Here is a 116966-nt window from a genome sequence, read left to right on the forward strand (position 1 = left end):
CTCGACCTGGACAACTGAATTCATAACACTCTTCCTTCGCATTATTTCACAGTCAAGCCTGTACTTTGCAGAAATTAAAACTATCGAACAAAGATCCAGGATACCTCCGTTGGCTAATCACTAAGACGACTCATAAAGACAGCGTCCCCGCATCCTATCTTCCCCACTTTTACCAGGAATTATTCTAAAATTTCTTTGTGACGTAATTGAACCATTGATCACCTACGAGACACACCCGCTAGTGGAACTCGGACAAAGAAACAGAGCATAGGAACCCACCCAAAAATCAACTGCAAACTAATGGCGCTTTTTTCCGAAGTTCCAAAATTCAAGCGGAAATCAGAGAAAGGCAGAAGAAAAAACCAAATTTAAATGGAGAAAAGAGAAAAAACAAAGAAAAACCCAAAATTCAGATCAAAGCAAAATCAGCAATTCATGCTCACCAGAATAGCCCTATGAGCCGGCACCGGAGTGGACGGGTCTCCTGTGGGACCGTCCTTAGCAGCGACCAAGACTACGTCGGTGAACCCGGGGCCATAGAGCCACCGCTGAGGTGGTGGTGGTGGCGGTCGGCCGGAGACCAGAAACTCAAGAAGGCGACTTCGGCCTTCAAATTCTCGATCTCTCGCTTGAGCTTTTCCTTAGTCTGTTTGGCCTTCTCGTGGCACTCCTCGGACGTGCTGCTGGAATCGAGAGTGACGCACTCATCCTTGCAGGACTCCTTGCAGGGTCGCCGCATTTGCTGAGGGAGAGAGCTCATTCGCTTGCGAAGCCACTCGACTTCTGCGACAGAAAGAGGTTCTGTTAAAGACGAGTTGGGAACTGAACGAAATAAAATCTAAGGTCGGATATCTATAATAATGGGAAGTTAATCCTCGCAACAACGCTGAAATCTTTATTGTGATTTGATTAATTTTGCCCTTATAATTCATCCCCAGTCAGTTTCCGTGAAGATTTTTAACAATTATGAAGCCCTCTTCCAAATTGAGTATGTTATTAAGGAAAGTACAATCTCACTTCTGTTTCCTTTACTTCTCCTATATAAATATATATGTGTGTGTCTATATCTATATATATGTGTGTGTGATTCTCAATTCCAAGTATCTTCTTCCTCTTTCTTTTTTTCTCATTCTATTTGTGCTTTTTTGCACTCAACTATGCGATGGTATGAGGCAAGCATGAAGTGATTACTGCCAAAATTTAAAGCAATCTATGTTATTAATAATACAATAAAATGAAAAGGCAACCAATAAAATACATATTGGTTATAAAAATATTGTTTGTTATGAAATACATGAATGAATATTCATTATATTCATCTTATCTAATGTACTTATTATGATACATTTGTATCATACATTGTAAGTACATCTCCATATACAATGAATGTCCATCTCCCTATCCAATACATATATTATTTGATACATTAATATTAATTATAAGTATATTCTTGTTTTTTTATAAATAGAAGCTTACGCAATATTGAATTTGTTAAAAGACATTTCGGCAAGTTTCATGGTTGAACCTAGGAATTGGACTACACCGATCAATTCCTAATGTGGAACCTAATTGTTTCCACAGAATTAATGGGCGATTTTCAATTCCAATTTTTCAAAATCGATCCATCGCGATCGGAGCGGTTCCCGATCACTCCTAATGAGCATTCGAGTAAAGCTTTTGAAACATGTCCTTGCTATCCTTATTAGGGGTGAGCAATGGTCTAGGGTCGACCTGGACCGACCACTGGGCGACCCAACCCTACCGGTCCTGGTCCGGTTCCTGCAGGGACTGGTCGGTCCTGGTCCTAAAATTCCAGGACCAACACCGTACGGATTGGTCATCGGTCACCCTAGAGTTTTGGGTCGGTCCAACTGACCAACCCCGTATATTATATTATATTATTTATAATTCTTTTATATATTCAAAATGTCTCGTTATATTATATTATATTGAGATGTTCTATCAATAGCACCAATAGTAATTTCAATTTAAAACTTTTGTTGAGTATTAATTATGTATTGTTTGTTTTGTTTTCAGCTGTTTAGAAGTTCAAGTGAATTAACAAAATGTAAAGTTATATATTCATGGTTTATATTAAGTATTTTGAACTTTTTTTATAGTTTAATTGTATTTTACTAATGAATTTCAGCTATACTTTGCTTTTCAATTTTTGTCAAATGGTAGAAGTTTTTTAAGAGTAGAGTAGTACTACATTCTTCTACAGTGATTTGCTAGTCAAGTGGTGTGAAGCTCATTTTTTGGTTGAGTGGACTCTACATAATCAAATGCAGGAAAAAACTTTTGCATATGGTGTTATGAATATTAAAGATAAATGATTACAAGAACTTTCCATCTTGTCCCATATCTCAATGAGCGGTTAGTAGGTACATAATTTCTATTATTGTGTCATCTTAAATTTGATAAATATGTATTTGTATTTATAGTTTAGTTGCATAATGCCGCATTGTCGATGGATATGTAATTTGAATTTGTAGGTTTGCTTTTTTAGTGAGTATAAAAATAAGACAAAAAAATTATTAATCGGTCCCGGGTTGACCTTGGAACCGGACTGAACCCACTGGGTCGGTCCGGTCCTTGGTCCCAGGCTTAATAGGGTTGGTCCTCGGTCCTAAAAATTGAGGACCGACACTGTATGGGTTGGTACTAGGGTTAGGGGGTGGCCCGGACCAACCCGGACCATGCTCACTCCTAATCCTTATCAATAAATTTCCATAAGGCCAATTGTTAATTAATCATTAAAAAATAGAGAAATGTATTTCGCTAGAGTAAATTGAAAATAAAACAAATTTAGAACTCACGTTATTACTAAAACGTTTCTTCATTGTTTTAAGCACGATTATTTGAGCATCGAACAAATCGTACTTAATATATCTATTCTTACCAATGAAGAATGCACAATTAAAAATAAATATAAGACCACTAAAATGACTCATTTCTTTTTTCAATTTAAATGGCAAAATGGAAAAACTAAGTATATGTTACTGACAAAACACGTTGCTTATCATTTAAAGAACGGGTCATTTAGAATTTTATTTTGAAAAAAAAATATAAATAATGATGATAATGAAGAAGAAGAAGAAACCATCGGCTGTGGTGGCTCCGCTAGATAAGAACTTCGTTGATCATTGTCCAAAGGTGAGGGGTTTGAAACCCAATGGAGGTGCTTAGTGTCTTAAGTGTAACGTTGAGGTGGTGGGTCCTTGTCGCGACCCAATCTCGCCGCCCCTTGAAAAGTCTAAGGAGGGAAAATGTTGGGTTTAGGGGTACTTTGATCACGAGGGTTTCCTCACGAGCTCTCCCAAGCTCGTACATGCGCAACAGCGGATTTATTTATACGATTTAGGTATTTAACAACCTAAAAAAATAGACAAGAGTCGCCACTAACCTCATTTTGGAGGTCGGCTAGAAACCCAATCGAGGGTCGAAGTATTCCCTCGATTCCTACGTAACCAGATATCTAGATTCGGAGACTTGGGTTACGTTAATATTGCTATTAGCGCCATTTCGGTACCTAAAAAGTTTGTTGTGTTTTTCTTAACATGTTCATGCATTTCTTTTTATATTTTCAGGATCGTCAATTATATACTAAATGATCATGCGTGGTGGATTACTTTCATTCGATTTTATTTCTAAGAAATGAAAGGAAAACAAACAATAAAAATGAAATTGCAAGACATGAAATAAACAATCAAGAAAAGCAGTTAAACTTAATTATTCAATCCTAAAGAACATAAAAGAGAAAACAATCGGAAAAGAAAGAAAAACCGCAACTCGTCGGGCTTTATACAATGCATGGAACCCGAGACATATGTCGGGAATAACAAATGGTACATGATAATAGTCGGAATGGACATCGACCTCCATCATCTTCACGCTTTATCCATCTTCAGGGTCCTAATCTAATCATAATCTAAGAAACAAGGATCATTTGTCTTATCTTATATGACTAAGACAACGCATAGAAATCATTATTATAACGAATAGACATAGGCATTAGACATGAACATGAATCCAGCAAATTCAAGTCACAAACAGGACAAAATGCAAGGCATGTTTAAAGGTTCGTAAGATCATCTAGACAATATACAAAAATGTGAAACTTGCACATGACATAAGGTTGAATGCGAAAAAGGTTTGGGTAAACATTTAACCCTAAATCAGAATGCAAAGAAGTCACACAAGTCATTAACATTGCAAAGTGACTTGGACCTAAGAATGTCATGTTTGACAAATTTCAATTGCAATTAGCCAAATGGATGCATGATATTCACATCAAACGAGATTCAAATATGATATGTCATGCATTAATGCGAAACTTGTAACACGTGTTTCTAATGTCAAGAAAACAATGACGCATGATTTGGCCCTTAAAACAAAGAACCAGCAAAATCAGTACTCAAGGAAACAGCAAAAACAGCACATCAATGACACAACTAAACAATTGTACACACCAGACATATGAACAGCAAGCACACAAAGAATAGACACAATCCGTAACAATTTGATATATCTATCGGTCTTATGGAGCCTGAAAATGACTATAATCTCTTTAGGAATTCAAAACACATCAAAGGGGGTTTTCTAGAACAACCATTCAATCCCACAATATTCCACTATCATGAAGCACTGACCCATGAATCCAAACATAACCTCCAGCAGGAAATCATTAAAAAAAAAAAGAAACAATGTTGAACAATGTATGATTTCATAAAGAACAAGGACTTCATGTATGTCAGTCATCAAGAGCAGATTCTCAGTGCAGAACAATGACGACTTATGAATGATCACCCTAGCCAAATGAACTTATATCTTTATGAAACTTTTATATGTTGTAGATCTACATGTCCTGATCAACTTTGATGAGATGTTGAGTTAGAAAATCTGAACAGAGATCGATCAAAACAGAACATCAGAACAGAACAACTGCAACACCAGATTAGTACTCGATCTTTGCAAGAAGCGTTTGCAACTGCAACACCAGATTAGTACTCGATCTTTGCAAGAAGCATTAGGCAGGGCAAACGATGGCCAAATCGCACATATAATATGTCCATGGAAAGCTTGAGAAGTCTATTACAGATCTCCAAAAGACATTAAGTCCTAATAACATCATCTACCAGCTCAGTCCAGTTAAAACAGAACATCAGTAAGTTAGAACAGCAAATCACCCTAAAAAAACTACTACAGAATTGACAGACTTTGTAGGTGTTTTTCAGCGACCAAACTACATCCATTATGGGCGTGCAACATATCAAATCGAAGCTCTAGAAGTGCATTTTTTATGTCTAGGATGACTCAAGGTCAAAAAACCTAATCTAGCACCTCCTTTCAGCCGAAAGGAGTGAGTCACTCATCCGAAATCGAAAATCACAGAATCTCAGCATCCAACGCAATCAATTCCAGATCATACAAACATCGATTTTAATTAGATTTGCAATGCATCCTGGCCCCGAACCTTCGTTGTCGATCATGAATCACGACACGAGAAGCTCTTGCCTCATCGGATGATATTAAATGGAGTTTCATCACACCCACCTTGGTCCGTAATGAATCGGCCAAGAACTGACCTTCGGAGATGTCCACCATTCAGTGACAATGAAGTTGCTATTTAAAAAAAAAAAACATGTACTGAAATCGGTGGAGGATCTGAATCTAATAACACTCCTTACCAAAATAGAAAAGAGGAAACCAAACACTTAGCTTCGATTTTGTTATTGGAACTCCGGAAAATGAAGAACGCTGGCCTTTGATTTTGTGATCCTCGAACTCATCGAATGAATGCCTCGGCTGCCGATTTGAAGATGGTGTACGCTTTGAGTTGCAATCTAGAAGTTTTTCTCAGCTTCTTCTTCAACAAAATCAGTGAAATTAAATGTCAACAGAATCTGCTGAAATCAGAATCTTTGCGCAACAAATGTATAAGTAAAGATTGAGAAGACTCAGCTCAATCTTTGTCTGCGATTTTCTGAAATCGGCACATCAACTACTCAAGCATCTTCGAGATTTTGATGATCAAGTAACAACGAAGAACTCCTTCGATCTTCATCTGTTCCGTCTTCAATCAAGAGAAAGACCGACCGAGAGACAAATCCAGAGAGCGAGAGATAGATCCTGAACGCGAGATCCAGCCAGAGAGGAATTGTCGGAATCTCTCTTGCGCGCGAGACTACTGGCAAAGCAGAACAAGAAAACGGTTGGAAGCCTTCGCTGCTGCTGCCGTCGCTACCGCCATCGTCGATCGGCTTCGGAGCTCGAGAAGATGTAGATGAGGAAGTCCAGATTCCCAAGCCAAAGAGAGAGACCGATTTTCACCTTGAATCGATTCGGCCGTCAAACCCTAGATCGCTCTCCGAGATGCAAAGAGGGTGGGAGCGAGAATGCCCGAGGTTTTGAGAGAGAGAGCATCCGCGCGTGAACGGTTTTTTTAGAGAGAGAGAGAAAATCGTCAAATGGCCTCCTCCTTCCTTTTTTCTCTTTTTCTTTATATATTTTCAGGCAAGATCAAATCTCAGCCCTTGGATTGAACTAAGGGCTAGGATTTGATCTTTTAAGTTCCCGTAATTGATCACATGCCTATTTCAACGGCCATGATGCATTATTGATGAACGTCGATGATTAATTGCGAACTAATTGGGATTTTCTCTCTATTTTTTTTTTCTTAATGTTGTATCAAATAAAAATCAGGTGTCAACAGTTTTCCGCTAGTGTCACTCCGGGGTTTACCCGCCACTTGCCGACTTCTTGTATCACGAGATTCCCGAGTATCAAAAAAAAAAAAAAAAGAAGAAGAAGAAGGAAGAAGAAGATTGGAGTGGGCCAACGGGCATGCCCGACCCACTTGGCATAACTTTCGGCCCTCCCCATAAAATCCTTCTACTTCGGCCCATCCTTTCTATTATTTGAGTGGGCCGGCGGGCATGCTTGACCCACTTGGCATAACTGATAACTTTATAAAAATAGAGTTATTTAACCTATTTTAGGCAACAATTAATGCAATATCTATGGAAAAATATTTGGATTTTCTTTTGATTATTCGAATTTTCCTTGTTTATGTAGAATAATGAAATATGGAGAAGATAAGAAAAAGAATGGGAAATATCAGGAATTCAAATAAAAAAAAGCAGTGAAAGATGGATATCAAATCAGGAAATTCTTAATTTTGTTCCCTAATGTTAACTGCAAACGTTGGGAGATAGAGATCTGGGATATATCTTTTGAAGAGGAGAACAAGAGAGAGAAGCTAGGTTTTTGTTAGATCGTTTTTCATTCTTATGAGAGTCTTTCAAGTATTTTGAAGAGAAAACAAAAGTGGTGACAGAATTCTTATTCTTTGATTCAAGATACTGAGTTTAATTTTTATTTTTATTTTTCTTCTATTATGTTATAATTTTCTTTTGTTAGGGCTACAATGTAGCCTAACCATGATGATGTGAATTTCATGATCTTTATGTTTTACAATTAATTTCATTCATGTGAGTTATATATTATTGTGCATAATGCTTTTGAGTGACTGACCACCACTTGAATGATTTTATGTGCATATTTAAGACTAAGAAGTGATAATATGTAATTGTTTATTATAATATATAACCATGAATTAAATGTGGATAGAGATATACCGCGTTATTTGTGTAACTTTCGGTGATAAGTTGATCCAAAAAACTCATTGTAACTCGGGAATATTCATAGTTTTTAATGTACTTTTGTTTATTTTAATTCACAGAGAGATATAGTGGATTAATAAACTGAGTATGTTTGTTATACCTAGAGATATGATAGTAAATAGATTAGGAAATTCTGCTATCACATGTTTGATATCGTTCTTGTACCCACAACAATCTGAAATTCATATTTAGTGGTTATGGTGAAATTGGATGCTTTAACATATTTATCTAATCAATTTACTTTATTTAGTCTACAAATTTTGTTTTTAATTTATTCTTAATTATATTTTGATTTGTTAGATAAATTTTAGAATTAATCTATTTTAGTATTTAATTAGTTTATTAATTATCAATCTCCGTGGGACGGTACTTTTTCTCATCATTAAATTACTTGTTCGACACGTTCACTTGCATTTAGAATTTTAAGAACAATAACTTTCGGCCCTCCCCCTCAAATCCTTCTCCTTCGGCCCATCCATTCTTTTCTGTTTCTAGCCCATTTCTTTTATATTTTCAAAGCCTGTGAGTTGGCACGACTCGTGTCTCTCTGTGATGCAAGAGGGGGGACGATCCTCGACTGTGCTTGAATGGAAGCCGAGAGCGAGAGAGGTGCCCACGAGCGCGAGAGGAGCGACGGATAAGGGTGACGGGAACAAGTCGGAATCTTCTAGAATGGTGAGCTGGCAAGGCTAACGGAAAAATATTCCCTATTGAGGCAAGGGGTGCGTGCCGATCGGGAGAGACATCACATTAAGGGAGGCTTCTTCTCTTCGCGGAAGCCATATCGCAGAGTGGCTCGGTTGCTTGGCCACGCCCGAGCCCCACTCACCGACAGCCGGCCGTTCCTAACCTCGCTACCCCCGTGCTCGAACGTTCGATGAGTTTCGTTTCTCCGGTTCGAGCCTTTTTTATTATGTACACACACGTATATTGCACGTATGTGGCACGTATGTGGCACGTATGTGGCACATGTAAAACACTTATATTGCCCAGCTTTTCCCTAATTTCTACTAAAAAATGTGTCCCAACCTCTTCAATGCAGTCAAATCCTAGGTGAAATCCACTGTCAACATGGAAGCTTGATTCGGAAGATAGATGATTGTATATCCTAATTAAGGAAAAAGAAACAAATCTAAAACTCATTCATGGTCGGAAGTATTCTTGGGGTGTTGCAAGCATTTCCAGGTTCTTGATTTCCGGTTCTTGAACATGCTTGGTCGAAGTATCCTTCGTAGTGCAGGCATCCCCATCTTATCAAAGCAAGCTTCATAAATCTCCACCGCAAGTTTTGGTTGCCCTTCAATGATTTTTAAAAATTTAGGATGTCTTCGATAGTCATTCATGTTCTCCACAATTATTGACAAGGATGCCTGAAGGAGAACCTTTGCATTGTGTTGATGTGCAAATAATGACCCTCCCGGTGGGTTCAGCGACATTGTCTTGGTTGCTGTCAAGGACGATCCTAAAGGAGTCCTTCGACGCCAATCTCAGCTCACAGGGTGATACTAGTGAGCATTGTTGTTGATTATGCTTTGATTGAATTTTGGGTTTTTCTTGCTTTCAGACGATAGGTTTAGTAAGCTTCTTTCCCCTTAGACAAGTCCCGACTGAATCACCATGAGTTATGCATTCAACAATCTGGCATTGGAAATATCCCTTATCAAATTATTGAAATTTCTCACACTGTGAGAATTTTTTAGTTCTCTTCAACTTTGAATTTACAAGCTAGCCGGTTTGAAGATTTTAAAGTGATCCTCGAGAGTGAGATGCAAGAAAGCCAAAAAGGTGTGGTCAACATCAGCAACACGTCACTTGATGTCCTTCAAGCATTCGTGAAATAACTATAGACTGCAGAGGTGTGCTTTGATGAGCAGAATGCTTGGGAGCTTTTGGCTTTGGCTGAAAAATACCAGGTGATGCCATTAAAAGCCCATTGTGAAGATTTCGTGGTGTCAAAATTAAATTGGGAGAACTCGATTGGGAGATATTCCTTTGCACATCAACACAATGCAAAGGTTCTCATTCAGGCGACCTTATTAATAATTGTGGAGAACATAAATGATTATCGAAGACATCCTATATATTTAGAAATCATTGAAGGGCAACCAAAACTTGCGATGGAGATATATGAAGCTTGCTTTGATAAGATGGGGATGCCTGTAGCTACCAAGGATACTTTTGACTATGAATGAGTTTTAGATTTGTTTATTTTTCCTTAATCATGAGATACAATCACCTTTTCAGCACAGTTATGTTGTCTCGGTGAGCTTTCAACTTCAACAGAAACTTTTATTGTAGTGTAAGTACCTACATGATGTCATTACTGCTGCTTGATCTTACAAATGTGACTACCCAGACCCGGGGTAGTATGGAGGGACGAACTAAGATTGCCTCGGTAGTACGCACAGTATGGAGGGACGGATTAAGATCGCCTCCGCAGTACGTGGGCGAGGAGAGTGTGACGGCCCGAGCGACGGTGCGTGGGGGAGGAGGGATGGCGGTGCGTTCGTGCCTCGGTCCCTAGACGTGCGCAAGGAAGGGGTCTCTCTCTTGTCCCACATCACCTAGGAAGGGAGTCCTGAGCTAATTTATAAGGCAATGAGCCCTCTAACTGTACATACGCGTTTTCTTGGAGTAGTATGGGCTGCCCTAAGAGGAACAAAACCGTGAGGACTTAGTGTCCAAAGCAGACAATATGTGTACAGTGGAGACCCAGGGTCATTACAAGTGATATCAAAGCCGACTCCCGACCACGTGTGGGGTCACAGCGAGGATGTTGTGCTTCTAAGGGGTGAAGAGTGTGACTACCTAGACCCGATGCAGTGTGTGTACAGTGAAGACCCAGGGTCGTTACAAGTGGTATTCTAAGGGACTCCCGACCGCGTGTGGGGTCACAGCGAGGATGTTGTGCTTCTAAGGGGTAAAGAGTGTGACTACCCAGACCTGATGCAATATGTGTACAGTGAAGACCCAGGGTCGTTACAAGTGGTATTCTAAGGGGTGGAGAGTGTGACTACCTAGACCCAAGGCATATGGAGGGATGGACTAAGATCGCCTCAACAGTACGCGGGTGAGGAGAGTGTGACGGCCCGAGCGGCGGTGCACGAGGAGGAGGGATGGCGGTGCGTCCGCGCCTCGGTCCCCGAACGTGCGCAAGGAAGGGGTCCATCTCTTGTCTCATATCGCCTAGGGAGGGAGTCCTGGGCTAGCTTATAAAGCAATGGGCCTTTTAACTGTACATACATGTTTTCTTGGGGTAGTATGGGCTGCCCTGAGAGGAACAAAACCGTGAGGACTTAGTGCATACGGAGGGATGGACTAAGATCGCCTCAACAGTACGCGGGCGAGGAGAGTGCGACGGCCTGAGCGGCGGTGCGCGAGGAGGAGGGATGGCGATGCGTCTGCGCCTCAGTCCCCAAACGTGCGCAAGGAAGGAATCCATCTCTTGTCTCATATCGCCTAGGGAGGGAGTCCTAGGCTAGCTTATAAAGCAATGGGCCTTCTAACTATACATACATGTTTTCCTGGAGTAGTATGGGCTGCCCTGAGAGGAACAAAACCGTGAAGACTTAGTGTCCAAATCGGATAATATGTGTACAATGGAAAGACAAGGGTGTTACAACAAAATGGATCAAGATGGATATAACCATAGTTTTTACAGGTTGTCAAATGCTTGTGTTTTTTTCTCTTTCTGAAAAAACAAACTATCTATGCCATATTTTTGGTCATTGCATTCATTTAAACTATGATTTAGGTGAAATTTGAGCCTTGCACAGGAAATTTTGGACAAACCAAATTCTTGCGGATAAGAGAGATTATAATTCAGTTCAGGGTTTTACTTAAAAGTGGGATTATCAAACTTTGTTCTTTTTCTCATCCAAGATACATTGCATTCTAATTTTCTTCAATTGTATCCCTAAATTTAGACCTAGTTTTCAATTGGTTCACCCAACCTTGGATATTCTGGCCAATGAGCCCTAAAAATTTATTTGGTCATTGGACTTTCATTCAAATAACGTGCAAAAAAACCTCCAAAAATGTGAATTCACGGAGTCATTTCATTCGTTTTGAACCTGTCCATTAAAATTCTTTGCGCAATTAACTACTTGGAGTTTCCCAGAAAATTAGCGCCCTCTTCCATGCATTTTTAAAATTTCTTGACCATGTGGTGCGAAGGACCTGTTATTTGACTAAATAATTTTACTTGCTCCCGGTAATCCCGTTGTATAGAATTTGAAAATCCATCTTTGTAATTTTCAACGGGAAGGTGACATGCAAATTTTATAGAATCCGTGCACGCATGCTTAGTTCACTTTTTTAATAGATCATTATGTTAAGATCATCTATCGCATACCACAAAGGAAACATCGGTTGTTTTCATGGGCTAAATTGTTTGACTTTCAATAGTTAAATCGGGTGAGCATGGTCCGGGTTGGGCCGGTCCACCCCATAACCCTAGGACCAACCCGCACAGTACCGGTCCTCAATTTTTGGGACTGAGGACCGACTCTATTGAGCTTGGAACCGAGGACGGGTCGGTCCAGTCCAAGGTCAACTCAGAACCAATTGATAATTTTTTTTATTTCATTTTTTGTACTCCTTAAAAAAACGATTGAAAACTAGATTGACCCAATGGTTTGGTCTGGTTTCAAGGTCAACCTAGGACTAACCAATAATTTTTTATTTCATTTTTTGTATTCCTTTAAAGGGCAACTGAGGAACGTGCCAACCCAATAGATTCGATGATGAGTGAGGTCAGTTAAGAAAGGCAAGCAGGTCAAGTGGGGTGAGTGTTGAACATAATGAGCATCGAATGTCGAGCGAAGAGCAACAAGCCAAGCGAGCATCGAGCGGCGAGTGGCACAAGTGACCCAAAGCGAGCGAGGCGAATGTCGAGTGGCAAGCGGATAAGTTGTTTCTTTCGATTTTGAAAAATTGAAGACTAAGAGGATAAATAAGACAAAAGAAAACAAATACTAGAAGATGATGCCATAATGAGTTGTTTATACTTTTTTGGATGCCATGAGAACTCCTTACAAAAACATTTTCCTCCTTTGTAAATTATAACTTTTGACACCGTAAAAAATATTAAAAATCTAAGTTATTAAAGAACAATATAAAATTATTTGAACTCCTCACTAAAAAGCTATTTAATATTGCCGACGCCGTTTATTTTAAGATTTTTTATATAAAAAAATTATAAATAATATTATATATATATTTGGGGTTGGTCCGGATTGAACCGACCCGGAACTCTCAGGACCGAGGACCGACTATACAATGTTGGTCCAAGAATTCCAGGATCGGGATCGACCCGCCTCCCCGAGAATCAAACTAGGACCAGCGGGGTTGGGCCAATCTAGGGTTGACCCTAGACCAATGCTCACCCCTTGGTTATATCAATCCGTTTTTTTTTCATAATGGAAAAAAAGAAGAAGTAATTAATGGTAATTAAAATCTTGGTAAAACCTACTGATAACTTTTTATGTGCATTCTTTAAACTTAAAATTGTCAGCATTTAAAATTCGATGATTAAATTATCAGTGCTTATTTTTCAGTTTTATTAAGCAAGACCTAAGTGAAGTAGAAATTCTTATAGGATATTTAAAGAAGTTAATAATTCAATCCATGGGTCCTACTTGTGCGACATTAGTTAGGTTTGGTTTGATGACCCAATTAAGGCTGAAAATTCCAAAGTTCAGCACTTTAATGAGATTAAATTTGTTCGATTATGATAAGTAACATCAATTGAAAAGAGTCAATTAACTCAAAAACCACTTGCTGGGATAAGCAAGCAATGGGTTACTTATGGCTTGTTTGATAAAACTGAATAACGAGATTTTAAAATATAAGTACTGAATATTGAAAGAATATTGAAAAAGTTTTACTTTCTTATCAATAGTGCACTAGAAGTTCTAAACTTTATATACATAATGCAATAAGTGTTAAACCTTTTAATCGGTTTAATTAAGTCATAAACATATTTTCAAAAAGTATACTCAAGTCCTTTTGATAAAGAATACTTAAAATGGCATAATTATAACTTAGAAGTTGCCTATGTGGCACCCTTAAATTGCCCTTCTAAACATGAATTTTGGGATTTAATTACACTTTTTAGTAAATATTTAGGATTCAACTGAACCACTAAAACTGTTAGAATTCAATTGAACCTTTTAGTGAATTTAGGACTTGATTGAGTCAATCGAAAGGATAAGAGCCTGCTTGTGTTTGGTACATAAGATTTAAGACTTGTGATGCAATCTTCTCCGTAGAGTTTGAATAATATGAAAATGTTGGGCTTAAGACAAAGATTTGTTAATTTCACAATCCACCAATGAAAACACAATACCTCATTATCATCATCGCACAAATGTAGTAGGCATTCTTTTCCACATGGAGATAGCTACTAGATTTAGGTTATACCTAACGTGATGGGGGGAATTAATTGAAGCCTATAAACTATGTGAAAGCTTTCAATCTTTAGTGAGATTTAATGTATATCCGACGGTTCCTTCGCACGCAATTAACATCGCCTATTAGCTTAACTTTACTCAATACATTCTCCAAGTATCGGCCATGGTCACAAACTATTGTTTGAGGATGTTGTAATCACAGATTAGCTGAAATCTTAACAATGTTAACATCCTCGGCACAAATTGGCTGAGAGCGACGTGTGTGTGAATCTTGACTTGCCACATCTCCAATACGCACGGTGTACATACAAAAAAAAGAATACACCAGAGATTTCCCATAATTCTCCTACAACATTTGTACATTATTAAGTCTCAAGACTATCCATCCCTCGCTGTATGATTTGATTCCGACTTCGTCCAAATTGACGTATTCATTGATATTTCATTTAATGAACGAACCCAAGAGACAAGTCAGGGAGACAAATAAGACCAATCGAAACAACCAGAAGGAGCATGATAACGGATATTGGTTTGGGTAACATTTCTCGGCGTCGAAAGTGTGGCTACGAAAGACGAGTCTTCTTTTCAAGAATTATCTGGGAAGATAAATAACACAATTAAGACAAGTCATTGAGATGGTTGTGGTCCGTCACAACTCAATCCAGGATCTCAACGATGAGTTCTTGACCTTCAAGTCCCCGATCTATCACTTGAGCTCTTACGCAGCCTTACTGAACTTCTCGTCACACTCCATGCAAAATCAGGCATCGCACGTGACGTGCTACACATTGCAAGATCTGTGTCAAAATGAGTCTTAGACCCATATATTACCCATTTAAATTATAAATTGATCATATATTGATCACTTACTTTTAGAAGAGACTAATCAAATTGAAAACTTAAGATAAAGGAGTCTTAAATAGGTTTGATTTAAAACTCATTTCCAACCCAAGCCTCACAATCTTTTTATTCCCTCTCTAACTCGTAAAATCAAAATTATAATTATTTTTTATATTTCTTTTTCTTTCTTTCCTTTTTTTTTTTTTTCCATTCTTCCCCCTCCTTCGCCTACCACAATGATGGCTAGTGACCGGCCAAGAGAGGCTCAAGCCTCGTCAATCTAGTGAGACTCGAGCTCCCGGTGTCGAGGCAAGCCCTAAGCGAGTTCGAGGCTCACCTTTGGTTGGGCTCCAGCCGAAGAAGAAAAATAAAAAGAAAATTGTATTTTTTAAAAGTAAAAATAAAAATAATTAAAATTTTTTATTTTTTTAAAATATCAAATAATTAAAATTTTGACTTTTAAAAAAAATTCATAAAATTATCCATTAAATTTGTACTGCATAAAAGTATTTTAGCAATACCATTTTAAAAATCATAAGAAATAAATTTTCTTAAGTTTAGTTAAATGAGTCAGATTAGGTACGAGTCAAAAAATTTGCACTATAAATAAGTCATAAATGATTAAATGGGTTGACTTGAGTCAGATCATTTATGATCCAATCCAAACCCATCCATCTCGACCTGGGCCCCTCTTCTCTTTTGACAGATTTACCTACACTACACAAACTCACTCTATGACTCGGTCTCCCCTCGAGGGAAGTGCCTAGCGCTCATCACGGCATTTTGCTGAGTGAGCTAAGGTCGGTGACGGGTCAGTGGGGCTTCGAGAGAGCTACTACGCTTGCAGAAAGCGCGGTCTCTCCACGTCTTCATGCAAATGCAGACATGCATAACGAATAAAATACAATAAAATAATCAGCAAATTGATATTTTTATAACTAAATCTTTATTTTTAATTGAATAAGTTTATCTTTGAAGTTTATTCATAATTAATTTCCATAAAGATTCTTAACAATTACAAAGACAAAAGTAGCCCCTACCAAATTAAATATTCTTTAAAAGAAGGCCAGAACTAACTTCATACTCAATGGTATAAGTTGTAGAGATGTATCAAGTTTATATGCATAAACATTCAAGATAACATCCATCTCAACCAATGCTTCAGATAACAAAATGATAATATCATCACCCAGATCAAGATCCAAAGTATTACTAGAAAACAAATGTCTGCACTAGAAGTTGCGGAATTAAGTTAGCTTTAATGAAAGGAAAGCGGGAGTACAAATAAGAAGTTGCCGCCCCAAGTCAGAAAAGTAATGGGAGGCATCATAAGTTGTCTCAATCGAAAATACAAGAATGAAGAGAATTTTTACTGGTTCTGTTTGATCTATGAAATGAAAAACACTTGCATCAACGAGATAATAAGTTTCCATCAGCCTATATCTTGCTTCCTTACATAACTTCTACATGTCTATTAGAGGATCTCTTCGCTATATCACAATTGCCTCCTCAACGAAGTAGAAGGCAGGATTTTCAGGCTTAAAACACTTCTTTTAATAACAAAAGAACCTAAAGAAAAGAGACAAATAAACTCTGAGCTCAGATGGCAAAATTTCAAAGTTTGGTCCCTATCATACATCAACCAACAAAAGTCACATGCATGGTACCGAACATAAAGAATGGCTTTCACTAGTAAATAAAAAAATGCTCCGCTGATTTCTGCCGCTTCCGTTATTGCTGCTGGGTTAGCTGTCGGGCTTGCCTCTATTGGACCTGGAGTTGGTCAAGGTACTGCTGCGGGCCAAGCTGTAGAAGGTATTGCAAGACCGCCCGAGGCGGAGGGAAAAATACGAGGTACTTTATTGCATCTGAGAATGTCCTATTCCTGTAGGAAAAAGATTATTAAAACTAAAAAAGCCCCCTTCTCGTGGATACGAAGTACCTTTCTCCAGACAAGACTATTATTTCGCAGAAGTATCCTTAGGCGCTGCAATTTTTTTCTGCTTTGCAAGAATTGCTTCATATAACTCCACCACGAGGCGTGGATCCTTTTCAACGAGTTCTAAGTATTCTTGATGATTTCTGAGTCCATCCAAGTTGTCCATGATTAAGGACAAGGCAGTCCCAAGGAGACGGTTCGCATTATGCTGGTGCACAAAGGCATAGCATATGAGTGAGTTGTCCCAATTTAATTTGGATACCAGGAACTTCTCACAATAAGCTTTGCGCTCCACCTGGTACTTTTCAGCCAATACCAGAAGCTCACATGCCATTTGCTCATCGAGGCATGCTTCAACATAGAGATAGCCAACAAATAATTGGAGGGCATGGTATGACACATCACTTATCTTGATGGTGCCATTTCAGCTTTCTTCCATCTCATTCTCAAGCATTGCTTTAAATACTGCAGACTGGCCAGCCTGATAGTAAAAGGAAAATTTAAGAGCACTTAGAAATGCAATTCTTGCAGGGTGAAACTAAGTAGATTGATAGGAGATATTTATGCATCTTATCAATGTGTGTCGGAGTGTGCTAAATTGAAGAAACTCCTGAAATGAATATTATGAGCATGCAAGCAAAGCTTTTGAACATGTCCTTGCTATCATTATTATCTACGAAAATTACGAAAATTATGTTGGGCTCATGAGTCCTGTATGCCAAGCGAAAGACCATAACTCAAGCTTTTGTGATTTTTCAGTTGAGAACTCCATTGAAATGCACTGAGCAGCAGGCAAAATGCATATCTGGTGGCTCAAGCATCAGTTAAATCAAATCTTGTGAAAGAGTCATAATCAATGAAGTATCCAGCAGCTCAGTTACTAAACATGTCACTTCATATTGGGATCAACATTCCATTCAACTCAACAAAACCACATTCCAGGCAAATTTAAGGATCAAATGCAAAATAAAATTGAGAATCTCTCTGATCTAGAAAGCCAGTCCAAGAAAACAAATATGTACTTCTAATGCCTGAATAGATGAATAAAAACTTCAAGATCAACCTAAGAGAGAGTTTATCATCAGACTAGGAAGTAAAAGACAATCTGTTGGTGAAAATGTCCGATGTACGTGCATCTTTAGCAGAATGCTGTTCCAAATATAAATGCAACCCCCATTTTCACCATATATATCTGGCCACAAGCATGTACAGTGGCAGAATTTTACAGCAAGTCTCTAGATAAAGAGTCACCGAAATTCATATTGAGTTGATAATGCTGATTATACACGCTCAACAACTATTTACTCTGCCAACTTTGGCATTTCATCTTGAAAACTCAAGTAAACACAAAAAGTTAAGTTTATGTGAAGAAGAGAGAAGACCAAGACCAGTCCAAGCAATTCTTGAGGCCAGAAAAGAGAGAAGGAAGAGGTCCAACATCCTTTTGAGGCCGGATCACCAAAAATATATATCATTGAATGCATATGTTTAGAACTCTTGATGATTTAGTCGAGACTTGTTTGTGGAGGAAAGAAGTGATCTAACAGAACTAGTTTGGTAGTGACCTACTATATAAAATTTAAAGGGGACAAAAGGTATAAATCTAAGATGAATAATTGCAGTTTCATATAAATTGGTTAGCTTCGCTCCAATACACAACAATGAGGATAGTAATTATTTAAATCTTTTATGTGACCCCCATCCAAGCATCTCCGAAGAGTAGCTTGCAGCAAGCGTAGTCATTTCTGAAACGAAGTTTGTTACATTACAGTGTTGCCAATTCTAAAGTGGCTGCTTCTAATTGATATCCTCATGCACGAGAAATATGAAGGCTGGCTTAACTGACGGTCAGGAGATGGCTAGAGGATTTCATTCAGCTATTAACAACATAAGTAACGTTCTTCAAGAATATGACAGCATGAAAGTTCAACATGGCGAGCTTGTTAAAGGGGTTGTCTAGACCTCCTCTGGCGTATCAGAAGCACTTAATCATGCGAGCCCTAACTCAATATTCTCAAGTAATATCACTTTTGGGGCACTGTTTGCTTTCAGACTGAAGCTACCACCCTGTCATGGATTTCCAAGTGGCGAGGGCAGAGAGTGACTGCTGTCGACTAGTAAGCCAAGGTACCACTGTGTGAGCAACATCCCATGTAACCAAATTCTCATGAACACATAAAAGTCCTCTTAAAAATCCAACAGCAAATACACCACAGGTTCCCCTTAAATCTATCATTACAAACTATCATTACTCGTTTGCAAGAATGCCCACGAGAGCCAAATGAAGACAAAACTTCTAAAGAAATCCTCTATGAGCATTGCTCTTTCCCTCTCTTATAACTCCTCTCTGCCTCAACTAAAATAAAAGATCTGAGAAACCTTAATAGCTCGACCTGGACAACTGAATTCATAACACTATTCCTTCGCATTATTTCACAGTCAAGCCCGTACTTTGGAGAAATTAAGACTATCGAACAAAGATCCAGTATACCTCCGTTGGCTGATCACTAAGACCACTCATAAAGACAGCGTCCCCGCATCCTATCTTCCCCACTTTTACCAGGAATTATTCTAAAATTTCTTTGTGACGTAATTGAACCAGTGATCACCTATGAGACACGCCGGCTATTGGAACTCGGACAAAGGAACAGAGCATTGGAACCCACCCAAAATCAACTGCAAACTAACGGCGCTTTCTCCCGAAGTTCCAAAATTCAAACGGAAATCAGGGAAAGGCAGAAGAAAAAACCAAATTTAAATGGAGATAAGAGAAAAAACAAAGAAAAAACCAAAATTCAGATGAAAGCAAAATCAGCAATTCATGCTCACCAGAATAGCCCTATGAGCCGGCACCGGCGAAGACGGGTCTCCCTTGGGACCGTCCTTAGCGGCGACCAAGACTACGTCGGTTAACCCGGGGCCATGGGAGCCACCGCTGCTGTGGCGGTGGTGGCGGCCGGTCGGAGACCAGAAACTCAAGAAGGCGACTTCGGCCTTCAAATTCTCGAGCTCTCGCTTGAGCTTTTCCTTAGTCTGTTTGGCCTTCACGTGGCACTCCTCGCACGTGCTGCTGGAATCGAGGGTGACGCACTCATCCTTGCAGCACTACTCGCAGGGTCGCCGCATTTGCTGAGGGAGAGAGCTCATTCGCTTGCGAAGCCAGTCGACTTCTGCGACAGAAAGAGGTTCTGTTAAAGACGAGTTGGGAACCGAACGAAATAAAATCTAAGGTCGGATATCTTTTGCAGCGCACGGTCTCTCCAGGTGGAAAAAGAGGAAGAATGTAATCTATAATAATATGGGAAGTAAATCCTCGCAACAACGCTGAAATCTTTATTGTGATTTGATTAATTTGCCCTTATAATTCATCCCCAATCAGTTTCCGTGAAGATTTTTAACAATTATGAAGCCCTCTTCCAAATTGAGTATGTTATTAAGGAAAGTTCAATCTCACTTCTGTTTCCTTTACTTCTCCTATATATATATATATATATGTGTGTGATTCTCAATTCCATGTATCTTCTTCCTTTTTCTTTTTTTCTTGTTCTATTCGTGCTTTTTTGCACTCAACCGTGCGATGGTATGAGGCAAGCATGAAGTGATTACTGCAAAAATTTAAAGCAATCTATGTTATTAATAATACAATAAAATGACCACCCACTTGGGTGGCGCTGCTGGCGGCGAACTTCTCTCCCTAACGCAAGGAGTGGAGTTCAATTCACAGGCGTCGCAGGGTGATTTACACGGTGGCACGTATGTGGTGGCTAGCACGTGTCACCCCTAGATTTTACCCCCCGTTACCCCGAGCCTTTCAAGCTGTCCATGTTGGTATGGTGCGCAGATTTCCTGGATCACAAAAATAATAATAATAATAATACAATAAAATGAAAAGGCAACCAATAAAATATATAAAAATATTGTTTGTTATGAAATATATGAAATAATATTCATTATATTTATCTTATCTAATGTACTTATTATACATTTGTATCATACATTGTAAGTATATCTCCATATATAATGAATGTCCATCTATCTATCCAATACATATATTATTTGATACATTGATATCAATGATAAATATATTATTGTTTTCCTATAAATAGAAGCTTATGCAATATTGAATTTGTTAGAGACATTTCGGCCAATTTCATGGTTGAACCTAGGAATTGGACTACACCGATCCAATTCCTTATCGTTTCCACGGGACTAATGGGCGGTTTTCGGTTCCAATTTTTCAGAATTGATCCGTCGCGATCGGAAGCAGTTCTCGATCACTCCTAATGAGCATTCAAGTAAAGCTTTTGAAACATGTCCTTGCTATCCTTATCAATAAATTTCAATAAGGCCAATTGTTAATTAATCATTAAAAAAAATAGAGAAATGTATTTCACTAGAGTAAATTGAAAATAAAACAAATTTAGAACTCACAGTATTACTAAAACGTTTATTCATTGTTTTAAGCAAGGTTATTTGAGCATCGAACAAATCGTACTTAATATATCTATTCTTACCAATGAAGAATGCACAATTAAAAATAAATATAAGACCACTAAAATGACTCATTTCTTTTTTCAATTTAAATGGCAAAACGGAAAAAACTAAAGTATATGTTACCGACAAAACACGTTGCTTATAATTTAAAGAACGGGTCATTTTAATTAGGTAATGAATATCAAGTAACAAAGATATTCGATTGATTCTACAAATAAACCGAGTAAAAATATAGATGGTCGTATTGGTTAATAGTTGATTGGACTAAATTGCCCTTACAACACACGAACGTCATCCATGAAGATTCTTGAAATTTATAAAGAAAAAATATCCTATACCAAATCGAGCCAATGGTCAAAAGAAGTATAAACTTAATTTTTTTTCTACCATTTTTTATTGTACAGATTTTGCTTATTTAATATTGTTGTAATATAAGAGTAATAATATTTTTCTCATCTAGATATTATTGTGAGAAGTTATTAAGGAAAAAAAGAAACACATATTCTTCAATATCGCTTTAATTTAACCATAAATTATTCAAATCAAAGGACAAACTATGAACAAATAAGATAATTGTAAACGCCCGAATTCTTGTCGACATTTTAAAATATCCATTTATTTTGAAAAAATATAAATAATGATGATGATGAAGAAGAAGAAGAAGAAGAAGAAGAAACCATCGGCCATGGTGGCTGTCGGTCACTGAGATTCCTTGAGTTAAAAAATAAAAATAAAAATAAGAAGAAGACTAGAGTGGGCCGGCGGGCATGTCCGACCCACTTGGCATAACTTTCGGCCCTCCCCATCAAATCCTTCTACTTCGGCCCATCCTTTCTATTATTCAAGTGGGCCGATGGGCATGCTTGACCCATTTGGCATAACTGATAACTTTATAAAAATATAGTTATTTTACCTATTTTAGGCAACAATTAATGCAATATCTATGAGAAAATATTTGGATTTTATTATGATTATTCGAATTTTCTTTATTTATGCAAAATAATGAGATATAGAGAAAATAAGGAAAAGAATGGCAAATATCAGGAATTCAAATAAAAAAAGCAGTGGAAGATGGATATCAAATCATGAAATTTTTGATTTTGTTCCCTAATATTATCTGCAAGCATTGGAAGATAGATATCTGGGATATATCTTTTGAATATGAGAACATGGAGAGCCAGAGAGAGAAGCTAGGTTTTTGTTAGATCGTTTTTCATTCTTCTGAGAGAGTTTTTCAAGTATTTTGAAGAGAAGACAAAAGTGATGACAGAATTCTTGTTCTTTGATTCAAGATGTTGAATTTAATTTTTGTTTCTATTTTTTCTTTTACTATATTCTAATTTTCTTTTGTTAGGGCTACGATGTAGCATAACCATGATGATGTGAATTTCATGATTTTTGTGTTTTACAATTGATTTCATTCATGTGAGTAATATATTATTGTGAATAATGCTTTTGAGTGACTGGCCACCACTTGAATGATTTGATATACATGTTTGAGACTAAGAAGTGATAATATGCAATTGTTCATAATAATATATAATCATGAATTAAACATGGATAGAGATATACCGAGTTATTTGTGTAACTTTCGGTGATAAGGTGATCCAAAAGACTCATTATAAGCTAAGAATATTCATAGTTTTTAATGCACTTCTGCTTATTTTAATTCACATAGAGATATGGTGGATTAATAAGCTGAGTAGGTTTTAAATAAATTAGGAAATTCCGCTATCACATATTTGATATCATTCTTGTACCCACAACAATCTGAAATTCATATCTAGTAGTTATGGTGAAATCAGATGCTCTAACATATTTATCTAATCGATTTACTGCATTTAGTCTACAAATTTTATGTTTAATTTATTCTTAATTATATTTTGATTTGTTAGATAAATTTTAGAATTAATCTATTTTAGTATTTAATTAGTTTATTAATCATCGATCTCCATGGGACGATAATTTTTGTCATCATTATATTACTTGTTCGACACGTTCACTTGCGTTTAGAATTTTACGAACAATAACTTTCGGCCCTCCCCCCTCAAATCCTTCTCCTTCGGCCCATCCCTTCTTTTCTATTTCTAGCCCATTTCTTTTATATTTTCAAAGCCCGTGAGTTGGCATGACTCACGTCTCTGTGACGCAAGAGGGGGACGATCTCGACTATGCGAGCGAGCGAGAGAGGCGCCCGCGAGCACTAGAGGAGCGACGGATAAGGGTGACGTGAGCAAGTCCGAATCTTCTAGAATGGTGAGCTGGCAAGGCTAACGGAAAAAAATATTCCCTATTGAGGCAAGAGGTGTGTGTCGATCAGGAAAGACGTCGCATTAAGGGAGGCTTCTTCTCTTCGCGGAAGCCATATCACAAGAGTGGCCCAGTTGCTTGGCCACGCTTGAGCCCCGCTTGCCGACGGCCGGCCGTTCCCGACCTCGCTACCCCTGTGTTCGAACGTCCGGTGAGTTTCGTTTCTCTAAGGTTCGAGCCTTTTTTATTATGTACGCGCACGTATATTGCACGTATATGGCACATATATGGCACGTGTAAAACACTTATATTGCCCAGCTTTTCCCTAATTTCTACTAAAAAATGTGTCCCAACCTCTTCATTGCAGTCAAATCCTAGGTGAAATCCACCGTCAAAATGGAACCTTGATTTGGAAGATAGATTATTGTATCTCCTAATTAAGGAAAAAGAAACAAATCTAAAACTCATTCAAGGTCGGAAGTATCCTTGGGCGCTGCAAGCATTTCCAGTTTCTCGGAACATGCTTGGTCGAAGTATTCTCGGTAGTGCGAGCATCCCCATCTTATCAAAGCAAGCTTCATAAATCTCCACCGCAAGTTTTGGTTGCCCTTCAATGATTTTTAAAAATTTAGGATGTCTTCGATAGTCATTCATGTTCTCCACAATTATTGACAAGGCCGCCTGAAGGAGAACCTTTGCATTGTGTTGATGTGCAAACAATGACCCTCCTAGTGGGTTCAACGATGTCTTGGTTGCTGTCAAGGATGATCCTAAAGGAGTCCTTCGACGCCAATCTCAGCTCACGGGGTGATACTTGGTGAGCATTGTTGATGATTATGCTTTGATTGAATTTTGGGTTTTTCTTGCTTTCGGACGATAGGTTTAGTCAGCTTCTTTCCCCTTAGACAAGTCCCGACTGAATCACCATGAGTTATGCATTCAACAATCTAGCACTGGAAATATCCTTTATCAAATTATTGAAATTTCTCACATTGAGAGAATTTTTTAGTTCTCTTCAACTTTGAATTTACAGGCTAGCCGGTCTGAAGTTTTTAAAGTGATCCTCCAGAGTGAGATGCAAGAAAGCCAAAAAGGTGTGGTCAACATCAGCGACACATCACTTGATGTCCTTCAAGCATTTGTGAAATAACTATAGACCGCAGAGGTGTGCTTGGATGAGCAGAATGCTTGGGAGCTTCTGGCTTTGGCTGGAAAATACCAGGTGATGCCATTAAAAGCCCATTGTGAAGATTTCCGAGTGTCAAAATTAAATTGGGAGAACTCGATTGGGAGCTATTCCTTTGCACATCAACACAATGCAAAGATTCTCATTCAGGCAACCTTGTCAATAATTGTGGAGAACATGAATGACTATCGAAGACATCCTATATATTTAGAAATCATTGAAGGGAAACCAAAACTTGCGATGGAGATATATGAAGCTTGTTTTGATAAGATGGGGATGCCTGCAGCTACCAAGGATACTTCTGACCAAGCATGTTCTGAGAACCTGGAAATGACTACAGCGGTCAAGGATACTTCTGACCATGAATGAGTTTTAAATTTGTTTCTTTTTCCTTAATCAGGAGATACAATCACCTTTTCGGTACAGTTATGTTGTCTCGGTGAGCTTTCAACTTCAACAATGAACTTTTATTGTAGTGTAAGTACCTACATGATGTCATTACAGCTACTTGATCTTACAAATATGACTACCTGCACCCGGGACAAGCATTTAAGGGACGAACTAAGATCGCCTTGGCAAAACGCGCAAAGACGGAGGGACGGACTAAGATCGCCTCGGCGTGCGAGCGAGGAGAGTGTGACGGCCCGAGTGGCGGTGCGCAGGGAGGAGGGATGGCAGTGCATCCACATCTCGGTCCCCGGACGTGCACAAGAAAGGGGTCCCTCTCTTATCCCACATCACCTAGGGAGGGAGTCCTAGGCTAGCTTATAAGGCAATGGGCCCTCTAACTATACATATGCATTTTCTTGGGGTAGTATGGGCTGCCCTGAAAGAAACAAAACCGTGAGGACTTAGTATCCAAAGCGGGCAATGTGTGTACAATGGAGACCCTAAGTTGTTACAAGTGGTATTAAAGCCAACTCCCGACCGCATATGGGGCCACAGTGAGGATGATGTGCTTCTAAGGGATGGAGAGTGTGACTACCTAGACCCGATGCAGTATGTGTACAGTGAAGACCCAAGGTCGTTACAAGTGGTATTCTAAGGGGTAGTGAGTGTGACTACCCAAACCTGAGGCAGTACGGAGGGACGGACTAAGATCGCCTCGACAGTACGTGCAATACGGAGGGACAGACTAAGATCGCCTCGGCAGTACATGGGCGAGGAGAGTGTGACGGCTTGAGCGGCGATGCATGCGGAGGAGGGATGGTGGTGCGTCCGCGCCTCGGTCCCCGGACGTGCGCAAGGAAGGGTCCCTCTCTTGTCCCATATCGCCTAGGGAGGGAGTCATGGGCTAGCTTATAAGGCAATGGGCCCTCTAACTATACATACGTGTTTTCTTAGGGTAGTATGGGCTGCCCTGAGAAGAACAAAACCGTGAGGACTTAGTGTCCAAAGTGGACAATGTGTACAGTGGAAAGACCCAGGGTGTTACAACAAAATGGATCAAGACGAATATAAGCATGGTTTTTACAGGTTGCCAAATGCTTGTGTTTTTTTTCTCTTTCTGAAAAACAAACTATCTATGCCATATTTTTGGCCATTGCATTCATTTGAACTATGGTTTAGGTGAAATTTGAGCCTTGCACATGAAATTTTGGACCAACCAAATTCTTGCTGATAAGAGAGATTATAATTCAGTTCAGGGTTTTACTTAAAAGTGGGATTATCATACTTTGTTCTTTTTCTCATCCAAGATACATTGCATTCTAATTTTCTTCAATTGTATCCCTAAATTTAGACTTCGTTTTCAATTGGTTCACCCGACCTTGGATATTCCAGCCAATGAGCCCTAAAAATTTATTTGGTCATTGGACTTTCATTCAAATAACGTGCAAAAAAACCTCCAAAAATGTGAATTCATGGAGTCATTTCATTCATTTAGAACCTGTCCATTAAAATTCTTCGCAATTAACTACTTGGAGTTTCGCAGAAAATTAACGCCCTCTTCCATGCATCTTTTAAAATTTCTTGACCATGTGGTGCGAAGGACCTGTTGTTTGACTAAATAATTTTACTTGCCCCCGGTAATCCCCGTCGTATAGAATTTGGCAATCCATCTTTGTAATTTTCAACAGGAAGGTGACATGCAAATTTCAAAGAATCCGTGCACGCATGCTTAGTTCACTTTTTTAATAGATCATTATGTTAAGATCATCTATCGCATACCACAAAGGAAACATTGGCTATTTTCATGTGCTAAAATGTTTGACTTTCAATAGTTAATGTTAGGGGTGAGCATGGTTTGGGTTGGGCCGGTCCACCCCCTAACCCTAGGATCAACCCGCACAGTACTGGTCCTTAATTTTTTAGACCGGGGGCCAACCCTATTGAGCTTGGAACCAATGATTGGACCCACCCGATAGGTTCGGTCCAGTTCCAGGATCAACTCGGAACCAACTAATAATTTTTTATTTTATTTTTTGTAATCCTTAAAAAAACGATTGAAGATTGGATTGATCCAATGATTTGGTTTGGTTTCAAGGTCAATCTAAGACTAACCAATAATTTTTTATTTCATTTTTTGTATTCCTTTAAAGGGCAACCGATGACCGTACTGACTCAATAGGTTCAATGATAAGTGAGGTCAATTAAGAAAGGCAAGCAGTGAGGGTCAAGTGGGGTGAGCGTCGAACAGAGTAAGCATCGAATGTCGAACGAAGAGCAACAAGCCAAACGAGCATCGAGCGGCGAGCAGCACGAGTGACCCAAAGTGAGCAAGGCGAGTGTCGAGTGGCGAGCGAAGAAGTTGTTTCTTTCGATTTTGAAAAATTGAAGACTAAGAGGATAAATAAGACAAAAGAGAACGAATACTAGAAGAGGATGCTATAAGGAGTTGTTTATACCTTTTTGGACACCGTGAGGACTCCTTACAAAAACATTTTCCTCCTTTGTAAATTATAACTTTTGACACCGTAAAAGACATTAAAAATCTAAATTATTAATAAACAATGTAAAATTATTTGAACTCCTCACTAAAAAGCTATTTAATATTGTTGACGCCGTTTATTTTAAGGTTTTTTCTATATAAAAAAATTATAAAATAATATTATATATTTTCAGGGTTGGTCCGGATTGAACCGACCTGAAACTCTTAGAACCGATGACCGATTTACACAGTGCCGGTCCAAGAATTCTATAACCAAGGACTGACCTAGTCTCCTTGGGAATCAAACTAGGACCAGCAGGGTTGGGCCGATCCAGGGTTAACCCTAGACCGATGCTCACCCCTAGTTAATGTGGTTATATCAATCCGTTTTTTTTTTCATAATGGAAAAGAAGAAGTAATTAATGGTAATTAAAATCTTGGTAAAACCTACTAATAACATTTTATGTGTATTCTCTAAACTTAAAATTGTCAGCATTTAAAATTCGATGATTAAATTATCAGTGCTTAATTTTCAGTTTTATTAAGCAAGACCTAAGTGAAGTAGAAATTCTTATGGGATATTTAAAGAAGTTAATAATTCAATTCATGGGTCCTACTTGTGTGACATTAGTTAGGTTTGGTTTGATGACCCAATTAAGGCTGAAAATTCCAAAGTTCAGGACTTTAATGAGATTAAATTTGTTCGATTATGATAAGTAACATCAAATTGGAAAGAGTCAATTAACTCAAAACCACTTGCTAGGATAAGCAAGCAATGGGTTACTTATGGCTTGTTTGATAAAACTGAATAACGAGATTTTAAAATATAAGTACTGAATATTGAAAGAATATTGAAAAAGTTTTACTTTCTTATCAATAGTGCACTAAAAGTTTAATCGTAAGACTCTTCGTCCATCTTATCTCTATTTATTTTTCCCTAATCAAATTGCAACGTTCCGAATTCTAATTGCTAGTTTATTGGCTAAACAATCTAATTGCCAGTTGACTTCGATTGAAATGAGCGTATGGATGCTAAAAGACGTAAGAATTAACTATAAATCCTCAGAGATAAACTAACGATACATTTTACCAAAAAAAAAAAACTAATGATACATATGCAACCCATATTACATGATTTCATAGGCAATGCCATACTCATACACTATTCCGGTTCTAATAATAAAACCTTAAGAGGTGGGTCTTGCAGATATATGTCTTATCCATCTTCTTTTACCTTTGAAACAACTTTGCATGATATTAATGGAATCAACCTAATCCCCGAGCTTATCTCCAGAGATATTTTCGAAGCCATTTCGTTCTCTATAATTGGTCAATCACGTAACGACCCGTTCATGTCTCTTATCAGAATATATAGCAGTCTATGCTCACAACCTTAGCTACATGCAAGCGACGATTCCATTCCATAATTTTACTAATATAAGCCTGACTAATTATTTTGGTGACCGACTAAACTTTGTCTGTCGACTATAGTCTACATCTTATCTTCACCAATCCACATGGATCATCATCAAACAAAGATAGTGAAGTAGATGCACTTAATTAGGCCATCATTAGTTGTTTTCTTAAGTATGGTATGACGGACGAACGTGTGTGATTAGATTGCATGATTCAATGGGTTCGGCATTGCTATTAATGGTCCTCTTGGAATAACATCTTGTAGGTAAAAACCAGACGCAAGATGATGAAATTGGTATTACTTTTCGAGGAAACTTTTTGTCTTCGTGCTGGAAAGAATGCGGTGGAAAAGCACATGAAGGGTAGAGGGAATGGGTAAAGAGAAGATTATTTTTTATTTAATCTTTCTCCTCACAACACACTTTATTCTTAGGTACAAGACGAATAGAAAAGTACATTGATGTTTGGTCAGCATCGTCGATTAGTCGAATCCCGATTATTTCCATTCTCGAGTTGACCATTCGGAAGGAGCAATTTTCAGTGATGCAGAGACATAAGAAGAGGTCTACCCTAGAGTTTGCCGTTGAGTATTGCTTTTTAGGGGCTTGAGCAGCGTATTTTGGATCATGTCGTTCTTAAGTATATACTTTCTAGTTTTCTTAAGGTGCGCTAAACTTTATAAATAAGTATATACTAGGCCTGATGCCGCGTAAATTAAAAGATTGCTATCAAATCCTAAGCCTTTATTGATAAAGTAAACATAAGATTATCACGCAAGTAAGCAATTTCCAATATCATTCATATTAGGATTTGATTGTACATAACAGAAGGCTCAAGAACGTTTCCTGATTAAGTCCATTAGGAAAGAGGTTTTGTAAAAGTCTAGTGCTCTGTTCTCTAGAGTGTTTTCCTCCATGAACTCCCTCGGCTAGTGCCTCGTAGCTTATGTCATGCTCATTAACCAGAAGTAATTGCGACTCCAATAATAAAATTTCTTGTTGAGTTTTATAGGCATTGGCTACTGTGACCATTTGATTCGGAATATTAATAATATTATTTTTTGAGACACCATCTATATCTCATTCATAAATGGCATTAGGAGAATACTTATTTTGAACTGTTTGTAATGACTCTTCAAGGACAATATCAGGAGGAGCGGCCCCTTGATAGTAAAGTTTTTAAGGATTTTTCCATGAAAATATATTTATTTCAAGGACTAATTCATTTTCAAATTCTTCATTGGATTTTTCAAGGACATTTATTTGGTCAGGAGTATCGTTGATAACTCGACCTCTGACCTTAGAAGTCTCTTTTGTTGGACGAGGTCCCCTAACATTAAGAGTGTCTAAGATGGGTATCTTTCCTAAAGACCTCCTTTCATTTTCTAAAGCTTTAGCAAATTTTGGGCTATAAGCATTAGGAAATTCAAAATGTTAAAAAATCGATGGTTTAAAGGTTTCAGGTTTTGGTAATTGAGTAGAATACAACTGAATAGAAGAATCTATTCTATTTAATTGATTACCAATATTATGGAAATGCTAGTTGGTGTTATTATTTTGCTGTATTATCTTTGAAGTTTGGGATTCATCATTGTCAGCTGTGATTCTGAAAGGAGTAGAAATGATTTCACTGTCCCTATATTGGATTCTAATCTTTCTCAAAGGAGGATGATTAGATTTTATAGTTTGGCCATTATCGAGTTGTCATTTATAAGCATGATCAAAAACGTAAATTTCTCTAGGTTGGAGAAAATATTCTTCAAACCAATAAAAAAAGAAGATATAGGTTTCATGTTCATAGAGAAAATCATAATATTTTTATTTAATTTCTTTGGCTTGCTTATGGAAAGTTCTTTAGTGTTCTTCGTGTGCTACCATATTCATCTGAAATCTGTGGTTTAACAATGCTGCTTCCACTGCTTCTTAAAAAAAACCATTGTCTAATTTCTTTGTTTTCTTCTGAATTAAATTCTTTATTTAGAAACCCACGGTTAGGTTCAAATTCTTTTTAAATAACAAGAACCTTGGGATCTACTAATTGTGAATAAGTAGGAGAGTGATGGCGAGAGTATGAATTGTCAAAGTTTTGTTCATTTTGACCTTGTTGATAAATAGGCTTAGGAATTCTAGATTGATTATCAAGACCACTAATGCTAGGATTATTGGGTTGATTAGAAGTTGTAGCTCCATCTTGATTTTTTGGCGGAAGAGTAATTAGAGGAGAGAGGTTTGGATGAAGATCAACTGATCTCCTAGAGGAAGAGAAAAGTATAGATCTTATATCAAATGATCTTCTTGGGAATTAAATGGTTACTTTTCCTTTAGGACGTTGAATTATATTTGTTGGTTCACTGTTACGAACAACCTTTGGTGGAGTTTGGTCTTCTAACTCCCATTGTTGGGGAAAACAATATCATTCCAATTTATAGATCTAGAAATAATAGTATTAACCCTAGTGATACTGGTTTGGAGAAACTGAGTTTCTCCTTTTGGACTATTTTTAAATGTATTGATCCCAAAATATGAAACCATGGCTTTATAGTGAACTTTATAGACAATAGTTAAAGGAATAGACCCTTCAGCTATTTTGTAATTATGCGTTTTGACTTGGAGAGTTGGAGATATAATAATATTTGAATCTATGAGTAATACAGAAAAATTTGGACGAGGGTCGACAGCGCCGAACGCCCTCGTCAAAGCCAGAAGCTATGGAGAGAAGTGACGACATCGGAACTATAGAGGACTCAAGTATGCAGGGTTGAGGGAAAGGGAGTGCCTGGGGTCATGGGTGATGACGGCAGGGACATGGGCTTGTCCTTGGACCCGGGGGGCGGTGGACGACTTCAATGGTGGTGCCGTCACTGGTGGGAAGGCGTAGAGGTCAAACTCAGGTGAGGGAGAGGTCAGGTCAACGACGTTATCGGCGCACCATGCAGATGAGGGAGAGGTCGGAGGGAGAAGAGGGGGTAACGGAGGAGGGAGCGTTGTCCATGACCTGCAAGAACGAAACAGAGAAAACGGAGAGAAGAGAGACGGTAAACACAAGAGGAAAACCTAGCAAGTGGGCATAATGAATGGACCAAATGACATGGCATCATTAGTGTACCTAATATATTCTTTCCCTATTTAATCAGCAAAGACGAGTCGGTCAGGAAGCGACTCAAATAAAATCTAAAAAAGTCGGAAATCTTTTGCAGCGCACGGTTAAGTAAAAAGGCGCTAAAACGACAAAAGATATAATTTATAATTACGGAGAGAAGAGAGACGGTAAAAACAAGAGGAAAACCTAGCAAGTGAGCCCTTTATAAGCACATGTTCCATAATGAATGGACCAAATGATATGGCATCACTAGTGTACCTAATGTATTCTTTCCCTATTTAATCAACAAAAGACGAGTCGGTCAGGAGACGACTCAAATAAAATCTAAAAAAAGTCGGAAATCTTTTGCAGCGCACGGTCAAGTTAAAAGGCGCTAAAACGACCAAAGATATAATATATAATTATGGAAAGTAACCTCTCGCGACTCTGAAGTCTCTATTTGCATTTGACTAATTTTATCCTTGTAAGATAACTCATCCACAATTAATTTCATACGATTCTTAACAACTGTGAAGACAAAAATTATGTTCAACCAAACTTAGTATCTTATCAAGAAAAGGATAATCTCACTTTGGTTTTCCTCTTATATATAAATATATATTTATATATTTCTCAAGTATTTCTTCTTTGGGGTGTGTATGTTTTGCGAAAAATTTAATGATATAAGAAAATGCTTTTCAGTAAATTATTTTATAAAAATACAGTTAATTTTCCTTTGTTTGATAATATATGATTATAAATATTTTTTGATGTTTGGATAATATTAAAAAATGATTTCAATTTTATGACTTTATTTCAAACAAAAAAATTCGAATGTTTTAATTATTTTCTTTTTCTCTATTTTTCTTTTTCTTTTTTTATTTTCTTCCCTTTTCTTTTTTCTCTTCCTCCTTCTACCGGCAATGACCATAGGCAAACTCTGCCTCACCAAGATTGGGCGAGCTGCATGTTCGCCAACCTTGATGGAGCCCGAGCTAGCCAAAATGGCCAAGCTTTGAGCTTGTAGGCCCATTTCTTAGCCACTCGTCAGGTTGTCAATAGTAGTCGAGACACTTAGCCGGCGGGGGAAGAAGGGGGAAGAAGGAGAAAGGAAAAGACAGAAAAGAGAAAATAAAAAAATAATAATAAATTCATAATCCTTAAACATAATTAAAAATTCAATTTTTATAATAAATTTTTATAAGAATTTTTTTATTAATCAAGGACTCTAAGATTAGGAAAATATTTTGAAATGTTGTCTAGTTTTTTCAAAAGAGAAATTGTTTTCCTAAATTTAAGTTTTGGTGGGAAAATATATTTCATTAACTAAGAAAATATTTGTTGACTCATTTTCTTAAGGGAATCAAATGCTAGAAAATGAGAAAAAAAAAACATTTTCATGAAAAATATTTTTTCGCGAAACAAAGGCATCCTGTTGCAAATGGCATGGCGGTGAGATCTCTACTGAGATTGCTGTGGAATCTACCTATCACAAGTGGATATCCTGTTGACTTATCATACAAGAATGCTGAAGATGATAATATATTGCTCTTTATTAGGCTAAAATCTGCAGTTGAAAGATGGATACGATATATTTATTTTGTTAATTTAATATTTTGAGTTTGAATTTGGATAATAATTTGTTAAATCAAATTTTTTGAGAAATATTTTCTCTTGAGGATTTGAATTAGGATGAAGAAGCTCTTGTTTTATGTACTTGCCTTGGACGTACAAAAGAAAACAAGAAGCACTAAAGGATAAAAGATGGGCACACTATCTGTTATTTTATCTATTTAACTTTTAGGGGTAGATAAGTCTTTTGCTAGAGGAGGAAAGGAAAGAAACTCTATCCCCAACTGTAGAAGCCAAATTCTTGTTGAAGTTAGGCAAGATGGGACCTAAGGCCGAAGTTGTTGACTTTGGGCACAATATAAAGAGACGTGGGTTTTCCTTGAAGAAAGAGAAAGCCGCACGTCCGCATAAGCCTTGAACACGGACGCAAAAAAAAAAAAAAAAAAAGACGGATGCCCCAAGTTCCATCTTGGGGCTTGGGCGTTTGAAAGTTTTTGTGCTGTAAATTTAGGTTATTTATTTATAAATATTTTGGATATGAGATTAAATTTATAAGTGAAAACACTTAAGTATGTGAGTGATCCGATTATAATGAATTATTTATTACCGACTTTTCTTATATACATAAATATCGATATTTGGATATAACTATATAAATATCTTACGTTCTCATTATTTATTATTTATTTCTCGATGATTTTGTATTGACGTAAATTATAAAATCCTGTCACTTCGTATTATTTTTAAGAAGCTTCCTAGAAAGTTAAAGGGCTTGGTGCGTTTGTTCGGCATTTGCAAGGGGCTTTGAGTCCAATGCAAATGCTGAAACCCAAAGCTACTTTGGGAAATGCAATGTGTTTGGTAAATAATTTCAGCATTTTGAAGGCAAATTGAAAGCTGAAAGCCGGCTTCAAAGTTGAGAACAGTCCAAGATTTTCCCAAGCCCGAAAATCTTTCAACCAAACGCACCATCATTTAGAAAGCAGATTTGATAAGAAATAAAATCTTTTGCAGTGTCCCAACCTCAATTTAAAAAAAAAAGAAAAAAAGTCAAGCAAGTCTCTAAGGATAAACGCAAGGCTTTCTAATGAAGGAGCTGGAGGAGATGCTGCGGAGAGAAGGATTGTCAACGAATCCTACTGATAAGGGCGAAACATATGGTCCTTCGCTCAAAATTCTTGCAAGTGGATTTGTTAAGTAGATTTGATTAATAGGTAACTCTAAATTGGAGGCATGAACCGTAACCGTATTCTGGTGGATACTTGGAAGTCTCGTTTGGACCCAATGACTACTGATCTGGTATCTCTAGGTAGGAGAAAATGGAAACTTGTTATCTCTAATAACACCTCCGAATTGTTTTGATAAAAAGAGTTGGTAGACGGTATTGTTTGCTTTGGCAGGAGATACAAGAATCTCATGCCATTGTTTAAGGCCATGGCCTGAAAAGCTAATCGATTGGCATTTAAGTTTGGGGGATCTCCATACGTAAATGGAAGATTTCACTGCATTTTCAAGAGTGCTAGTCATTGAGCGAAAGAACTTGGAAGGCATTGACACGAGCAATGAAGTGTCAAGTTCACGTAGGAGGACGTCTTCCAGATATGCAGCTCATCCAAAATCAGAAGTACCTAGGGAAGGTACTGGGGAAGAGGCAGGAAATTACGATGCAGACGATGGTCGTGACGAGGAAGATGAAGATGAGGATGATGATGGCAATGATGAGAGCCAAAGCGAGGAACTCAGCGAAGGTAAGTGTTCCCCATGATTCTTCTTTTTGGTATGGTCTCTAGGCTCACATTTTTTATGGGCCGGCGGAGGAGGAAGTGGGAAAAATAAAAAAAGGAAAAGGAAGAGAAAAAAAAAGAAAATTAAAAATTCCAAAAATAATTTAAAAATTGATAAAATTTGTCTAAGTCAATATTAATTGTATTAGGTAAGACAATTAGCGTCTACGTCGGCGAATTCAAGGTAAAATTAATCGAATGGACTCAATTAATAAATTATGAAAATATTTATAATTCAATTAATAAAATTGAAAAGTTAAGAATGAATTGGTAAAAATTTAATAGGTTTATGACTTTTTGAATATTTTTCTTTTTATGATATATATATATATATATATATATATATATATATATATATTCCGTATCTTCTTTGTATTATGCTCTCGAAGTACAAATGAGCTCAATACTAGAAAGAATACTCCCGAGGTTTTGCGAAGCGAATTAGTTCTCTCGTAACCCTAAATCCTAAACCAGTCAGTCCGCCTCTCTGCCTCTCTGGCTCGCTCCCTCGCTCGGCGATGGAGCGACCACAACTGCCGATTTCCACTCGGTCGTTGCAGACGGTTAAGAAGACTCGTCGACGCCAATCCCAATTCATTTTCTCTCCCTCTCCTCCTCCGGCGGCTTCACGCCAGCCGCCCGCTGCTGCCTCCTCCTTCACCTCCTCCTCCTCCTCCTCCTCCTCCTCCTCCACCTTTGCATCCCGCGCCTCCGCTGCCACCGTCACCTCCTTCCACAGATCTGCCTCCCTGACGCGCGTCAACCTGCACTACCCTGCGCAGTACTCTCCTTCCATCCACTTCTCCCTCGACCACCCAACTTCGCTGTGCCAGTTCGCAGCGCTCACTCAGCGATGGAGCCGCTGAACGAACAGAGCATCGGGTGCGAGGACAACGACTCCTGGACGAAGTCACTGGTCTGCGATTCCTGCGGTAAGCGGGATGGCCCGAGCAAGCCCTGGGTTTGTCGTGATTGCTTGGAGGAGATCAATCCAAAGATAGAAGAGCTGCAGGTCAAGAAGGAATTCTTGATTTTGCCCAATGAACCCGATGAACTGTTCGCTGATTTCAAGTTGATCGTCAAGGACGAGGACGGTTCCGAGGGGCCTCCGATCGCATGTCACAAGAAAATCCCGGTAAGCATTGCATTGCCATTTTGGATTTGAACTTCGAACTTTTCTTTGATTTTGCTCAAACAGACGATCAGATTCAGTTTCTAGGTTTCCTCTTCCACAGGTTGACCGCTCGCCAGTTTTCGATGCCATGTTGAGGTATTCATCAGAGAGCAAGACTGGCACAGTTATTATAGAGGAAGTCTCGTATGAGGCTGTCAAACTCTTTGTTCAATACCTTTACAAAGGTAAAGAATCCCTTGCTGATCAACTTGATCATGAACTAGCTAGGAAGCTATTTTTGTTAGCCGATAGGTACCAAGTGATGCATCTGAAGGATTATTTTGAGGAATTCATAGTGTCTAATCTGACATGGCACAACTCAGCATTACAGATGCATATTGCTGCCTACAAGGTTTTATTTAGGGGCTTTGCATAATTCAAAATATAGGCCAACAAAACCCATGAAAAAGATATATTAGCATCACCACCTCCAATTGCATTTCAGATGTCATTTCAACTTTCCATTGGCAAAATTTACTGTAAGTTACAAGATCAGGTTAACGATTTCCATTTCCATGTGTAATCTTTGCTTTGGCTAACACAACAGTCAGCAAAGCACTTACAGATGCATATTGCTGCCTACAAGGTTTTATTTATTTCATCATTTCAATTGCATTTCAGATGTCATTTCAACTTTCCATTGGCAAAATTTACTACTTACAAGATCAGGTTAACGATTTCCATTTGAGCTTTGGCTTTGCTTTGCAAGAGCCAGAGCAAATATCACCGTATATTAAACTCAACTGGAACAAGAAATCAATGGGAGCACAGCCATGAAACAATCAGTCTTCTTTCTGATGCAAAGCACTGGGCAGGCTACCATTCCCATTAAGAGCCGCTTGACGTACATGCTTCTCAGCAGGGTAAACATCTGATAGGATCAAATTACCCTGAGGGCAAAACAAACCAATATTTCTGAATCAGATGAGATTTATGTTGTGAAACATGCCTTAGACCAAAGCAAACCAAAGCATTTGTACACAGCTTAGCTGCAGCTATATGACATCAGTAAAAGGTGGGTGTTCCGGCCTAGTTCTTCACATCTTTTTCCTTTATGGCTATGAGGTTCTTGAACCATTGAAAATGTACAGCACAAGGTAAAACAAGGGCCATGGAGCTTCCACAGTACGAGTTTACCATCTCTTATAGAAATACACGAGGGACTAAAAAAATGCGGGTGTTCTGATCACTGAGCACAAGGCCTTGGGTATTGTTTCATAAATAATAAGGTTGGGATGATGTAACGGGTATAGTGCTTCTCTAGATATAATCTGTGGAATCTTCTTATGGAAGCTGGAATTGCTAGTATCTCTCTACATTGTCTACTTCCCATGTGGATTTTTTTTTTTTTTTTTGGCTGAACCTTCTAATGTGAGCTTTCTAGTCTCGTTTATTGGTATTTCTTACAGCGCACCCCATTGTCTATTATACATAATGATTGAGTTAGTAGAAGAGGATCTTGAATTTGCCTATCCGAAAGGATATAAAAAGATAGGCCTATTTTCATTACGAAGAGAAGCAAGGGAGTGGAGTAATGATGTTTGAATAATTTTGACACTACTTATGGGTTTACTCAGCTCAAGGCTAGCAACTCTTCCATATTCACGGGATAGATTCTGAGCACTAAAGCGATGTGCAGGGGAAAAGGAATCAGTGCTTAGTCCACTTGGTAGGGAAGTCAGTTCTTCGATTCAACAAACTGAATCCCGTTGTGGCTGTAGTGCAAGGGAAGTGGCATGGGGACGGGGTTTGGGGGTTTCGACTTTGCCATTTTGGGATCAAAATGCACCAGCAAATGGGCATTGCCATCGTTCACCTTTAGAGCTTCACATGTTTGTTTTATCAGCAAACAAATTTTGGGAAGTAGGTGCGACTTCATTCGGGATGAGATTATCAGACTGCTGCTTTCTTTTGATGCAGAATCTGTGCTTTTGTTGTGGGTGATATAACGGGTGAAAGGTGGAAGCAGTCTTTTCTCTCTCGTGTACTCCTTTGTACGTGGCCTCTGCCTCATATTAGAGTTCACGTCCTTTCTCATTTGTTACTCGAATTGTTATGCATTGACGTTGAAGATGAAGCAATGACTTTAGTAGGCTAATATGCACTGAAGATAAAATTTAAGAGGAGTCAGATTAACAATTTGAAATTGCCAAGGCATTTTTGCTCCGATGTTATGCCTGGTGGCTTCGCTAAAAATAGCAGCAGCAAGAGATTATTTATGAATGATCTTGACTCTAGCTATGATTCTACTGATAGTTTTTCGACCACAATTCTACTAAATAGGTTTAACTCTAGCATCTCTTTGTATTTATACATTGGGGGATTGCATCTTGAGGGTTAAGCGATGCGATGCAAACTATTCTGGAAAACGAATGTCTGCTAGGTCCTCTTGATAAGGAAGTTGGTCCCCTGAGATGGCAGTTGATGTCGCATGCTTAACAGGGTCATGAGTAAATGTCACGATAGTGTCTGTTCTGAAAGTTAAGTAGATCATTGCAATTATTTAGACAGCCATAAACGGGAACACTAGGATCGATGAAAACGTCAGCGACTTTTGGAAGATTGTTGTGGAATAGTCAGTTGACAAACCCTGTGCTGAGGTAATAGACGTTGATAGCAATGAATCCCTCTTCAAGTATCCATGAGATCACAATAATCTGCATCGACAGATGCAAAATGACAGGATTGTCATTTAGCTCATAATTCACGTTTTCTTCTGCATTACTTCCAGTTCTTGCATGTTTTTCCAATTGGTATCTCTTTAGGACTTACTGAAATGAAGAAACAAGTTTGAAGTTCAACTGTGTAAAGATCGAAAGAAAAACTTACGTAGATCGAGTTTTTGTAAGGTCCCATCTTTGTTGCACTGCTACTGATCCTGAGGAGTGGGATAAGAGCAAATGGAAGCTCAAACGATAGAATCATCTGAAAAACAACATCAATTTCATCATATAACAACAAACGGAATGAGGATAAAATGCCCACATAGCTTCATCAGATGATGATTGAAAGAATTCAACTTTAGGAGTGGCCAGAGATCTAGTAGGAAATTGCATACCGACGCGATGATAATGAGCCTACCGGCTCCTGAAGATCCACTGATGGTAGAGACGATGAGACTCCGCGTAATGGCCATACATCAAGTCACTAGCTTCCGTTTCCAACTCTTCATTTTGAGTTCCAAAAATCCCTAGGCAATTAACCAACACACAGGAGAAAAATCAGATTTGTTCGAGTGTTCACTTTGAACAGCTAATTACATGATATATTTTAATTACCAACCTGCATGATGTATTGTCCTGCATATGTTCCCGTGATTGAGGAGCCTTGCCCCGAAGCTAGCAAAGCAATGGCATAAATCGTCGAGCTGTATCTTCCCAACGCATCTTGTAAACACATGTATGTAGAAAAGTAATAAGAATCTCATTATTAGTTATGACGTTATCCTGCGGTCCAACTGTTTTAAATTCAGTCGTTAGGAATTGGAACCTTAAGGAGGAATGAAGGAGAATCGAGAGTTAAGTTGCTGCATCAATCTGCATTCTCGCTCGAAAGATTCTCACCCGAGCAGATGATGCCAGACACGGACATAACCGAGACGTTGATCAAGAATGCCACGAATAATGCGAACCCACTTTCTATGAGGAAAAATCGGCAGGCGTCCTGCAAAGATCGATGAGATAAAATCATCAGTGCATGGATTTTCTTTTGAATAATTTAAAAAACAAGTGCACATTTGAAAGCATCGACAAGAAATCTTTCTTAAAACATGAAGGTTAACGTTAAATAGGGAAATATGCTTGTTGCTTCATACAATAAAAGCATGTCTGGAGAAATTGAACGCGCCGAATTGCTTTATTGTATGTTTTACCGAACATTATTAGTGAAAACAAAAGTGACGACCATCAAAGGCACATTATGCTGTCTAAAATATGGCCTTGCTTTTTGAGCAAGCAATAAGATCTTCACCAAAGAAAACTACAGACAGAAAAAAAAAAATATATATATATATAAAGGCGAAGTCAGCATTTTCTTACATTGACGCCTCGGACAGATCTCGGAACTTTCCTGGACAAGACCAAAGCAGAATGGAGGAACAGGTTGTGCCTGTTGACAAGCAATAGAACTCTCAAATCTAAAAATGGCACAAGCGATTACCCATGTATCTAAGGAAATAGACAGGCGTGAGATTTAGTATGAAGTGATATCATACGGCATCACGAGTGCGCCGAGCAAGGAGATGGTGTCACGGACGGCATTGCTCCCAGAGAGGTTGGGGATGAGCATCCCCTTCAGGACCTTCGAAGCGGGAGGCTTCACGTGGCCCAGTTGGCCGAAGAAACACGCCGCCATCACGAATACGAATGTAGCTATCAGCATTTCCAGCTTCCTAATCTGATAAATGAAAATTGAGAACATTGTTTTCAGTTGATTGAAACTGTCACGGTACCATAATCACTTAACAACATTGAATTAAACAATGGTGAAACAAATTCGTTTGTCATCAAGCGACCGTAGCTATAATATAATTGGGCATGCGTAATTCAAAGGAAATTAATGCACACATTCTAAATTGATTAAAGAAATTTCAAGTAAGCATACCCCATATCTCCGCAGGCCAAGAAGCACGAGCGTGCTGCAATCAGTGAGCAAAACTCCAGCCCACACTGGGATGTGGAACAGTATGTTAAGTGCGAAGGCTGTCCCAATCACTGCAAACATCAATTTGCTTGGTTGGTAAATTTGATTAATGTAAACTCACCAGACGAATGCGATTGTACATAACTGCATTTGACTATCACATGACGCATTTGATGAACATAGAGGTTTAGAACTATGCGAATGCGAAGCAATTTTCCATTGGGTGTTTTACAATGTATATGTGATTGGGATGAATAAGAAGTAAGAACTATACCAGCTTGCTGATGCATTATCTTTGAGCAAGTTGAAAGGTTTCAACGAAAGTTAGCTAATCCATGTTATTGAATATTGCCATGATCAAAACGGTTGGTCTCTACCTTTCGGTAGATAACGAAATGGACCGTTCACGTCTCCTATCAGATAATAGCTTTTCAGAACATGCAGCAGTCCATGCTAACAAGCTTAGCTACGTGCAAGTGACAATTCCAATCCATGTATCAACTCAACTACTCCAATATATCAAAGAGATGAATCATGCACGCCATAAGAAAAAATGATTTTGCTAATCTAAGAGTGGCTAACTATTTTGGCGACCGACAAAACTTTGTCTGCCTACTGTAAACTAGTTTTATCTTCACCAATCCGCTGGGATCGTCTTCAACCAAAGACAGTAAAGTAGGTGCACTTGATTAGGCCATGATTAGTTGGTCTTTGAGTTAGAAATGACGGACGAACGTATGAGATTAAAATGCGTGATGAGATGGTCTCAGAATTGCTATATAACATCCAGTAGGTAAAAACTACATGCAAGACGATGAAATTTGGGTCACTTTTTGAGTGAACTTTCTGTCTTCATGTTGGGAGGAATGTGGCGGGAAAGCACATGAAGGGCGAGAGGAAATGGAACAGAGTGAAAAGTAGATTGAGAGATTTTTTTTTTGTACTTAGTTACAGGAACAAAGAGACAAGTACATCGACATTTGGTCAAGATCAAGATCATTGATGAAAAATTACCAAAGAGCCCAAAACTTATTATATGGATGTCAATTCAATTTTAAACATTTTAATTCGTCTAATTTAGTCCTAAAGTTTTTGACAATTTGCTAATATATTCATTTCAACCAATTTTAGCCGAAGATGGTATTGTGGCCATTACCTAGAGTCAATGAAGGCCTTGACGCCCTCTCCCAATGCAGATGAGGGTTGCTGGCCCACAATAAAAATAAAAATAAAGAGAAAAAAGTAGAAAAGAAAAAAAGAAAAAGAGAATGAATAAAAAGAAAACTTATCCATGTTAGAGTTGACCATGTCAAGTAAGACAACCAGCATCCACGTTAGTGATTTTTGGCTAAAATTAACGAGAATGACTATATTGACAAATTGTCAAAAAGGTTATATATTTAAATTGGCCAAATTGAATGGTTTATAATTGAATTAATATGCGTATTATAGATTTAGGAATTTTTTGGTAATTTTTCCATCAATGATTGGTTGAATTCAATTGATTTTCATTGTGGAGTTGACAATTTGAAAAGAGCGATTTTTGAGTGAATTAGAGACATAAGAAGGGATCTACCCTAAAGATTGCCATCCAATATTGCTTTTTAGGGGCTTAAGCGGTATTTTGGATCATATCGTTTTAAGTGCATATTTCTTAGAAATAAGAAAACATTTTTTCCTCCCTAGGCATGTCGCCTAGTAGACTGAAAAGTTGCTATTAAATCCTAAGCCTTTATTGAAAAAGTAAACATAAAGTTATCATGCAAGTGTTTTGCGATGGCCTAGTAAGCAATTTCCAATAGTGACGATAAGAGGACTTGATTGCGCTTCTCCAAAATTGATTTTTTTTTTGGTCAGAAAATAGTATATATTACTTGTTAAGTAAGGAAAAGAGTACAACCCGCTAGAAGGGCTTCATTACATATCATATCTAACATAGGTGGAGGAGGTGAAATGGCCCAAGTTGGTGAAAGGGAGCCTCGTCCGTGGGCTTTTGCGGGCCCAATCGGCTAGGGCATTGGCTGTTCTTTTACAGTGTTGCACCTTCAATCGCAAAAAGAGGGTAGAAGATCTCCACATTCGGCAAGAAGGGCACGGCATTCCCACGGTGGAAGACGGTCATGGTTGATGGCTTCGACGAGAATAAGGCTATCAGTCTCCACAATTAGGTTAGAATGATTCTTTCCTTGCTGTAAAAGGTCCTTTAGAGTATATAACAAGGCTTGAATCTCTGTTTCAATTGCAGAGGTTGCGGGAACGCTTCTGCTAAAGCCTCCGATCAAGCTGCCTGTGTGATCCCAAGTGATGCTGGATATCGCACCCAGATTCTCTGCAATAGGGAAGGCGCCATCTACATTCACTTTGGTCATGCCTTGCGGCGGTGGGATCCAGGTACTGTTAGGGTTCAACCATCTATGATCTGTCCTCGGTCGCTGCTTCTGAATTGTAATATTCAGGTGGGCAAGAGCCAGAGCTGTGTCGACGAGCTGGTCCGGGTGCGTGGAATGATGGCGGAATATAAAATGGTTTCTAGCCTTCCAGATCTGCCATAAAAGAGCTACTATGATCTCAAAATCCGGTACGTTACCCTTCTGTTCAAGAATATCTGCTAGCCAAGCATCTAGGCGATGAATTGCATAAGCTGTTACATTGATTTGCACTTTGGGATGATTCTAGATATGTTGTATCCACGGGCAATGCAAAAATAAATGTTCTGTTGTTTCGAGGGAATGGGTAGAACAGAGAATGCGAAGCGGATCAGTGGTGATGCCGCACGGAACAGATTATGCTTTGTAGGTATAGCATTGTGACTAATAGACCAGAGGAAGATACGTATTTTAGGAGCCGTCTTGGTCTTCCATATCTGCTTCCATAGATGGCTGGGGGTAATATAAGATGAGGAAGGGCGAGAACAGACCTGTGTTGCCTCTATCTTCTTTAGGAAATTATAAGCACTCTTCATTGTGTACTATCCATCTACAGTCTCTGTCCATACAAGTTTATCATCAGTAGATGTTGTCCACAATTTAATTGCCAATATTTCTTTAACAATATGCTCCTCAAATGTATGATTAAGAAGCTGGATGTTCCATTCGTTTTGTTCTAGAGTTGATGTAGCCTGCTACTGTTCTTGGTTCCTCTCTGTTAAGAGGTCCACATAGGGTTCCCATAGGTAGCCATTGATCCTATCTAACTCTTATCTTTTGGCCATTTCCGACTGACCAGCACAACTTAGGAAGAATAGAATCTCGGCCCATTAGAAGACTTCGCCAACCCCAAGAAGGTCTAGATCCCTGTTCAGCATGCCAAAAATCTGTAAACTGAAAATATAAGGCTTTGAAAAGTCTACTCCACAAAGATAATGGATTTTGAAAAAGCCTCTAGGCTTGCTTTCCCAAAAGGGCTTTATTGAAAGATAATAAGTCTCGAAAGCCCACCCCCCTGTACTTTTTTTCTCTTTTAGAAGATCCCAGTGCTTCCAGTGAATTCCAGATTTGTTGTTAGTGTGTTGCCACTAGAACTTGGCGATTTTTTGTTCGACAGACTTGCATATAGAGACAGGAATCTTAAATATTGACATCTTGTACTGAGGTAGAGCCTGAACCACAGATTTTAACAGAACCTCCTTCCCTCCTTTGGAAATTAATTGTTCTTTCCACCCCACCAATTTAGCATTCACTCTTGTTTGAATCCAAGCAAACATGTCTCTCTTAGATGATCCCCAATCTGAAGGAATGCCTAGATACTTGCCCATTTTATCAAGGATTGGCACCCTTAATTCACTTGCCATATTTAACTTGAGAGACATAGGACAGTTGTTACTCACAAATAAACCCGATTTATTCCTATTAATCTCCTATCCTGTGGCAATACAATACTGGTTTAAGATGCTAGCTAAGTTTTGACATTCCTGAGATCTACCATCCAGAAAAAAGATAGCATCATCAGCAAAAAATAGATGGGATAAAACAAGACACCACCTGTTAAGTTTCAGTCCCGTAGATGACCCATATTGACAGCTTGCTTGATGAGATTGGATAACATATTTGCCACTAGGATGAATAGATAAGGTGAAAGAGGATCGCCCTGTCTAAGTCCCCTGGATGGTTGAAAGTAAGGTAGATCTTCGCCATTGATCTTTACACTTAGAGAGGTAGTTATTACACATTGCATTAGCCATATCACCCATCGATCATGAAATCCAACCTAGCGCAAATAGTCTTCCAAGAAATCCCACTCAACCCTATCATAGGCTTTTTGTATATCTAGTTTGAGGAGTGCCTGAAATTTCTTCTTTCTATGTCGAATTCTAAACTGATGTAAAACCTCTTGAACTATCATAATGTTATCATGTATCTGTCTGCCTGACACAAATGCACTCTGTTTTGTGGCAATCAAATCTGGTAGATAGAATTTTAAATGATTCACTAGGACTTTGGAAATAATTTTGTATAGAAAATTACATAAACTGATAGGGCGAAATTGATCTAACCTCTCTGGATTCGGTACTTTCGGAATCAGACATATAGAAGTTCTGTTAATATCAGCAAGCATCACACTAGTAATGAAAAAATTATGCACTGCAGTAAAGACATCATCCTGTATAATGTCCCAATGGCTATGATAATAAAAAAAAAAAGTCCATTAAAACCGTCAGGTCCTGGTGCTTTGGTGGCTCCTAACTAAAAAGTTGCTTGCTGTACTTCCTCTCTTGTAACTTCAACTATTAAATGGCTATTCATTGTATCTGTCACTATCTTTGGGCATTGCATTAAAGTAGGAGCATAGTCTCGGTGACCAACAGAAGAATAAAGAGTCTGAAAGGACGTACTAGTCATGTGCCTCACCTGATCTGGCTCCCGAATCCATTCGTCGTTTACATCCTTAAGCATGCTGATTCTATTCCTCTTCCGCCTTTGAATCGTAGTAGCATGAAAAAATTATGTATTTCTATCCCCCCCCCTCAACCAGTTGATCCGAGATCGCATTGTCCAATAATGTTCTTCCTGTAACCATAGTTTCTGCATTTGTTCCTTCAGCAATTTAACCTGATTATTGTTATAACTGCAAACAGGTTGATTAAGGTGGTACTAAAGCTGCTGTTTTAAGAGATTTATTTGATGTTGACCAGCAGTAAACTTCACTTTGCTCCAATTAGCCAGCGTTGTAGTTGTCGTCCGCAGTTTCTTGGAGATGTTGGAGGAATGAGTTAATGCAGATGACCAAGCGTCTGAGACCACTCTGTGGCATTCGACATCTTGAAGCCAATAAGATTCGAAGGTGAACCTCTTCTTCCTCCTTACTGATTTGATTTCTGTAGTTAAGAGTAATGGACAATGATCCGACCCTACAGCAGGTAAAGCGTAAACTTCAGCTTCCGGATAGGTTAAGCGCCATTCCATTGTGCACATAGCTCGATCTATTCGCTCCTTTACAACTTCCTCACCACTCTTATTATTCACCCAAGTGTAGGCACAGCCCTTGGTCTCAAGATCCATCAAAGCACAGTCATTTAATAACTCTCTGAAGGAGTGCAACCGATATTGCTGAGGTAAGCGTTTTCCCACTTTCTCCTAGTGATTTAAAATTTCATTAAAATCGTTGATACACACCCAAGGTAAAGTATGTAGATGGCTGAGGTGACACAGAGTTGCCCATAGTTGTTGTCTTTGTTGAAATACTGCTGGTGCATGAAGAAAAGTAATGCCCATAATAGTCCTTTTCAAAACATCAGAACAGATAGTATCAATATAATGGGGATCATAAGTGTGGACAGTAAGATTGATCTGTTCATTCCAAAAATTAACCATCCCTCCAACCAAACCTTGGGGATTCACCACAAAACTATTTTGGTACTGCAGTCTCCGTTGTAAACACCTGATAATAGGTTCCTGGTTTTTTGTTTCCATCAAAAAGATAATATCGGGCCGATCATGGACCACTAGGTCCTTTAAAGCTTGAATTGTCAGGGGGTTGCCCAGCCCCTGACAATTCCAACTAATAATTCTCATTTGTCTAGCGGTGGCTGTTTTGGGCAAGCCACCACAGCCCTTGTGTCTACCCCTTCCGCTGCAAAGATAGGGGTTTCCATAAGGAGTGATTCATCCAAAGGTACATGGATAGAAGAGCTAGTCCCATAAGGATTGTATCGTTTAGTTTTCTTAAGGGGACTGGCCTTAGCAACCATTCTAGGACCTTTTAGCTTCTTGCTGTTCACCACTTGTTCTTTCAGTGTAGGTTCTGCGATAGAAGAAAGCTGCAGGGTAGGCATGGGAGTACTATGAAGGTTCGGTGTGGTATTAATCTCCACAGATGGAGGTTGATCCTTGGTGCTTGAAGGTACTGCAGGAAGTAATAAAGGTGATTGCTGTGGAGTTTCTAGTATGATTTCTTCAACTTCATCTTGATCTGGTTTTTTCTCATAGAATGCCGTCCAAAATGGACTATGCTCTTTGACCTCAGCCCTCAGCCATGGACCATATGACAGCTTATCTCTTCCTTCCATTTTAGCATCATCAAAAGGAATATTTTGACATTGTGTAGCATAATGGCCCAAGATACCACATGAATAACAATAATGAGATAGACGCTCATATTTAAAATCAATCCATATATTATATCCCTCCAATCTGAGTAACTTACCAGATTTCAACGGTTCTTTGAGATTAATATTCACTCGTACCCTCCCTGTTTTAACATTTGAACCTTCTTTGTGCCCTAAGGTCACCTCCTGTACCTAGCCAAGATGTCGAGTAGCCTTGGTGAACATCCTTTCAGTGCATCTTTCTAAAGGGAGTCCAAAGATTTGCACCCAGAAGTCACATGTGGTGAAATCGTATCAATGTAAAGGTGTATTGGGCAGCCACGGTTTTAGTATCAGGAGATGGTGTCCAAACAGCCAATGACCACTATGTAATATCCTCTGTCGTTCCGTTTCATAATTGAATTTAAATACATAAAGACCTTCCTCTGGTTGAAGAATTTGCACATGATCATTACGCCAGACTCACGTTAATGTATTCTGAAAAGCCTGAAAATTAATTGATGGGTCCGATAGAATTTTACCCACTAAGGTTGCTTTGCATTCTTGCAGCTTTTCCGGAGGTATTTCATCATCCCAAACGTCCACTTCTTCTTCAGACCAGAGCCGGCCAAGTCGGTGACATAGCGCTGCGAGGTGAGCATCTTCCTGAGGTTGGGATATATTCATAACTGAAACTGCCTAGAGATGGCAGTAAAGGCGACATGCAAAGCTCCGAAAAGATACACAGAAGAGAAACCAGTCACTGGACCATCAAGGAAAGCTATAAGATGGGAATCATCTACTGAGAAAGGATTGAAATTCTGAATGAAGATTTGAAAGACTGAACTGAGAGGATTAGAAATGTAAGCTAGGGTTTAGCTAAAAGAAAGTCGACCAAGTCGGAAATACCCAAAAGCGGAAAGGAAACTCTGCATGTCGAGAGAGAGGACTCTGCATTTCGAGAGATAAAATGGTAATGGCGGTGAAGGTTCTCCAAAATTGATTTAGATTTGATTGCACATAGCAAAGGTTCATGAACAAATCGCTTTCCGCATATTAGGTCTGTGGTTTTTAGAGTTCTTCCATTGCCTTGGAAATTTTCCTGATTAAGTCTATTAAGAAAGGGGTTTTGGGAAAAGTCTTGTGCATTGTTCTCTAGGTGTTTTCCTCTGTGAAATCTTCTTATGGTAGCTGGGATTGTTAGTCTCCTCTACGTTGTCTACTTCTCGTGCAAGCTTTCGTTCTTTGCTGAACCTTTTAATATGAGCTTTCGAGCCTTATTAATTAGTCCTAATTATTACATGCCCCGTTGTCTATTATGTGTAATGATTAGGTTAGCCCAAGAGGATCTTGAATCACTTTGCCTAAAAGAAAGGATCCAATGAGATAGGCCTATTATCCTCTATGAACAACAACAAGAGAGGGGATTAATAATGCTTAATTGCATTGTGCCTTTCTGCTCAGTGTTTTACCAAATTGATTCTGCATATACATTTAGAGTTCATACTCCTGATAGTGAATAATTTTGACACTACATATGATTTTACTCAGCTCAACTCTAGCAACTCGTTGATGCCTAAATTATTTGTTTTTAATTAGGTTTCTTTTATTTTGTCTTTTTAGAAAAAAACAAAAAAAAACTAGAAAAAAAAACGAAAAAAAAAACGGAAAAGAAGTAGAAAAATAGAAAAGCAGTAGCCTCCCTCTGTGGGCCTCCACGGCCCAAGCGCAAGGCCCAGCCCCCCTTCGGTCGTCTCCTTCCTCAGCGCCTCTGTAATTCACGCGCTGGAGACGCGATGCCGGAGCGGGAGAGAGGAGTAGCAACGCACATGGGGGAGCTGGCAACGCACTAAAGGACGGGCAGGTGGCGGATGGGATGCTGGTTCAACCGACGGAGGCCGTTCGGCGCACAGGGACCAGCGGTCGAAGCTCCGTCGACCGACCGCCCCCCTCGCCTATAAATAGGGCTCCCCGACGATGGCAAAGGGCACGCCGAGAACGATCGAGGGCTGCAAAGCTTCGTGCTTCCTACTGAGAGACTTCAGAAAGGAGGCCGAGGACAAGCAAGCCCAGATCCAAAGGCTCGTGGCCGGAGAGGGAGAGCGTGGGCGACGAGGAGGGGGGAAGCGGAGATCACGAGAGAGAGAGAGAGAGAGAGAGAGAGAGGCCAGCCGAAGCTCGGGGTCCCCTAAGAGACTTCGGGGAGCTCGAGTGCAGGCCGGCCGTGGTGTGGTGAGCTCGGAGGGGTCCCCGAGAGATTTCGAGGAGCTCGAAGGGTGAACCCGAGAGAGAAAGAGAGAGAGAGAGAGAGAAGCTGGAAGAGGTCCGCGTGGGTACCACCGCCATCGCCGCCCTCATTGCGCCATCGCCAGGTAGCGTGTTGTCACCGTTGTCGTCGCCGTCACCGTCGCCCCTTCCCTCTCTCCTCGTAGCCCACCATCGTTGCCGTTGCCGCCGTCATCGCCCGTCACCTCCGTTGTCGCCGCCGTCACCGCCCCGCCCCGTCGTCACCGTTGCACCTCGGTCCTCTCCCCCTCGGCGTCGCGGTCGAAACCCTCGGGTTCCCGATTTTCCGGGTCACAACCCCGGGTTGTCGGGTCAGACCTGGATTGGGAACCGGGTAGGGTTTCCGCAAATTCCGAGGGTGGCGGAGGTCGGGTCGCAAATCGGAGCCGGGTCGAGTAGGGTTCACGGGGAGTCGGGTCGCGGAGCCGGTTTGTCGGGCCGGGCCGGGTGTCCCTAAACACCCGGCCACGACATCGTTTCTTAAAAAAAAAGGAGAAAAACCATTTCTTTTCCCCAAATTTCTTAGCCAAGGTTAAGGGGGTATGCTGCTAACACAGACTACGATGGGCGGATACCCTTTTAATTTTGACAAACCCTCTCGGTTAGAAATCGAGCCGCACGTCCCATGCGCATGTCTTTGTGCTTGCCATTTTTATTTAAAAGCAAAGTGATTTATTTACTTTTACTCAATCTTTTTATTTGGCCCATGGCAATTTATGATAAACTTTTCAAGTCCCAGTTTATATGCGATGGGAAAGACGATATCCAGTTCATTCCTACTCCCAAGGCGGAGCTCTTCAGATGGTGGGGTCAATTAGATCAGTTTGCCCAAGAGCGTGTGAAGGCCAAAGTTGGTCATCTCCTATCGTTGATCCAAATCATTGTTCGCCATGAAGTCATACAAACTATGGCACATTTCCGGTGCCCGAAGACACTTACTTTTATGTTTGGTAAGTTTGAGCTAACCCCAACCCTGGAAGCGAACTGGAAAATTAATGTGTCTTGCTTTTTGTGGGTTATGCATTGCCCTAGGCTTGTAGTGTGTTTCTCGCTTCCTCCTCAGTTCAATTTACATTTTTTTAGGGGAGCTTATCATCTGAAATCGAAATTGGTCGGTGTAGTTGTGAAATCGAGTTTTTCAGTGTAGCTTACTAGTTGACGAGTTTCCTCTTTTAACTTTCTATTTGCAATCAGGCTGGCCGGTCCCCAAATTTTAAAGCCATAATGGAAGAGAGCTATGCTGACACGATTCAAATAAGAAAGGTATCGTATAAAGCCCTCAAAGTTTTTATCCAAGTACCTTAACTCGCTAAGGTATGTCTGGACGAGCCAATTGCTCGTGAGCTCTTGGTGTTGGGGAAATGTTATGCCATTAAGCAGCTTCAGGATCATTGTGAGAAGTTCTTGCTTTGAAAGCGATTAACCACAAAGCCAAGCTTCGCTTAAGGCTGGTGTTCTTTATCTTCAACAATTTGGATTCAGTACCCGACACCGTGCTGCACCTCGTGAAGGAGATGCTCCCGATCTGAGCAATTAATCTAGGTTGAGGTCCTATTTTTTTTGCACAACAAAGTATGAGATGCAAATTTTCATTCATCGGATTACTCGGCTTTTAATCTTTTACCATCAGATTGGCAGCAGTGGACATGACTTTCTTTGCCTTCTACATATTAATGGCATTTTTTCTCGCTACATTTTTTTCATGAAGGATTCATGTACTTTGGCTTATGTTGGTGGTTATCCTATATGATAGAACAATTGGCTGAGGAGTTGATCAAAAGCTTGCAGAGTTGATCAAAAGTTTGAAAATTTTCATTGATCGATTACTCGGCTTTTAATCTTTTACCATCGGACGGCAGCAAGGACATGACTTTCTTTGCTATTTTCCTTGAAAGGATACTTACTTTGCTACATTTTTTGAGGTTGTTATGTCTATTTTCCTTGCTTGCTACTCAATGTTATGTCTCAATGACTACAATTTCCCGAGTTTGTTATGTCTGCCTACTCAATAGCTCATAGGAAAGAGAACAAAATAAATCTTCTAGGAAAAGAGAACAAAATAAATTATCCTTAATCTTCAACAATTTGTATTTAGTACTCCTCAACACTAAGCTGCACCTCGTGGAGGAGATCCTCCCGATCTTGGAGCAATTAATTGAGGTTGAGGTCCTATTGATTATGCACAGCAAAGTATGAGATGAAAATTTTCATTGATCGGATTACTCGGCTTTTAATCTTTTACCATCGGATTGGCAGCAGTGGACATGACTTTCTTTGCCTTCTACATATTAATGGCATTTTTGCTCGCTGCATTTTTTCATGAAAAGGTTCATGTACTTTGGCTTATGTTGGTGGTTATCCTATATGATAGAACAATGGGCTGCGGAGTTGGTCAAAAGTTTGCAGACTATTTTCCTTGAGCTTGCTACATTTCTTTGAGGTTGTTATGTCTACAGACAATATATTTGTAGTGGAGTGTTTGCATGTGATAATGCTGTTTAAATATGGGCGTCGAACCTCTTTCCTAAAGATGGTCCGATTTATTTTGTTCTCTTTTCCTAGACGATTTCTTTTGTTCTCTTTCCTATGAGCTATTGAGTAGGCAGACATAACAAGCTCTAGGAAAAATGTAGTTAGTATTGAGTAGGTAGACATAACAACCTCAAAGAAATGTAGCAAGCTCAAGGAAAATAGTCTGCAAGCTCTTGACCAACTCCTCAGCCAATTGTTCTATCATATAGGATAACCACCAACGTAAGCCAAAGTACATGTATCCTTTCATGAAAAAAAAAATGCAGCGAGAAAAAATGCCATTAATATGTAGAAGGCAAAGAAAGCCATGTCCACTGCTGCCAATCCGATGGTAAAAGATTAAAAGCCGAGTAATCCGATCAATGAAAATTTTCATCTCATACTTGGCTGTGCATAATCAATAGGACCCCAACCTAGATTAATTGCTCCAAGATCGGGAGCATCTCCTCCACAAGGTGCGGCTCAGTTTTGAGGAGTACTGAATTCAAATTGTTGAAGATTAAGGACGAGTTATTTTGTTCTCTTTTCCTAGACAATTTATTTTCTTCTCTTTCCTATGAGCTATTGAGTAGGCAGACATAACAAGCTCTAGGAAAATGCAGTCAGCATTGAGTAGGTAGACATAACAACCTCAAAGAAATGTAGCAAGCTCAAGGAAAATAGTCTGCAAACTTTTGACCAACTCCGCAGCCCATTGTTCTATCATATAGGATAACCACCAACATAAGCCAAAGTACATGAACCCTTTCATGAAAAAATGCAGCGAGAAAAAATGCCATTAATATGTAGAAGGCAAAGAAAGCCATGTCCACTGCTGCCAATCCGATGGTAAAAGATTAAAAGCCGAGTAATTTTCATCTCATACTTTGCTGTGCATAATCAATAGGACCTCAACCTCAATTAATTGCTCCAAGATCGGGAGGATCTCCTCCACGAGGTGCAGCTCAGTGTTGAGGAGTACTGAATACAAATTGTTGAAGATTAAGGATAATTTATTTTGTTCTCTTTTCCTAGACAATTTATTTTGTTCTCTTTCCTATGAGCTATTGAGTAGGCAAGCATAACAAACTCTGGGAAATTGTAGTCAGCATTGAGTAGGCAGACATAACAACCTCAAAGAAATGTAGCAAGCTCAAGGAAAATAGTCTGCAAACTTTTGATCAACTCCTCAGCCAATTGTTCTATCATATAGGATAACCACCAACATAAGCCAAAGTACATGAATCCTTCATGAAAAAAATGTAGCGAGAAAAAATGCCATTAATATGTAAAGGCAAAGAAAGTCATGTCCACTGCTGCCAATCTGATGGTAAAAGATTAAAAGCCGAGTAATCCGATGAATGAAAATTTGCATCTCATACTTTTTTGTGCAAAAAAAAATAGGACCTCAACCTAGATTAATTGCTCAGATCAGGAGCATCTCCTTCACGAGGTGCAGCACGGTGTCGGGTACTGAATCCAAATTGTTGAAGATAAAGAACACCGACCTTAAGCAGAAGCTTGGCTTTGTGGTTAATCGCTTTCAAAGCAAGAACTTCTCACAATGATCCTGAAGCTGCTTAATGGCATAACATTTCCCCAACACCAAGAGCTCACAAGCAATTGGCTCGTCCAGACATACCTTAGCAGAGTTAAGGTACTGGATAAAAACTTTGAGGGCTTTATGCGATACCTTTCTTATTTGAATCGTGTCAGCACAGCTCTCTTCCATTATGGCTTTAAAATTTGGGGACCGGCCAACCTGATTGCAAATAGAAAGTTAAAAGAGGAAACTCGTCAACTAGTAAGCTACACTAAAAAACTCGATTTCACAACTACACCGACCAATTTCGATTTCAGATGATAAGCTCCCTAAAAAATGTAAATTGAACTGAGGAGGAAGCAAGAAACACACTACAAGCCCAGGGCAATGCATAACCCACAAAAAGCAAGACACATTAAATTTCCAGTTCGCTTTTACCTGGGCTTTTAATCTTTTACCATCGGATTGGCAGCAGTGGACATGGCTTTCTTTGCCTTCTACATATTAATGGCATTTTTTCTCGCTGCATTTTTTCATGAAAGGGTTCATGTACTTTGGCTTATGTTGGTGGTTATCCTATATGATAGAATAATGGGCTGCAGAGTTGGTCAAAAGTTTGCAGACTATTTTCCTTGAGCTTGCTACATTTCTTTGAGGTTGTTATGTCTACCTACTCCTACTCCATGCTGACTGCATTTTATGTCTGCCTACTCAATAGCTCATAGGAAAAAGAAGAAAATAAATTGTCTAGGAAAAGAGAACAAAATAAATCGTCCTTAATCTTCAACAATTTGAATTCAGTACTCCTCAAAACTGAGCCGCACCTTGTGGAGGAGATGCTCCCGATCTTGGAGCAATTAATCTAGGTTGGGGTCCTATTGATTATGCACAGCCAAGTATGAGATGAAAATTTTCATTGATCGAATTACTCGGCTTTTAATCTTTTACCATCGGATTGGCAGCAGTGGACATGACTTTCTTTGCCTTCTAAATATTAATGGCATTTTTTTGTATTTTCACTTATGGAAAATACCTGCAGAAGACCAATTCACCACTTAGACTTATTTCATCAAAATTCTAGCGACTCTTTTGACTATGGACTCCAGGCTTGCAAGTGGTGGCCACAGTATATGACGTGGTATTCATGCTGGTCAGGAGATGTTGGCCTCTTTGGACTCCGACGAAACCTGCAAAGAATGAATACGAACAAAGCGCAAAAACTTGTTTGGTGATTGTCGGTGAGTCAGAAGAAAACATTTCAGGACATCGCTAGGCTAGATGGAACTTGCGGGAGTCCTCGCCGACTCCGAACTAGGCTGTAGTGGTTCAAGCGTCCTTGGGGTGTGCTGGTTCGTGGTATAGCAAAAGCAGCAGATCATGGATCATCGGGGATGCGAGGGCTGCTCAAGTGATTGCGGCAAGGAGAAATTACGATCCCGTTGGGGCAACAGCGAATCAAGCAACAGTTGAGCGCGAGGAAGGCAGTAGCTCCATCAACGTCTCAATTGAGCTGGGCTCGTCGAGGCTTGGTCACGACGGTAGGAGGTTGGCACCAGATCAGCAGCTCATCGGAAAGGCAAAGAGGTCACAGCAGCGAGTCCGTCGTTGCTGTAGGGGGGAACGCAGCAAAGACGGTGTAGCGACGGTAACTCAGGCGGCTCGAGTGTGACGCTGCGGCAAAGGGCCTCGCACAACGTGGGGCTACTCGGTTTGGCAGAGAGAGTTCTTCTCTTTTCTCTCTCTCACGTGTAAATAAAAGGAATATATTTCAATTCATCCACGATACGAAAGCAGATCACCTTCTCTTCCGGGGATCCCATGTAGTCTTGCATTTAAAAGGAAGAGCTCTCATGCAAGAAAAGGGGGTCGGCACTTCTACTCTAAAAGGGACGTTAGCTACGCAAATATATTTTTTCCTTTTAAGCCCAAGTCACGTCCTACAAACACGAGAATGGGCCGCCGCGAATACTCGAAGGATTACGCTCATATTGAAATATTCTGCCGATTTGCCCGTATTGTGTGAATCGGTCCAGAGAATCATGCATAAATTCTTTCCTCTTAAAATAATATTGGTCAATTTCTTGCCCCCCACGTTGACCGAATCACGGCCAAGTGCATAATTTTCCTTCACGTGGATGGGCTTCCCCATGTACGAATCGGTGGCCGCTTACACGTTGTCCTTCCTTTACATTCGTTCCCTTAAATGCACAAATATGTCAGTGCCAATGTGCTGGAAATTTCATAATCAACTTTTAACAATTTAGGACGCCCATGTAAATGTAATATCAATCACCACGGAGAAATTACTCACTTATCCAAAGTTTAAAGCCATTCACCAAAATCCATTCACTGCCGGGCCAACAAATATGCAATTAAATGAAATACGCTCCTAATGACCATATGTTATGCAATTATATTTTTTTAGGAGTTAAAATTAATCCCTGATTTTTATGCGATAAATGACTAAATGGGTCGCCAAAATTTAGGTGTCAACACCAATGTGTCGAATGGGTTCATTGTGGCTCGAAGAAAATCGATCACAAATTATTGCATTAAAAATTTCTAAAAGTTACTCGGTAGTCTAGGTTACGCTAAAATTGCGTCGAATTGAAATTAACTGCGAATTTGAATCCGATTTCAGAAATTGAAAGTTCTGTCATGTCACGAGTCATTTTAGAAACATCGACTCAGCCTTCGAAAATTTTTCGGCGAACCGAGACTTTTTAGGAAAAAGAGTGATATTTTAGTTGGGGAGACTACTAGGCCACTTTTCTTAATAATAATTATGAATATTGAAATATGTTTAAAGTGTTGATCTATACTAATGGAAAAAAAATTAAAATATCATCTATTATTGACACCCGATTTTTAGTCGACGCATCATGAAATATAAAAAAAAAAAAAAAAAAAAAAATTGAGATTTAGGTTTTTGATCTTGACAAAGCCTGTTTCCCGGTTAAAAAGTGTTTTTCATTTTTTTTTTTCTTATCTTATATTGTTGTATTTAAGCAATTTCCAAGCCATTTTCCAAGAAAAAATCAAAAAGTTAAATAGTTGACTTTTGGGTTGGCCAAAAGTCAACACTTTGAGTAAAAGTTAACTCCGGGTCAAAATTAGTTTTTTCACCCAAAAAAGATGCCATTTAGCTTTAATTTTGCTTTGTCAAATCAATTTCTCTAAAATTTAAGAATTTGACTAAGAAATCGACCTTTTAGAAAAAAAAAAAAAAAAAGTCAACTAAGAGGTTGACTTTTAGTCAAATTTTTGACAAAAAAATCAAAAAAATTAAAAATTCACAAAAACATTTCTTTTAATATTGATTTGACTTTTGTATCGAAAATTTCACAAAAATCGATTAAGAACCTCTTCTTCAATTTTTTATTTTATTTTTAGGTGCTAAATCAGCCAAAAATCAAATTACTTTTATTGTAGTCATAATTAGGTGTAGTTCCTTGTTCGACATTTGGTTTAGGGACCATTTTAAATCCGTTTGTGTATTCAATTTTGTGAATTGCCGAGTCAAAACACAAATTACGGTTCTAAGCCCTAACTAGGTGCCCAAGATCGATTCTTCATGACTTGCAAACGGACAATCATTTTTCATTCATTTTATTGAGATAAGTCTAAATCCAAAATCAATTTTGGAAAATTCACATAAGAACTTCTCGATTTGAGGAATTTTAATCTTTCAAGCATAAGAAAGTCAAGCAATTAAGCTTCAATGGACAAAATTCAAATCGACCCATTCAATGCTGTGGTTTAATTTCATTAATCTAGGTCCAATTTTGATATTAGACCTCGATTCATTTTTGACATTAGCTTAAGCACTTCAATTCGATGTGAATTTGAACATATTAAGTGATCCTACACATCTGTGTTTTATTTGGATAGGGCAATTTAGGCGTTAATTGAAGTCAATTTCAATCGGTTTGTAATTTTACCCATCGAATTGCAAATTAGATTGTTTTAGCCCTTTAGGCTCGATTCAAAGCATCCATGATTTTGACCTGTTGTCTTTCATGATAATCATTCAATTAAGTCAATAAAAGATCCTTAAATCGCATTCGTGAGGTTTGATCAGCTTAATTGAATCATAATTGGGCAATTTCCTTTTCTTTTCAATTTGGTCACAAATTGCATAAATTTTGAACCCACAGAGGTCCCAAGTGAGCAAAATAGCCAGATTTGGACCAAGCTAGTCAAGGACCAATCAAAAACCAGCTGAATCGAAATGAACCGATTTGATCGGCCGTTGGCTAGCTTCGAACCTCAAGCAACCAGTTCCAAAATCCTACTCATGTCAATTTCACTTATGCATTTTCAATTTCCTGAAATTTTTTAAATTGGTCCTCGAATTTCATTAAATTACAATTTGACCCCTAATTGGACATTTTAACAAAACTCTCAATTTTGGCTCAAGTTTTCGCAAATCAAACCTACTAAATTGATTACCCGACACCTCAAGATCATAATAGAACCTTCAAAATCAAATTTTGATTGTTGGATTACGATATTGATCGTTGGATCAAATCGACAATCAAGATTGCTTGATTTAGAGAGGGTATATATATCCATTTTCCCTCCATTTTTAGGGGAGGCTCATTTGCACAAATTTTTTTTCTCCCTTCAGATTTCTCTCTGTCTTTTCTCTCTAATTTTCCCGCCTCTTCCCCCCTCTCTCTCTCTCTCTCTCTCTCTCTCTCTCTCTCTCTCAAACCGCCTTATGCCAATCCTCCTTGCTGCCGCTTACCAGCCTTGAATCGACGGTTGATCAGTCATCGTCCAGCCCCTCGACGATCCTCTCTCCCTCATCATCTCTCAAGTGACCAGCGTTGTTGCCATTCACAAGCCGACTGGTGACAACCGATTCTTCCTTCGAGTGCTAAAAAACCGGCGACCAAGCTAATTTAAGTTTAATCAGTTTGATCATCGATTAGACGATCCAGATCGGTGGAGCAACCCCCACTGATCTCTTTCCAGGACAGTCCCTAACCCTGCAGTGGTCAGGGACTGATAGCTTAGCCATCGGAAGTGTTCCGGTGGCCTGATCTTAACCAGGCATTGAAGGCCGATTCGGTCTTTCGACTAGTTCTATTCCAAGCGAAAACTGGGGGTTCAATTGCCTTTCTTTGCTCAGCGATCACCCCAGCCTTCTTCATCGGGATGTCTCCGACTTAATAATGGTTGGAGTGGCAATCAAAGGTCACCAGAACTGATCTGGTGATCTATTTTCTCCTCAACATGTGAAGAACCGATCCAAGATCGGACCGGTTTTGTTCGTGATCCAAGCCGGCGATTCGACCAATTCAAAGGTTGATCCTTGCTGTCCAAATCTGATCGTTGGAGTCCGATCTAGTTTTGGCGAGTTGTTTCAATCGATCACATCTATAATCATTAAAAAAAAAGCATCAAAGGAAATATCCTCAATCTCGAATCCCGTGAAGCGAGACCGGATTAACCGGTCAAGGCTAGGGTTTAATATAAGACTATATACTATGTTTTGATGTTTGTTTGATGGATGAGAATGCTGATTTGCTGTGATTGAGTGTTCTTGAATGATCATAAATGATTGAGTTTGATTTGGCCTAAATTTACATTTTCATGTTATTGAAGTGATCTGCTATTTTGGCCAAAATGAGGTCCAAAATGACCTTATTTTAGTTCGAGTCCTTCTACAATTTGAAAATACATGTTAAAGCTTTGAATCTATAGGTCGCATGCCCCAATTGGACAATGTTTGACCTTTGAAAAACACCTTTGAAGTTGCTCAATTTTACAGAAATTTTGGTCTGTTTTTGGTTCTATTCCTGTTCTGAAATCTAACTTTGCTATTTTTGTACCGATATCGATGTTGATTTCTGAAGGACCTTTCCTTATCAAAGTTGCTCATAATTGTATGGTGTATGTCATGTATTTTTCTTAGAATTTTTAAGCATGATTTGCTAGGCCAAAATCACTCAGATCCGAACTAAGGTAAGTCTACCCTATTTTGATCCTAGATGAAATTAGGTAGAATTGAATTTGAAATTGTCTTTATTCAATCCCAAGACCTTCATGATTTGCAAAAATTTGATGTCGTTTAGGGCATCAATTGCATATAGGAAGGAGTAGGGATATTGCCACAATTAGGGATGTCAAAGACTCATGTCTATTTTGTCATTTTTCTCACGACTCATGTGATCTCATTTAGGTTTCAGACACTTAACAAAAAATATTCATCATCGCGTGTTCTACAAGTGAGATTTTTCATTAGATTTTTGCATGTCCCTAGTTGTCTGAAATCATGCTCATTCTGTGGTGTTAATGCTGAAACTAGACATTACCATGTATGCACTATGCCATGCCCATTTGGGTCTTTTAGAAACCAAATCTTGCAATGATGCCTTCTTGACATTTCAATCGCATGCTACAAGGATTTTGTACATGTTTAGGTCATTACATTTAAGTGTCACCTCGTATGTGAAATTTATGTCATAAAAAAAAAAGTCACAATTAAAACCCTCAAATATGTCATCGAGGTCTTAAGTCATTTGGCTTTGACATTGACTTACACGATCCTTTTTTTGCCCCTGTTTGGTTAGACCCTTGTTTTTGTACCATTTTTCTTTTTGTAGGGATTCATAACTCGGTACCTAAATGAAGTTTGTTTACCATTGCCTTGACCATGTCGTCTAAAAATATCATGATTTTTAGACCTCTTTGGATAGGACAAATCTTCGTTGCAATGATATAATGTCCTATTGTCTTAGTAAATTTCTAATGCATTGTCATTCGTTGTCTAATCTTTCTAAAATAATGCTTAGCTCATTTAGGAAAACTTTTTCACAAATTGTTCGTTGTCATGTCATGCATGTTAGGAAATTTTTCCATAGCTAGATTGTCAATAGATGTCATCCAATTTCGCTGATATGTCATGCTTGGTTTGAAATATTCTAACATGAAAGCGGTATTGTTTAGCTAAACTACTTAGCTTAGTTTGTGCATGAATTCAGGCCATGCCATCTTCATGAACGTCGCCGTAAATCCTTTGATATTCATTGTCAAATGGCTTCCAATGGATCAATTTTCCAAATCATATTTCAAAATGCTTTGGTACATGTGGTGTTTCCAAAAGCAACCTTTTTAGAATCATTTTTTGAAAGTTGATTTGAGTTAGGGAAGAGTCATGGTGTGGACCATATTCAAAATGTCCGCGATGCTTGTGAATGTATTTATGTGAGTTCTGAGCTAGCCTTGGCAATTGAATGTGTAACATCCTCAATTTCGACTTGGTGAGGATTAGCCATAAGGTTTTATCATCCACTCACGGTCAAATGCAACAGAAGCAAAAATTCTTGAAAGCCACAAGTCAAAACAGACAAGGCTAGAGAGAGGGAGGCGGCAATGTACAGAGAGGAAATTTTTCACTCCCCGCTGGTTTTTGCTCACACGTCCAGGGACAACACCGCGTCCACCCCTTCATTGGCACCTGTCATGTTGTGCGCCTTGTCCCTGTAATTTTATTATTTTCTGCAGATTTTCCACACTAACCTGGTTCTTCGTCTTCGACCACCATTGCTCCTCGGCATCCTAGCGAGTTCCGGAGCCCACCGCCATTGACATTCTAACCCGTTTCCATCGAGACCATGGAGCAATAAGCCATCGTTGATGCCACCATCATCCGTCCGAATTTGGAAGCGTCACTCGCATGACATCATGAATTAGGTAAGACTCTCGAATAATCTTATTTTCATATATGTCGCTGCCTAATTCGTAATATCGCAATATTTCTTTAAATGTTTGATCGATATTGCCATATCCAAGAGATCTCTTGATCTCTCATGAATTAGGAAATTTTCCTAATTTCACAACGTGCATACAATTGATAGTCCGATTTCACGCTCGAAATACGTCTCGCAATCGCACGGAAAATCGCCAATCCGATCTCACGCTCAAGATACGATTCGCGATTTTATTTGAAATTGGTCAATCCGATCTCATCCGCGAGATACGATTCATCAATTTATTTCGGAAATGGACATGGATGATATATTGCCTAATCTGTTGCCGTGTTGTTCTTGATGTCTTATTTGATTGCTTCCATAAAGGAAAAACTCAAAAAATATATATCTGAGTTAGATTAGATGCATTTTAGTATATTGCTTGTTTTAGGGTTATCTTGCACATTTAGGATAGAGATTTTATTTCTAATTTTTAAAAGTAAAAATCCAAAAAATGCATTCATTTAGGATGTTAGTTTTAAATTTGAATTACACGTTTAATTATTTGGCAATTTTAATTTCGAATTTCATAAAAAAATTCCATAAAGGAAAAACTCAAAAAATATATATCTGAGTTAGATTAGATGCATTTTAGTATATTGCTTGTTTAAGGGTTATCTTGCATATTTAGGATAGAGATTTTATTTCGAATTTTTAAAAGTAAAAATCCAAAAAAATGCATTCATTTAGGATGTTAGTTTTAAATTTGAATTACACGTTTAATTATTTGGCAATTTTAATTTCGAATTTCATAAAAAAAAAATATATAATTAGAGCATTATTTGCACGTCATTGCATATTATGATAGATTGCATGCTTATTCGGAAAATAAAAATCATGTGCACGTCATATAGAATTAGGTTCATACAATGCACGTCATTTAGTGATTTTTGTTAGGTTCATTTAATTAGAAATTACCCGTCATTAGAATTAGGTCATTAGATTAATTTAGATTGCATATTTAAGTGTTGCATTTCTTTAATTTCGAATCTCATGGAAAATACAAAAAATTATCTTTTAGAATAAATCCATCTCATGCTTTAAGATAGACTACATGCTTATTTATGTCATATCGCTTAGGTCATATAGCTAAGTCATGTTGCCATGTCATATCATTTCATGTTAAATTAGTGATATGCATTGTATAAAGCATGATTCTCATTAATTAAGTGAAAAAAAAAAAAATATGTTAATTAGAAACCATATTTAGAGTTGTTGATGTGGATTTTAATTTAACATTGCAGATGCTTTCGTTGCTTTGAGGTAAGTTTTTGCAATTTATTTGTTGTTTATCTGGTGTTAAATTGGTGGATTGCGCATCCACATGATAACCTCACATGTTAGGAAAGTAGATTTAAAATCAATTCAAGCTGCCTACCAAATAATTTTTTCAAAATAAAAGATAAAGGTACCGAAAGGGCGTTAGAGAAATCTAGCGTAACCAAGTCCCCGAACTCATAAATCTCTGGTTCGTAGGAGTAAAGTAAATATCCCGTTACTTTACTTGGGTTTCTAATCGACCCACCAAAAAATAAATTAGTGGCGACTCCTAATTGAAAATCATTTGCATGTTAAGAATTCAAACCTAAATCACGAATTAGTATGGGCTTGGGAGAGCAAGTTTAGGCTTAACAATCCATTAGCCAAACACTAGGTGGTTCACACCCGAAAAATTTGGTCGTGATAAACATATTATGGTATTAGTATACACATCTACTATGACAATGTTTCCCATTCCTAACAGACTTAAATAGTCACTTTTGCACCAGCTTTGCTTTTTCAAGAACTAGAAATCAACAGGCTTGGTTAAACAAGGTAGCTACTCAAAACGCAATATTGAATTTGTTAGAGACATTTCAGCTAATTTCATGGCTGAACCTAGGAATTGGACTACACCAATCCGATTCCTAATTGTTTCCATGGAACTAATGGGGGTTTTCAGTTCCAATTTTTCGGAATCGATCCATCACGATCGGGAGTTCCCGATCACTCCTAATGAGCATTCGAGTAAAGCTTTTGAAACATGTCCTTGCTATCCTTATCAATAAATTTCCATAAGGCCACTGGCTAATTAATCATTAAAAAAATATATAGAAATGTATTTCACTAGAGTAAATTGAAAATAAAACAAATTTAGAACTCACATTATAACTAAAACGTTTATTCATTGTTTTAAGCACGGTTATTTGAGCATCGAACAAATCGTACTTAATATATCTATTCTTACCAATGAAGAATGTACAGTTAAAAATAAATATAAGACCACTAGAATGACTCATTTCTTTTTTCAATTTAAATGGAAAAACGGAAAAACTAAGTATATGTAACTGACAAAACATGTTGCTTATAATTTAAAGAACGGATCATTTTAATTAAGTAATGAATATCAAGTAACAAAGATATTCGATTGATTCTACAAATAAACCGAGTAAAAAATATAGATGGTCGTGCTGGTTAATAGTTGATTGGACTAAATTGCCCTTAAAACACACGAACGTCATCCATGAAAGATTCTTGAAATTTATAAAGAAAAAATATCCTATACCAAATCGAGCCAATGGTCAAAAGAAGTATAAGCTTAATTTTTTTTCTACCATTTTTTATTGTACAGATTTTGCTTATCTAATCATGTTGTAATATAAGAGTAATAATATTTTTTTCATCTAGATATTATTGTCAGAAGTTATTAAGGAAAAAAAGAAACCCATATTCTTCAGTATCGATTTAATTTAAGCACGAATTATTCAAATTAAAGGACAAACTATGAACCGATACGATAATTGTAAAAGCCCGAATTCTTGTCGACATTTTAAAATGAACTTTCGGCCCATCAATTCTTTTCTGTTTCTAGCCCATTTCTTTTATATTTTCAAAGCCCATGAGAGCTTAACAAAGCCTAGTCCTTCTTTGGCACGACTCGCGTCTCTCTGTGATGCAAGAGGGGGGGACGGGAGCAAGTTCGAATCTTCTAGAATGGTGAGCTGGCAAGGCTAACGGAAAAATATTCCCTACTGAGGCAAGGGGCGCGCGTCGATCAGGAGAGACGTCGCATTAAGAGAGGCTTCTTCTCTTCGCGGAAGCTATATCGCGGGAAGCAACCGAAAGAGCGCGACTGAGAGCGAGGAGTGGCCCGGTCGCTTGGCCACGCCTGAGCCCCGCTCGCCGACGGCCGGCCGTTCCCGACCTCGCTACCCCCGTGCTCGAACGTCCGGTGAGTTTCGTTTCTCTGGTTCAAGCCTTCCTTTCTTTCTTTTTCTTCTCGAGGATCTCGCCTCGGAAACATGCGGTCGGCCATTGCTCGATTCATCTCGAGCTCGCTCTCCCGTCGCTGTCTTCCGAGGCCGAGTAGGGAGCGCCTCGCGATTTTGCGCCCGTCCTGTGAATCTTCTGTTGCCTTGTCCTGTTTTGGCTCGAACCGCGAAACCGAGGCTTGACGTTTTCTAGTTTATCTGCGCACCTGTTTTCAAACAGCCGTTATCCGTCGTCTTTGAACTTTGTTTATCGGTCCTCTCAAGTTCGGACGTGAGTTCGAGTTCTAGAGATGGTCAGTGTCTCTTCTCGATCCGCGGCCACCACCTGTTTGATAATAGGTACAACTCAGCCCGTGCGCATGCGTTGCCGATTTCCATTCGTTCTTAAGTGCATTAGGCAGATTTCGCATCATCACAAGCTCCTTGTCACTTGTTGAGCTTTATTTTCATCGCTGAACTAAGTGCCTGCATAAGAGTTTCTTTACGTTTTATTACTCTACGTTTTGCGCATGAGAATTCGGTTGAAGTCTACGGCCGAAATGTCAATCTCTTCGGTCATTTGCGTTGGCTTGCTTTCCCGATCTCTGCTCTATTCAGTCTCTTATGTTGCGATTGTGAACGTGGGATGTGTATCAGAAGATAATGGTGATTAATGGTGACCCGAAGAGGGTAATGTGGTTGATGATGTCTCACTGGTTGTCCTGCGGCCGGCGACGGCTTTAGCATGACGGCAACAGCATGGGTCTGGTGGCGTACGTAGGCTATCGAGGGTGATGTTTAAGTCATTCTCATATGGAAGTCTGAGAGCATTGATGGAGGAGCTTGTTTTTGCGTTAATGTTCAGCTTTAGGAATGAACTTGCAGCAGGAGGGAAACGTCAGTGACAGGTTGGGGGTTTGGGAAGAAGAAGACCTCCGAAGATGGAGAGTGCTATCCTTCTGTTGTTCGAGATTGTTCTCTCTGTTTGTTCTTTTAGTATGCTTTCTCATATCAACACAACTAATCAAAATTTGTCGGATGGATTGAATTTGCATTAAAAAAAAAAAGTTAGAACTGAATTGGTACAGTTACAATAAATTTAGGACTTTTTTGATAATTTTTCCTCTACTTTTTTGAGAAGGCAATCATGCTAGCGAAGAAATCCTCTAATGGACAGTTAGAAGTTATGTAGGGAAGTATGATATAGGCCAACAGAAACTTATTATCCTGTTGTTGTTATTTCATGGATCAAAGAGAATTTACTTGGATTAGTTCTGGACCATAGACCGGTGGTTTGGATTCCATTTCTCAGCGTCAATAGCGTGGCTACCAAGGATGAGTCTTCTTTCCAAGAATCCCCTCGGAAGATAAATAACGTGACAAATCAAATTAGAGATTGATAATAGTATATATTAAAAGCAACGTGCGAAGACCCGGGATAAAAAACCAAAAACATATTACCACTATTATCTTCTCCATCTAAAGTCAAAAACATTCCAGATCAAGAAAATATCAATTCAGCTTTCCTAAAGTCGTTCTTCGATTAAGCTTCTTCCCAACTTCTATGAAACCCTGAAGACCGCTTGCTTCTTGAAAGTCATGCTACGCACGTATGTAAATATCCGTACAACGCCAGTTCGATGGACATAAATGGACGGAAACTCCACCTCGGAGTCGTTGAAAATCCAATTGTCCTCCTCCCACGGGCGCCATCAGCATTTGCACACATTTCTTCATTAATCTCCCCATTCTACTCGTGCATATCATTGTAAATCATGTCTCACCCCTGACCGGGAGATTTACGTAGGATTTTCGAGAACCTCGACAAGAATGGCAATGGCCAGTGTGCCTCGAGAAGCTCAATTGGCTGTTAGAGAAAAATGGTGTCCATCACCATGTGGGCGAGCTCGAATCATCAATGGGAAAACTGAACCTCGACATTGACGAATTCTAGTACGTTTACGACTATATGGTCGGAAGGAACCACAAGGAGCGGTTGATTAGAAAATTGCCGCAGGGCAATGAAGGAGACTGCAATCAAGAGACTGACCTCGACCTCGAGGAGGCGTTCGAAGAGTTCGATTGAATGACTATGATTTTATATCCTGCGAGGATCTCCGGAGCGTCCTCTCGAGACTAGGGTTATGGGACGAGAGAAGTGGGAGAGACTACAATAGCATCATTTGCGCATACCATACTAATAGCGATGGGAGGCTCAATTTTAAGGAATTTAAGCATGATGTCGATAACAATTTCTTATTTACGAGAACAAGATACGTCATGAGTTGGATTTGCTTTCATACATCTTATTGGTTCTATATACATTTATAGCTCCATTATTTTATGTAGCTTTTACCGTTACTCATCTCTTGCTAATGTAGCGCTCTCTCTCGTGCTATTCTTCTGGCTAGTATTTTGGCCAACTCTATATTCCTATTGTCAATTCTGTTTCTAGTTGGAAATATGCGAGGCTAATATTACATGAACCGGATACGGGTGAGTCCAACGCAAAATTTTCATTCAACAGTGTTAGTCCTTGCGCACACACATCCCTAATTTTACATTCTACACTTTTAAACATTTCCAGGTGGTATTCAAGAGATGAACACAGCTAAATTTGGAAAGAGGAAGTGAGATGAAATTTTCACTTTTGGCTTAGATAGACATGCCTGTCGTACATGCATCACGTTTGTGCTTGAGAATGAAGAGAATCAGATTATACTGCAGTGTTTACAGGGAGTGATTTTAAAGAAAGTGGCTAACCAATAGGGTGAGCATGGTTTTAAAATAGAACCAGGAACTAGTTCCCATCGATCCGATTGTAGAGCATGCAAGATAGATTTCATATTCTAAAAATTGGGGAACCGGTGTCAATGAGTAGGTTCCAAGTAATAAGTCTTTGTATTTTTCTTATTTTATATCTCCACACAATCTTGTGGTATTCTATGACATTCAATGGTATGTGTGTAATTTGGAAATACTAGTCTGAGTTTCTATTTCCAACAATATCCATAATTAAGTTTTTACTTTGTTGATATTTCATATTTTTCGTTTATCTAAATATAATTTATGGTTAGTGGATTGTAGCAACATATAGTGGTCATTAAAGATGATAATTTACTACAACCGTTCAATTAAAAATATATATAAAACTTGTGACAAGTTAGATTCCAAGTTCTATAATATGCATGGTAGGTTCCAAGATCCATTTGAAACCGCTAACTGACTAGGGCCAATTAAACTACCCACTCAAATGAATAGAATGACCAATTTATATTTTTGTATTCAAAAAGGGTGTTTTAATGAACCTTTTTCTTTTGGGGGGGTTGGGTCATAAGGGTGTTTTAATGAAATTGATGGACGCCAAATCCAAAATTCTCTTTATATAGTGTACATAAAGCTCCACGTGAGTATCAATTGACTCAATTGCTCACAAACAACAAATGAGCTCAAATGTATACCTTTGGTCCCAGCAATAATTGTTTGCTTTATAGCCGGGGACAAAAGAGGCAAAATATGTTTCGTGCCGGTGCCACCTATTTGTGTAATGAAATGGCGACAGGATGTTGGAAGTGTTGTAAGTTTTATGGTCATCAACCTCCAATTGAATTTCAGCTCAATCTGGCTCCAAGCAAGAATAATTGACGAGCTGCCATACACGCAAACAATCATTTACTTATCCATCTTTTCACCAAGAAAGGACAAAAATTCTAGGTAGGCCATTCAACATATATGAACTGGATATCATGTGATGAAAGTCCATCGGGTAGTTTTATATATAAATTTTGTAAATCAGTGTTAGTACATCTTTACTTAGCTCAGCCTAGTCTTGAGAACTCTCAAGCAATGCCCTTTAGCATCTTTGGAAAGTAAGCTTATCGTGGTTGAGGGTTTGCAAATGGACTTTTGGAATATGATTAACTTAATTACCATCTTAAATGGTGTCTAGAGAGCCAAATCATATAGACATTTAGGGAAAAAAAAAAGGGGAGGGGGGTACAAGTCGCATCTCATTAAATAGAAAATGAGGGCACCATGTTTTCAAATATTTAAACAGACTTTGATTAATGATAGGGAGATGTGTCTGGTAAATGAGATACTTTTTTGATACGTGACGGATGATCTTAACCCATTGATCCATTGAAAACACAAACCAAGTGCGCATGTGCGGACCCTCTATTTGCATGTCAACTCACGTTGACAAATTTCAAATATAGGCCAAAGGACTAATCATATATCAAATGGAAAAGCCAATTTTAGAAGACGATTATGAGACGGTTATGACCCGGACAAGAGCAAATTAAAGTGATCTCGTCAAACATCATGTTCTGTGCACAATTGTTCAAGAAATTATAAAAGATGAAACGGGCGTGGGCGTTAAGTATTATAAGACCCTCAAACAGTAGAAATGTAAAATCCATCTACAATTTTTTCAAGTCTTCTGCATGTTAGTCACATCAAAGTTCAATGACCAAATATAATAAATTATTGGGTTGGTTAGTGGAAATCAAATAAACTGATTAGTCCAAATTTAGTGATATGTTTGTAAAAATCAAATTGCAATACACCCTACATGAAAATAAGAAAAAAGTTTGATAACCCCAAATGTAAAAACCCTAAACTGCCTATAGTCTCTTCCACAAGCATTTGGTTTGTCTAAAAATTCCTGAACAGTGCTCAAATTTCACCTAAATCACAATATAGATGAATATCATGACCAATTTCAGCATAGTTAGTACATTCTTATAAAAGAGAAAGCATATTAGAACCCATAAAAGCCATTATTACATCCGTCAAGCATTTATTGAGTAAGACCAAGCGGCTGTCGTGACATTGCATGCGCACTTTGCTTAACTAAAAGCTCACTTTTAATCTGACAACACTTCAAATTGCATCCCTGAATCTATCAACAAATCAGGCAAAAAAGTTATCTGAAACTCAAAATACCAGCAGTTAGGAACAAAAAAGTATAAACTCACCCACCGATTTTATTTGTCGAGCTTTCCAAAAAAATGCTTCCCATATCTCTATCACGAGGCTTGCGTCCTTTTCAACGAGTTCTGAATATTTAGGGTGTTTTCTTAGTTTATCCATGTTGACCATGATTAAGGACAAGGCAGCCTCAAGGAGATGCTTCGCATTGTGCTGGTGCGCAAAGGCATAGTTTATGATCGAGTTATCCCAATTTAATTTGGATATCAAGATCATCTCACAATAAGCTTTGAGGTGCTCCACTTGGTACTTTTCAGCCAATACTAACAGCTCATAAGCCATTTGCTCATCAAGCAATGCTTCAACAGAAAGACAGTGGACAAATGCTCGGAGGGCATCATATGATGCATCATTTATATTAATAATGCCGCTTCGGCTTTCTTCCATCTCATTCTCGAGCATTGCTTTAAATACTGGGGACTGGCTAGCCTGATTGTAAATAGAAAATCAAAGAGGACTCAGCAACGCAATTTTGCAGTGGGAAAACTCCATAGTTTGATAGGAAATGTTTATGCATCACATCAGTTTGCTCAATTAAAGTAACTCTGGATATAAATTTTGTAAGCATTCAAGCAAAGCTTCTGAAACATGTCCTTGCTATCATTATCAAACAACAATATGAAAACTATGTGTGCTCATAAGTCCCCTACGCCAAGGAAAAGACCATAACTCCAGCTTGTGTAATGTTTTGAGTTTATACTCCAATGAAATGTACATGACAGCAGGCAAAATGCATATCCGGTGGCTCAAGCATCGCTTAAACCAAATCTTGTGAAAGAGTCATGATGAATGAAGTATACAAAACCTCAATTATTAAACATATTAATTCAAATAGAGATTAAGGGCGCAGGTAATCATTCTACTCCTGAGAACAATTTTTTATCATAAATAGTAGGTTTTTTCTGATTTTGTTCCCGGGAACAATTTCTGAGTTTTTGAAGATGCTTGGTAACTATTTAAAACTTCTATTTTCAATATAGAAATGTGTATGGTAGAATTTTTAAATTTTTTGTTTCTTTTATTTTTTTATACTTATATTATATTTTTTTCTTTTTTTCTTTTTTCCTTTTTTTCCTTTCCTCTCTCTTCTTCTTCCTCCTTCGCTCAAATCTAACGAGGCCGAGCTCGCCAACCACAAGCAAAGCTTGGCCTCATCAGGCCACCACAACGCTAGCCTATCAGTGGCTCGACAAGGCCGAGCCTCAACAATCGCAGTGGCCCAACAAGCTAGACCTCGCCAGATTTGGGCGAGGTCAACCTCGCCTAGCCAAGGCGAGGCTGAGCCTCACCCAACCACAATGAGGCTCTCAGCCTCGCCAAAGGCAAGCGATGCTCCGACAAGGTTGCCAACTCTCATCCAACCGATTGCTGGCCATGGCCAAGGCTGACGACCAGCCAAAAGGAAGAAGAAAAAGAAGAGGAGGAAAGAGAAGAAAAGAGAAAAGGAAAAGGAAAAAAAAAAAACTTGTGACTTAATTCTAGGAATTATTTTCAGGAACGGAAACAACTTTTTTCTATTTTTTAATTTTGTTCCAAATCTATTCCCGAGAACAAAAATTTTACCAAACGGATTTTTGTTCTTTTTTTGTTTCGGATAAAAAAAGAAAATAGAATCAGTTGTTCCGGTTGTTCCGGAGATGGTTACCAAGTAGGGCCTAACATTCCACTCAACTCAACAAAGCCATGTTCCAGGCAAATAAAATGAACACCTGCAAAATAAAACTGAGAACCTCTCTAATTTAGAAATCCAGTCGAAGCAACAATCCGTACTTCTAATGCCTGAATAGATGAAAGCTAATAAAAAAAGCTTCAAAATCAACCTAAGAGAGAGTTCAAAATCAGACTAGGAAGTAAAAGACATAATTTGTCAGTGGAAATGTCTCATATAGGTGCATCTTTAGTAGCATGCAGTACCAAAAGTAAATGCAACCCCCATTATCACCATATATATCCGACAACAAACATATAAAGTTGCAGAACTTTACAGCAAGTCTTTAGATAAAGAGTCGCAGAAATTCACATGAGTTGATAATGCTGATTATATACGCTCAACAACTATTTAATCCACCTAAGCTTCAGCATTACATATTGTAAACTCAAGTAAACATAAGTTTAGGCTCAAGAAGAGAGAAGACAAAGACCACTCCAAGCAAATATTGAGGCCAGAAGCGAAAGAAGAAAGCGGTCTAACATCGTTTGTTTAAGGCTGGATCACCAAAAGATTGATCATCAAATGCTTATGTTTAGAACTCATGGTGATTTAATCAGGACTTGTCTGAGGCAGAAACAAGCGATCTAACAGAACTTGTTTGGTAGCGGTCTGCTTGATAAAACTATAGTGGACAAAAAGGTATAAATCTGAGATGAATAATTGTTGTTTCTTTTTTACTTGGTTAACTTTTCTCCGGTACACAACAATTAGGATGGTCATAGTGTGAATCAATTACGTGACCCCACACTCTATCCAAGCATATCTGAACTCTTGCAGCAAGCACGGTCATTTATGATAGGAAGTTTGTTATATTACAGGGTTGCCAATTCTAAAGCGGCTGCCTTCTACTTGATATCCTCATGCACAAGAAAATATGAAGGCTTTTAGTATGTTACCGACTCAATCTCACAAGCAGGAGATACCAACAGGACTTCATTCAGCTATAAATAATACTTGTATGACAGCATGAAAGTTCAAGATGGTGAGCTAGTTAAAGGTGTCATATAGGCCTCCTCTGAGGCATTGGAAGCATCATATTACGCAAGCCCTAACTCATTATCATCAAGTCATATTACTTTGGGGGCACTCTTTGCTTTCAGACTGAAACTACTGCTTTGTCACAGACTTCAAGTGGCAAGGCAAAGAGCTATCGCTGTCAACTAGAAATCCACGGCACCACTGTGTCAGCACACCATGTCAATGTCAAGTTACCAAATTCTCATGAACACATAAAACTCATCTTAAAAGTCAAATTGCCAATTCTCCATAGATCTCCGTTTCTTAGATCTATTTGCACAAGCTACCATTACAATTGCCTTTTCTCAATAACAGTTGTGTGCAGGCATGCCCAAAAGGGCCAAAGGAAGATAAAACTTCTAAAGTAATCCTCTATGAGCATTGCTCTTTCCCCCTCTTATAACTCCTACTGCCTCAACTAAAATGAAAGATGTGAGAAACCTTAACAGCTCGAACCAGACAATTAAATTTTATAACACTCTGACCAACCCCATTTTCAGACCATCCATGTCCACTATAAGCTCTCCCAAAAGAGTATCTTTGCTTCCATTTCTTGCATCACTCAGGCATCAATTTGCATAAAAGTGCCTCAAATTTACAAAAATCGAGACTACCAAACAAAAGTTCAGTAAAACAGTGGTCTCCGCACCTGCATTGTCCAATGACTGAAAGAAAACTCATAAATGATGTGTTCCCGTATCCAATCTATCCCTTTTCTAACCTAACTGACCACCTATTTACCATCGAGACACAATTTATCACCAACCTATGAGACACGCCAACTATTAGAACTGGGAGCACGGAACAGAACATTTGAATCCACTGACAAATTAACTACAAACAAATTGAAGCTTAATATCTCTTCTGAAATTCCCAAATTCAATCAAATCCAAAATTCAAACCAAAGAAAAACTAGCAACCAAATCAGCGAACTGGGAAAAAAGAAATGCTCACCAGAATGGTCTTGTGAGCTGGCACCGGCATTGACAGGCCTCTGTTGGGACCATCCACAGCGGTGACCAAGATGACATCGGTGAACTCAGGGCCATGGGAGTGACCATTGAGGTGGTGGTGGTGGTCGGTCGGCGAGCATGATCTCAAGAAGGCGACCTCGGCCTTCAAATCCTCGATCTCTCGCTCGAGCTCTTCCACGGTCTCGCTCGCCTCCTCGTAGCACTCCTTGCACATGCTGGCGTCACGCATGACGTGCTCCTCTAATATGCACCGCATGGACTTGGTCTCCTCCTGGTGCTCCTACCTTGCGCTCAGTCACTGCATTTGTCGAGTGAGAGAGCTAATTCGTCAGCAAAACCTCTTCACTTCTATTTCTCATACTGGGATCGGATGCATGTAAAAAAGTGTAAATAATCATAACTTGGGAAATAATATTTACCTAGCTAAAAAGGATTCTCTATATTTTATTTGATTAATTTAGCTTTCAAACTCATCCACGAGGCAAGCACATAGTGATTAAAACATGTGGGTTATGGCAATCGATTTAATTTATAATATAATAGATAAAGGTTGTAAGAATATATCGTTTACTTATGTTTTACTTAATTTAAATAAATTCCAATAAGTATAATTATTAGTTAATCCTTGAAAAAATAAGAGTTATATATCTCACTAGAGAAAATTGAAGATAAACAAATTTAGAACTCATCTTATAACTAAAACATTTATTGATAGATTTAATTATGGCTTATTTGACTATTGAACAAGTCATAGTTAAATAAACTTATTCTAATTGATGAAGAAAGCAAAGGTTAAAAATAAATATAAGACCGTTAGAATGACTCTCTCTTTTTCTTTTTCTTTTTCAATAAGGAATTATTTTAAGCATATTGGGTAGAGGATGAGGAATGCTATGATTTTGTGAGAGTGCGCAGCATGATGCAGCACATATTCAAAAGGGAATGACTGAAAAACTGCAAAAAATCACAGGGGAGCTAAAGAAATGGAGTAAGAAGTTTTCAAATGCTGCCCAACAAATAGATGCACTTAAGAATCACCTTATGGAGCCCATACATAGTAGAATAGAACCCAAAAACAGTGAAGAATTCCAAGCCATCACTGAAAAAATTTCAAAATTATGAAGACAAGAAGATATGTACCAGAGCATTAGATCGAGGATAAACAGGCTGAAATGGGGAGGACTTTCATGTGACAACCATTCAAAGAAGGCAGAGAAATAAGATCACAATGTTAATGCCGGAAAATGGCACATAGTGCTGTGAGCCTACTGTTTTCAAACAGAATGCAGTGAATTTCTATCGGACTTTATACACAACCATGAGACATGGGAATTTCCAACCAGTGTTGGATCAATCTCTGCATATCTTTCAAGACACCACAAATGAAGCACTGCCTGCCCCAGTTACATTGGAAGAGGTAAAACAAGCTGTTTCCAAAATTGCGCCTACGAAGGCTCCAGATCCAGGAGGACTAAATGGCCAACTTTTCCAGCATCACCGGGCCGAATTTCAGCAAGACATAGAAACTTTTTCGAGACAGGTAACCTAGACCTGGCCTTAAATATGACTCAAATCTCCCTCATTCCAAAAGTTCCAAACCCTGAGAATATGAGTCAATTTAGACTGATTAGCCTTTGTAATGTCCACTACAAAATTATTGCTAAGGTCATAGCTAACCGTCTCAAACCCTGGCTTCCCAAATTGATTGCAACTGAACAGAGCGCCTTTTTTAGTGGATGTCAGATCCAAGACAACATTCTAATTGTTCAGGAGGTATTGCATCAGCTAATGGTAAGGAAAAGGAACAAGGGATTTCAGGCTGCTTCAAACTCGACATGCAAAAGCCTACAACAGAGGTTAAACAACCTCTTTAAGGAAACTACTGTTAAAGAATTACTACCCATTCCAATCACCTCGAACACACGAAAGGATTAAATGATTTGGCTTGGTCATAAAACAGGCCAATACTCGGTCGAGAATGCCTATCACAGATCCCTCCCTACAAACAAACCAGGTACACACCATAAACCAAGCATCCGGCTCATACCAGCCACCAAAAACCCTTCCTTTAAGGTGCAAACATACCCAAAAATCAGAACTTTCATGTGGAGCTTATGTGAGAAGGCACTTCCTACCCGTGAAAATCTATTCAAAGCCTTACCTCACCCACTATTATGCCCGCTGTAACTTCAAGAATCGAAGAATGGCCTCTGGAAGTAATGGAGCGAAAAGACAACCGACCGACCTGGGAGAGTATGGCTCTTGTCTTGTGGGAGATATGGAAATCACGGAACGCACCCGTCTCCGGGGGAACCCAACGGAAAATTCGAAGAGGAAATATAATGAAATCGAACCTGCCCGGTGGATACCGCCTAAAGATGCCGCCTTTAAGCTGAACGTCGGTGGGCCTGTCGTCGAGGGTGAGCCGGGAGGTGCAATTGCCGGTGTACTTCGGGATTCAAGAGGGGTCGTTGTCGATGGGTTTTGCGAAATTGATGATTTCTGCCACGGCCGAAGAGGCTGAAGCCCAGCTCTTCCCGAAGGGCTCCTCTCCCCTTTTCTTTTTTTTTTCTTTTTTTTTTTTTTTGTTTGTTTTGTTTTGTTTTGTTTTGTTTTGTTTTGTTTTGTTTTTGGTAAAAGGTAATAAATATATAAATAAAACTAAGGCAATATACAAAAGATCGACACCAAAAACCTACACTCAATCCTCAAAAGGAGACAAAGTGTAGGGAGCCAATGTAAGAAGCCACATAGGCAAACAAGAAGCCACAAGGGCACAGCAACAAAACAAGCAACAAAACAAACAAGCGAGAAAGAGATAACAACAAGGCTGACCAACCCTCAGCCCCCAAGGAAGCGGCTAAGAACGGAGAGCCAAGAAAGATATGAGCAACTCGCGCAAAGCAACAACTAAAGAGCACTAGGCAGACGAGAGAACACCGTAGGGTTGAACCCCCGACCACGCTAAAGCCTCTTATTCCTCGGGGTAGGAGGAACATCTTTGAATGTTATAGTTTTATCCCTCACAACCTTAATAAGGTGGTTTTTTTATAGCCGAGACCACTAAGGATTCGCCCCGAAATATAATCACATTCCTCTTTTTCCAAATAAGGTGACACATAGCTCCAAACGAGAACCGCGCAATGCAATGGAAGAAGTTCTTATTGGATAAGAACTTTAAGGCCCAACTGAGGATATCTTTCCAACGTCTATTCCGCCACGGGAGGTTACACCTGGCGGCCCAAAAGTAGGCCAGAGAAGCCAAGGTGCGACACCCGAAGAATAAATGTTCGACAGAATCTAGAACATCATTGTAGAAGGCACAAACATTATAGTCGATCCTTCCATAAGAAAGAAGCAGCATCTGAGTTGGCAAACGATTTTTGGTTATAAGTCATAAATTAAACTGGAACCGTGGGGCTACAACATTGTCCCAAACAAAAGACACCCAATCAACACGATCCTTCTTGACTCTAATGGAATTCTATGCTGAAGTTACAAAGAATGATCCAGAAGCGTCACGGCACCAGGTAAACCTGTCACAAGCCGAAGAGAGGACCGGGAGAGAGATCCCCCATCTTTCCAAAAATGATTTAAATAAACAACCCATAGAGGTAAACAGATCCGCAACAACATTATTGTCAGGATGACATAAGCCTTCACGGAATGAGCAAGGGATAAAGGCATCAAGCGGGCCACAAGAAAGCCAGTGATCATGCCAAAGAGACACTAATAGGCCATTTCCAATCTTCCACACAAAGGATAAGCGAAAGTAATTCCTCAGTTGAATGATTTTTTTCCATGCAAGAACAACAACGAGGCTGGGAAGAAATCCAAATAAATTTAAGCATGGAGGCTTTGTTTTAACAATATTGAACATCTTTGTTTTAACAATGGCACTTAATGAATGAAGTATCCTTTTCGATTGAAAAAAAAAATGGAAATATGGATAGACTAAGTATATATTACTCACAAATCACATTGCTTATAATTTAAAGAATGGGTCATTTTAACTAATAAATATCAAGCAACAAAGATATTCGATTGATTTTACAAACAAACTGAGTAAAAATAAAGATAGATGTTCGTATTGGTAAGTAGCTTGTATTTTGTTTCGAATTAATTGGAAGTGAATATATAATGGGGTTCTTTAAAAAAAATAACTCAGTGATTTTTAGGAACAAATATTACCTTTAGTTTACAGCAAGATTAGATAAACAGAAGAGGTGCAATGAAATATGGTAGAAACAAATAAATAAAAAAGTAAGTTTGGGTTTCTTTCACTATTTACTTGATCTGGTCAAGAATCTTTCATGAAGAAGGTGCACAAGTCTTAAGGGCAATTTAGACCCTGTGTAAATTTTCAAGAATCTTTTTGGCTGTGAATATGTACTTTCCTAATTGACTACTATTAAATGCAAAAGATTTTCTTATAGCAGGATAAGGTAAATCATTGGACAACTAAAGTTTACGATTAGGTGACCGAATTGTAACTTTAATATCTCGTAATACTATTGAATATTTTGCATCAATGCACTTCAATTGGAACCTTGATCAATTTTATGAGCAATCTACTCATTTCATATACAAGTGGCAATTTTTTTTAACACAACGTTATGTGATGCTTAATAGGAATACCACATTAATATTTTGCCTAAGAATTTAGACTCTAATCAAAGTACACTACTTGCAAAAAAGAAAAAAGAAGTTTCCAAATATAAAGTGGCTGAAATTAATTTTGAGTGACCTAATTGGAAAATCACTAAAAGTTTGATTCAAATATAAGAGTTTGCCTTATTCATCTTTTATAGATTAAAAACTTATTTTTGCAAAAATTTAAGGGGTTGTGAAATATGTGCACAATATATATCTAGCACATAGCTCAGCACCTCTCCTACATCTCCCGTGTAAATTTGCATTTTTACGTGAGTATAAGATATAGTCATAACAAAGTCAGGTAATAATCGAAGGGCAAATAATGATTGATAGACATATCACATACAACGATCAAATTACGACATAGTGGTCGACGTGATTAATTATTAAATTAAGTTAAGTTAGTTCTGGCCTCATAAATCAATAGAAAAGGATAACTTAAATAATTTTTACCAAAGGTTCTCAAATTAGATCAGCGTCTACCGTCACAGATTCACAACTAAATGAACAAGTTCCACATGTCCATAGCTCAGGCTGTAGGAGCGCAGGGTGTCCTGTGTTGGTTTTTATTAGGCTTAGCTGAGACCCCTTTGTTGCTTTATGCTTACCTTCAAGGTACTTCCAAATTCCTCTTTGCACAGTGTCTAGAAGGACAGGGAATTAGTCCAGAGGGTTAAAAGGTGTTGCGTGATGTTGTCATTTCGAATTTTGCTTCTGGACATACTTTTCTCCTGGTCTCATCTGCACAGGAGTGTGAGGAAATAGTTCATGTGACTCGGTAAATAAATGCGGTCAAACGATCTGTGGCTTTGCCTGGTTAGAGCCTAATACATGGAAAGAACTTAAGGCTGTAATTATGTGATACTCTCCAAGGGTAACATAGTGCTTATAGTCTCCTCTCATATGCTTATTTGCTTTATTGCAGATGTTGAGAGAACCGATAGTTGGAGCTTCAGATTTTCATGTGTCCGAGCGACTTCATGTTCTCCTGTGGTTCATCACGCTCTTGAAAAAGGTCGCAATGAGCACTCACCGAGCCATTGCAGTAGCATCGTGTAGAGGAGCACGACTTCCAGTCATTGAGTGATGAAGGCGTTATGATATAGGACGGTACATCCAAAATACCCCGGCGCTTCATCCCAGAGATATTGATGATACGAAAGTTAGGGTTTTTGTGCCATCAAATCTAGTCATTATGTATTGTCGCTTTACACCTAAATCCTACGATGCTTATACCATGTTTTCAAATGTGTGAACTGTGTTTCCAGATGTGTAAACAAGTTCAACTGCGATTAATTATATTTGATGTGTCCGATGCATAAACGAGTGAAGTGCATCATATCTCTTGACTTTTTTGAATGTTTCCTAAATGTTACTCACATCAAATTCCAAGGACAGGACGAAGTTTCCTAGGTCGAGTGTTTGGCCAAAATATCTAAGACCCAAATAGCCATAAAGCAAACAATTATTACTGGCACCAAATGTATGCATTCGAGCTCATTTGTTGTACGTGAGCAATTGAATCAATTGACTCTCGCGTAGAGCTTTATACTAGACATGGGGAACTTTTAGATTTGGCGTCCACCATGAAGTTCATTAGAACACCCTTAAAATTCCATGATCCTTATAATACTAAAATCCAAATCGGTCATTCTATGCATTTGAGGGGGGTTAGTCACTTTTTCTAAAATCACTCCCTGAAAAAAATACAGTATAATCTGATTCTCTTCATTCTCAGGCACAAACGTAATGCCTGTACAACAGGCCTGTCTACCTAAGACAAAGGTCACTTTCATCTCACTTTCTCTTTCCAAATTTACACCATGTTGATCTATTGAATATCACTCGGAATTGTATAAAAGTGTAGACTTTAAAGCTAGGCACGTGTGTACGCGATGACTAATATTGTTGAATGGAAAACTATGTGCTGGACTCACCCACATCCGGCGCATGAATATCTCAAAGTAGAAATTGTATTGAATACCGACACTCTCTGGGAGCTTTCGTGTCGTGTTCGACATTTTTACACATGTTTGACCCACAACGAGTGTCAAAAAATCCGACGTGTGGTCAACTCTCTTCGATACGTGAGTCCGAAATTTTGACACACGATTTTAATACACAGGGGTCAATTTTAAAAACTTTCAATATTTAAGGGGTCAAATGTAAAAATACAAAAAAAAAAAAAAAAAAAAAAAAAGGTAGGGCTAATGGTTGGGCGCCGCTACCCTTACCACCGTTGGAGGGTTCACGAGGTGGCGAAGGTGGGGGCAACCCTCGCCGACCAAGCAAGGGCTGGCAAGGCTTGCCTAGATCTAGGTGATGCCTTGATTGAGGCCCGGGTGAGGCTCACCCAAATCTGGGCCATCGCGCCCTCTCTTGAGCCTAGCGAGGATCACCAGCCCTTGCATGGTGCCAGCAAGGCCTCACTTGGTGCTAAAGAGGCTCGCCAACCATAGGTGAAGGCTAGCGTCACCCAGATTTGGGAGAGTCTCGCCCAGGCCTCACCTAGGCCGGCGAGGGTCGCCCCCCATCCACCACTTAAGGCCTACGAGGTCGCCAGCACCCTCCAATAGCGGCTGGGCACGTCGCTAGCGGGGGCAACAGCAGCAACAGCGGCATGCCTAGCTAGACCTCTACCTCTCTTTTTCTTCTTTTTTTCAGCTTTGCTTTTAAAAAAAAAAAAAAAATAGCTTTTTTAAAAAGTTTTTTTACTAAGAAAAAAGTAATAAAAAACACCACATAGGATAAATAAATAAATTTAAAAATACCACTTCATTTTCCTTTAAACAATGTTTTTTCTTCCTCCCAGGTTTTATGTATTATTATAATGGAATGTAATTGAATTGGTCAAATTAAAAAAATGATTGATATTAACAAATATTGAATTAATATTTTTAGTATAAATTACTTCTATAAATTACTTCTAGGCTCTTTTATTATTTATTTATATATGTATCTATATATAAAAATATATTTAATGTATAACGCGTCGGAATTTTCTATTTTTGAAAAATGACATATTGGTGAGTCGTGTCACGTCCCGTGTCACATATCCGTGTCCGTGCTATATATAGGAATATAGAGATGGCCAAAACACTGGCGAGAAGAATAGCACAAGAGAGAGCTAAATTAGCAAGAGAGAGATGGTAGAAGCAAATAAAAGAATGGAGCTATAAATGTACATAGAACCAGTAAGACGTATGAAAGCAAATCTGAGTCAAGACTTATCATGTTCTTGAAGATATAATCAAGAAATGGTAATCAACATCATGCTCTTGAATTCCTCAAAATCCAGCCTCCCATCGCTATTAGTATCGTACGCGCGAATCATGCTACTGCAGTCTCTCCCGCTTCTCTCGTCCCACAACCCTAGTCTTGAGAGGACGCTCTGGAGCTCCTCGGAAGAAATGAAGCCGTCGTCGTTCAAATCGAACACTCTGAACGCCTCGGCAAGGTCTGTCTCTTGATCGCCATCTCCTTCATTGCCCTCTGGTGATTCTAATCCGCCGCTCCTCGCGGTTCCTTCCGATGAAATAGAGTCGTAAAAGTACAAGAACTCATCAAAGTCGAGGCTCGGTTTCCCTATAGACAACTCGAGCTCATCCATGCTGTAATGGACACCGATTTTGTCGAGCAGCCAATTGAGCTCCTCGAGGCTTACCTGGCCATCGCTGTTCTTGTCGAGGTTCTCGAAAATCCGACGCAAGTCTCTGGTTCCGAGGCGGGACATCATATGCAATGGTGGATATGTACGTGCAGATTGGGGAAACTAATGAAGAGAAATATGTGTAAACGCTAAAGGCGCCGGTGGGAGAAGGACAATTTGAATCCTGGGCCTTCTTGGTGGAGCTTCCTTGTATTTATATAATGCAGGGCGTACGTAGCATACTTTGAAGAAGCTTGTGGTTTTTAGGGTTTCATGGAAGTTGGGAAGAAGCTTCGTCGAAGAAGGACGTTACGAAAGCTGACTTGATTTTTTCTTGATCTGGAACGCTCTGACTTTAGATAGAGGATATAATAGTAACGTTGATATGTTATTGGGTATTTTTCCTTCTTGGGTCTTCGCACGCTATCATTAATATGTACTATTATTATTCTCTGATTTGATTAATCACGTCACGCCATTTATCTTCCGAGATGATTCTTGGAAGGAAGGCTCGTCCTTCGTTGCCGCGCTTTTGACTCTGAAAAACGTGATCCAAGTCACGGGTCAAAAGGTCTAGAACTGGTCCCAGTAAATTCTGCCGTGCTCCTTCCTGGTGTTTTGATTGGTTTCATGGGTCTCGCTCGCGTCTTTGCCGGGTTCGTTCTTTCAATAGATTGGAACTTTGATTGGCACGTTCGTACGGACGAAGCAGGAATCAAATTATGCAGGGAGGGATGGTCTTTGGGAATTGCTATGTACAGATCTGGTCGGGAAATTTTGGGAATCTCTATGTATTCTTAGTTTTGTACGTATCCCACGCTTATTTGAGACGCAGGAAGATGAGACTTGCACGGGCGCCGCTCCGGGCCGATTTGTGCGGTGGAGATTAATCGAGTTGACATTTCAGCCAATTTGTGATCGCGACATCCATAAACAACAATCTTTGACCACGGCGAATGCGTTGAGGATAACTACGTGAAGGAACGGTCAGCTTCCCACAGAATCTTCCATGTAGCCTAAATCAAATCTCTCTCTCCATGTGTGTGAAAGAGTATCTTCCCACAGAATCTTCCGTGTAGCCTAAATCAAATCTCTCTCTCCATGTGTGTGAAAGAATGTCTACCACACCCACCATAGGTAGCTGAAAATTGAGCTTTACTATCTCATCACAAAAGGAACGAATTCAAATCTTTGGATGCTCGCAACTTAAGTGAAGATCCCATAAATGATTTATTGAGTCAACTCTCGAGTTTACATCTAAATAGCGGTTTGAGGCGAAACCCCACCAGTGCTACCGAAATACCGGAGGATCGTGTGATCCTTGAAAAGTGATCTCTGATGGTACCTCGATCATCAAAATATATATACCACATTTTGTGTAATGATTATAGTGATTTTTCATGTTTTCGTTGGTGGAGTGATGAAATTAACGAATGTTGGTCTTAAACCCAACAATTTTTATATTATTCAAATTCTATGGAGAAAATTATACCACAAGTCTTAAATCTTATATATTGAATATAAGTAGGTTCTAACATTTTCGACCGATTCAATTAAGTTCTATATTTTTACTAAAAAATACAGTCAAATTCTAAAATTTTCAATAGTTCAATTGAATCCTAAACATTAGTTGGAAAATGAAATTAAGGCTCAAAATTTATGTTCAAGGTGCAATTTAAGGTCATCATTTATGCAACTTCTAAGTTACACCTAGTCTAATTGAAGTACGCTTCATAAAAGGACTTGATTACACCTTTTAAAAAAGTTGAGCACTTATTTGAGTCAACGAAAGTTTAAAATCCGATTGTAATGCACATATAAAGTTAAGAACTTCCGATGCACTTGCGGTAAAGAATGTAAAACATTTTAATATTTGGTACTTACGCACGTGTTTTTATGTTTTATCAAACGAGCCCTAGGCAACTCCTTCCTTGCTTATCCTATCAAGTGATTATTGAGTTGGATTAATTTTTCAAGTCAATATTTTATATTAATCAAAAAAGCTCATTCTCATCAAATGGATGAACTTCGAAATTTTCAACCTTGATTGGCTTGTCAAACAAGCCCTGATGATGTCCCTTAAGTAGGACCAAGGAATTGAATTATTGACTTCTTTAAATATCCAATAAGGATTTGTCACATTACTTAAGTGTGTTTAATAAAATTGAAAATAAGCGCTGAAAATTTAAGTACAAACTCTAATTGCTGACAATTTTAAGTTTCAAGAATAGAAATAATAGGTTATGACAAAAAAAAAAGAAAAAGAATAGAAATAATAGGTTGTTCGATATTGATTATTGGTAGGTTTTACCATTATAATTGGCAAGATTTTAGTTAATATCAATACTTTTTTTAACTTAATAAAAAATGGCGTGTTTGATAATCATGTTAAGAGTAGAAAACTAAGCTTTTTAGCACTTGATGTGTGCATTTGAAAACCTCTAATTGCACATAACTTAATTGAGTTTTTAAGTCATAAGTCACTAAATATGGCTATTGAAGGACTTAGTTGAGTGTCAAAATTTTGGGTAAAAGCACCAAAAATCTCAAATTACACGTACCATGACACATTTACCTTGACACTCAACCTGAGCCTAACCTTTTACACTCAAACTATTACCAAAGAATCGAAAAATGGTGTTAAGGTTCTCATGCCCAAGTACACAGTTTTCGCTCCAAGTGTCCATGTCCAATCATAAAAAAAAAGGTTCCATTTAACTCATTGTCAGAGGGTAGATTCAACAGTACTACTTTAGTTAAGCCTAAATATCTTGGATAAGTCTGATCTTTTCCTTGGAGGAAGTAACGTGATTGGCAAGGTAAGGACAGAGCCTCACTCCGTCACCACATGATGACACAAAACTAAACCCACAATGCATGCAAAATCACTACTCCGAGAACGATTTTTTTTTTTTTTTTTTAATCTCCAATGAGTGCACGCTACATTTCAAATGCGCCATTAAGATAGCGTGAATTATTTTTGTAAGACAGGATAATATAGAGAGGAATATGTGTTAAGATTTGTCGTATAGGGGAAGTAGAAACTTGTCATTCTTAATCATCTTCCAGTTAAGCAGTAATTTGTCAAACATTAGCAAAAGGCAAAATGTTCGTGCTGCACTAATAGGACTTCCTTTTTTTTTTCCCTTTGGGGCCATATTCATTGAAATAGGGGGCAAAGGAAAGAGACCACCTTTTAACATGCCTTGCAACATAAAATTGCTAATTTAGGCCTCATAACATTTTTTTTTTTTTACACATCATGGACATGAAAGGTTTTTTAAGTTGAGAAACATTTCATCATTTGTTTTTAAGACGGATTTTTGAACAATGCAAATGTAAATAACATGTTCAAAGTACTTAAATATCTTTGTTACAGCGACCTTTGATACTTTGGCCTCAATAGAGGAAAGCTTACTCTTTATAAAGTTTGGCCCAAGAATTACAGAGAAAGAAGTTAAAAACAAGAGTGAAGGAATTCATGACTATCTTCTTCTTTTTCCATCTAAAGATTTTCCAACTCTTAGGAGGCATGTAACAACCACTTATATACTGCCAACTTCCAGCACTCGCCCTCGTTCTCCATGGCCGTCGCAATGTGGCCTCACCTGGCCGCCAGAGTCTCGCCAACCACCAGCACCACCGTGGAGCAAAGAATTAGTTTCACTTTGCTAGAATTTTGTCATTCCATCTATTGTAGGCATAGCCCAAAGCTTCTCTGGGCTTGTGATGTGGTCGTCTGCGAGAATTTTATCTTCTATTTTGTAATAGTTCTGTTCATTAGGAATACAATCTACATTCATCATATGTCTCTATTGCTTTATGTGTCCGTACCTCACATCCTTTATTTGCTTAGTAAAAAGTGGGCCTTGGTCCAACTATGCCAGAGAAATAACTAAAAGAAAAAAATTAATGGAAGACTTTCTACAGAAAATTGAGGATTTAAATGATTTTGAAAAGTGGAGGTCCTAAGTGCAGTAGTAGCGCATAACTAGATAATTCAATTTTTTTTTTCCTTTTTGACCAAAAACTTGCTGAAGAAAAATTTCAAGCGGTACGCTTAATGCGGTTTCAATTCTATCTTATATTTTTTTTCCTTTCCCAAAAAATACTTAATTTAGCTCGGATCTCAATTCCGGCTCAAATATTTTTATCTCATTAAAAAGAAATACCATCTTTTAACTTACATTTCAGCTCTGATTAGTGATTCCAACATTTTTTTTTTCCTTTTAAGAAAAACATCAATTTCAATTTCCGCACCGACGCTGATCACGAAGGCGAAACGGCGAGCAAGGCTGTCGTTTTGGCTATTGTACTTTCCTTATTCTCGTCGACTCTCTCTCTCTCTCTCTCTTTCGCCGAGATTTGCTGAGTCACCGTCTCTGCGGCGGTCGTCGGAGAACCTCGTCCGTCGCGGCCCTCGCCCGCCCTCGCGTCACGCCGGCCGGACATCGCCCGAAGAAGCTCTTGGGTTCCGTACGGGGGGACATCCTTTTGCGTTCGCCCGTTCTTCTTCTTCTTCTTCTTGTTGCATGCCGGCGAGGCGCCTCTTGTGCCGAGCAGAGGAATCGTACGGTTTCGGGTCAAGTGGGAGGACCCTTCGGTGAGTCTTCCCCGTTTTTCGTTTTTCCCTTCGAAACCCACTAAGAAAAGCGCTCCTGGATATTTCCTGATGGGCTGTTCTCTGTTTTTTTTTTTTTTTTTTTTTTTTTTGGTAAGTGCTGTTCTCTGTTTTTCTTTCGCTTGAATTTCTTATAAATCTTTTCGTAGCGACTCGCGAGTCGGAACGTGTGTCTTTAGTTGATGCTCTGCGTAAGTTTTGATTTTGGACTGAAGGGGAATGATTAGATGGGAGAGATTTCTGGTGCCGCATTGTTGAAATCTCTGCGATGCTGTAGTTTTAGTGTTTTTGGTTTAACAAAGTTTTGTTCCTTTTTTTTTGTTTTTTGGCCCAGCGCATCCCTAATTATCTAGAATCTGGTCTTGTTTTGGTCTTAATGTGGCAAATAAGCACGTCCTCTTATGTAGCTCTCTTTCCTTTATTGGTGTTTTGGAAACAGGGCTTGTTATTGGGATTTACGGGGTGGAGTGCCTCCATGAAGGAGATTCTTCGTGTATTGGTTAAGTGAAAAATTTTGGAGCTGTGGTTTGATAGTTAAAATGGGTGTGACGTGCATGGAGGTCGATACTGATAGAGAAAAGCAACTGGAAAGGCCATTAAAGAGAAGGTGCTTGCGTGACCCTATTGAAACGCATACTTCTTTGCAGAATGGTGCTCTTGGAGTGCTCCACAAAGAACTGATGGGGTTGACTCCTCTGAAGACGACGAATATTTAAATTTCTTGGAAACTTATCACGACAATTATGGTTCTGTGCCTTCCAAAGCTTATAGATATGGTAGCAGCAGTGGTAGCGATGATTTAGTGGATCCGCAGTATAAGATTTTCTTTGAAAGTCTAAGAGTAACCCGGAAGTCATATGAGCTTGAGGTGCAGGTGGACGTTGGAACCAGTATACTCCTCAAGTACGACATTGAAGACCAGCCACATGAAGGATTAAACTTAGAATATTTGAAGAGTCAAACATTGAAAAATACTGCGGAAACGATGAGAAGCTTGAGGAATGCTGTGGGAAGAGAAAAGGACAAAGTTGTTGCTGTGAGGAGAAAAGAAAATGATAAGGAAAAAAGAATTCCGAGAAATCTTTCTGGAAGGGAGGAGAGCCTGCAAACTATCAAAGCTGCTGCAACAAGCAAAGGAAATTGCAACTTGGATAAAAGAAATATAGAAGCACAACCTGCAGATCTTGGTTGTAATCAGGCAATTAAACGGTTCCCAGGGGTATTGTGTCCAAAGGTTCAACAAGCACCCGAGCATGAGGAGGAGACTTGCAACGAAAGCTACCCAGCTCTTCTGAATAGTGCAAAAGATGATGGTAACATTCCTGAATTTATATCTGATAATGGTAAACAAACCACCAACGCTGCTACAACGAACAAAGGAAATTGCAACTTCGATAAAAGAAAGATGGAAGCCCGACCCACAAATCTTGGTTCTCATCAGGCCATTAGACAGTCCCCTAGGGTATTGCATCCAGAGTTTCAAAAAGCACCCGAGCATGAGGAGGACACATGCAATGAAAGCTATCTGGCCCTTCTGAATGGTGCAAAAAATGTCAGTTACATTCTTGAATCTAAATCTGATAATGGCAAACAAAATACCAAAGCTGCTGCAGCAAGCAAAAGAAATTGCAGCTTGGATAAAAGAAATATAGATGCTCAACCCACCAATCTTGGTTCTACTCAGGCCACTAGATGGTCCCCTAAGGTATTGCGTCCAGAGGTTCAACAAGCACCCGAGCATGAGGAGGAGACATGGGATGAAAGCTACCTAGCCGTTCTGAGTTGTGCAAAAGAGGATGGTAGCATTATTGAATTTACATCTGCAAATGGTAAACAAACCACCAATGCTGCTACAACGAACAAAGGAAATTGCAACTTCGATAAAAGAAAGATGGAAGCCCGACCCGCAAATCTTGGTTCTAATCAGGCCATTAGACAGTCCCCTAGGGTATTGCATCCAGAGTTTCAAAAAGCAACGGAGCATGAGGAGGACACATGCAATGAAAGCTATCTGGCCCTTCTGAATGGTGCAAAAAATGTCAGTTACATTCTTGAATCTAAATCTGATAATGGTAAACAAAATACCAAAGCTGCTGCAGCAAGCAAAAGAAATTGCAGCTTGGATAAAAGAACTATAGATGCTCAACCCACCAATCTTGGTTCTACTCAGGCCACTAGATGGTCCCCTAAGGTATTGCGTCCAGAGGTTCAACAAGCACCCGAGCATGAGGAGGAGACATGGGATGAAAGCTACCTAGCCGTTCTGAGTTGTGCAAAAGAGGATGGTAGCATTATTGAATTTACATCTGCAAATGGTAAACAAACCACCAATGCTGCTACAACGAACAAAGGAAATTGCAACTTCGATAAAAGAAAGATGGAAGCCCGACCCGCAAATCTTGGTTCTAATCAGGCCATTAGACAGTCCCCTAGGGTATTGCATCCAGAGTTTCAAAAAGCAACCGAGCATGAGGAGCACACATGCAATGAAAGCTATCTAGCCCTTCTGAATGGTGCAAAAAATGTCAGTTACATTCTTGAATCTAAATCTGATAATGGTAAACAAAATACCAAAGCTGCTGCAGCAAGCAAAAGAAATTGCAGCTTGGATAAAAGAACTATAGATGCTCAACCCGCCAATCTTGGTTCTACTTGGGCCACTAGATGGTCCCCTAAGGTATTGCGTCCAGAGGTTCAACAAGCACCCGAGCATGAGGAGGAGACATGGGATGAAAGCTACCTAGCCATTCTGCATTGTGCAAAAGAGGATGGTAGCATTATTGAATTTACATCTGCAAATGGCAAACAAATTAGATATGAGGAAGATGATGAGGAAGATGATGAGGAAAGTTCGTGCGAAGTGGAAATGCTTGCTGGGGAAGATATTTCTAAATGTGAAGAATTTGTGACTAGGAAATTATCCAAAGATCCGGTATGTACTAGCTCTTTCCCTGCTATTATGTGATTAGTTTCATATGGCTTCTAAATCTCAATTTTGATATTTGCTGAATTTTTCTGCTCCCCACCCAAAAAAAAAAAAAAAAAAAAAGATAACCGTTGACAGCAAGCACTTTGCTGATGATCCTGGGAGCAGCAGTGGTACTGTATTCAGGAAGAAACTCATGGGTGTACTCAAAATGCCCTATGATGTGAAGGAGCATGAAGACCTTTCCCGAAGAGTAAGACATAAAAGGCAAAAGACAGTCGAAAAAAGTCTGCGTCAAGGACGGGATTTCACTTCTTCATTGCGGCAGCGCTGCAAATCATATCTTGAGCTGCACAAGGGTAAGCTCATATATGCTACTCTCTTCCCCCATTAGTCTCTTTTTTTATCACGATACTGTTATTCAATACTAGTTCTTTTTCCTATGACCAAATGCTTCTTTAGTTAAGAATTTGGCAGAGATGCACAAATCCATGCACTGCCTTTCGACAGGTATAGAATTAAGTGAATCATTGGTGTATCAAACCATGTAAAAATTAATGACGGTATCAACAAGATCTAAGACTTCTTATGCATATCGTATCTTTGCATTATTGCAAAGTACAGAACCATCTAGGGAGAGAGCATGACTCTCTCCATTGAGAAGTTCTCCATGTATTTCCTCCCTCCAAAACAACCACATGCGTGAACAGTGTACAGGGAAGTGGTGGCACTAGGCAGCAGAAATATCTTATAATCAACATCACATGCTACCTGTTTTCTTTTTTGCCTTTTTTGATCATGATTACCTTCTGTTAGCCAAAAGAGCAATTCTTGTGGGTACTACTCCTACCACCATTCATAGTGGAGAATCTTACGAGATATTGCACCACTTTTCCCACATGACTATTTGTTTTGCTATTTTTATTCTTATGTTGTCGTACAGCTGTAATCTGGTGAATAAGAACGGTCAAGTTGTCTCTCTTTTGCTTTTACAGTGGATCTCTTCTGAGATAAAAAATCAGCATGTTTCAGTCTTGATTTTCTTCCCATTATCTATACTGCCAATTCAATTATACATATTGGCTGGCTGGAATTCTTCATGTCTATTTTTTTCAAGTTTTTTTCTCACATATTATCTAGGGAGGTTTATTTAGGTTTCCTTACAACAAAACTTTAGTGGTTGGTCTTTTGTTTTACTTGAGGTCATTTTCTAAATCATTTGACATATATGAAATTATCTGCTCCCTTTTTTCTTTTTGTTTTAATTTTGTGAGAGAAGATTAAAGAAGGTTCGATGTTTTCTCTATACGTGTGAGACAGCAAAATGAGAAAACAAGAAGAGAAAAGTCGAATATAATTTGATACTCAGCGCCTGAAATTTATTATCATTTCTGTGCAGATCTTGCTACAGAACTCAAGTTGGTTCGAGCTGATTTTCCTCGGAATTTGAATCTCTTGCGTGGATTTTTCTTTTGGTTGGAGGTGAGTTTCATATGTCAACATGGCCTTTTTGGTCCAATATGTTCCAAATCTAATTCTAATTCACTTTATAGCTTGCTTGCTCATTATATGCAGATGGCATATTGTTATTCTCAGAGAGAGGACATATGTTGATGTAATTCATAGATAGTCATACTGAGAGAGAGTCACACTGTCGCTGGGAATTTTTCAAATGGTCCATGGAGGAGGGAGGGAGGGAGGGAGGGAGGGAGGGAGATGTTGATGTAATTCATAGATAAGTCACACTGTCGCTGGGTATATATGAAATGGTCCATGGAGGCATATACGCCACCTTCAATGCTCGTTAGGAGGCCGCCACATTACTCAGTCTACCATATTTGTAAACCAGTCCATTATTCCTTACACGTTGTTTGATTGTGCATGGACCATCTGGGATCAGTTTGTAGTACACATACATATTTGGTCATGTTGCTCAGAGAGATGGTGTTTGTAAACAGAACCCTAGCGCACTGATTCCTTAGTTTTGCAGTCTCTTGTTTGGAATTAGCTGAGATGGTAATTCCTTATCTTAATCCTTCTGGTCTCCTTTCTTAACAGAACGTACCGCAGGAAGGAGCATTTAAGCCTTGGTTGGATCCAAGTTGTTTGAAAGTGTTGCCCGCACAGGCAATTAGGAGGGTCTAATGTAAATATTTCTCTGGCCCTGACAAGAAAGCATGCAAAACCTGGAACTGCTGCTGCAATGTTTATTCAGAACCTCGGTGTCCTAATTCTGGTCGAGATTTTGGTTATTCACAGATAGTGAATCTGATGGTTGTGCATCATTCCTCCTCTCCAAGGTGGAATTTGGGGACCACATCAAGGAAAATGCTTTTCTGTATTTCTGTCACTTGCAAATGCAAGTGGATCTTTTGTGATGTAAAAATCAGGTTTATGGAAATGTGCAGCTCTCTATGCTTGAATCAGACCAAATTTAGTTTATCTAGCACATTTTAATGCTTTTACCAAGAACTTGCGACGTTTCGCATGACGAGCATGGGGCAAGCAATGAGTGCGGCAAGTAAGGAAGAGGTGCAACAACCCTTGAGTAAAAAGTTGTTCTAAGCCTGCCTCTTTCTGCGTCGACACGGGAAAGCGGGTTCGAAGCAACACCATTCGTGTTTGGCTATTGGTTCAACAATCTCAAGAAACCACAGCAAGTCATACACTTTTGACCGAATTGTGCGGCACACATAAATTGAAGGAGACGCCATCAATAAGTCGGACGCGACCAACCTGTCAGATCGCACGTTTTTACTGTGAAGTCTTTTGTTTGTCCAAAAATTTGTCTTCTCTCGGTCAAAGAAATGGAGAATCGGTCATCATGTCATTCAGGATGTCAAAGTCTTATTCCACGCGCAAGGAAAAGCATGTTCTTTTCATGTTCTTCACTGTGTAATTGAAGGTAATTTTTTATATACAGAAGTAAAAAAAATTGTATAAAGAATCATGTTTTTAAGGTATTTCTCCATGTTTATTTAGAATAATTTAACTTTAAATTATTAATCACGAAAATAAATAACCCAATTACTGATTACTTGAATGGCCCTAAAATATTTGTCAACAAAACCAATGAATTATTATAGGCTATAGATAGATAAGGACGGGCAATGCACTTTGTCAGAAACACATAGACATCAGTTGCTCCTAAGAGGCTGCTAGGGTTCTCAGAGTCAAATGATAATATACTCATGAGAATCTACAGCACGACGTGCACATCTACATCTTGACAGTGGCTTAAGAATCACAAGGCATTATCAAGCGTAGAACTCTAATCTGAATCAATGTTGATGAGATGACTCTGATACCACTGAGAGATTATGGTAAGGACTAATGATAATCCAAGATAAGTATACTATTCCAAAAACACGGCCTTCTCTCAGGCTTCAAAGGGGACTGCCTTTGAGTCGCCTAAGTAGCAATAATCTATATTATGAGACACTAATGCCTCAGAAACCTTTTCAATCCACGGGATGCACAGAGTAGCAAGTAGGGTGTACTTGTGGAATTAACACTTCTTGGGCTGATAGGACAATTCTAACCAGTGGGAATTCACATTGTTTTGCTACAAATAATTTAAGTCCACTCTGTTCCTGGAAAGCTGACTGGCTAAGCAGAATTCATAATAGGGAAAACAAAATCACAAGAGATAAAACAAATTCGCCAACTTCTATATCACTAGGCACCAAAAATGGGCCACTTGCTACAACAATTTCACTGTTCTGTTAACATAATATTATTTTCTTGTATACACACATGTACACTTACCATATATTCCCAGAAGCAATCAGAAAATTTCTATAGGAAGGGAAATGGGGCAAAAGGAAGAAAACAAAAGCTTCAAATCCTAGGAGGAGAAGACGAGTAAAAGTCATCCTCTGCTTAATCATCAGATCTGTGCTCACTCAAAGATGAAATTCCCGGATCAGCATAGAAGTCTCACCACGAGCAAGAAATTGTCTGAAAAATCATTCCCCGCCACCATGGATATTGCTCAAAGTGAGAAGTCAGGAAGATGAGTAAACTTGCTCAAACACTTGATCCAGGATTAGAGAGCTACTCAGTCTGGAGGAAAGGGATTACATTGTCGGCATCTTGTCCATAATGCGTAATGGCTTAATTAGCTCATCCAGATTATCCAACCGTACATCCAAAGGATCAATTTCATCATATATCATGGGGTCATCACTTTCTCTCGCTTCGTCATCACTAACATCAATACTGATATAATCAGAAAAGACAGAATTGTCATCAACATCTTCCACACGGACCCTTTCAGGAGCTGCTGTTCCTTGCTTAGACAATCTCATTGTCATGGACCCAAAGTAACGACCTAAACTGCTCTTTTCACCTGATCGTTTTCTTTTCTTTCCCTTACTACGTCCTTTCGGGTGGTGAAGCTTGCATTTGGATCCTTGCTGACATCTACCAGTTGCTTCAAAGGTTGGGCATATGTAGCTGTGCTTGTTCCGACACTGGGAGAGCAGATGGATGCATTTCATTTTCTTCATGCTACCATTTTGAGAATTTACGTTCGGAGAAGGGAAAATTTCTTTATCGTCTTTTTTCCTCTCCTTGTCTAACAGAGAGGAGGGAAGAAGATTTTTGGCTTGTTTATAAAAGGTGGTGGTTCTTAAGATTAATGCAATACCATTATGCTGTTCATGAACTTAAAGGAAAGAAAGTAATCACAAGAGACAAAGTCTAATAATCACTGAAGCAACCAACCAGAATCAGAAATCATGAATATGCTCCAAAAAGCTCCAAACTATCAGTTGGTTTGCAAAGCCCAAATTATAAGTCAAATGAACTTATTTAACTTTCTGCCACGAAATCACATCATGTATCCATTACACATGAAGCAAACATTCAAGAATGGCATGCAGAAAGTGCTGTTATCTCCGCTAACTTTTGCAGATGGGAATGTTTTTCTCTAGCACAAAAGTAGCGAGTCCAACTATCAAGCAAACGATTTTTTTTTTGGCTTAAAAGAAGAGTGCAACATAGAAGGAAACGATGCATGCATGGGCATATGCACAGAAAGGTGCATGTGCATGATGCGTGCTGTTGAAAATATGTGAAAATTTCACAATCATAAGGCTGAGGAATAGAAGCTCCCAGAAAGAAAAGCAGTACCTCATTCCCGTCAGGACAATAGCCCCTAAGAAAAGCTTCACATGTAGGGTAATTCTGATTGACATTCACATGCCTATAAGGACAACTTTTGTTTGTGCACAAACCTGCCAGTTGTCATAAAGTGTTTGTTTAATCTATAAGCAAGAATTACTCAACCCGCTAATTTTAAAAATGGAGACAAATGTGGAAATACCTTGCAGAAAATAAGAACAATCTGGCATTCTTTCAGGAATGATCTGCATAAGAAAAGGGTAAATTAGTGAGAAATCAAGCATGGGACTCTTAATGTTGGAACACCAACTTTTCAGTAAACAGGATAATAGTGAACCTCATGAGTCAACTTGCAATCCTTATTTGAACATGACCCGTTTATAAATTTTGTGCAGACTGCGATTTTGGAGGGATCATGAATATAGGGACATTTTCCATCATCCTTGTTGCATTTCCCGAATCTTGTGAAAAACTGACAGTATTTTCGTCTTTTAGTCAACCGCAATCTGGCAGTATGCAAACTCCACCGCACTTTCTCACTTGCTAAAAGCCGAGTTCGTTTCTTTGGATCTCGAATTAGCTGATTCCCATTTCCAATCCTTACATACCTGCAAACAATCATAAGCATCTACAAAATACCTTGGGCACTAAAGCAAAGCTAAACCTAAAATCATCAACTTAGCAATTACGGCATTGTGCAACCAAAAGAAAGCACAAAAAGAAGGGGTAACATACTCATCATTGCCAATCACTAATCTCCGCGGAACATATGATTTCCTAGTATCATCTTTTGCTTGGGAAACAGAAGAGTAAGCCGATTCATCATCTACAATAAGAAGAGAAATCAATGCATAAATAGATAACAAAATCCCGCTTCAATGATATTACTTCACATTAGACAGAATAAGGCAAATGGAAAATAAAACAAGGCTGCCCCTAATGTGTCGCTCAACTTGGCACCCACCTTTGAACTAATGGAATAAACAAAGAACTAAAAAGGTGTGAGATCTTTATCTCTGATGAATGCTCAAGCCAGGTTGCAACCATGACATGAAAGAATAATAAAAATAAACAGATCCCACAAGAAAGAAACTATAATTCTACACGTTCTGGATGAAGACTCTGGGCTTCCAACAAGCTACTACTACATCGATTTCATTAGGGATTGTTGATCTTTTCACAACAGCACGACAAAGGGATCAATGGCATGAAGAAACATGATCCATCCACTACAATAGAAGTACCTCAATGCTGAAATTTGGAGATAGAAGTAAGATAAAATATCTGCTATCCAGAAGTAGATGATGACACAAGAGATTCACATTTTCTTCTGCATCTTTTCAAACATAAGCTCAAGCCATAATTATCTTTGCTCTGCTTTATCAGACAGGTGAAATACATAGACACTGAAGCCTACATAATAATATCATGCTCAGCTTTAAGAAAGTTTGTCCTCTCTTCCTAAGACATGAATCCAAGAAAATCAGTCTGCTAGGTTCACTATATAACTATGGTTAATTTATCCAATCATTTCCTCAAATCCAGATCTTGTGCTTGGTTTCTTTATCCTACATCACTGCTATGGCTTCCAGACGCAATCCAAAAAACAGTTACATCAGAAAGGCATTTCATATACTGAACTGACATAGATTCTAACATTATTTCAAATGGTTAACACTAGTGGAAGTAATTGGTGAAGTCCTGACTTCTTTTCACTTCCAAAACAGATGCTCCTGCAACGTATTTCCTTTCTAATGAAGTCCAGACAGAAGAATGTTACATGGTTTTCCTAATAGAAAGGCAAAACCCACTAAGACATTCAAAAATGAAGGACGCTAAGGTCTCTGACCATCCAAGCACTGCATCATAACCAACTTTGAGTATTGATATTACAGGGAAGAAATCCATAATCTGCTAGCAGCAACTGTTTCCCTCAAGAGGGATGCCATTACCATAGCATTTATAAATGCAGAAAGCAATTGATAGAATCTGAGGCACCTAAGTATCAACACAGCAATCTAAACCCAGAAAGTCAAAAGATATACCATATGAGCCAGTCTGTCAAAAGATATCAAAATTCAAGACATTTCAGTCAAGCCTCTTTCCAAAAGCATGTTTCCCATAATGGGTATAAAAGTAGATTAATTCCCTGTAAAACAGACTTAGGCTCGGTTTCACTACCGGTGTCTATTTCGTCAAATGAGGTTCTCACTTAAAACTTACCCAAAAGAACAAAGAACTTATGGTCACATTTCCAACTCAATAAAATGAAACATGTTCAACAGGTACTGAGAACAGATCATTATAGAAATAAAGCAAAAAACATGGTAACCTGAAATTCTCTGTAGTGTCCTCCTTGAAGCATCCATTTTGTATCGAAAAGAACCAATCCGGAATATGCGCTCTCCTGCTCCTGCAATATCATCTATTCTACATCAGAACATAAATAAGGAAATTTCGGCCAACTAACATCCATAATTGTATCTGGAACCAGGAAATCATCTTTGCATGAGGATTACAAATTGGGCTAATCAGTTTCATCTTATAATTTGACTTACGTGATGAACGAAATTTGCTTTTCGTTCTGGTGGACACCGGGAAACTACCATTCTGTTCTTTTTTCTCCCTCTCAGCCGCAACAACAGCTCGTGTTGCATCCTGTGGTAAGAGACGACAGATTTTGTGTTATAACCTCACAATTCTAGAGGAAAATGACCAAACTGCAATATGAAAGGAGCATAACTGACCTCATTAGCTTTCTTTGATTGCCTTTCAATGGACTTCGACCACTTTAAACTTGTCCCACCAACACTAAGCACCTTAGATTTTCTAAGTGATAAACCATGAGCTGACCTAACATAGACAGTATCCCTCTTCCTCACCAGCATTAATCTTCTACTGAAAGAACCATTAATGAGTGCAGTTGTAATCATACTTATGACTAAACTGGAGCAAAAGCAGTATAACAAAACATTGAATGCTGGTAAACCTGATTGCAGATGAAGATTTATCAGCCAGACCGCAAGTTGTCTGCATGTATCTACGCCAGTATGTTGCTCTTTTCCAAGGGAACAGCTGAGGAAGGACCTTTTGGTAACATTTTTGATGATGCAATGGATGTCTGTAACTTTTTGAAAGCTTTGAACCCCACAGAGTCCACACTACAGAAAATTTTGAAGGTTCAAATGACTCAAATATAGCAACACTTTATATTTACACCTCCATAAAAAGGTACATATGCGTTGATTCTAGCTTGAATTGAACACTACATACGCTGCAATAGTAGCTAAAACAGCTAGTGATACCATAAGCACCTTCTAAGGTGATTTTAATAGCTAGGGCCAGTATTCCTGATAAATATCGGCCAAGCAAAAATAATAACTAGATGAAAATATCTGACAATTATCTGAAATAATACAAGACAATTAATCTAAGTCAAGTTTGAAGAACCACTCCATCAATTAAAATGAAAACAAAAGATTAAGAATCGAGGTAAATGAAAGAGAGAGCCAAAAAAAAAGGATATTGTTGAAGAAAAGCAAAATGCAACAAAAGCATGCATCCACAGGGAAGCAACCACATCTAAATGCAATTTTAGAACTTCCATATAAATGATAGCCAGAAGACATGTAATGAGGGAAAATGTAGCAACGACTGTGGCACATCATCCAGCACCTCCTTCAAATAATAATGAAGAAATTTTACAAGCATAATGCACAATTAAGATAGTAAAACTGTACGTAAAATAATATAATAATATTGTGCCCTAATAGCCAAATCCATTTAGAACAAAGGAGTTTGTCTATGAATGCTCCAATCTTTCAGCCAATGCATCATTTCAGATAGGTAAATAGTAAAACTGTAGGTAAAATAATATAATAATACTGTGCCCTAATAGCCAAATCCATTTAGAACAAAGGAGTTTGTCTATGAATGCTCCAATCTTTCAGCCAATGCATCATTTCAGATGGGTAAACCGATGCTCTCAAGAGCTTGTTAATAGAATTTAGTAGGAACCATGCCTAAGAGCCTTAATCAGAGAGTAAGAATTGCTGAATATCTTAACATTTCCAAAAAGAGAATAAGCCCCACTTACTGAAATAAATCGAGCCTCTAAAATGCCAGCACTTTACCATAGATATGCCTTCTAAGGCAAAAAATTGGGGGTCTAAAGCAGATCAAGAGTGGCACAATTGGGGAAGCATCAATACTATGAACAAGGCACGCTGAGATAAGAACACACTGAACATACCTTTAGAAGATAGCCCCCTGTTAAGGATTCTTCCACATGAAACTGCCGGAGTCCCCTGATCTTCTGAATTTCGACTGTGTTCAGGCAGGGCAGACATCTGCTTCATTAAATTGCCAATTGAAGTCCTTATAAGCTGATTTTTATTCCGTTTGAAGTAGCCATCAGAGGATAAGACTTGGGTCTTATGAACAATCTGGGAGGGCAGATCAGATGATTTTGTTGTTGCGACCAACTGATTTGATTTGCGCTTCACATATGTTATCCTCTTCAAAGCAGATGCCGTCAAACTTTCATTGGGCAGTTCTTTCATACCTTCCAACTTATTTGCTGAACAAAGTTGGTCTTCACGAGTTTCGGAAATCTTCAATGCATCCTTGCTGGTGTTTAGTTGATCACTGCTTGATGTACAATCCACAGAATCTAATCTATTACCAAAGTAACCATCAAGTGAAGGTCCAGCTGAGTTTAAAATCGTGCAGCTGTCTGAAGACATGGCAGTGTGATTGGGCAGATTATGAACACTTGGAAATAGGGATGTATTTGCCTTCTCAAGAGGAGCACTCATTCCTCCCGTTTTTAACAGATCTACATTGTGATTAAGATTATTGATTTTTCCAGTTCCTATGCTCCTCTTTAAGTCATCTTCACCTGATGAATTTATTCTGTGTGCTGCTGAGCTTGTGACATGATGGATCTGGGATTGGCAAGTATCTACACCTGATTTTCTGACCAGACTGTTACCTTTTCGGATATAAAGTTCCCCAGCATCTACTGTCAACTGCCTTTTGCCAGCTAGAATGCTAGAAACCGGCTTCTTTCCTGAGAGAGAAACTGATGAATTGCTAGGTCGATGCCATGTATTTGATTTTGTGGCACCATTAGCAGAGATCACCTTTGAAGTCTTGGAACCAAAGGACGAACGAGCTGGGAATGACCTCTGCATAACACGATTTGGTTGATTCCGCATACCATATGGTTCTGGTTTCTTCAGACTGTATTCAGTCTTTTTCAAAGCTTCTGATGACAATATTACATCCTTCTCAGGGCTAATGCAATCAATTTCCATTCCATGATCTGATATCCGATCAACTTTGGTACTATGCGCAGACAGAGTAAGGACAGATATCTCTGAACCTCCACCAACCATGACGTTCTCTTTTTCTTGAGCATCCTTACCACCTAACCTTCCAGGAGGAATTTCGTCTATAGATAATTTCCACCTGGGAATCTGCCTTATTAAGTAATTAGATATATTTTCTGGAGAACTCATATCAGATATTGGATGAAGCACAGAATCTACCCCTTCATCATTGGAGTTAGAATTGTAGATTCCATCACCATCAGCAGACGATGGCACGTAAGTTGACACGGACGGTGATTCTTCCAATTCATGAATGTCACTATCAGTTTTCCTAACCACACTGGATGATCCTGATTCCCGAGTCAATACATGGGTTCCTAAAGATCTGCAGTCAGCCGTCTCACCAGCCCCCATCACTTGTGCTTCTACAGAATGTAAACCCACTTTCTTTCCCTTATTCTTTTCTATATTGAGAACCCCATCAGGATGATCACTTGTGGCCTTAACTGGAAAGCTATCTTTCTGGTTTTCCTCCATTATCAACTGACTGACTGAATATTTGTTTCGGATGCTTGATGCCCTGACACCTAGCAATCCAGAATCAAAACCTGAGCGCCGAAGTTGGAGTGTGTCATCAAAGGACCTATTTGCAGCAGAACTGACAGCATCCGCAGATTTCATCAAAGAAACATCCTTTGCTTTCCAGCTTGGTGATGAATTAGAATCATGCGGAGTATTCATAGGAGGTGTTGCAGCCTCTATGCCAGATTTTTTGAAACTGTCACAAGCAGTTAATTGCATCTCTGAGCAAGATGCATGGCTATCAGCCAGCAGACCCGCATCATTGCTCTGGTACATTCCCAAATTAGAGAAAACAGGATGAGAAGGAGTAGTTCCTCTCTTTTTACAAGTAGATGGATTTTCATATTCATCAGCATCAATCCCCTTCTTATTTAAATCCTTTGCATCAGAAAGTTCATCTATTGATTTATTTCCATGTGAAACGTCATGCCTACGTGAACCAGAGGGTAAGCCAGAGTCCACACATCTAACACAAGAAGCTGTAGCTATTTGGAGTCCAAAATCCTCAACAGGCATATTTTTGCAGGTGTCTAAAGCATCTGAAGAGCTGCAGCATGAAATATTTACAGTCTCCCTACAGGTTCCTGCTGTGTTTGAACTCAGCATATCTAGTTTAGAGACCCCATCTTGTCTACTGTCTATAACATATGTGGTAAGTTCTTTTACTTTAATGGGAGACGCAGCTATTGATAAATTCCCTTTACTATCATGAATCTTGAGTGATGCAGGGAGATCTACTGAAGATGATTGCCTCAAATCATGAAGAATGGTGCTATCCTTAAAGGTCATGTTTTCATCTAAATTAGCAGAAGTGTAAGCATTGCAGCCAGTACTGCTTCCTGAAAATTTTGAAGAATAGCCTCCAGCTTTTCGCATATCCAATGCACTAACTTGATTAAGATAAGAGTTACTGTAAGAACCATCAAGAACTCTCAGACCTGAAGCAGCACTTGGATCTTGAGATCTAACTAGGACTTTATCAGAACTTGAGACAGGAATTTTCCTCCCAAAAGGGACAGTTTTACCTGTAGAAACCCCATGAATGTTCATGTCCTCCAAAGTTGAGGAATCAGGAATGTCACGGCCCGGCATATAAGATAGTCTGCCCACATCATTCTCTTGCATCAAACTTAACTTCTCTATACCAGTCTCAAAAGTACTTTTAAATGGCGATGCAGGAAGATTCTCAAAGAATCTTGAATTGGTATGCAGGCACCCCAAAGAACTGTCAGAATTGGTATGACATGCCTTTTTATCTTCAACCACGGCAGAATGGATAGGACGAGATGCACCACAATTCTCTCCAACATCTTGAGGTAGAGGTGTTTCCAAAATATCAGGGTCACTACCACATTCCTGCAATGGAAAACCTTGCAATGTTCCTTTCACATCATTTGACTGGAGCAGATCAGACACTCCATTGGAAGCATCATTTGCTCCTACATTATGGAACATTTGAATTGCAGTACAAGTAGTATCCTCTTTTGAAGGATTTGCACCCTTGTCAAACCCTGTCACACCAGAACTATCTATTCTTATATGATCATCATTTCCATGCAGATGCTTCGAAGTCATCATCTCTGAATGAGGTTTATTTTTTTTCACTACTCTCACTCTCTTAACTGCTTTCTTCATGACCTTTTTCTTCTTTTCAATCTTTACAGTAGGTGACTTATTGGCAAGAATGTTATTGCTTTCTATGCCTCGAATGTTACCACTATCAGATCCAGAAGCTATACCAGTCTCCAAAGAAATTTCCTTGCCATCACTCATGCTCGTACCAACTTTATGTGAATCTATATGCATCTTAGAATGTGTCTCATTAACTTTTCCATCAGAATCTGCCATAATTCCAGATCGAAAGGGAAGACGACCATCTTGATCTAAAACTGGAGGGCAGAAAGACTGATACACCTTACTCTTACCAACTGAGCTAGAGGTTCCCTTGGAAAAGGGTTGATTGTTAATCTTACTCCCTGTATTAGATGCTGCAACAACTCTCTCTTTTGATGGTTTTGAATCCGTCAAAGTACAACTGGCAATCTCGGGAGGTCTGGTCGGATTCACCATGCTCTTGTCAGGTTTGTTGATGAGTGTATTGGTAAAACCCCCATTTGATGCAGCAGAACTCTTCAACCTCTTAGTCCTTGGAGTCGATTCTTTGCCTGGAACGGTCGATGAACTTGTAGGTGCAACGACTGCTTTGGCTACCAAAGAATTGGATTTGAAAGAAACATCGAGCTCCACTGATCTTCCTTCTCTCTTTTCTTTCATACCATGATCAGGAAACACAAGCGGCCCTTTGCCTCTCAAGGAACCAGAACCGTTCTCATCACGATGAATAAAATTGTGCAACCTCTCATCGTCCCCGAATCCTTCGATCAACTCTCGGCTCTTGAAGCCTCAGAAAAGCACTCTTTTTCTGCACCTGTCTCCTTGGCGTGACATTATATTCATTGCTACCTACCCTACTTCTTCTAGTACTACTGCTATATCTTCCCCAATCAGACTCATGAACCTGTGATTCTCTAGAAACAAATGGCATACCATCCACAACATTAATCTCACGATCCCTAGTCTCAAAAACTAAGTCATGAAAACCTAAAGATGGAACCTGCCTATGACTATACCTCCTGCGTTTTTCACTCAACAGTTCACTATCCTCAATCAGGCCATGAATTTTAGAAGAACTTGATAAAGAGCTCCTGAAAGAGTCATCATAAAGGACAGACCGCGCCCGCGAGAAATCATCTTGCCGACGGGATTCAAACCCATCCACACCGTCGTCCCTAAATCTAGAAATCGCATCCGCATCGCGCTTGACGTGGTAACGAGAGTCCCGACCCAAATCAAGTTGTACGTACGGACGCGGAACGTGATTATCGGCCACAAGCGCCAATTTCGGGTGGCAGACACCGCCGAGGCGATTGTCGTTGTGGTGACAAACCGGTCGGCGATGGCGATCGTCGTCGATCCGATCGATGCTCTGAAAAGATTGCACCGGCGGGGGAGGTAGGGTTTGAGGAGGAGGAGGAGCGGAGGGCGATAGGACTGCGACGGCGGATGCGGCTGCAGCGGCGGTGGCGGCGGCGGCGGCGGCGTTTGTGGGGGGAGCAGCAGCTGGTGGCTCTTGTGGTGATCGTCGTGGAGGTGGTGGAGGTGGTGGTGGTGGCGGTGGTGCGGGGTATAAACGTTGGGGTCTTCGTGGAAGCCAGGATGGTAAGGAGTAGGAGGAGGAAGATGGGGAGGGGGCGGAGGAAGGTACCTCGGCAGCGGCGGCGGCGGCGCTCGCGGCGGCGGTGGTGGTGGCGGTGGTGGTCGGCGTAGAGATGAGCCTCCATGGGTGGCGGACGAGAACTCATCGACGATCCTGCGTGTAATGTTTTGGGGACGACGATGTTTTAGGTCGTGGATCGAGAAGCCGATCGACATTAATCGCCCAATCAGAAAGTCCAATTGCCTTATTATTATAATGAAATAAAATCATATTTTCTCATTTTTTTTATTATTTATTTTGAATAAAAGAAAGCATACATATCCTAACCGTTCGCTCGTGAATGCCTCGTCGTTTAGTCAATCAGACAACACATATGTACTTATGATTATTTTTATCTCGATGATCTTAATATACCGAATTAACACCAAAAATGTTTATCCACACAGAAAAACAATGAATTATAAAATTATCGCCTTTTCTCATTTTAGTCGTGCTTAACTTTTCATTCATGAAACCTCTTACATCATTAGTACAAAAATGTAAGAATTGTCCTGTAATTAGTCATAAAATTATTACGTGGTGTTTGGTAATATACCAAATGAACTAATCTATCACGAAATTCATGATAAAACATCATAAATGATTGAACTCGAACGAAGCGAGGTATCAAAATATTAAAAGATAAGTATAACACGACTTTCTTATCATGTAAAAGATGAAAAGTGTGATATGCATGATTGAAAAGAAGGAGAATAAAGATGTAAATAAAGTTAAAGTTCTTATGGGGAGGCGTCCCAATTACATCAATCATCTTTTTACCTTTATTAGTTACTCAAGCTATATATTTGTTCTTGAAAATGGCCGAGAGCATCACCAATTGTATACTTCCAATGTGATATGAAATTACAAGAGGGAAAAAGTTAACCCATAAAGTCATGCCACCATATGCTAATCAGACTTCTTTTTTAATAAAATGATACTTTACTTTCTCCTTTTCCAATTGAAAAGGAAAAATCAACCCATGATTCTAAGAAGACGACTCCAACAAAACGCAATTCATACTCCTCATTCTGTCTATATCAACATTATTTTCATAAAATACCCGTTGGAATGGAAACTTTATGTCGTGAATGGTAAGGCAATAATAAACACATTAATTAAAGAGTATAATATAGGAAAGAAATCAAAACTTCATGAAACCGTAATCAAAAGGTAAGATAACCTTTATATTGTTCACATTCATCTAATATATACATTTTCTTTTAATAAACAACGAATTGAGAAGAACAAATCATTGCAAATTCCTCGAGAAGCCACCTTCACACCCCTTTCATCTTATTGTTTAGAATGATGGTCGGACCAATCTAAAATTATTATTTGTTATATCATTTAAATATTTGTGTCGAAGGAAATTTTTGTAAAATAAATATAATCATATGCATAAAATTACAAAAAATAAAATAAATACTCACATCAATCACAAATTGTGCTAAAATTTACATAGAGCTTTAAAAAAATCATTAGGAAAGTTCATTCTATGATTGAGAAAAAATTGAGACATAAATTTGTAATGTTATCGAATACACGCAATATTTCAACAACGTAAAATAATATGAATGGCTAAATAATGAGTTTGACAATGGGATATACATATCATATTTTAACTCAATTAATGATTAAATTTCTTATGTAACGTTAAGTATGCACCATGAAATCGATATAAAAAAGTTTTCAAAAAGCGACTGAGGTCTATGGCATCACTACACACCGCCGCCCCACACGGGAGTCACCGATGCTGCCCTCATTGAGAGATGTGCGCCCACCCAATAGTGGGGATGTAGAGCCCTCTCAGGCCCAGGGGGAGGTGTGTTAAACACCCTTGGTGTTCCCCCAGCAGTTGACCCTTCCATTTTCGTAACCTGGATTGGGGGCTCCGATAACCGGGGTCTTTGTTTAAGGTCCTTAGTTGGACCATGTAATGTTAAGTATGCACCATGAAATTAATGTAAATTTTTTTTCAAAAAGCGACTAAAGGCTATGGCACCACTACACACTGCCGCCCCCACATGGCAGTCACCGTGCTAGTGGCAGGCAACCACCTCACAATGGTTGCTTAGGGGCGACCCCCGAGCGGTAGCGATGGCTTCTTCATCTAAGTTCAGAGATCTATGAGAGAGGGAAGAGGTGGCACGTGAGACAAGCTCCCGAGGCAACTATGACAATTGCGACTATGGCGATTGAGTCGACGATGAACCCACTTTTCAGTCCCGCACCATGTCCATATCCTGCCCTGCCATCAGTAGGCACATCACCGTACATAGACTCGAAAACGAGCCTAACCCGTCTTTGATCATTGCCGATCTCTGCCCAAATCGATCAACCCATTTCCTGCTGCGAGTTCGTGATTTGACAGAAAGTGGATGTTCAGATGCAAAAGTAGGAAATTGGGTAGCTATGGCTGCGACACAGATTCACGGCATTGCAGCAATAATTCAACCGTGAAAAAGAAGAGGAGGAGATTTTCCTGAGCGTCGGTGGGCGGTAGGGTCGTTGAATTTGTCGAAGACAAGGACTCTCTCCAAGCAAAAGGATAAAAAAATAAAAAAGAGAGAGAGAAGTGGCTGCACTACTGTAGTCTTTTGAGGTTCAAAAGTGGCGCACTCGAGGACTTTGAAAACGACGGGATTCGCACAGAAAGCGAGGACCTCGAAAGTTAGGCCAAGAAGAGTCAATTCACGGCTCTGAATGAGAATAATTTACGAAGAAGAAAAGCGTTCATCACCGGTTCCGTGCTGCCAGAATTTGACCACACCCAGTTCATCATCCACCGGACCAAACAAATTAGAATTCAGGAAGGGCGCTGTGGTAATACCGGGCGCTCGACGAATCAAGATCGATGGGGACATGACGAGATGGAACGGGTCAAAAACTGATTTTATTGGCATTTTCCGGCAGATACAGATGGATGTATAGTGAACTTATCTCACTTCACACAGTCACATACAATACAAAAATGGTAAAAGAACATGGTGTTTTTGGCTAACAGACCGAGGAGCATTTCGTCTCCTCAAGAGAACGAACCATCATTCCCACCTTGATTGAGGTGGGGAATGCGTTATGACTAATTGCCTAAAGTAAGGGGTGGGAGGAGGGCTAACCCACAAACTACCTCTCATCCAACACCCAACCTAATGAGTAAAAAAAACCCAAAGGAAGAAGAGCTGAAAAACCAATGGGAATATATGATCATGGATCCGAAAGCATATACAAGGAGAGAAGGAAGAAACGCAGATCATGCTCGTGCTCTGCGTGGAGTGATTGATCAGTCAAAGCTTGATGAACGGCTCCATCGGCCTTTCAGATAGTCCTCCAGTGAGACGTTGGAATCGATGATGCTCACGGATGACGAATCGTCCTCCACGTCATGCAGCGCAAGGTTCAGGTGGGACTGGATGTTAGGGTAAGCGCAAGCTTCGTCATCGGCCGCATCGGATTGGTCACAGGAGACTTGTAGCTGTGCTGACTTCACTACATCGACGTCGCCATGGAGGAGCTTCACCACCTGTACTTACCCAAAACGAAAACGAAAAACCAGGATCTGTCATAAGGAGAAACTATAACATGAAGCAAACAATTCACAATTGCTGCAATAACTTCGATGCATGATATGATGTTCCAATAGTGTCTGTAATGACAACCTTGATTTTCAGCAATAAATATGTACGAGCGTCTTTTCAAGCAGACAAAGACATGTGCAGACATTTATATCTTTATCAATCTCTAATGCTTGAAACAGCGACTCCAGAAAATTTGAAGGTAACACCACCAGACCATAATACCAGAGACAAATTACAAAGAGAAGAGATAAATGCCATGTGGAAAAATCAAAGATATCAAATCAACTCACATGGCTCATTTGGGGCCTAGCTCGAGGTGCACGTCGGACACAAAGTGTGGCGGCTAAAACCATTCGCTCCAACTGCTGATGATCATAATTTTCACCCAAGGTCAGATCTAATAGTTCGGATATTTTCCCACCATGAAGAATAGGTCTTGCCTGGAGAAACATATATATCTTCTTTTAGTATCTAACAAGTAAAATATAAGAGCCAGAGTCAATATTTACATAAAGCAAACGACAGAAGACATACCCACATAACCAGGCTCTCTCGGCCTTTTGGAAAGTCATTGCTTATGGGCTTTCTACCAGAAAGAAGCTCAAGCAGTACAACGCCGAATGCATAGACATCAACCTTGTCATTGACTTTGCCATACATGAAATATTCAGGAGCCAGATAACTGCAGCAGCTCAAAAGCATGACGATGTGAGTTTCTGGCTTAAATAAATGATTATTGATGGGAGACAATAGCTACAATGCCGAGATTACCGACCCAAAGGTTCCTGCAACATCTGTGCATGTTATATATGTAGAGGAGGTTGATGCCCATTTAGCAAGCCCAAAATCACATAACTGAGAAAATAAAGCAGAACAATTTATCAACATACCATCCGAAACAGATAAAATAAAAATAGCCAAAGAGGTGAGACAGTTCCGTTATACATCACCTGTGGTTCAAAATCTTCAGATAACAGAATATTTGATGATTTGACATCCCTATGTATTACTGGTTGAGCACTTCTTTCATGGAGGTACTCCAAGGCCTCAGCTACCCCAAGAGCCACCCTGTATCTTTCTCTCCAACCAAATGCATTTGGATTTTTCTTGATTCCTGCCATATATGAACAAACAGATCAAATAAATAATCTAAACCTGATGAATGACTGTAAAATCATCGAACTTCTGGTGAAATTATATGCAACAGAAGATTGTAGAAGTCATGCACCATAAAGGTTGTCTTCAAGACTTCCTCTTGATAGGAAATCATAAACCAACAGAAGATGGTTGTCTTCAAAGCAGAAACCAATAAGAGAAACAATGTTCTTGTGATGCAATGTCGTAATAATCTCTATTTCCAGAATAAATTCCTTGAGCACATCTTCAGATGGCTTTAGAATCTTCACGGCAATCTCCTTTCCATCAGGAAGGCAACCCTTGTAAACTTGACTACTGCCTCCTTTCCCTATCAGATTCTCTGAAAAAGAATGGACAGACAACCTCTTACCAAAAGCTTCCTAGTTAAAAAGGACCGATGTAAATCAATGCTTCTTCAAAAGATGAGGTTAAGTAGCAAAACCCACCTGCCAGGAAAGAGGATGTTGCTGCCAGTAATTCCTCATAAGTAAACAATCTGCATGTCGATGAGTATTTTTCATGAAGACCCTCCAACTCTTTCGGCAAACTTATTGGACTCTCATCAGGAGGATGTGTTCTCTGAGCCTCATCACCTATGAGAACAAGCGCTCCACTTTCTCCATCTAAACTCGAGGCTTCTCGTTCACCCTTGGTCAAATCCCCTTGTTTCCGCTCTGAAGTAATGGATGGAAATAGAAGATGCCTGCTAGGTAATCGCATGGCCCACTGAACCACTGAGATCTCCCTTCCTGAAGAATGGTCAGGAGTCTGCCCATCTGCTGAAATTGCACGATGAAGCAGTGGCCAACCTGGCTGCAGTGCAGGCATTTCTCTACTCTGTGGAGAAATTGACCCTGATGTTGCTTCATCTGTCTGCAATGGTACGATAGCCAAAGAATTTTCTTCATCATGGTTACTGGAAGTATCCTCAGAAGCATTGTCGCAAGAATTATCAGCCTGTCGTGTGGTGGAAGCACAAACAGAGCAGTTGTGCTTCGCAATAGCCTCTTTAGCATCAGCAGAGGCTTTAAGCAAAGCCTGCTCCAAGGTTTCTGCCCCACCCACATTATCCGTGGATTTTGGAGATACCGTGAAATCACTATCGTTGAGAACTTTAGAGTTCTTACTCATTGATCGATGAAATACATTAAGCAAGCTGTTTGGCCGAAGATTATCGGATTTTCCTGCAACTAGACATTTGATCATCCATTCAGTCGCCGTAAAATGCTAGTCTCGCTAGTATCGATATTTGACATATACCAGACTTCGAATTACCTTGTGAGAGGTGGAAAGCCGCAGGAGAGCCCTCTCTCTGGAAGACAACTTTCCCATTATTGACAGCAAGAACCCAACAGTCTTTGGGGAGTTTTTTGGCACAGTATTTGGCCACGGAGGTCGATGACCGGATCGAGTGGTGATTCTTCGCAGTTCCAACAATGACCCTGGTCGCGACGTAAGATTTCGCCTCGCGAACAAGAATCTTCCGAATCGATGTGCCCCTGCAGATCTTGAGCTTAAGATCAACCTGCAAAATCCACAATCGAAATTACACACCAAAAGATAAAACTTTGAAAAGTAAATTTCTACTTAAGAAGGAAATGCTCGCGCTCCACGAGCACGCGCCCACAAAAAAGAAAAAGATGTGCACAACAAGATGACCGAGTTAACGGTGAAAATTCACAAGCTAAATCCCCTGAAACATTAAAGTTCATTAGGAATCAAAGTAAGTCATAATCAAAGCTTGATTTCATTTTGTTGTCCCAGTCCTCTGTTTCCTCTGCGGACAAATCTCGAGGGCAGTTAAAACTTAAAACAATGAAACAGAAGGAGAGCTCAAAAAACCTGCTTCAAGTTGCAGAAACCTTCGTAGACGGCGAGAACGGAGTCGAACGCTCTGACCAGCGAGAGCAACGACGACTTCCCATCCCGGTCCACAATCTCTGCATTGCAAACGAGAAAAGGCTCACCAATCACACCCAACCTCGAAAAAACAGCAGCGAGCCTTCCTCTCTCTCTCTCTCTCTCTCTCACCGTTGTTCCCGAGGACGTGAAGCGCGAGAACGCGGTCGCCGGGCTCGGCGACCTTGACCAGAGCCCACGTCAGCAGCTCCCTGCTCTGCGGATCCAGCTTGACCCCGACCACCACCGTCCGGTCTCCGGGAGCTCCGGCCGGGAGCTCGGCGTCGGCGGCTCCGCTCCGCTGCGTTTTCATCGTTTCGCCGGCGGCGCGCGCGAGGTTCAAAGTCCGGGGGCGGCGTGGCGGCGGGCTCGTGGAGGCTGGAGAAGGGGTGAGCTCATTGCTCTGAAAAGGGCTTGCGTAGCAGAGCCCGTCCGGTATATATGGCTCCACACAGAGGGAGTTGCTTGGTTTGAGCTATCGCTTAACCGCCGGATGGTTTGCTTTCCAAGCTCTCTCTCTCTCTACCGCACGCCCACCACCATGCTAGAGAGAGAAAGCTAGCGGGAGAGGGAGAGAAGGCGTCTCAGTCGCAGGGTCTTCTGCTGCTTTTCGTACGTTTTGTGGATTGACGAAATATAGAAATCGGAGGAGGTAGCTGTGGCTTTCCGTGGAAAAGAAACTACCGCTGCGACTGCTGCTTTGGGACCTTAAAACGGGCACGGATTTTTTTCCATGATTTTGACTTGAAGCGCTGCTTGTATTACGAACAAATGAATAATTGAAAAAGACAATTTTTCTAAAGTAAACGGTCGAAATACTTAATTAGTAAAAATAATTTCATTATTAATAGTAATTTATGTATAAATTATTTTGTTAAATTTTCTCCACCCCTTCTTAACCCCGAGAAGGCAATGAAAATATTTTTTGTTTACTCATTTTTTTAAAAGATAAATATTCGATCGAATAATTCTTACCTGACAATTTAGGTTTATTTGAAATATGAAGAAAAATATAAACTACCTTTGATTTTAGTTCCAAAATTAACTGTATTGAACTAAGCAGATAATTTTTTTTTATAGATAAGTCTTATTTAAGGGAAAAGGATTAACTCTAAAAATCACTCTTTTTTGAACTCCAAACTATATCTAATGTCAAATGATAGACTCCATTCGCTTCGGTTAAGATCATAATTCAAATCACTTTCATAAATGAATGTGGTAAGATCATTCGTTAGCACTACAAGTAACTTTATTTTCGTAAAGTTGACATTCATTTTGTCTTTTTTTCTCGAATAACCGTAAATCCACGAAAGCTATGTTTGTTAAAAAGACAATGCTTCCCCCCTTTTTGGTTTTTTTAAGTGTTGCGAAAGCGACCACAATCGTCTTCCTAATCACCTGTGATCGCTTGTCATGACAATGTGATTTGCTTTGTGATTAACTAAAATGCTTTCGTATAATTTAAGGCCTCGGAAGCATTGTGCAATGGTGCATGTTCACGTAGGATTGATAGGCTTCGTCCCACCGGTACGGTGGAACACAACTACAAGTCACCTCGCACTTAATCTTGATTAATGCATCTTGCCCATCTTTTAATTTGTATTTTAATAACTTTAGCGTTTGATATTATGGTTGCGTGCTTGGGCCCAGGTCTAAGGGACATGATGACTATTTTTTTGTTATATAAATGAGATGCTCGAGTATTTTAAGTAATATCATCAATTAAGGTGTGATTTACAAAGACAAATGGGAAAGAAGTGGAGAATGTTGTCCTGCATTCATCACCTCCCAGATGTTTTTCTTCTAAAAAAATACCGAAAGCATGCCTCAGCTTATGGTCCAATTATCACTTATGTACATCTATTATTAAAGGTATCACCCAAATCATAAAGTCATGGCATATCAAATAAATGTGGGTACTCTAATAAATACAAGCAGAATGAAATGATCTTCCATTATTGATCCAAACATAGGAAAGTATAATCACTGTCCTTGATAGTGACTTGCTTGCACAAACTATTTTTGACAACATCAAAATCTTCACTAAAACAAATTAACCTAATTTCTAATTAATCGAGCATAAACAAAAGAAACTGAAACAAAGAGAGCTTTTTCTTCTTTTTTCTGCAAATGGAAAATAGAATGCAATTACCACAAAGATTATCAGATGCTAAAACATTTGACATTGTTTACTGGTGTGATTTATAATGATTCCACATATGTATATCCAATTAAGTATTTTAATAAAATAATGTAGTCGAGTTTCAAGAGTATTTCACATAGTTCGAATTAGGATTTATACCTAAAATACTTAGGAGGAATTTTCCAAAGTACTTATAATATTGAGGTCACAACATGCTTTTACCATAAGCCTCTAATCTATTTATTTTTTATGTTTCTTGATAAGTATTCCCCTTTTTCCTGGCCAACCCACGTGTAATGGAAATTACACTGCATAAAGCTATGTAGGGTCATGGTCATAGCGCCTAAATCTTGACTCTCTATTCGTGTTCTTTTTATCTTTATCGCATGGGCCAGGAATGTGAAACTCATTGTGGTTGTTGATTGGTCAAATCTAGTAAGCACTAGTCGTACGTCATTATCCTATACTTGGGTGGTATTTCAATCGGATCATTCAACTCCAGTTTCAATGGTCCAATATGGTAGACTTGCATTCATTCTTTTCCTTTTCATCTGATGCACTTTGACCAAAGGGGCGGCTAATTTTTCAACAGGATAATTATCCAAAAAAGTCGTGAACTTATTGTACAATATTCAATTTAGTCCTAACCTCTTTGATATGATCAATTCAGTCTTAATTTTTTTTTACGATTTGTTAATGTAATCATTCCAATCACAGTCGATCGGAAATCACCGACGTGGATACCAGCCGTCCTGCTCGTATATAAGGAGGCGAAAAAGAATATACAAGTTGCAAAGTCCATGGAGCCAAACTTCGTCCAATCCCCATCTACCTTTCAATTCCTAAGATCCATCATGTTAGGTACGCGCTAGATAAGCATCGCATAAACCTTGGTCAACCATTTGATCATAGCATTACGCCAGTATAAAAGAAGTTTCCATTGAATTATAGAATGATTAGTGCGCCAAGGAAGCCAAAGTCATAAAGACTAAGCAAGAACACTTGAAAATCCCGGGACATTCCACCACATATTTCTTTTTAGCTATTTTCTTTGGGAAAATTCTTTATTTGATCGTCAGTCTAGCAAGGTTAAACTTTTCAATCTCCCATTATTAATGTAACGATTAAGAAATAAATGCGCATGTATGATTGGAGGGGCACAATATAAGTTCTGTCCTCCAAACTATCAAGTGCAATTTATAGTTGCTTCTTATGCGGCTCCCAAAATTTTCATGGATTTAAAACTGGGCAAAAGCCACAAAAAAAATCATAGACTATATCTACTACGACACATTCATCAATGTGACACAAAAAATCCAAAATTTGCACTAATGTGGTATATACTCTCTGTCAAAGTTCTAAAGGATGCCAAAAAGTAAATAATATTGACATGACATCTCCCCTATTAAGTGAAATAAATAAAAAAATCATCCAACAAAATATTGATGGAGGATAAACACGTCGCATAAATACAAGTTTAGGGGTTTTTATGTTACAATGAAAAATTTAGGGTAAATGTATCACAATGTGCAATTGGTTTGGGGATTTTTATATCACAAAAAAAAAAGTATGTTAAATGTGACACAATTAACATAACTTGAGATTTTATGAGAATTTTTTCCTTTTAAATTTACCAACCTATGTAAGCCTTTTCTAGTTGTAAGAATATACGAAATAATTGGCTCTGCGAAGATTGGTATGTTTTTCTCTAGGTCCATTGTCGATGACTTACATGCTGTTATTACACCAAACTTCCACATGAAGAGTGTAGAACCTACGCGCAGAAGTTGCTTGGGTCACCATACCTACAGGCTACTGGCACCGACAAGAAAGAAAAGATCTGCGAAAATCAAGAAAGTGCATAAGGCAAAGCTAACTTCAGCACTTTTTGCAAATCGAACAAAGTTAACAAAATGGCTTCATTGTGCTAATTTAATAAGATTTAAGAGTCAATTTCAATTTTTAAAAGTTGAGAATTTAATCATATTTTCATCATAAATTTTGAAATTTTCAATGTATTTATCCATTTTTTTGGGTCCGCCGTGGATGACTTGCATGGCGTTACTGCACCTAACTTCAACAGGAAGTGCGTAGAACCTACGCGTATAAGTGTCCTGGGGTCACCGTACCTACCGTCTCCAACAAGAATGAAAGAAAAGATCTACGAAAATCAAGAAAGCGCAGAAAGGCAAAGCTACTCGGATCAAAGACGATGATAACGAAGAGAAAGAGAGGAGAAGCGCCACGTTCATTTGGTCGGCAAAGAAGGTAACAGCGACGGCGACACGGCGGCGACCATGGCAGTTTCGCTCGTGACTGGCTTAACTGACCGCCCCTGCAACCTGCGATCTCGATCTCGATCTCGATCTCCTCCTCCTCGTCCCGAGGTGGCTCGCGGAATCATGATCGTCACATGATGGTCCGCTCGACGCGTGGCTGATCTTGATACGAGGGCTTTCCTCGGTTTGGGGGCCCAGCTGGCAGGTCCCTCTGATTTCATTGGTTGGCGCACACGTGTGCCCCAAGTCGACGGCCGTGCGGTTTTCTTACACGTCAACCGAGAAAGAAGTCTCCCCCTCCGAGTGGAAGATTCATCATTATCGCCATTTATGGTGACCAGCGCATTTGTAAATTTTTACCCAGTCAAAAAGGTAATTGCATTTTTCCGATAATTAATGTGAAAAGGGCTTTACAATTTTCGACTTCCGACGTAAATTTTGGGACTAATTTCCTATCGGAAAGCATTTTTAATAAACATCATAAAACACTCGATTTATCTCGTTATATCACGATGACTTTTGAATTATACAAATTAAACAATTATTGAAGATAGAAACCATCAATTATTGAGAATCTTCAGATTTACCTATACTGACGTAATCAAAATGAAGGAATTGCTTTCTACCATCGTTGATTGTGCAAAAATCATCGAGAAGAACTCATCACAACTCAAAACATAAAATCATAAATAATTATTTTCTCTCGATCTTATTACAAATTATTAAATCACCATGGATAAATTCTTTTCACACCGAAAGTGCTCAATGAGACAAGTCACGTGCTTTGTCCACTAGGAAAATTAGATTTGAAAATCGATACATGCAATTATGTAGTGAATAGAAATGAATCAGATTTTCTTCATATGTGACGTGAAATACCAGCGAAATGAATTGTAGCTATCCATCTCATCACATCGTTGTAGTACCAACAATTTCCATAAAGGAAGTCCTTGCACCGCATGTGAGAGGTTCCACGCTAATGGGTCATTTGGACCCATCAACATCTTATGAAAGTCTGTAGGGTAGACCCCCCAATTCTAGCTAATTTCCTACTATGTTCAATTATGGAGAAACGGTAGAATCATTAAGTCTAATTTTGCTAAGTTTGGCATTGCTCTCTTAAGAGAAATGACCCGGTCAATTTTTAAATTTATTGTACGGATATTAATTTAATATTAAATTTTCAATTTTGACAATTTAGTTTTAAATCTTTGTGCGGATTTCTAATGTAGTCAATCTAATCAATTTTCGTTGCAAATTGTTAATTTGATAATCCAATCATTGCTAACCATCCTAATCAACGATTTTTTTTAATTTATTTATGAAAATTAGTCAAAAGAATTACATTAGAATTTTGTGCAAAAGCCTATATCTAAATTGATAACATTGAAATTTTTATAATTGAATTGATATTCTTATAATTGATTTATAACTGATATAGTTTTCCTGCTCTTTTAACTATAAACTATAATAATTCATTCACGTAATCCCTCCATTAATACTTCACGTGCTCGCATTAGATTTGCTGTCGGTGGATCCAACTATCCAGCTCCTTTCACGTGCCGAGGGGCTCGCCACATCCGACTGTCGAAACGAGAACATCGCGAGAAACGACGAATAATAATCAATCAACGAGCGAAAGGACTATGCAACAAAAAATAAAATGGATTGCGATGCTTTTCGTGATAGTCTAGGGACGACAGTGGAGGACTCCATTGTCCTCATCTCTAGATTATAGGGAAAGATGTGCCCATGATCTTGTCGGTTTTCTCGAACTATCAATGATTCATACTTCTATTGAGGGAAACAAGTCATGTCAGTGATTCGGATTTTTACTTTTTCTTTTTCGAATAAACAAATTACAACTCAAATTAATTTCCGTGAACGTAAAT

The 116966-nt window shown here is 39.1% G+C and overlaps 7 protein-coding genes, 1 long non-coding RNA gene and 2 pseudogenes across 16 annotated transcripts in view; 3 read left to right on the forward strand and 7 right to left on the reverse strand.

Annotated features, from left to right (window-relative positions):
• The window catches only part of LOC104428447 (BTB/POZ domain-containing protein At4g08455), a 3882-nt gene extending 2947 nt beyond the window's left edge, over nucleotides 1-935 (reverse strand). Inside the window, 2 exon segments of the mRNA XM_010041437.3 lie at nucleotides 444-527; nucleotides 530-935. Of these exon segments, the coding sequence (XP_010039739.2) occupies nucleotides 444-527; nucleotides 530-760 (315 nt within the window). The 5' untranslated portion in view covers nucleotides 761-935.
• Nucleotides 936-16452: 15517 nt separating this feature from the next.
• Nucleotides 16453-33203, reverse strand: LOC120288506 (annotated as a pseudogene).
• A 2768-nt stretch (nucleotides 33204-35971) lies between these two features.
• Nucleotides 35972-37216, forward strand: LOC120286000 (BTB/POZ domain-containing protein At4g08455-like). The gene is made up of 2 exons (XM_010057644.3): nucleotides 35972-36661; nucleotides 36762-37216. Exons 1-2 carry the CDS (start codon nucleotides 36380-36382, stop codon nucleotides 37074-37076), a joined length of 597 nt encoding a protein of 198 aa, XP_010055946.2. The 5' UTR covers nucleotides 35972-36379; the 3' UTR covers nucleotides 37077-37216.
• A 1840-nt stretch (nucleotides 37217-39056) lies between these two features.
• LOC104446155 lies at nucleotides 39057-43463 on the reverse strand (annotated as a pseudogene).
• A 21497-nt stretch (nucleotides 43464-64960) lies between these two features.
• On the forward strand, nucleotides 64961-67555 carry LOC120288162. The gene is made up of 2 exons (XR_005546455.1): nucleotides 64961-65175; nucleotides 67002-67555. It is a non-coding gene; the product is annotated as an uncharacterized LOC120288162 (long non-coding RNA).
• Nucleotides 67556-69887: 2332 nt separating this feature from the next.
• LOC104444066 (BTB/POZ domain-containing protein At4g08455-like) lies at nucleotides 69888-76437 on the reverse strand. Of its 7 annotated transcripts, XM_039301287.1 has the most exons (5): nucleotides 76243-76437; nucleotides 76050-76133; nucleotides 74927-74987; nucleotides 73869-74186; nucleotides 69888-70615 (listed from the first exon to the last, which is right to left on the reverse strand). In XM_039301287.1, the coding sequence occupies exons 4-5, from the start codon at nucleotides 74142-74144 to the stop codon at nucleotides 70148-70150; spliced, it is 744 nt and encodes a 247-aa protein (XP_039157221.1). In that variant the 5' UTR covers nucleotides 74145-74186; nucleotides 74927-74987; nucleotides 76050-76133; nucleotides 76243-76437; the 3' UTR covers nucleotides 69888-70147. The 7 variants fall into 7 exon arrangements, with proteins under 7 accessions (XP_039157221.1, XP_010055955.2, XP_010055950.2 ...); XM_010057653.3 differs by lacking the exon at nucleotides 76050-76133; XM_010057648.3 differs by having other exon boundaries at nucleotides 76050-76437.
• Nucleotides 76438-81691: 5254 nt separating this feature from the next.
• Nucleotides 81692-82420, reverse strand: LOC104444068 (probable calcium-binding protein CML44). The gene has a single exon (XM_010057654.3). The coding sequence runs from the start codon at nucleotides 82278-82280 to the stop codon at nucleotides 81795-81797; it is 486 nt and encodes a 161-aa protein (XP_010055956.2). The 5' UTR covers nucleotides 82281-82420; the 3' UTR covers nucleotides 81692-81794.
• Nucleotides 82421-86536: 4116 nt separating this feature from the next.
• On the forward strand, nucleotides 86537-92182 carry LOC104444069. 2 transcript variants are annotated; one of them, XM_010057656.3, is made up of 5 exons: nucleotides 86537-86796; nucleotides 87254-89746; nucleotides 89865-90099; nucleotides 91140-91222; nucleotides 91316-91417. In XM_010057656.3, exons 2-5 carry the CDS (start codon nucleotides 87800-87802, stop codon nucleotides 91352-91354), a joined length of 2304 nt encoding a protein of 767 aa, XP_010055958.2. In that variant the 5' UTR covers nucleotides 86537-86796; nucleotides 87254-87799; the 3' UTR covers nucleotides 91355-91417. The 2 variants fall into 2 exon arrangements, with proteins under 2 accessions (XP_010055958.2, XP_010055957.2); XM_010057655.3 differs by lacking the exon at nucleotides 91316-91417 and adding an exon at nucleotides 91799-92182 and having other exon boundaries at nucleotides 86538-86796.
• A 1208-nt stretch (nucleotides 92183-93390) lies between these two features.
• Nucleotides 93391-105909, reverse strand: LOC104444070. The gene is given in 12 exon segments (XM_010057659.3): nucleotides 93391-94215; nucleotides 94877-94980; nucleotides 95070-95112; nucleotides 95205-95475; nucleotides 95603-95693; nucleotides 97200-97280; nucleotides 97426-97525; nucleotides 97615-97762; nucleotides 97857-98028; nucleotides 99120-103150; nucleotides 103152-104139; nucleotides 105768-105909. Coding segments are annotated over 12 exon segments (6567 nt in total). The 3' UTR covers nucleotides 93391-93819.
• A 1003-nt stretch (nucleotides 105910-106912) lies between these two features.
• Nucleotides 106913-111304, reverse strand: LOC104444071 (probable receptor-like serine/threonine-protein kinase At5g57670). 2 transcript variants are annotated; one of them, XM_010057661.3, is made up of 10 exons: nucleotides 110785-111304; nucleotides 110596-110693; nucleotides 110029-110278; nucleotides 109200-109937; nucleotides 108845-109093; nucleotides 108567-108730; nucleotides 108392-108471; nucleotides 108151-108298; nucleotides 107907-108056; nucleotides 106913-107561 (listed from the first exon to the last, which is right to left on the reverse strand). In XM_010057661.3, the coding sequence occupies exons 1-10, from the start codon at nucleotides 110963-110965 to the stop codon at nucleotides 107322-107324; spliced, it is 2298 nt and encodes a 765-aa protein (XP_010055963.2). In that variant the 5' UTR covers nucleotides 110966-111304; the 3' UTR covers nucleotides 106913-107321. The 2 variants fall into 2 exon arrangements, with proteins under 2 accessions (XP_010055963.2, XP_010055962.2); XM_010057660.3 differs by having other exon boundaries at nucleotides 109200-109943; nucleotides 110785-111302.
• Nucleotides 111305-116966: the final 5662 nt, after the last annotated feature.

Source organism: Eucalyptus grandis, chromosome 9 (assembly GCF_016545825.1).
Source record: "Eucalyptus grandis isolate ANBG69807.140 chromosome 9, ASM1654582v1, whole genome shotgun sequence".
NCBI lineage: Eukaryota > Viridiplantae > Streptophyta > Magnoliopsida > Myrtales > Myrtaceae > Eucalyptus > Eucalyptus grandis.

Excerpts from the sequence above, each read along its gene's own strand:
- LOC104444068 (XM_010057654.3), bottom strand. The coding sequence starts at position 82,280 with ATGATGTCCCGCCTCGGAACCAGAGACTTGCGTCGGATTTTCGAGAAC.
- LOC104444066 (XM_010057652.3), bottom strand. The coding sequence starts at position 74,144 with ATGCGGTGCATATTAGAGGAGCACGTCATGCGTGACGCCAGCATGTGC. Across the intron at positions 70,616-73,868 it reads CAGCTCACAAGACCATTCTG|GCTAGCCAGTCCCCAGTATT; the intron begins GTGAGCATTTCT and ends ATTTACAATCAG.
- LOC120286000 (XM_010057644.3), top strand. The coding sequence starts at position 36,380 with ATGGAGCCGCTGAACGAACAGAGCATCGGGTGCGAGGACAACGACTCC. Across the intron at positions 36,662-36,761 it reads CATGTCACAAGAAAATCCCG|GTTGACCGCTCGCCAGTTTT; the intron begins GTAAGCATTGCA and ends CCTCTTCCACAG.
- LOC104444071 (XM_010057660.3), bottom strand. The coding sequence starts at position 110,965 with ATGAAAACGCAGCGGAGCGGAGCCGCCGACGCCGAGCTCCCGGCCGGA. Across the intron at positions 110,694-110,784 it reads TCACGTCCTCGGGAACAACG|AGATTGTGGACCGGGATGGG; the intron begins GTGAGAGAGAGA and ends TTTGCAATGCAG. Across the intron at positions 110,279-110,595 it reads GTTTCTGCAACTTGAAGCAG|GTTGATCTTAAGCTCAAGAT; the intron begins GTTTTTTGAGCT and ends TGGATTTTGCAG.
- LOC104444069 (XM_010057655.3), top strand. The coding sequence starts at position 87,800 with ATGAGAAGCTTGAGGAATGCTGTGGGAAGAGAAAAGGACAAAGTTGTT. Across the intron at positions 89,747-89,864 it reads GGAAATTATCCAAAGATCCG|ATAACCGTTGACAGCAAGCA; the intron begins GTATGTACTAGC and ends AAAAAAAAAAAG. Across the intron at positions 90,100-91,139 it reads ATATCTTGAGCTGCACAAGG|ATCTTGCTACAGAACTCAAG; the intron begins GTAAGCTCATAT and ends ATTTCTGTGCAG.